The sequence below is a fragment of the Schistocerca americana genome, chromosome 7, assembly GCF_021461395.2.
Source record: "Schistocerca americana isolate TAMUIC-IGC-003095 chromosome 7, iqSchAmer2.1, whole genome shotgun sequence".
NCBI lineage: Eukaryota > Metazoa > Arthropoda > Insecta > Orthoptera > Acrididae > Schistocerca > Schistocerca americana.
In genome coordinates this window covers 577671042-577815220 of record NC_060125.1, presented here as the reverse complement: position 1 = coordinate 577815220, position 144179 = coordinate 577671042, and positions in this window count along the sequence as shown.

Here is a 144179-nt window from a genome sequence, read left to right as displayed (position 1 = left end):
ATAAACGATGTATGTCTCTGACAGGCTTATAATGCGGATCGCTGGTTGTGCACGACCGCAGAGCCAAAGATACTGTTGCTGTTCTGAGATTGTAGCGTTGGAGTAAGAGAGCACTTGGCACACAGTTGTGGGTAGCTGTCTGTGACTGAAAGAGGATGGAGTAGGCAGTTTTTGTGGTGTGCTCTGTGAAGCCACCAAGTGATAGATTAATATAGGAATTGCGAGAACATGTAAGCAGAAGTCTTCTCGCAAGCAAGGCAAAGATTTAAAAAAAATATTATAACTTTCGTTTTGGCAGCGCGTTGGTATAGATTAGAAGGGTGATAATTTTTAATTGTTGAGTAACCCCAGAATATACGTAAACCGATTTGATGAAAATGATGGTTAGATATTTCCATTTTGTAATGTTTCTAAGGTTTGTTAACATGTTGTTGTTGTTGTGGTCTTCAGTCCTGAGACTGGTTTGATGCAGCTCTCCATGCTACTCTATCCTGTGCAAGCTTCTTCATCTCCCAGTACCTACTGCAACCTACATCCTTCTGAATCTGCTTAGTGTATTCATCTCTTGGTCTCCCTCTACGATTTTTACCCTCCATGCTGCCCTCCAATACTAAATTGGTGATCCCTTGATGCCTCAGAACATGTCCTACCAACCGATCCCTTCTTCTGGTCAAGTTGTGCCACAAACTTCTCTTCTCCCCAATCCTATTCAATACTTCCTCATTAGTTATGTGATCTACCCATCTAATCTTCAGCATTCTTCTGTAGCACCACATTTCGAAAGCTTCTATTCTCTTCTTGTCCAAACTATTTATCGTCCATGTTTCACTTCCATACATGGCTACACTCCATACGAATACTTTCAGAAATGACTTCCTGACACTTAAATCTATACTCGATGTTAACAAATTTCTCTTCTTCAGAAACGCTTTCCTTGCCATTGCCAGCCTACATTTTATATCCTCTCTACTTCGACCATCATCAGTTATTTTGCTCCCCAAATAGCAAAACTCCTTTACTACTTTAAGTGCCTCATTTCCTAATCTAATTCCCTCAGCATCACCCGACTTAATTACACTACATTCCATTATCCTTGTTTTGCTTTTGTTGATGTTCATCTTATATCCTCCTTTCAAGACACTGTCCATTCCATTCAACTGCTCTTCCAAGTCCTTTCCTGTCTCTGACAGAATTACAATGTCATCGGCGAACCTCAAAGTTTTTATTTCTTCTCCATGAATTTTAATACCTACTCCGAATTTTTCTTTTGTTTCCTTTACTGCTTGCTCAATATACAGATTGAACAACATCGGGGAGAGGCTACAACCCTGTCTTACTCCCTTCCCAACCACTGCTTCCCTTTCATGTCCCTCGACTCTTATAACTGCCATCTGGTTTCTGTACAAATTGTAAATAGCCTTTCGCTCCCTGTATTTTACCCCTGCCACCTTTAGAATTTGAAAGAGAGTATTCCAGTCAACATTGTCAAAAGCTTTCTCTAAGTCTACAAATGCTAGAAACGTAGGTTTGCCTTTCCTTAATCTTTCTTCTAAGATAAGTCGTAAGGTCAGTATTGCCTCACGTGTTCCAGTGTTTCTACGGAATCCAAACTGATCTTCCCCGAGGTTGGCTTCTACTAGTTTTTCCATTCGTCTGTAAAGAATTCGTGTTAGTATTTTGCAGCTGTGACTTATTAAGCTGATAGTTCGGTAATTTTCACATCTGTCAACACCTGCTTTCTTTGGAATTGGAATTATTATATTCTTCTTGAAGTCTGAGGGTATTTCGCCTGTTTTATACATCTTGCTCACCAGATGGTAGAGTTTTGTCAGGACTGGCTCTCCCACGGCCGTCAGTAGTTCCAATGGAATATTGTCTACTCTGGGGGCCTTGTTTCGACTCAGGTCTTTCAGTGCTCTGTCAAACTCTTTTTGTTAACATAGGTATATGTAATTTGATGATTTGTAGTTATGCTTTTTAGTGAGGGTAGATAATACTTGCTGTATAAATCTCATTCTTTGTCAATCAACTAGTAAAAAAAGGATGTAGTTTTCCTGAGTAATGTAATTTCAGTTGTCAGATGTTTTTGAAAAGCCAAACTTAACGTGGCATATAATTCACTAAAAAAATCAGTGTTAGTAATTCACCACAATCAGTACCGCCTCCCTGCGCAGCTCAAATGTTTTTCAAAGACGTTGGAAGCTAGCATATTTTTTTATGAGAGACCAAAATATATCGCGTTCCACCGTTGCTGCTTTAGTGGTAACACAATTCAAATTATTTGTTATGTGCACAGGGACCAGAGGTATCAGTTTTGAATAGGACCAGTGGATTCAGTGCCTGAGGGGCTGAATGTACGAGGGTTATTCCAAAAGTAAGGTCCGATTGATTGCCAAATTGAAACCACAGTGAACATCAGAAATGTTTTACTTGTAACAATTAGCTACACCTTTCAGCTACTTCTCTACGTAGTCGCCGTTCTGACTTAGACTTTTGTCATAGCGTTGTACCAACTTATCAATAGCCTCATCATAGAAGGCAGCCGCCAGTGCTTTCCGCCAATTCTCCACGCTGGCCTACACCTCGTTGTCTGTGTCAAAATGTTGTCGTCAAAGACAGCGGTTCATGTGACCAGAGATGAAACTCAGGGGGAGACAATTACGGACTGTATTGTGGGTAATCTAACATTTCCATTTGAAAACGATGCTGGAGCATCTTCATTGCCCCTGCAGAATGCGGCTGAGAATTGTCGTGAAGACGAAACAGCACGACAGTTATGTAATGTTGGCTGCATAGCTTCAGGCGAAATTTCTCACCAGGCCCTCGTACTTGGCGGCAGAGACTATTTTCTAGACATCTTTACGCACTCACTGCGAGCTCAGAAATGAGAAGAGCGACGTGATGCTAACTGGGGTTATACTAGAGACACTACCCAACACATCTGTGCAAAGCTTTATCGGATTTTCATAGTCGTTTCCATTTCGCGACCGATCGGACCTTACTTTTGAAATAACCCTCGTATTTTGCAGTGACTGTATTTCTTTATTGGTATTGGGAGCTACATTGCCCAATCGACTGGTATAAAGTTTTTGCTAACAATAACACAGAGTAAGGTCACCGCTTGCAGTTACAACACGCTACACGGTAACTCCAGTTTCGTATGCATTCCTCAGTAACGCATTCATCCAATAATATTTAAAGACAGTTACATATTTGTTATATGCATACGCTCTCACTTAAATATCCAAAAGAAACATATTTTTAAAAGAAAGTGATAAGGTGATAATCGACAGACACGGCTCGAGTACGTCGAACGACATACTCATCGTCGTATAGAATCTGGAGATGAAATTAGGTTATCCAGCGACTTGCATATAATGGAACATTTACAACATGGCTATGGGACGCTGATGGATCTCACAAGATTCTGACGTCGCGTAAGGAGGACCTAGGATTGTTACGAGTAGACGACGGTCCTGAGATAAATGCACAAATAAATATAGTTGCTGAATGTATACACTACGCTCTTACGTGGTTTGCTCTGCGCTAGCAGTTTCGTTTTCTAATCACAGCGTGCGCAAGCCCCGAGTCCCCAAGAACCACTAAGCAAGTTACAGTTGTACCAACTCATTCCACGACGGAACGCTGAGGATTTAGTGTCCATTTCCCCAGTTTTATATACAAGTTAAGACGGGTTCACGCAGATTAGTATAATAAATTACAAAATTAACCACGTTTTGTCATATGCAAATTCTCGAAGGTTCGTGGAAGTGAAGTATCACATTCGATTTAGTATCATGCGGCAAGGATCTCGCGATGGCGGGAGAAATGTCGGTATTTGGGAGAATGGATGGCTCCAAAGGAAGAACGTCCCCCTGGACATTCGGAGAAGTGGTCAATATGGAAGTCTTTCCATAGATTACGATCAAACACAACGAGATGCAAGACCAATCAGCGGAGTTGGGGTTTCTCTGTGGACGCAATTCTTTGCCACTGCGGGGATGAGCAGACTAACAGCCATTTCCTTTAGTGTTCCACATCGCCAACCACCTGCACCATGCAAGACCTTATGAGAGCTACACCAAATGCGCTTAAAGTGTCCAATTTTTGGTCTCCTGTTGTGTAAAATTATGTCAGTCAACATTTACACATAATTTTGGCACGATAAATAAATAATCATTAATTTCGTACTGACAAAGTATCTGTGTGATTTCTGAACGGTACCTTTCTAGTAATTCAACGGATTTGGCTAATGCATGACGAGACACCATCTCATTTTCTGCGCCTCGTACGACAGCACGTAAGAGAAATATTTAATGAGCGATGGATTGGTCAATGAGTTGCTGTAGCACGTCCTCCTTGTCACCAGGCTATGGGAACTTGTAAAGGCAAGGTGTATTTCTCATCAAGCGACAACGTCCAAATGTAATTGAAACACAGGGAAACGGAACAGTGAGCACACGTCAAAGAAACTCAGCATCTGCACTTCAATGACGAATAAAGGAAGTGCGTACAACAATAAGCAACTACTATTTTGGGAATTATGCTTCTGTGTATATGCATGTAGTTTGTTTTATGCCAATTAATAATACTGTGCTCGCTGTCACGTACAGTACACAGCTGTACTTACTGATGAACCGTACTGTTAGTTGGTTGACTGATAACATTCCCATAGTTGTTGCTCATATTTTGTGGCGAATTGGGTTTTTTGTGGTGCCTCGATCGAAGTATTGACTCGAGTGCGTGATGTGGGATGTATAGGTACTAGCAGATTGCGACAGAAATTACTTGGCTTTTTAATACTGACTTTGTTAACAATAGTTTGAGCTGGTCGTGCCCTTGACAGTTGTTTAAAGTAAAATGCAGTAAAGAGGAATCACTGAACGAGGAGAACAATGTGAAAATGGTATTTATTTGGTTATTAAAGACGAGTCGCCGATTTTCATTTAAGAAACTATAGAGGGTCGCAAATTGCCGACGCCTGCAAAGGCATAGCTTTGTGGAATTGTATAGCTTTCAGGGACCAAAGAGACAGTGGCACTTGGGATTTTTATTTCCCTTTATTTTGTGCGTATCCTTATAGTTCATAGGAGGAATTATTAGTTTTGTTGCTTGCACTCGCATATGAGCTACGTTCAGTTTTATTGAAATATCTAAAGTTGAACATAAAAGAAACTACGTACGCTAGAAAAAATATAAAACCAAATGAAGAGCTAGCGTTGATTGTTAATTTCAGTAGACAGACATATTTCTCGTCTTAGAATTAGAACAAAGTTTTTGTTACTACGTTCTAGCTGAACGCGCTTTTGCTAAAGGAAAAGACGTTAACAAATATCACTCTTGGCCAGAAAATCTAAAGTCATCACTACTGATGAATGAAATTCACTAAAAGCTCCAAAACCTGTAAGGAAAGCCAACAACAGAAATTATTTAAAGTAAAATAAAGCGTATTCATGAATTTGGTTAGTGAGAAGTCAGGTGGGTATAAGTTCTGTTACTAAAATACCTAATGCGAGGAAGGAAAATTTAATTGCGTGTTTAACGACAGAGGAAAAAGTTAGTTAAAAGAAAAGAACTGAAGTCACTGTAAATCAGTATTTGTGTATTGTATAGAAAAGAACGGTTGATTATGTAACTCTTTCCATAGTTCTCATACGTAATCGCAATTAATCAGAGGTTGCATTATCGTTTGGTCAAATTAGGACCAAAGAGACAGAATACTCATTCTCTGTGATTACGACCAATAACAAACTCTCAGATATTCTGATTACAGGAAATACATTTCTACAATAAAAGAAAATATTTTCATACGGTATTAAGGGAAAAATGTTTCGCACCAGATTAAATTGCTGATACTCAGAAGCAGTTGAGTATCAACTCAGACTGAGAGCACAAAGGTATCATTATTTTCGGAGACAGAATTTATCATGGAGGTAAAAAAGAAGGGAGAGGGCGCTATGGACTAATTGGCTGATGTTCGTTTCACAACAGTTCTCGCATCGTGGCGTCATTTTGACGTCACGTGCAATACCGATAACCGCATGATAGGTTATCAACTTTGTGACAAGAAAAAATACGAATGTTATTGCTCCTCGATTCACTCGCGGCAATTTAACTTGTCCTCTTACATTCTTGCCTAGCTACACACTCACGGAAATCGCCACATATTCAGAAATAAAGATCCAAATATTTGTGAAAAGGAAAAATATGAATTTTATTGTTGCTTGTTTCATTCACAGCAATTTAAACTGTCCTCTTAGGTTCCTATCTAGCCACGCATTCGGAAATCGCTAAATATTTATTTCATATTTCGTTCTCAGATCAGACGGCATCTACATAACATTAAAAGTTACAGAAAATACTTGAATTACGTTCATAATACAGCCCCAGAATGTGTTAACAATGCTAAAACGAAAAAATGGAATTTGCATGTGGTGGGATGCGAACCTACGCTAGCACTTAATCATGTGATGTCTGTCTGCTATCTTGGTTATCATATTCTCTCTTGCAGGCTTATATCGTTGATGCGTCATTAAGTGACATTTATTGATAATGGTGACGATTTTGTGATAAATTTCAATGCTCCGTTACCTTGACACGCCATACCGAAAATTGTAAAACATGTGTTTTCCATGCTTAATTTGTAAATTGTTGACGATAATAACTTACTCCAGAGAGAGCATTCTTATACGAAGGCCTTAACCGTGATAAATCATTATGTAACATTTTATTACACCAATAATTATGATAAATCATTCCAAGAATAATGTGTTTTTGTACATTTCTGGTACGCGTGCCTTAAGCCTTGTGAGAGGCCCGTATCGAACACTAATGTCGACGGTCGATCATGCGGTTGTCGATATTGCGCACGGCGTCAAAATGATGTCACACTTGCGGGAACTGTTGTGAAACGAGCACAGCCCCAAAGACTTACGCTGTACGTTATTTTGAAGCCAAAGTAGGCGGAGCCTGCCGTCATCTTAAATAGGCCAAAACAATAGAGAGAAGAAAGTGGTGTGGTAAGTATACTTTCATAATTCACTGAACTCAATATTTGCTGTATTTCTATCGATACCAAATGAAGCTTGAATTCCGAAACCAATGATTGCTCGCTTACTGTTACTGTTACTTGTTCGTTGTACATACACCAAAAAAGTTTTGCATCACCTTGGTTCCGGCATCTGTATAGAAAATTGGAGTAGAGATCAACATAAACATCATTTCCGCCCTTTTTATTGCTCATGAAAACCAAACATAGCATGTTGTACCGCCATACAGACCTTCAGAGGGGGTGGTCCAGATTGCTGCACGCACCGGTACCTCTAATACCCAGTAGCACGTCCTCTTGCACTGATGCATGCCTGTATTCGTCGTGGCATAGTATCCACAAGTTCATCAAGGCACTCTTGGTCCAGATTGTCCCACTCCTCAACGGCGATTCGGCATGGATCCCTCAGAGTGGTTGGTGGGACACGTCGTCAATAAACAGCACTTTTCAATCTATCCCAGGCATGTTCGATATGGTTCATGTCTGGAGAACATGATGACCACGCTAGTCGAGCGATGTCGTTATCCTGAAGGAAGTCATTCACAAGATGTGCACGATGGGGGCGCGAATTGTCATCCGTGAAGACGAATGCCTCTCCAATATGCTGCCGATATGGTTGCACTATCGGTCGGAGGATGGAATTCACGTATCGTACAGCCGTTACGGCGCCTTCCGTGACCAACAGTGGCGTACATCTGCCCCACGTAATGTCACCCCAAAACAACAGGAACCTCACTCAACCTTGCTGCGCTCTCTGGACAGCGTGTCTAATGCGTTCACCTTCATCGGGTTGCCTCAAAATACGCCTCCGACGATTGTTTGGTTGAAGGCATATGCGACACTCATCGGTGAAGAGATCGTGATGCCAATGCTGAGCGGTCTATTCGGCATGTTGTTGGGCCCATCTGTACCGTGCTGCATAGCATCGTAGTTGCAAAGATGGACCTCGCCATGGACGTCGGGAGTGAAGTTGCGCATCATGCAGGCTACTGAACACAGTTTGGGTTGTAACACGACGTCCTGTGGCTGCACGAAAAGCATTATTCAACATGGAGGCGTTTCTGTCAGGGTTCCTCCGAGTCATAATCAGTAGGTAGCGGTCATCCACTGCAGTAGCTGCCCTACAGTGGCCTGAGCGAGGCATGTCATCGACAGTTCCTGTCTCTCTGTATCTCTTCTATGTCCGAACAACATCGCTTTGGTTCTCTCCGAGACGCCTGGACACTTCCCTTGTTGTGAGCCCTTCCTTTTCTGGCACAAAGTAACAATGCGGGGACGACTGGACAGCGTTATTGACCGCCTCTGCATGCTTGAACTACAGACAACACGAGCCCTGTACCTTCTTCCTAGTGGAATGACTGTAACTGATCGGCTGTTTACATCTTTGGGCAAGTTTAATGACATCTCTGGACCCTCAAAGGAGCTGTCTGTGTTACAGTAGCCACAGTCAAAGTCCTTCAGGAGTTCAAGGAATCGGGGCAATGAAAAACTTTTTTTGATGTGTGTATTATTAGCCTTAAACTCGTATGCACAGCAGTTTAAATACTTACGTTCGCAAAAAACTGAGCTACGTGTTCTTTGCTAGGCATGGGGTAATGAGGAAGGACGCAAGAGGTGTTGTGCATGTCAACAAAGTGAACGATTACTGAATGTCAAAGACACAGAATTGCGCAGAGGACTAACCCCATGGAGAACAGAGTTCTTGTTTTATCACATTGTCAGTGCTTTATTTTTACTGTATTTTATACTTCGACTTTGAATTCTTACCTATAATGCGTCATTAAATGTGTGATAAAACAATACTAGTTTACTGGGTAAAAAAAGATACGATTTTACATATTCCAGAATTGTGCAACATCATAAATGTGATTAAGGGAATGATCTCGAACTCTTAGACCCCGTAAAATGTATATTTTTCTTTAACATGTACGTAAATTTTTTTAGTAATGATAGCGTAACCTGTGTATCATATAGGCCTACCTTCCTAACAGTAGCCTATTTGTTGCTTTTTCCGGTCCGTCTATACCACGCTTTGCGCTATACCAATAGATATATAGTTAGTTAGTGAGTTTCATGTTACATGTATCATTTGCACGCCAAACCGTAATGATGTGCAACGAATAATATTATATTAACATCTTTTTTGTTTTGCAAATATGTCATCAGCACGATGGCATATTTGCAAAACAAAAAAGATGTTAATATAATATTATTCGTTGCACATTTATTCCCTTTTTTATTTTTAATTAAAAATAGATAGATGTTATTCAGTAATTCCCAGCCATCAGCATTGATACATTAAAATAATAAATAGTCTCCCGCGAAATGGGAGTAGTGACAAAGAGAAACGTTTTCAGTTTACTTCCAAATTTTACTTTTGTGTCTGTGAAGCTTTTAATATCACCGGATAAGTGATAAAAAATCTTGTTTGTGCTACAAACAGCCATAATGTGGCGTAATGAATGTCATTTTTTCCTTCTGATATTGTAATTTTAACTATCATTGTTCCTATTCATGCGCAGTAGATTATTTCTGTATAACGAACTTCACGAGGGAATAACTATACTGTGAAGCGGTTAGACTGTTACTCTCAAGCCGAGCAGCAGGCAGACACGACGAAAAGGGTGTTCACCCAAATTTCTGTCGAAAGCCTTCTTCAGAAAGGAAGCAAAGCACACACATTTATTCAGTAATGCAGACAACACAGACACTCACATGACCACTCTCTCCGGCTGTTCTAGCCAGAATCTTTTTTGAAGACAGAGGAATTTAAGCACGAGATGCTGCACCAACAATTAGCGCCGTTACGTAGCCGTGTTTTGTGCGGTGGCGAGACCGTTGATACAGTGTGGCTCTGATGTCGGAGCGTTTGCATTTGGGAAGGCAATGAAAAACACAGGAAAGAATAAAAGCAAGTAGCGCAACCATAATTCATGTATACAAAAGACAATATTGATTGAACGGCTCCACTTACGAATGAAACGGGATTTCTTTAAATTTTAGATGACGGTGAGATCGATTACCACACCTGTAAACGATGCAAGCTGGTGTTTTTGTTGAAACAACTACGCCTCCACACAGTCAAAAATGTGATACGCCCACAAAAGTCCATAGATTTTCCCATCGGTGGAAACCGGGCATGGGCACGTCAAAGTGACATCACGGGGATGTATCATGGCGGTGAATTAAGGAGGTGTAAATGCGGTGAATCTAATCTTTTGGGCTATATGAGATGGCGGACACCGGCTTCAAGTTTGTGAAGTAATGACAAGTCCCTTCTTTTTTTACCTCCATGGAATTTAGCGCATTGAAGAAAAGAGAGCATATATTACCTTAGGAAGAGTTTTAAAGTTTTTGCTCGTAACAGAATGTTCTCCGATAAAACATGTTAATTCCTAATATTATTCTGAGTTGACCAGATTTGTTAACTGTTTATCAGTCTCGAGTAGGACCTGAGTACAGTGTCTTTATACATTCGTAATAGCTTGAGTTTCCCTTCCTTTCAAGCAACTGTATGTCTCCTTATCAAAAGAGTGGAGGACTGTAAAGTATATTCTTCGCTGTTGTAATTAATGAGTTTATTTACTCCACAACTTTTATTCAAAAACAATCAGGATGCTCAACGACCCTGGAATATAACATGATCCGCTAGGCGTGCCAGATAACAGTACCATCTCTTATAATCATTCTACGTATAATTAAATTTCTCTTGTGCTGGACAGCATAGATACCCAAGTGGTAGCGCAACAGGGAGCTAGTTAAACACGGTGTGACTTTTGTACAAGGGTTCGCTCTGATGTAACATCTCAAACGTAAACAGTACTATCGTTTACAGGCTGCCACAGTAAAACATCTACATTGTTTACTAATGAGGAATACCACGACATGCGCTTTGTTTACGGTTTCTGTAACGGTAATGCAGCCGCGTTTGAAAGAGATTACTGAGAAAGGTTTCCGCAACGACGTCATCTAGGGGGGATACAGGAATGCTACAACCTACGCATCATGTTGGTCGACCAGGTCATGCTCCAGATAGCGAAGAAGAAATTCTGGATATTGCAGAAGCACATTCATCTAAGTTATCAGTCCAAGGCGTCTTAGGTGGCATGGAAAAAATGAGCGTTTGGCGTCATTGGCCCGGAGGCCCCTTACGGGGCAGGTCCGGTCGCAGGGGTTCAGGTCTTATTACAGTCGACGCCATACTGGGCGACCTGTGCGCCATATGGGGATGAAATAATGATGAAGACTACCCAACACCCAGTCCCTGAGTGCAGAAAAACCCCGACCCAGCCGGGAATTGAACCCGGTCCTCTTAGGACGGTAGTCCGTCAAGCTGACGATTGAGGACTGACGCAACATGTGGAGACTCCACCTCTCCTCTGTTTGGCGAGTACAACATCGGCAAGGTCTTCATCCATACCGTCTGCACCTTGTGCAAGAATCAAAGCCACATAATCATGGACGTCGTCTCGCCTACTGTTGCTGGTTATTATAGATTATTAATCATCAACTAGATTTCGGGAACCACTTCTTATGGACTGTCGAATCAGAATTCATAAGGGATGGCATTATGAACAGACGCAACTTACGCATCTATGCTGATGAAAATGCTCGTATAATGCGTTCCTCATCATTCCAAACGAGATTCATTGTTAACGTTGCTATGCGACAGCAGGTATTTGGTAACGTTCTGCAAGAGATCAGGCGGGTTGCTGAAGCTTGTGTTCGTGCGATAGGGGTACGTTTCGACCATCTGCTGCGATTGCACGAAGACAAACCAAGGACAATGTAATTATTAAAGGAATTAGGTGAATGAAATAGAATTAATTACATGGGAAATGCATTTCTTGAGACTGGCATTCAAAGGAAAGAGAAACTCCCTGTTTTGGCGTTACATAAGCGATCTGAAATGGTGACGAATATGGAAAAATTGTATTAACAATTTTTTGTTCGAAATAAGGTCCTCTATCATCTTATCATGGATTGAAATTACGGTTTGGTAGATACATTTGTAAGTTATCCTTAGTTATGTTTTTCTAAATTACTAGAATTAATTTGTGACACCATGGAGTGGAGGTTAGGGGCTCTGCATATAGCCCATCCACTACACATATGCTTTGTGCTTTGTACCATCTTTTGACGACGGTAAAATGAGACTTGTATGTAACAGACGCTAAATATCTCATGGAAATTTCTTCTCCAAAATGTAGATAGTAATGGCATCAGACAAGAAAGTGCTTCATTACTTATGTCAAAACAGATAAATGGACTAACTGATAGTACAACACAAAAGTAATTATGAAAGGGCTACTATTTAGTAAAGTGTTTGATTTTACATGGTAGTGTAGGGTACAGGTGAAGTAAATGCTGCTAGGAAGAGTTGTAGTACAGGGAAAGCATGTTTTGGAAAGTTTGGAAATTTGTGGTAGGCTTCTATGGGACCAAACTGCTGAGGTCATCGGTCCCTAGACTTACACACTACTTAAACTAACTTACGCTAAGGACAACACATACACCCATGCCCGAGGGAGGACTCGAACCTCGGACAGGAGGAGCTACGCGGGCCGTGACAAGGCGCCCGAGACCGTGGGCTACCCCGCGCTGCAAGAGTATTTTGTAATAAGTCTCTACCATCACTGTGCACAGTTAACTTTCTTGTCTGAGAAGAAGTTGTAGGTAGCACTCGTTATACGTTAGGTATTGCTTCACCATTCATTCTAACACACACACACACACACACACACACATATATATATATATATGAAGGGAAAATGTGATATTCATGATTTATAAATGTAAAAGTAGATTTTTACCGTGATACCAATGAAAATAAAAAAGTAACAGAATGATTCTGCAACATGATTGCGCGACTGAGAACAATCCAAATATAGAAAAGATTGTTAGACATAAGTAGTACCATTTTTCTCATTGAGTCATTAATTCGTAGTTTAATAAAGCACCTGCAAAAACTCAATGCCATTTACCGTTCATTATTTTACAAATAATTGTTCAAAGAATTTTTTCATTCTAGAGTATACTTACGTGCTGAATTTGGCGATAGTGGTGGTCGGAGGTGGGGGTGGGGGGAAGTTCCACTAATTAATACCTGGTTCTACTTAGGGTAGTGACCTAAGAATGATTGGGAACCATTGCTTTTGATTACTAAAATTTCAAATATTGATTGTACTCGATTGTAGAGGTTTACGTATAAAAGAACTCGATGAGTAATAACACAGATAGCTTCTCGTATTTTAAAATCATTTTCGTTTCGTTTCAATCGTTTATGTTAGTATACTCCCTCTCTTATTCTGAAATTGTATGTTGTGGAAAATTTCGACATAAACCGACACAGTCATTTGCATAATTTGACTTTTGGTAGCCACACCCACAGCTCATCCACTAAGTAACTCGGAAATTACTATCTCAACCCCCAGACACTGCAATTAATTTGCAAGACATTGTGAGGCAATTCCTGTCCTGTTTACAATGCGCCATTAGGAAAATACTTTTATTAATTACCAGTTATCAGGATTTGCACTTTCGTATAACTTAAAACGGTTTTATCAGTGCACGCCAGGAAAGTACTCTGGAGACACGAATGTTATATGTTCCATATTCAGTTGGTGTTCGGAGTGACATCTCATGGAAGTGGTGGGAGGTGGGAGTACCGCGCCCCCTGGTCCACCCAACTGCAGTACCAGTTCAGTGGCACCAATGGGCACCTGCCAAGTGGCTGGCTCCGGACCTAGCTGCTTTTTCTGTGCGGTCTTTGCCTTCATACCTCCTAAACGGCATCGCAAATGGCTATGGAAGTTCGTGGTAGCTGGCACATGACTCTTGGTCTGTCACTGCAGTCCGACAGCCTTACGCCTATTCCCTGTGTCCACAAACCTTGCACGTGGATCAATCGATGTGTTAACGAAAACTGTATCAAAATCCCTACAGTACTTCCTCAGGTTAGCCTTCACATAAAGACAAAAAACCTGGCGGCGAGAGGGGGGGATTTAACATATAATATGCATGGATGTTTCCAAGGAGGTCTACCATTCACCACAAGATGTCAATGGAATCGTCTTCTCGGTGGGGTGGGACTTAAATTCATCGTGTTTCAACCAATTTGCAAGAAATATTTGTAAGTTATATGCACAAACCATCCTCGTGAATCAGTCTATCTATTGGTGAAAACCGTATCAAGATTTCTACACTTCTTCCTGAGATCAACCACAAACCGTATTTTATATATGAGGAGAAGAAGAAGAAGAAGAAGAAGAGGATAGTAGATAGATTGTTTTTAAAATTGTTCATATTTGTTCCCACAGACAGCTTATACAAGAAAGCCTTGGAAGTACGATGGATTTCAAGTAATTTACCATCGATGACATATTCTTAACCGAAAGAGTGACATTTGTTTCGTGAGCGCCAAGAGGACCAGAATGGCTGATGACTGGCTGCTAATATCTCGTTGGTAAAGACGGATTGCAAGCTCGGATAACATCACCGTTGGACAGGCTACTGGCTATGACTACTTTCTAGGGAACCATCGCGGGAGGAAAGGGAAGCTAGCTTGTAACAAGCAGTCGGCAACATTGCCATTATAGACGCACCACAAGCTCAGCTAGGGAACAACGGGAAACTAAACATCTCGACGTATGTCTTAAGCACTTTAGGGAAACCACAGAAACCCTGAAATCGAATGGGCAATGAGGATTTAAATGCTTGTCCTCCTGTATGCAAGTTCAGTGCTTCAACCACAGCACTGCAATTTTGCTATCGTCTTTCGATGTATCACAGGATATAATATTCCCTCTAGAAAACGTCGTATAATGGAGACAAAATATGTCATCTCCCTGCTGATTTGGGTCCAGTTGCCACCTCCTGTAGTAAGCTGTGCAGTGACGAGAGCGAGTGAGCCACCGATAGGAGGCTCATTCCAAAAGCAACCTGTGTTGACGCGATTGGCCAAATCATATTGCATATAAAGATACTCAAACCACTATAAAATGCATGGTGGAGCGTACATCGCGCCAGTATTAGTGATTATTTTTATTCTTTTTTTAAAAAAACTGGTTCAAATGGCTGTAAACACTGTGGGACTTAACATCTGAGCTTATGAGTCCCCTAGACTTAGAACTACGTAAACGTAACTAACCTAAGGATATCACACAAATCCATGCCCGAGGCAGTATTCGAACCTGCGTCCGGAGTATTCTTTTCCATTAGAGTGAGGGGGGGGGGAGGGGGGGAGGGTGGTGGGATGCCTGTCTACATGCCAATTTTTCGAGCTCCGATAATAAGTCTTATTCTCAAGATTCCTATGCCAGACGTACAATGGTGGCAGCATAATGGTCGCTTCGAATACAGGTTTTCTGAATTTACCCAAAAGGGTTTCTCGATAACTACATTGCCTTTCTTCCAGAGATTACCACTTAAGATCCCCAAACATTCGTGCTAAACTTTCTTATGGGCCGTACCAACTTGTTACGATTCTAGCTGCACCTCTCTGAATTTGCTCATCACAATTATTTGATAAAACTCTAGACACTGGGTCAGTGTTAGAAACAAGTGACACACCCGGCGTGACAAACTTCACTCTGGTTGGGTGTGCGGACCACGGCTCAGCCTGTCCCCGCTTTGCTCGTAAGTATTCGCTACAGCGCGAGATTTCGTTAGTACTGCGGTATGTCGTTTTTCGGTCGGCACAACTCTCTTCAGTTCAGCAGAATCGGGGCTGTATGCACAAAAACAGGAAGTCTAGTGATCTGTCGTCACAAACGTTTATGATGAATGAGAATGACAGAAGACAGGGACGAGGATTCTCGATATACAAGGTGAATCACCTGGAACCTGCCCCTCAAATATTGGGGAAATGGAAAGTGCTGTTTATGTGTGGTTTTCACAGAATAGATTGGTAGTCAGGGGGTCGTATTGTTGGCCAATAAAAAAGACTGCAACAATAAACTCTGTATTTTTTGCAGAAATACACTTTTTTAAGGGGAAAAATAACTGTTGACATTTAGAAACTAAAAGTAAGGTAAATTAGGATGTCTGTGGCATTTGTTGCAGGACTGTAGTGCGTATCGTTTACGAGATATCGTATTTTGAAAAGTTTCCACGCTACCTATGGTAGCACACACTGGAAAACAACAAAAGTGCACACATTGGTTATGTGGATTCTGACCAGTAACGAGGCGATACATCATCACCGGGAATGTTCAAAATGACAACCGGCGGCGGCAATACACGCTAACAGACTAAATACGGAACGACTGCTGCACACATGCTAATATTTCAGGGGAGATGTCCAAGCGGGGTGCAGTAATGAGTCGTTGCATATCATCGGGTGTAGTTTGCATGTTCATCTAGACAACGTCTTTCAGCTTTACCCACTGAAAAAAGTCTACACGTGTCAAATCAGGAAACGGGCCGGCCAAGGTGCAGGTCCTCTGCGTCCACTCCAACGACTTGGAAACAAGACGTGCTGCAGTACTCCGTGAAATACAGGCTGGATAGCCGTCGTATTCGTACCACAGATTCCACATAGTCTGCAGAGCAACGCCTTCTTACTTCCGTGGAAAATGGTCTGTTACGAGGCAACGGGGATTGTCAAAAGACCAATAGTGCATGTTTCGGCGGTTTGTCTGGCCATGATTGGTAAATGTGAGTTCATCACTAAACAAGATACATGATACATCTGCAGTATTCTGTCGTAATGCCTATGTACAGAAGTTAACTCAATTCTCGTAATCGTTTCCATGCAGCTTCTGCTGGAGAGAGATGTGGTAGAGATGGAACCTATGTCGACAGAGAATACATAGGAGACTTGCTTAAATCCCGCTACTTCCTCATGCGATTGCGCGGGAGCTAAAGCGTGGATCAACTGCAACAGCGTTAATTTCCCTCTCTCCTGTTGTCGCTTGTTTCCTTCTGTTAAGTTGCCTCTGTGTACTCTATCACTTTCTCCTGACTGGCTAAATAACTGCCGCGATGGTTGACGTCTCTTGGGATATCTTGCTCCGTTTAGAGTACAAGAACAAACAACAAACTGCGTTCTTCTTACACATGAAGATGCCGGCCTTTCCGGCATTGGGCAGTCACACAATAACTGACGAGCAAATCACAGTGCATTCAAGGAACACACAGTCACACTGTAAGGAAACATAAGAACAATGTATCTAGCAACTACGCAGGTAAAATGGCACGAACAAGTGTCGGTGTGGAAACTTTTCAAAATACGGTATCTCGTAAACGACTCGCACTAGAAACCTGCAACAGCCACCACTGTCGCTCGAATTTCACCCACGTTTAGTCGGTTAGTGTCAATTGGCATTGTTTCCTTAAAAAAAGTGTATGTTTGCACAAAAAGTACACTTTGTAAGTATTATTACAATCTGTTTACTGCCTAACAATACGATCCCTTGACTATCTATCCATTCTGTGAAAACAGCACATCAGTAACACTTCAGATTTCTGCAATATTTGCGCTGCTAGTTTTACTGACTTACTCTGTGTGTTATGCAGTCGCACAGGCGACGGGTACTGCAAATTTGCTATGAAACTTTGTTACAATACCAAGCAGGAAGAAATAATTTAAAGATTTAGGTTACAAAGAAAGAGCAAAAAATTACAACGATTGACAGATGGGATTCATCGTTCTGTACATCGAGTCATGCAAAGCAGACCTGCAAGGCAGGCAGGACGTGAAGAAATTGGTGCCATGAAAAGTAAAATTTCTGAAGTCGTATACATTATTCCATTGTCAGTTGCAACAGTTCTCGATGGAACTGGACGAAGAGTATGGAGACTTTGTATATTACTACGAAGTACGTTGGTTAAGTCAAGGGGAATATCTGAAGCGGTTCTTCGATTTAAAACTTGCTACTGTCGAATTTGTGAACGAAGCAGGAGTGCAGGAACGAAATGTAAAACATCCAGGACGGACTGCAGACCTTGTATTTTAAGTGGACTTGACTCCGCACTGCCCACAATAAGACATTGCAAGGTGAGAATCAAATACTTTCTGGTATGACGGGGGACACATTCTGGGAAACATTCTGAGAAACACAGTCCAGTCCCCTAGGTTCATCCCCATAAAGAAAGCGCAAGGTTTGAAGAACTCACTGTGGCCTTGGAAGAATTACTAGGTTAGGTTTCTAAGCGATTAGAGGACACTGACACTCTTATAACTGTTTTAGAGCCGCTTTCGAGACGTTTGTCGTTTCAGTTGAAAACACCTCTGTGAATGTGCAAATGTAACCGACGGACCAGCAAGAGAATTTCCTTTTAATGGCAAATACATTTACTTCAAAGCTGTCCAGGAGGTCCGCATTGTTTTCCTCATGTAGAGTTTCCACGTCTCCGTAATGAAGTTGCCAAAGTGTTCAATATTTCGATCGACGTGTTTGTATGAAAGACCTTTTTTCGATTATGAAACTATGTAAGTCTCCATTACTTTCGAACTTCAGCGTGAAAGTCTGTGACACTGCAACTGCCTATATGCCGACAGTTCGTACTAGATAAAAATTACGAGAATATTATGTCTTCAGCACATAAAAAATAATTAAGTAATATGGAAAATTTGTTTTGTTTTACATTTCTCTTGTTGAGACATATGAAACATAAAACCAAGTCATATGCAGTGCGTCTGCACTGACTTTTAAATGAGGCACGTTAGCAGTTTCCCCCTGTCCTCCCTACTCACATACTGGCACTGTGTCCTAGCGATGGGGGAAGTGAGCAGCGAGGCTGAGCGCTACGGCACTCGTGCCAGGGCATGGCTTACAGGCCGAATTCTTGGCCGCCCACGCCCTTTAACATGTTTTTCAAGGCAGCTGGAGTCATGAACGATGGCGGTATTGTGTAAATCATGCATTGTCCAATAGCCAACGAGAATTCAGTTGTGTTCTGAGCGCCCTGCTGTGAGTATCGTAGCTGGTGTGGGCATTAAATGCATTCGTACCGAGCTATTTAGTGACATTTTCATTCAGTTTGTTGCGACGCGAGTTGCCATCGCTGATGGTGGTAGGAAGTGACAGATTTTACACAAACAAGCGACAGACGTAGTTTGCAGGATTCACGCTCTATTCAAGTGCAATGTGCGTGTCTATGCGTTTCGCAACTGTCGCTTGGAACCAGCAACAACGCGGTCCTTGTCCGTGTCTCTACTTCAGCGAGCCGCCACTGTCCCTGAATCGGACGAATGCGACTTGAATGCGGTCTCTTTACAGATGCATTGCACTTTCTCAAAACGCTTCGAATCATATTTTCAATTTCCCGTGTCACCCTGGTAGCTGAGTGGTCAGCGCGACGGAATGTCACTTCTAACGGCCTGGGTTCGTTTCCCGGCTGGGTCGGAGATTTTTTCCACTCAGGGACTGGGTGTTGTGTTGTCCTTTTCATCATCATTTCATCCCCATCGACACGCAAGTCTCCGAAGTGGTGATAACTCAGAAGACTTGTGCCAGGCGAACGGTCTACCCGACGGGAGGCCCTAGCCACATGGCATTTCCATTTTCAATTTCCCGTCTCTAATACTGATTTTATCTGTTCGACCAACTTCACATCACTTCTCTCTGTTACCATTCAGTATTTAAACGGTGCGATGTGCTCCAGGTGTTCGCTGCCAATATGTAAAAGGACACTACTGGGATTGGCATTATTTCGGATTTATACAAAATTGATGAGAACTGTCATCTGTCATACCATGTGGAAATGCTAGAAAATGCTGTATATTGGTTATCCTTAAATATTCTGCAGATTTAATTACTGAAAAAAATGGAAATATGTACGAGAAATTACCATACATGACCTTCAATTCAGAAATCTACCTCCAGTAATAAAAGGTAGTCCGTCATCACTTTCGGTAAGTCACTGTTGAACTCGTAGAATCACTTTGTGTTTACTACTACTGGCGTCTGAGCACTGAGAGTTCTGAAAGTTGTTGTAAGTTACTGTTGTTTTATGTTCTTGAAGGTGTGTCAGCTGTGTTTTGTGTTATTTCAGGAGAAGAAATGGTTCGCACCAGTGTAAAAAGTGCTAATTCTTTTTACGAAGGCGTGCTGAGAAGTAATGCCTCAGAAGGTTTTAAGTGATAACCCTTGAAACTTTTTAAATAAAACCAACTTTATTAACATTCTACATCCTTAATCTTTAGGATTCTTATTTATTTCTCATCATAGTCACATTGGGGCGGAACCATTTCTCCCAACGAGAGACCTGTTCGTTGACGCCGTCTCTGTAGATTGTTTGAATTTGTTGACGGAGCCACAACCTCGCCTCCTCTTGGACCGCTTCCCGCTGTCGAAGTGAAGTCCTCTGATGTGTTCTTTAACGTTTGGAAACAGTCCAAGCTCTCTCACACATGTTGAGGTTACCGCCACCATTACCTTCATTACCAGCACTAACAACCCAAAATCGGAGATTCGTTATGTCCATACAATCCTCACCGCACATAGCTTTCATTCTTCTATGAATTTTAATGGGAGGCATTCTCCCTGTGGTTAGAAACTCGATTTCAGCACTCTGTTTCTAACTCACCGACGTAGTCACGTGACACACCGCCTTGTTAATCTTCACAATTCGGAGCCATCTAGTGACAGAGGGTTGCAACTTGGGTCAGCGAAGCGGAAAAATCGACGGCCCAATATGCATGACGTGCAATACCTGAACCGATACTAAGAACAGAATAAAAAACCCGGAGGTATTATTTCTCAGCAAGCCCGTTACATTTGTGCAGTGTTAACTCGGAAATCGCAGTCACAGTAACTTCATTCTGCGAATGAGTTTGGCCACCAGGCAAGATTTCCTCCACCCCCCCCCCCCCTTCCCCCACATACGTTGTTCATTATGTGCCACACTAGTGACATGTGGGTTAAAAGGGTCACGTCGCGTGTAAACAGCTGTTCCCATGCAATCAACGGATCACACGACCGACAAAGAAAGCCGAATCACCTCGAAAACAGTGTAGTATTGAAAACTAACATATGCATTAATGCCTGTCGTCACAGTTAATAACTGCCGATACAGATGACACTTACACTGTCACAAAAAACGTCATGAGGAAATTCAAACTTCACTATAATCTATACCCTGTGCTCCTCTAAAGGCTTTTATCGCACAGCGCAAGGCACGCGAAACTAAACGTGGGTATACGAATCTCGTACTGGAACGGTTCAGCAACAACTTGCAGGTACAATGGCAGACGGAAGGTTCACTATGTGATTAAAAGTATCCGGACACATGGCTGAAAATGACTTGCGAGTTCGTGGCGCCCTCCGTCGGTAATGCTGGAATTCAGTTGGTGTTGGCCCACCCTTAGAATTGATGACAGCTTCCACTCTCGCGGCCATACGTTTAATCAGGTGCTGCAAATTTTCTTATGGAATGGCAGCCCATTCTTCACGGAATGCTGCACTGAGGAGAGATATGGATGTCGGTCGGTGAGGCCTGCCACGAAGTCGGCGTTCCAAAACATCCAGAAGTTTAACAGGATTCAGGTCAGGACTCTGTGCAGATCAGTCAATTACAGGGATGTTATTGTCGTGTCACCACTCCCCCACAGGCCGTGCATTATGAACAGGTGCTCGATTGTGCTGAAAGATACAGTCGCCATTCGAGAGTTGCTCTTCAACAGCGGGAAGCAAGGAAGTGCTTAAAACATCAATGTAGTCCTGTGCTGTGATAGTGCCACGCGAAACAACAAGGAGTGCAAGCCCCTTCTATGGGAAACTCGACTACACCATAACAACACCGCCTCCGAATTTTACAGTTGGCACTACACACGCTGTCAGATGACGTTCACCGGGCATTCGTCATACCCACACCATGCTGTCGGATCCCCACACTGTGCACCGTGATTCGTCACTCCACACAACGTTTTTCCACTTTTGAATCGTTCAATATTTACGCTCTTTACACCAAGCGAGGCGTCGTTTGGCATTTACCAGCATAACGTGTCGCTTATGAGCAGCCGCTTGACCATGAAATCCAAGTTTTTTCACCTCCCGCCTAACTGTCATACTGCTTGCAGTGGATCATGATGCAGTTCGAAATTCCTGTGTGTCTGCCTGTTACACATTACGACCCTCTTCAAATGTCAGTGGTCTCTGTCAATCAACAGACGAGGTCGGCGTGTACGCTTTTATGCTGTACGCGTCCCTTCACGTTTCCTGTTCACTATCACACCGGAAACAGTGGACCTAGGGATGTTTAGGAATGTGGAAAACTCGCGTACAGACGTATGACAGAATTGACACCCAGTCACCTGACCACGTTCGAAGTCCGTGAGTTCTGCAGAGCGCCTCATTCTGCTCTCTCACGATGTCCAACGACCACTGAGGTCTGTGATATGGAGAACCTGGCAGTAGGTGGCAGCATAATGCACCTTATATGAAAAAGGTATGTTTTTGTGGGTGTCTGGATACTTCTGATCACAAAGTGTAGCTGCGAAACGCCAACTAGACTGCTCAACAAAATTAAAAGATCACTTCTTGGGAATCTCGTAATTGTCTCCCACTGAGACTCAAAAGTCTGAACTTTACCTCAAAGGCACGTACGAGCGTCCTCAGTAATGGGGCAGAGGTGTGGCGCCTGCGACGTCACCCTCTGTCACTGCGACGCTTCAGACAGCAAGGCGTTGACACATGCGGAAAAAAGACCGCAGCTGAAGTTCAAGTGAGGCGCCAAATTTCAGCATAATCGTGCCCACCGCCACTTTGGACGTATCACACGATGAAAAGATAAACGCACTCCCCTCGTATCTAGCATTTCACCACCTTCTTTTGAGGTCTCTGGAGATGGAGCTCAGAATCGCGACACACGGCGTTGAAATCTCGTGGTTTTCTTATAGGTGTCCGAAGAATGCATTTCAGATACCCGCCGCTCAGAATCGATACGATAAGGCCTCATGGGCCGTCAATGAAACCAACCCTTTTCCTGGTGCGTGATTCCCGCACATTTCACGGCTGAGATCGACAGTTCGCAGTGCGATGAGCAACAGGAACTGACATCCTCCTTCGTTTCAACCATTCTCCAAGGACGTTATGGGACTGCATCCCGGATGAACGTGATCGCGCCCCTGTTGAGTGCAGGCCGACCTCAATTTTAGCTCTTGCGTACAGGTTGGTTCCACTAGGGACAGTTCAAAACCATTCAACGAAATCTGAAAGTGATCGCTGGCCGTTGTGGCCGAGCGGTTCTAGGTGCTTCAGTCCGGAACCGAGCTGCTGCTACGCTCGCAGGTTCGAATCCTGCCTCGGGCATGGATGTGTGTGATGTCCTTAGGTTAGTTAGGTTTAAGTAGTTCTAAGTTCTAAGAGACTGATGACCTCAGATGTTAAGTCCCATAGTGCTCAGAGCCATTTGAACGATTAGAACGTGATCCGAAGCAGGAAAGGGTACTTATGCTTATTCAGCCTCCAATTTTCTGCCGTACTCTAGCGTGATCATACGGCAGTCCAACATTAACATGTGGGTTAATAAAGTGGCAAAGGGCTATAATTAAGACCCACCAATCCTGAGAGTATTTTTGTTTCGTTCTTACAACCACAGGAAAATGTCTATTTCTTTCACCATATGAATTTTGCTTTATGGAAGGAAAGCATCACCAGTGGTCTGTGCCGGCCGCTGGTGGCCGAGCGGTTCTGGCGCTACAGTCTGGAACCGCGAGACCGCTACTGTCGCAGGTTCGAATCCTGCCTCGGGCATGGATGTGTGTGATGTCCTTAGGTTAGTTAGGTTTAAGTAGTTCTAAGTTCTAGGGGACTAATGACCTCAGCAGTTGAGTCCCATAGTGCTCAGAGCCATTTGAACCATTTTGAACCAGTGATCTGTAATTAAAGATTTCACAATCTGATTCGTTTTCTAGATCTAAGAATGTTTCGTTAGCAAATTTTTGGTTTTTACTTGCGGTAATTTCTGCTTAGTTCTTCGCCTACATCAGGAAATACCGTCTGCTAGCATGTCTTTGGTTTTTGGATGTTGGCAAAAATCCAAGCAAGAATTACCATAAATAAACGCGAACAATTTGTTGACGAACTGTTTTGAGATGTGGAAAAAAAATCAGATTGTAAACATCTTTAATTAAAGCCCACTAATCATGCTTTACTTCAGTAAAGCGAAACGCGTCTGATGAGAAGAATGGGCATTTCTGGTAGTTCGGAAGACGGGACAAAACTACCTTCAGGACTGTTAAGCAACTACAGACAATAAGGCCATATTAATGAAGAATTTAAGGGGGGTAGGACGTCAAACGGGCCGACTTGGAGCCGGAGAGGCACCACAGGACATTTTAATTTCCACAGTCTATACTTTTACAAGTAAATTCATAAAACTTTGTCAGCATGACCAGGAAGGATTCAGGATTCACATTCATAGCAGCGCAAGGTCAAAAACATAACAAAATAATTTTTTTACATGTGAAATTTCATCATTTTTTCACTTACTACTGGCTGCATTTGTTGCTATAGGTACACTTTTCTTCATAAGTAAGAGTGTTCGATGAATTTTGCACAGCATACAAACCATACTTACAGGTGTCTGAAACTCTAGAATCTATTTATGAAAAAATGAATGAGCTTTTACGTTTTAAGCTTTATGTTTAGAAGAAAATCAGATTTTCTAATTATTTATCTCAGTTTTTACCACAGTTTTTAAAAGATTTGCAAAATTCTGGAGTTTCATACACTTGTAAGCATGGTTTGTATGCTGTGCAAAATTCGTCAAACAATCTCTCTTACTTGTGAAGAAAAATGTGCCTATAGCAACAAATGCAGCCAACAGTAAGCGAAAAAATGATGAAATTTCATATCTAAAAAAAAATTATTTTGTTAAGTTTTTGCACTTCAACTGCTATGAGTGTGAATCCTGAATCGTTCCTGGTCTTGCTGACAAAGTTTTATGAATTTATTTGTAAAAGTATAGACAGTAGAAAATAAAATGTCCTGTGGTGCCTCTCCTGCTCCAAGTCGGCCCGTTTGACGTTCTACCCCCCTTAAGACCCACTAGTTTGGTAATACCCTCGGTGTCTGACACGCAGCTTTGTTGAGCACGTGAAAATGTACGTGTCAGAAACTTCGCCACCAGTTCAGCATGGCAGCTGCTTTAGTCAATAAGCTATCCTGCCAACAAACTATCCTGCCGTTATGTAGACAGGAGTGACACCACCAGCAGTCGACTAATGGTGTAAACAACCAGAAGATGACCCCTACGTCGGGTTGAAACCGGTTGGCGGTATAATAATAATAATAATAAATAAGATTAAGACTGTTTTTGAATTATTGATTAATCGTACTAATCGCTGATTCTCTCCACAACCATGTTGTCCAAAGAGCTGCTTTATTGCCAGAAGGAAGGCAAATCCATCTAAGGGGTGTCGAAGGGGTTGTCTAGCCTAATGGCGCTACAGCAGTTGATTTGATGTCGAAATTTCTGAAGGCACATTCCTAAAGTAGTTAACAAAGGTGCGTGAGAGGCTCAGAGCGTGTTGCCGAACTGGAGAGCGGCGAGGGGGGGGGGGGGGGGGGGGGAATGGAGGGGATGGGTCTTAGATGGACCCTTTGCCGTTTTTTTCGCACGTGACGACACCTTGCTGTTTGAAGCGTTGCCGAGCTGAGGTTGAAGTCGCAAAGTGCCACGCTTTTGCATAGTTATAGAGGAAGGCTGTAGGCACCTATGAACCAAATTTTGAAACATATGCTTCACAATGGGAGCCAATGAAGAGGTTTCGAAAAAGTAGTGTGAGACGTGCTTCTGTCCGTCTCGTTTAAACACGCGCCCTAGTTACGCCTTGGTTTCCCGCCGGCGCTTTTCCGCGTGGCGACGCCGTCTGTTCTCCTCGTCTCATGCCCCGCGCTCTAGGTCGGTGGAGTGGAGGGACTGAGCGGTGAAGCGTGGCAGTACGCCATCGACTCCGGAAGTTTGTGTGGTGTCGGCCGGTTCATTCCACCGTGAGGTTCTACGGCATAGCGTGCCTGACTTGGAGAAGCCGTTAGCTCCGATTATGCTTGTTCTTGTCGGAAGAGAATTGAAATAAGGAGCTGTGATGTTGCTGTTCCGGAGAATAGTGGGAGTCGCCGAGGATGGTTGCTCCGGGAATGTTTTGAGCACTGAGGGCGGCAGGTTTTCCTCCGGGACTGAAGTTGAGTATATTTCGCTATTGCCTTGTATTAGGGTGGTGTTTACGGCTTCCTTTATTTGGTGCCGCCGACATTGTGTGTTTTCCGTCCTCCGGTTTAGCTCGCCGCTTCTGAACCTATGAAGGAAAAAAAAAATGGCTCTGAGCACTATGGGACTTAACATCTATGGTCATCAGTCCCCTAGAACTTAGAACTACTTAAACCTGACTAACCTAAGAACATCACACAACACCCAGCCATCACGAGGCAGAGAAAATCCCTGACCCCGCCGGGAATCGAACCCGGGAACCCGGGCTATGAAGGAAAAGGTTGAACGTTAGTTCTGCACTGCGTTCGCGGAATTTGACTTCGACTGCGTAAGTTGTTCTTGTACTGCTGGGCTGGTTCCTCGGTTAGGTTTCGCCTTGAGCGTGAACTGCTTGGTTAAAATATGCAGTAGGCACTCCGGGCATGGTCGATGCTGTACAACGAGGACAGTAGAACACGTTGAATCAAAGGCTGTGAATGTGAACTGCTGCTCTGTCATGTCACACTAGGAGACTGTCTAATGAGGTACTGATGTATTGGTGGCTATCTATTGATTCTTGTGACCAATTTGGTAGTCAGTTCCAAGCCTACGTGTTCTATATATGTGAGAGAAAGAAAAGAAATTTGTGAAGTACGTGGCTGTGCGTACCTTAAAGGTTGTTGGTGCATGTGTTTATCTTAAAGATTGTTTTAATACCGTATGTTATTATCAGCCCCCTCTTAGAATGAAAACTTTGCAGTATTAGAGAATTTTATTTGTATGTTTGCCTATATGAACAGTGTCGATTGATCTGGTGGCTTCTACGCCAGTTTGTGTAATGTGGCAGCTTTACGCTGCAGTCTAATGATTTGTAATTGAAGGGCATCATTTAATTTCTCTTTGGGGCTCGCCTTGTATTTTTCATGTTTCGTACTACCCGAAGATTGTAAATAATGTTATTGGGGCACGATGACTGATTGGTCGCCTTGCAGCTGCTTGTATTTCATACTCAGCAACTGTGGTTAAAATTTTGTAAATTTGCTGGCCATGTTGGCGTGCGATTGTTTGCATTTTTGAATTTAAATTGTATGCAAGTTTACCTTTTAGAAGTAAATGCATGTATTGTTGTCCCTAGGATTTAAGCTGGATGGTATTGGTTCAAACGGCTCAGAGCACTATGCGACTCAACATCTGAGGTCATCAGTCGCCTAGAACTTAGAACTACTTAAACCTAACTAACCTAAGGACATCACACACATCCATGCCCGAGGCAGGATTCGAACCTGCGACCGTAGCGGCCGCTCGGCTCCAGACTGTAGCGCCTAGAACCGCACGGCCACTCCGGCCGGCCTGGATGATATTAATTGATTTATTTAAGGTTGCTAAGTTTTAGGGAATTGGTTCGCTGTATGATAGTTCTTAATGCTTAATGTGGATTCTAAATGTACTATGGCCCTTAAGGCTCGATTACTGATAAATTTGTTGATTTGCCTTCTATTTTTGAGAAATTGCCTAACCTTAACCATCGGCCAGCCCTCCAGGCTGAGGTTTATTAAGTACCTTGATGAATTGGCCCTTCAGCCCCTCCCCCCCTTTTGGAAGCTCTACAGCCCTTAAGGCTTTGAAATTTCTGTTTTAATACTTAACGTCCCTTGTTAGCGTATTGGGGCCCTTAAGGTCGGCTTCCTGATAAATTCCTGCCCATTTACTTACTTATTGCAGAATTTGTTTGACTAATTTCATTTATGACCTGGCCCTTAAGGTCGAGTTGTTAATAAGCACTTGTTTTTTACAGTTGATATTTGTAAGTTTTTCTTATCTTGTAAATTTGGCCCTCTTGTAAATTTGGCCCTTCAGGCCCCTTACTTGGAAGTTGCACAGCCCTTCAGGCTGAACACGTTATATGTATTCTTGCTAAATTGGCCCTTCAGGCTTTCCTTGCCATTGGAGCCCTTAAGGCATACGCAGTGCTATGTTGCGTGGTACATTGTTAAATTGTTGATGAACTAGTTACTTAAAGTTTGATTCTCCCCATATTCATTATCTTGGCAGGTTGTATATTGTATTTTAGCTAGTTTTAATAAATGCATTAGAAGTAAGGTGTTGTGTTAATTCTACCAGCACTTGGCCCTGCTTCCTCGGCCGATCCTAGTGGCTCCTTACTTCCTTGATTGTTAGAATTTTTTCCCGTTAGGCACTATTATCGGTTTCATAGTGCTTCCGCAGTGAATTTTTAATCGTACAATAAGGGCACTGTGGAAAGGCTGTGGCTCTTGTATGGTACTCAACAAGCTCGTCAAATTTAGATCCTCGATATCTTTCAAATGATTATTAGAACTGGGAACCTACTACAGTCGTGCGAAATACAACCAAAGTCGATGACCCGTCGATTGTATGCTCCACTTGGGGTCGTAGCGCTCTGGGCTACTTACCGGGCGAGTAGACAGTTCTTAAGAGAACGGGGCCGAGCATTCAGCAGAGGGCCGCGCGTGCGCGCGCTGGCGCTGCGCCGGCGAGGCGCGCTCGCTATAAGCGCGGGCGGCGCGACGCGCGGGCCAGTCGCGGTGCAGCCGCAGCGCCGCCCCTGCTCTGCCGCCCACGCCGCCCACGCCGGCCATGAGGCGGCGCGCCCGGCCGCGGCGGGACGCGCAGCACGCGGCGCCGGGCCCGGGAGCGGCCGCGGCGGGCGGCGACGGCAGGAGAGAGCGCCGCCCCTTGTACGGCGCCGTGCTGGCGGCCGCGCTGCTCGCCTACGCCAACGCGCTGGGCGGCGACTTCGTGCACGACGACGTGCCCGCCGTGACGCGCAACCGCGACGTCGTGGGCCACACGTCGCTGGCGCAGCTGCTGCGCGACGACTTCTGGGGCACGCCCATGGGCGACGCCGCCAGCCACAAGTCCTACCGGCCGCTCACCACGCTCACCTTCAGGTGCGTCTCGCGACACCCAGTAGTTACGCGCCACAACAGTCGGAACTGTGCCTCAGTCGGCGAAAACGGAACCTTTACAGGCTCAGTTTGTTGTCCATCTCATGTCAGTCTGTACCACTGTTTAAAGACCTTTTCCTCAGGAACCGGTAGAGGAATCCAAGTAAAATTTATATCACATACTAAGATTCATGGTCCCTTGGCGTTGTAAGATCTTAAGTTTCAAACTCTATGCAGGTGCATTTTTTTCACTCAGAAACTCACTCAACAATACCTGCAGGGTACTTGCTATTGACCTGGGATCATGAAATTTTGCGACAAGCAGTGTTTCACACTACAAGTAAAGGAAAAAAAATATGAAAATTGTTGATTTGTAATTTTCAAAAACAGAAACAATATTTACTTTATCATTTGTTATGCGTCTGTCTGTCCGTCTATTAAGACCCCTCTCTCTCAGAAATGGCTAGATGTATCAAGTTCAACTTTGTGTCACAATGTACAGTCTATGGTTCTTCGCAGTGTAGAAAGTAACTTGAGCTTCTAAGTCAACGCACTGAAAAGATACGGCCATTTATATCGTATGATCTGACACCCTCAAACTCACTGATCAAAACCTATAGAGTACATCCTGTTGACCTAGATTCATGAAATTTGGTAAGAGGCAAGGTTTCACAGTACAAGTAAAGCAAATAGCCCGAAAATTCTTAATTTCTGATTATATCAGACGAAAAAAATATTTATTTTGTCATTTGTTATGCGACTGTCTGTCCGTCTGTTAAGAGCCCGTTCTATCTGGAATTACAATAGTAAATGAGAAATTATACAACAAATTTAAACTTCAAACTTAAAATTAATTGAAATTCCCAGAACCGATGATTTTCCAGTATTGATATCGATAAAGGGCAAAAGCTATCGAGATTTTCGATTCCCGGGATGGATGAACTGTCGAGACACATAATTAAGTACGTACGAAACATTCAGAGCACATTTGGCCAATTTTTTGTTAATCCATAGCACGAAAATGTGGTTACACACGTCTGTGGACCACATAATTACATGGAGTTACTAATAGCAATAGAAATAACGCCATTTACAATAATTTTACGAACAAAACACTCAACATCACACGTAATATATAAAAATGAATACTTGTTTGTTCGTCTTCTATGCACTCCTATACCATTCATCCCATTACGATGAAACTTCGATGAATAATTTTGTTCACACTCGCAAATGTTTCTATGGGGCTAAGAATGAGAACGTTGCTACATCGAAACTTACCTCAGGAACGCCTGGTGAACTTATAAACCAAATCTGCTATACACACGAGTGATTATTTGCATAAAAATACAGCTGGAGTAAGGTAACCCTACTAGGGTAGGCGCTGAGTTGACGTTGAAAGTTGGTGACATGTAGCGACGCCCGAAAAGATCATGTTCGTTTTTCTACCATGTGCTTAGCTGACTTGCAGTACTTTAAAGGTATGTAGCGCAATCTGTCCCTCATTTGCATTGTTTAATGCGTCAGTCACGTCGTGTTTCGAGGTCAGAGATTACGTCACACAGCTCAGTGTCACAGACACAATTAACATCGCCTCTAGAGTCACATGCAGCGGAGAATCAATCAGCGTATGGTGTCAAAAGCTGAGAATCAAACAGTTGTCAGCAACAGTCCCTTTCCTCGTAATTAGGTACTGGCAAAATTACGTATTCCCGCAGAATTTAGACGAAACTGCAGGGCGAAATTCGCTAGACGTACGGATGAAATATTTCTGTGTATTTTTCGCTCTTTGTATGTGTGTTTTTGTGCGTAAAACATACGTGACATGTGTGTTTGTTTTGCAAAGGTCTAAAATACAGGCGGACCGTTGCTGCCACAAGCTCCAGCTGACGTGCGTCGCTACAGCTGTATCTGGTCCTCGTTAAGAGCAACTGTCCGTAATACCAGCGTAGGCGGTCACTCCTGCGGACAAAAACTTAAGGCATAAAAAGTCATCGCCTCTCATTTATTTTGTACGTGTGAACATGCTTGGTTTTTATACGTGTACCTACACAGAAAAGAAACGTGGCAATGCAACGCATTGTCACCTCAGCTAGTAAGCGATAATGCAAAAGAAATCAGTGGACGAATAACAATAACATCTAAATTTTATAACGAGCAACCTAATGTCTACATTCTATTGCTATAAACTACTCTTGCGTCCAACGTAGGGTTCTCCAGGAACTTCGGAAACATTCCTTACAAAAACGTGGTCCCTTCTCCTAGTGGCACGTTTCGTGCACCTTCCCATTTTCTTGGCAGTTATTAAGTTTGCAAATACTTACACCGTTTGTGTCCTATTTATATGCTCACTCTTTTGACATGGGTTTCGTTATGGAAACATATTAAGCAACAACTTAGCAGCATATTATGTTTCCAAAAAAAAAAAAAAAAAAAAATGTTCAAATGCGTGTGAAATCTTATGAGACTTAACTGCTAAAGTCATTAGTCCCTAAGCTTACACACTACTTAACCTAAATTATCCTAAGGACAAACACACACACACCCATGCCCGAGGGAGGACTCGAACCTTCGCCGGGATCAGTCGCACAGTCCATGACTTCAGCGCCAAGACCGCTCGGCTAATCCCGCGCGGCATTATGTTTCCCAAGAACTCGAGGAACTGTTGTGTTGGAATTTAGTACTGATGCCTTCTGCAGTTGCCAACAGAGGGAAGAATGCGGACTTAGGCCGCGTAAGCTTCCCGTAGGGATAATGCCGATGCTAGGACGATATACACAGTTACGTTTTAACATGGCATTTGCTTGATGTGACAGATTCCTGCATTTGACCATCATTTCATTGCAGATGGTTTACAAATTATGGGAATGATTACTATTATCATAAATTTAATACTTTGAACTATGAAGTTCTTCACTTTTTCTGTTAGTAAGTTTTGGGTGTAAAAAGAAGATCTCTACAGGTATGAGCCTATGTGTTTCGCAGTGACGTATTATGGAACAAACATTAATGTATTGCTTATAATAATATCACCTTCTGCAAAAGTAAGTTGCCTTTGCATTTGTTATGCAGTTGTGTTTCGTGTTATGTGCATCGTTTTGTGCGTGCCGAAAGATGTGTGTGAATTCCTAAGGGACCAAACTGCTGAGGTCATCGATCCCTAGACTTACACATCACTTAAACTAACTGATGCTAAGAAGAACAAACACACCCATGCCCGAGGGAGGACTCGAACCTCCGGCGGAAGGAGCCGCGCAATCCACGACATGGCGCCCTAGACCATGCGGCCACTCCGCGCGGCTGTGCGTGCCGAAACATGTTTCGGAGACAAAAGGGGGAAATGATGCTTTAGAGAAGGAAGAGTTACAAAGGCCACAATTATTTCACAAACATCCTAGAAACGAAAACAAGAACAAAATTTCGATGTTACTGTGGTGTGGAGCCACGGTCACACAAAACCTTTTGAGAGATAGAATCACCATTTGACTGTACGACTGGTTTTATTCCACGCTCCGGATTTCGGTCTTAGGCCATTTTCAAGTGTTACAAGTATCGAAAATCATTAGACTTGAGTAGTCCTCGTCAAATGTGTAACTTCGGTTTTATAAACCAATTTTGTTAAAACTAAATGAGACAATATTTATGTAACGTGAATAAGTCTTACGAACCGAAAATAAATTATCTGATTACAAAAATTTTCTTCTATTTAAATTTTGACAGAATTGGTTTATGTAACCGATGAAACATATTTGACGGTGACTTGAGTTCAAGTCCAATGATTTGTTGATACTTGTAACACTCGAAAATAGCCCAAGGCCGAAATCTGGAGTGTGAAATAAAACCTGTTGTACAGTAAAATAACGGTTACAGCTTTAAAAATAATTACGATACGGTATTTTATCGTAAACAAGTAAAAGCATCCAGGTATAATGCAGTAAAATCATTAACAAATCTCAGGATAAAGGTATTCGGCAAAAAAATTCTAAAGCCAAGCTCGCATAAATACTCCTTTATTACAAAGAACCGGTTACGACAGGCTTTGCTGTCATCTTCTCGTCATCAAAATTTTTTATTACAAAATGTGTTCATGGTGAGTTGGAGCCTCATGAAAAGTTGTCATGTTAGTGGATAACATGCAGAACATTGTACAAAGGCTAGTCAGAAATAAAACATTCACAATCAAAAGCACCATGTGCACATGGCTACGTCCGTATACATAGCGCTCGCAGATGACTGGTTAGTCTTGAAGATCATAATATATGCACATTAGCACATTCGTTTACGTTAGTTTGACACGCTCCATACATTGATGATACACCTTAGACGGTATATATGGTAAATTTTATCCACTAATATGACAACTTGGCCCGAGGTTCCAACTCACAATTAACACTTTTTGTACTAGAAAGTTTCGAAGAGCGACAGATGACAGAAATATATGTCGAAAGCAATCGTCGATGATAAAGAAGCATTCATGTGATCTTGGCTATAGAGATTTTACCAAGTAAAACAGATTGCTCTTTCTTTTTTCGACATGAGAAAATGTATAAATCTGACTAACATCTACAGTTAGATCGACGTTGGGTATTACTGAGAGTAATACAAAAATATTTTCCACGAGAAAAACCTCAGTTTGCGAGTGACGCTATGTGGTTTGTAACCACCTACAGTTCTTCCGGTAACCCGTTAAAAACGTACGAGGTCTGACAATAACGCCCGCATCTCGTGGTCGTGCGGTAGCGTTCTCGCTTCCCACGCCCGGGTTCCCGGGTTCGATTCCCGGCGGGGTCAGGGATTTTCTCTGCCTCGTGATGGCTGGGTGTTGTGTGCTGTCCTTAGGTTAGTTAGGTTTAAGTAGTTCTAAGTTCTAGGGGACTGATGACCATATATGTTAAATCCCATAGTGCTCAGAGCCATTTGAACCTGACAATAACGTAAATTAGGCTGATCGCATTAGTAAGATAGTAACCTTCACAGCGTAATACTACGAGGTTAATTTTTGAAGGAGAACTGTGTACTCAAGCTGTGTCAAGTACACTACTGGCCATTAAAATTGCTACACCAAGAAGAAATGCAGATGATAAATGGGTACTCATTGGACAAATATATTATACTAGAACTGACAAGTGATTACATTTTCACGCAATTTGGGTGCATATATCCTGAGAAATCAGTACCCAGAACAACCAACCCTGGCCGTAATAAACACCTTGATACGCGTGGGCATTGAGTCAAACAGAACTTGGATGGCGTGTAAAGGTACAACTGCCCATGCAGCTTCAACACGATACCACAGTTCATCAAGAGTAGTGACTGGCGTATTGTGACGAGCCAGTTGCTCGGCCACCATTGACCAGACGTTTTCAGTTGGTGAGAAGTCTGGAGAATGTGCTGGCCAGGGCAGCAGTCGAACATTTTCTGTATCCAGAAAGGCCCGTACACGACCTGCAACATGCGGTCCTGCATTATCCTGCTGAAATGTAGGGTTTCGGAGGGATCGAATGAAGGGTAGAGCCACGGGTCGTAACACATCTGAAATGTAACGTCCACTGTTCAAAGTGCCATCAATGCGAACGAGAGCAAACGGGACGTGTAACCAATGGCACCCCATACAATCCCCCCCAAGTGATACGCCAGTATGGCGATGAAGAATACACGCTTCCAATGTACGTTCACCAGGATGTCGTCAAACACGGATGCGACCATCATGATGCTGTAAACAGAACCTGGAGTCATCCGAAAAAATGACGTTTTGCCGTCGTGCACCCAGGTTCATCTGTGTCTGTGATGCAGCGTCAAGGGTAACCGCAGCCATGGTCTTCGAGCTGATAGTCCATGATGCTGCAAACGTCGTCGAACTGTTCGTGCAGATGGTTGTTGCCTTGCTAACGTCACCATCTGTTGACTCAAAGATCGAGACGTGGCTGCACGATCCGTTACAGTTATGCGGATAAGATGCCCGTCATTTCGACGGCTAGTGATACGAGGCCGTTGGGATCCAGCACGGCGTTCCGTATTACACACCTGAACCCACCGATTCCATATTCTGCTAACATTCATAGGATCTCGACCAACTCGAGCAGCAATGTTGCGATACGATAAACCGGAATCGCGATGGGCTACAATCCGACCTTTGTGGAAGTTGGAAACGTGATGGTACACATTTCTCGTCCTTACACGAGGCATCACAACAACGTTTCACCAAGCAACGCCAATCAACTGCTGTTTGTGTATGAGAAATCGGTTGGAAACTTTCCTCATGTCAGCACGTTGTAGGTGCCGCCACCTGCGCCAAGCTTGTGTGAATGCTCTGAAAAGCTAATCATTTACATATCACAGCATCTTCTTCCTGTCGGTTAAATTTCGCGTCAGTAGCACGTCATCTTCGTGGTGTAGCAATTTTAATGGACAGTAGTGTAGTTTCAAATTGCTCGATCACCTCAATGCCAGTAGATGAGCAGCTGACTGATCAGAAGTGTGGGGGCACCCCTACGTAATGTAAAATAAATGTCACGAGAGGAAGACCCGCCAGTATACAGGGCGGCGGGTAGTGTCGTGTCGTCAGTAGGGAAGCAGCAGCAGGAGTGTGGGTCAGCCAGGAGAGCTCAGTCACTTTGAACGTGCGTGTCACTTGAGTAACAAATCAACGCGGGACATTTCAACCGACGTTCTACAAATGACCAAATCGACTGTTGGTGCTGCTGTTGTGAAGTGGAAACACGAAGGAACAATCACAAGTGAAAGACCAGACAGACTTCGCGTACTGGAGGACGAGGACCGTGGAGCACACCAGAGGATGGCTGTAAGACATCGCATGAAAGCAGTGGAAGGAATCACGCGTAAGTTGTAGATTACTGCCAGCAATCCAGCTAGCACAATGAGTGTGTGCAGGGAATTAAAAAGTATTTGGTACAATGGTCCAGCAACTCCTCTAAACCACACACTTCTGTAGTCAACTGTAAGCGACGTTGGAGGTGATTCAAGATCTACGCCACTGGACAGAAGATGACTGGAAACGAAAGATTTGGAGTGATCAGGCACTCTGAGGTGAGCCGAATGAAGGGGTTGGGTTTGTCGAATGCATGGAGAACGTTACCTGCCGAAGAGCCGAAAGTGAAGTATGGAGGAGGTGGTGTTACTGTGTGGGTGTGTTCTTCGTGGTTAGGATGTCCACCCCTTATCGCGCTAAGAAAATGCAAAGTACGAAATGATATGATCACATTTTACAATATTGTGTACTGTGTACTGAAGAGTAAAAGTTTCGAGACGTTGATAGTTTATTTTAACGTGACAATGCAACTTGTCATGAGGCATCACCTGTGAGGCAGTGGTTTGTGGACAAAGTCGTTGTTGGTGTGGTCTTGAGTCCAAAGACTGGTTTGATACAGCTCTCCCCGCAGGTCTATCCTGTGGGAAACTCTTCGTCTCAGAATAACTTCTGCAACCTATATTAATTTGAACCTTCTCAATATATTCATCTTTTCGTCTCACTCTACAATTTTTATCACCTACACTTCCCTCCAATACTAAATTAGTGGTCCCTCGATGTCTCAGAATGTGGCCTGTCAACCGATCAAGTTACGCCAGGAGTTTATTTGCACCTCAGTTCTGTTCAGTACCTCGTCATTAGTTACGTGATGTGCCCATCTTATCTTCAGCTTTCTTCTGTGGCACCACGTATCAAAAACTTCTTCCCTAAACTATTTATCGTCCACCTTTCACTTACATATAGTCTATCGTCCAACTTTAACTTACATATAAAGCTACACTCCAGGCAAATACCTTCAGAAAAGACTATGTAACTCTTAAATCTATATCGATATTAAAAAATTTCTCATCTTCCGGAGCACTTTACTTGCTACCGTCAGTCACCTCTCTACTTCGGCCATCATCAGATATTTTGCTGTCTATATAGCAAAACACATCCGTGTCTCATTTTCTCATCTAATTCTCTCTTCATCGCCTGATTTAATTTGACTATATTCCACTACCCTTGTTCATTTGATATGCACTTTTCGAGACACAGTCCGTTCCGTTCAAGTGCTCTTCCAGGCCCTTCACTGTCACTGACAGATGTCATCGGCACGTTCAGGTGCTCTTCCAGGTCCTTCGCTGTCTCTGACAGATGTCATCGGCAAACCGTGGCGTTTTTGTTTTATTTCCATGAACTTCAATTCCTTCTACAAATTTTTCTCTGATTTGATTTCACTGCCCGTTCAATGTACAGATTGAATAACATCAGCGATTGGCTCCAATCCTGTCTCACTCCCTTCTCAACCACTGCTCTCCTACATGCCCCTCGACTCTTATGATTGCTGTCTGGTTTCTGTACAAGTTGTATACAAATTTTCGCTCCCTGTATTTTACCCCTGCTACCCTCAGACTTTCAAAGAGTGTATTGCAGTCGACGGTGTCAAAAGTTTTCTCCATATCTACAGAAGGTACAAATGTAGGTTTGCCTACATTTAACCTGTCTCCTTAGATAAGTCGTAGAAGTATTGCCACGCATGTTCCAATATTTCTCTGGAACCCAAAGTGATAGACCCCGAGTTCGGCTTCTACCAGTTTTTACGTTCTACTGTAAAAAAGTCACGTTAGTATTTTTCAACTACGGCTTTACTTGTTTTTAAACCTTAAATATATAATTTTTCTACTAAGGAGTGACGGAAGAATCAGTGAATAAGACTTATTAAACAGTTGGTTCGGTAATATTCACGCCTGGAGTTGGTACTATTACATTCGTTTTTGAAGTCTGAGGGTATTTTGTATATGTCGTACATTCTACATACCAGGTGGGACAGTTTAGTTATAGCTGCCTCTCCCAAGGATATCAGTAGTTCTAAGGGAATGTCGTCTACTCCAGGGTTCTTGTTTCAACTTTCGGTGTTCTGTCAAATTCTTCTTGCAATATCATACCTCCTGTCTCGTCTTCATCTGCGTCCCGTTACCTTTCTATAATATTGCCTTCTCGTTTGTTTCCCTCTTATAGCCCTCTACAGACTCTTTGCACCTTCCAGCTTCCCCTTCTGACTTAGTACTGATTTTCCATCTCAGCTCTTACTATTCTTACTGTTGCTTTTCTTTTCTCCGAACGCCTCTTTAATTTTTCTTCATCCTTACGTTTGTCCTCTAGTCATTCCCGCTTAGCCATTTTTAATTTCCTGTCAATCTCATTTTTTACTCATTTCCGCCTGCTTCATTTGCTGCATTTATATATTTCCTGCTTTCATTAGTTAAATCAAATCGCTCCTGTGATACGCAAGGATTTATAGAAGGCCTTGTTTTCTATTTTACCTATTTGATCCTGTATTGCCTTTAATACTTAACCTTTCAAACCTACCCGTTCGTCTTCTGATGTACCCAGCGTCTTCAGTATTAATCTATAATTCATACACAATTAATTGTGCTTAGGGTCCACAGCTGCCCCTAAAAAGACACACGGATTTTTTACTGTTTATTTTAATTAACATCGTGTTCGTATGTCGTTTCTTTCTTTCCTAACGGAGGAAAGTCTTGCACGCCATCTGTTTGTGGAACAAAATTTGTTGTATACAGAATGAGACTTTCACTCTGCAGCGGAGTGTGCGCTGATATGAAACTTCCTGGCAGATTAAAACTGTGTGCCCGACCGAGACTCGAACTCGGGACCTTTGCCTTTCGCGGGCAAGAGCTCTACCATCTCAGCTACCGAAGGACGACTCACACCCCGTCCTCACAGCTGTACTTCCGCCAGTATCTCGTCTCCTACCTTCCAAACTTTACAGAAGCTCTCCTGCGAACGTAGCAGAACTAGCACTCCTGAAAGAAAGGATATTGCGGAGTCATGGCTTAGTCACAGCCAGGGGGATGTTTCCAGAATGAGATTTGCGCTCTGCAGCGGAGTGTGCGCTGATATGAAACTTCCTGGCAGATTAAAACTGTGTGTCCGACCGAGACTCGAACTCGGAACCTTTGCCTTTGGCGGGCAAGTGCTCTACCATCTGAGCTACCGAAGTACGACTCACGCCCGGTCCTCACAACCGTACTTCTGCCAGTATCTCGTCTACTACCTTCCAAACGTTACAGAAGCTCTCCTGCGAACCTTGCAGAACTAGCACTCCTGGAAGAAAGATATTGCGGAGGCATGGCTTAGCCACAGCCTGGGGGATGATTCCAGAATGAGATTTTCACTCTGCAGCGGAGTGTGCGCTGATATGAAACTTACTGGCAGATTTCAGGAGTGCTAGTTCTGCAAGGTTCGCAGGAGAGCTTCTGTAAAGTTTGGAAGGTACGAGACGAGATACTGGCAGAAGTAAGGCTGTGAGGACCGTGCGTAAGTCGTGCTTCGGTAGCTGAGATGGTAGAGCACTTGCCCGCGAAAGGCAAAGGTCCCGAGTTCGAGTCTCGGTCGGGCACACAGTTTTAACCTGCCAGGAAGTTTCAAAATTTGTCGTATATGTTATCATATTTTAACAGTTCCTCTGTCATTTTTTCTGAGGTGAAGATTGGGGACCATCCATATATCTACCTAAAAGAAAGTGGGAAACCTCCTAGAAAGCAGAAGCCTATCTGCCCAGAAGTCGTTACTCGGCTGCGGGTACTTGAAGGAGATCTGGCTCACCTGTCTGTTTCTCGAACTGAGATGCTGTGTGCTAGAGCTGTAAGGACAGATCGACGGTGTAGTGCTACCACTGAAATGGAATTACTTTTATCACAGTGAACGTAATATCTATCTTGGAAAAATGGTTTAACTGCCTGAAAATAAGCTTTACAGCAATTTCTTTAATATTCTGATAGCGTACAACATTTAGATTTAAAAATAATTTAAACCCTGTATCATCGTAGTCTTGTATTAAAATATACTGAATACACGACAGCCACATAAGGTACAAACACGCTACGAAAACCAGTACTGTTAAAAACACTGCAAGGAAGGAAAACAGATCCTACGCACCCCGAACGAATTATCGGAATGAGACGGAAGTAGGTAGGTGCGATGTACATGTACACACAAACAAATGATCACAATTCAGACAAATGGGATGATTGATTCAAGAAAAAGAGCTTCACGAAATTTGCAGGTCAAGAACGCGGTGGTCCGACTTTGGCTACTGTGCAAGCAATTATTCGTTTATTTCTTTCTCCTGAGGGATGTCGGGCACAATTATGACCAATCAGCGCGTTAGATTGTCAAAATACCGAACTGGTAGGATGTGCCTGCCCGTAATTGCCGAAACTTGCTCAAATTGTGAGATTTCCGGTGACCCTGATGGCGGAGGTACGGTTTTCCAAGCACAAGGACAAGCTGTAGAAACTCTCGCAGTGTGCGGTGGGCATTGTCTCTCCGGAATGTTACCCCAGGATGGCTCGCCACGAAGGGCGAAAAACGGGGTGCAGGATATCGTCGACGTACCACTGTGCTGTAATGCTAACGCGGATGGCAACCAATGGGGCCACCGCTGGCTGAGGCGTCTTTGGACACTTATTCCACCTGGAATCTCATATAGAATGGTCTTCAGTGACGAGTCCTGCTTTCAACTGAGTGAAGACGTGTCAGGGGATGTCCTGGACAGCAGTGGGAAAGCAACTCGACTGTCGCCCACCATACGTCCCAACAAGCAGGAGCGATGGTCTGGGATGCCATTAGATTTCATTGCAGTCCCCTTTGGTGCCCATCTGCGGCACGAACCGGCTTATACGTGGGTTTAATGAAAAGTAATGCCTCCACTTTCGTTAATAGGGTTTGAACTGGGATAATTTAATAAATCAAAAGGGAATAGTCCTTAGAATGTGATCTTTAATTACCAGTATTCACGTTTCCACATAATCACCAGCCAGTTGGATACATTTCTGATGCCAACGATGATTCAGTTTTCTGAAGCCGTCACAGAAGTGGTCGACACCCTGTTTCCGCAACCACAGTCTTACAGTTCTCTCAACGTCTTCATCAGAAGCATAATGGCGTCCCCGTAGATCGTCTTTCATTATCGGGAACAGATTGAAGTCAGACGGTGCTAAATCTGGACTGCATGGAGGATGCCGTACGGTGGTGAGATTGTCTCTGAAGTTCCGGCCATCGTGCACAGGTCTTCCGATAGCCAAGCAAAGTAATAATGTGACCCACGCGTTGTTGTGAAATGCCGATTGTGCTTACAGTTTATTTCTGAGCGATACGACGATCATCCTGAATCAATCTGTCAACATTTTGCTTGTGAAACTCGGTGGTTTGATGTCACAGGATGTCCAACTCTGCCGGCCGCAGTGGCTGAGCTGCTCTAGGCGCTTCAGTCCGGAACCGCGCTGCTGCTGTGGTAGCAGGTTCGAATCCTGCCTCGGGCATGGATGTGTGTGATGTCCTTAGGCTATTTAGGTTTCATTGGTTCTAAGTCTAGGGGACTGATGATCTCAGATGTTAAGTCCCATAGTGCTTAGAGCCATTTGAACCAAGTTACCAAGGTGGAGGCATTACTTGTCAGTCAGCATGATGATTCCCGCCCAAGCTCGGCGGGAGAGGGCTTCTGCCGCTTGTCTTCGTGCTGGCCAAATCCTACCTTGGGAGCAACGTCGCCGGATCTCTGCACAATTGAGAACGTTTGGGGCATTATGGGCATGACCATCGAAACAGCCAATTGGACAGAAGGTGGCACGATATCCGTCAGGAGGACATCCAGTAAGTCTGCCAACCAGTGCCAAGCAGACGAATGACAGCAAGCATAAGAGTTAAAGGCGGACCAATGCGTTATTGACATGCTATATTTATGAAGCTCTTTCTCTTGAATAAATCATGAATTTTTTATGAAACTGCAACGTTTTTTTAAGGCTGTATATATTTTCATATCCTTCGTAACTGAGAGACGTACATTTGACAGCTGACAAGAACTACATGCTATGTTGTATTCATGTGACGTAAGGCGCTGAATCACGCTTGAAACTACTCTGACTTCATAATAATAAAACGCAGCTTGGGCATAAATGAGATGTCTTCTTCACAGTATTAAATTGTTACATAAATCTTTGACAAAGAAATTCTTTCATTGTCGAAAACATGTAAAACCCAATGTCTAAATGATAAATTCTGGCAACCAGATTATACGAGTAAATCGTATTGTCCTCGGCAACGATGTTTTCAGCCGTAATAACTATCAGTCACCTTTCGGTATAACCAAGCGAGCTGGTGCAGTTGCTAGCACACGGGACTCGCATTCTGGAGCGCGACTATACAAACCCGTGTCCTGCTATCCTGATTTCAGTTTTCCCTGATTAACCCAAATCTCACAAGGCAAATGTCGGGTTGGTTCCATTGAATGGGCACGGCCGATTTGCTTCCGTGTCCTTCCTCAACCCGAGCCTGTACTCAGTCTATAATGACCTCGTTGTTGGTAGGACAGTAAACAAAAATCTTCCTTTCTTTCTCTCCATACAGAAATCTTTATGAATGAGTTTAACAACATTAAGGATAACACTTTATATCTGATGTTGAGTAGTCGGGTGCCATATCGCCAGGTAGCGTGTCAGCGGTTTTGGTGGTCACGTTTCCTCACGCGACAGGTCAAAGTGTAACCCGCGCTCTGCGTTCTGGACTCTGGGGACACCATCGCTCTAGGTGCTCAGTCCGGAACCGCGCGACTGCTACGGTCGCAGGTTCGAATCCCGCCTCGGGCATGGATGTGTGTGATGTCCTTAGGTTAGATAGGTTTAAATAGTTCTAAGTTCTAGGGGACTGATGACCACAGATGTTAAGTCCCATAGTGCTCAGAGCCATTTGATACCATCGCCAAGTTCTGTCTCAGCAGGGTTCTAATACAGTCGTCCGCTGTTTGCCTTCAGCCGACCTCTTACGAAGTGTCCACTGCAAATATTTATAGGGCGGAAGTACGTGTTAAGAGCTTATGCAGCGAAATGTAGTGTTTATGTTGTTCGAGGAGGGTATGAAACGAAAGCAAAGAAGCGGGGGAAATCCTACGGAAGCTTATGGTCCGCTGTTAGAGAATGAGATGAGCTGAACATTTCCATCAGATTTACATCTGCATCTGTAATCTGCAGAATACTGTGTGTGGCATCTTTCTATTGTATTTGCGGAAGAACGACTGTTAGCACGCATTCGATCGAGCCCCAGTTTCTCTTGTTCTATTGTCACGCTCATCAACCATCTTTATTGCTTGCGTGGTATACTGTGTACAACAGCCTCCTGGTTCGCAGTTTAGGGTCTAAAATTATGTATTTGCGGCTATTTATGGTAAAGATTTTACAAGAAAAAGTTCAGCGAAAAAGGCCCAGCAATTAAACATAATATAAAGGAGTGGATATAAATCGAAACCTTACCATACGAGACAAGTCTGCTGTAAACTTCAGTGATATGCCAGGTGAATAGCCAGTACTGACCATCACAGTTTCTTCAACGGACAAGAGAAACTGGAGGAATGATGTATGCAGCACAGCAGCGCGAGTATTTAAAGATCAAGTGGGACGTATTTGGTAAACGGTATTGTAGCATTCGCTCTCGGAAATTAAGTTCAGACCTAAGCTTTTCCGTGAAGCATAACGTCTTCCTAGCGCTGCTGGCGATTTGAGTTTCGTTCTTGTTAAATTATCTATCACCTAACTTTGAAAATACGCAGTTCATTCAGTCACGTAAAGCCAGGATATGTCACCTCCAACAGTAACGGTGAAACGGTGGTAGGGGAGGGGGGGGGGGGAGGAGGGGAAAAATATGTAAAAATGAACAATATGTAAAAAAAAACCTCGCATATGTACACCAAGCTGCAAATCACATCTAACAGTTCTTCCCAAATGATTTCAATCCGCAACGTCGTTTGTGTGTGTTTTTTAACGGAAGTATCAGAATGTGGGCTAACATTCACATTTCCTTTCGTTGGTTTTGTACAGAATACTTTCTTTTAGAGACAAAGCAGTCATGGCCGAAACGTAATGTAAACGAAATATTTAACGAGCGTCTTCGAACTTCATTCCGACAGCTGCTTTAAAAGCTAGACACTAACTACGGCCTCACAATTCACACCGTGATGTACTTCACCTTATTATATCGGGTCGCACGAACAAGCTGGAGAGCTGGAGTGTCTCTCACGACCGCCCTATGAAGGTAACTGGGAAAATTTCCGTGATGGAAATGCATCCTTCCGGACGGCTTTAGGTATCGTCTGCCCCATACCCCATACCCAGTCCGTAAGTACGTACTTTCAGAGGGAGGAGGAGTAGGAGGGGGAGGGGGGAGGGGGGAAGGGGAGGTGGATTTCAGACTAAAGCAATGTCCACCTCCATTTCATCGTCTTAATTTGCTCTCTTCTTTCCATACTTTATACGCCCTCGCTTCAAGTTCAGACTTCAGTACGTGGGACCACGTCCCATGCATTGAAGTCTCAAATCACCCTGTGTCCGTTGTGTCTTGTGCGTTTCACGCAATCATTTTGTTACATGCCATGGTTTCTTAGTGTCCAGATAAAGTCTACCGAATGGTCGTACCGATATAACTCAACCATTTTCTGCAGTTCTTCCACGAGATTAACGTTCTTCTCCTTCCGTGTTACTGAGCGCTGAAAGGCGGTGGCACACTTAATGAGTCACGTATGACCATGAGACACATGTGATCATGATCCCGTTCAGTTCAAGCAGTCTGACGAATTGAGAAACTTGTGTGATAGCCGTTGCCTAAGCCGTAAACACTGATGTAATCCGCTGGAGGGGGGGATCGAGACAAAAGACGGTGCTGCATTCCCCGACGAGCAAAACGTTATGAACACCTGATTCATAGCGTGTTGCACAACCTTTGGAACTCAGTACAGGAGCGATTGTGAGTAGCATGGGTCTGACAAGTCCTTGACACATTCCCGGATCATTCGGTGATGAGGACGAGGATCTGGAGAACAAATGGAAAAAATTCAAAGGCATCGTTCAATATGCCATAGACAAGTATGTTCCGAGTAAGGTTTTAAGACGTGGGAAAGATTCACCATGAGCTAATAGCCGTGTTAGAAAAGCGCTACGTAAACAAAGAGCACTTTATCCCAGATTCTAGTGAAGTAAAAACGTAGCTGACAAACAAAAGCTGAACGAAGCGAAAACGAGTGTAAGTAGAGCAATGAGAGAAGCGTTCAATGATTTTGACAGTTAGACGTTGTCAACCGACCTGAGCAAAAGCCCTAAGAGATTTTGGTCGTATGTAAAATCAGTACGTAGTTCAAAATCATCTATTCATTCTCTCGGCGACCACATCGACACCGAAACGGAAGGTAACAGAGAAAAGGCCGAAATACTGAATTCGATATTCCTAAGTTGTTACACCGCGGAAGATCGTAACACTGTCCCTCATTTCAATCGTCGTGCGAACGTCGAAATGGCAGATACTGAGAGAACCGATCGCGGAACTGAAAAGCAGCTACAATCACTTACTAATGGAACGGCGTCAGCACCAGACGAGATACATATAAGATTCTACAAAGATTATGCAAAAGAATTTGCTCCCCTCCTAGCAGTAATTTATCGTAGATCGCTTGAGCAACGAAATGTACCAAACGACTGGAAGAAAGCTCAGGTCATTCCCGTTTTTAAGAAAGGCTGTAAGACAGATCCACACAATTGTAGACCTATATGTTGACGTCAGTCTGTTGTAGAATCATTAAACAGGTCTTATGCTCAGTAATTACGACGTTTTTGGAAAATGAACGCCTTCTCTATAAAAATCAACATGGATTCCGCAAACAGAGACCCTGCGAAATTCAGCTCGCTCTGTTCCTACATGAGATCTCAGCACAGTGGACAACGGCGCTCAGGTTGATGCCGTGTCCCTTGATTTCAGTGAGGCATTTGACACCGCCCCGCATTGCCGTTTAATGAAAATGTGCGAGCTTACGGAGTGTCGGAGCAGACTTGCGATTGGATTCAAGACTTTCTTGCTGATAGAACACAACACGTCGCTCTTAACGGAACAAAATCGACAGATGTAAAGCTAATATCCGGAGTACCACAGGGATATATGACCTAGTAGAAAGCGTCGGATGCTCTTTAAGACTACTCGCCGATGATGCAGTTGTCTACACCAGAGTAGCAACGCTAGAAGATAGTAACAATTTGCAGAACGACCAGCAGAGAATTGATGACTGGTGCAGGCTCTGGCAGTTGACCCTGAACGTAAATAAATGTAGCGTATAGCGCATACAGAGGAGAAGAAATCCAACAACTGTACAGCTACACTATTGATGACAAACAGCTGTAGGCAGAGTCTGCCCTAAAATATCTAGGCGTAACTATCCAGAGAGACCTTAAATGGAATGACCACATAAAACAGATACTGGGAAAAGCAGACATCAGACTCAGATTCGTCGGAAGAATCTTAAGGAAATGTAACTCAACCACGAGAGAAGTGGCTTATAAGGCGCTTGTTCTCCCAATTCTTTAGTATTGTTCACCTGTCTGGGATCCCTATCATGTAGGACTGATGGAGGAGATAGAGCAGATCCAACGAAAAGCGGCGCGTTTCGTCACGGGATCGTTTAGATGGTGAGAGAGCGTTAGAGATGCTAAACGAACTCCACTGGCAGACGTTACAAGAGAGGCGTTGTGCATCACGGAGAGAGTTACTATTGAAACTGCGGGCCTGCACTTTTCAGGAGGAGTCGGAAAACATATTACTTCCCCCCCTCATACATCTCGCGTATTGACCACGAGGAGAAAATTCGAGAGATTAGAGCCAATACAGAGGCTTACCGACATTCTTCCCACGCACTATTGGCGAGTGGAACAGGGTCGGAGGGATCAGATAGTGGTACCGAAAGTACCCTCGGCCACACACCATTAGGGAGCTTGCGGAGTATAATATAGCTGTAGATGTAAATGAATTATCGTATGGCAGCGAAACTTGGTAGATACACCAATAAGCTACGTTAATGCGGAAACGATTTACGCTGGAAGAACATTAGTTCCAGTTTTGGCCACGAGGTGCAAATCTGGCGACGGTCATCATCTTGTTGACGTCTCTCTTGTTCATATTGAACAAACTGTGTATGAGGCAGTTAATAATGGAATAAATATTATGCCTTTCTCACTTGTTTGATCTTTTCTGCTCGCATCCGTTCCTAATCCATTACATATGGAAACATATCTATATGTCTTTCTGGCATTCACAGCGTCAGATTTGCACCTGGTGGCCAAAATTGGAACTGATTTTTTTCTAGCATAAATCACTTCTTACAATGAAATGAATAACACTGCCTGCATACAGGCGTTGAGATAAGTCAACAGGGACAATTGAAAATGTGTGCCCTGACCGTGACTCGAACCGAGGATCTCCTACTTACATGGCAGACACTCTATCCAGCTGAGCCACCGAGAACACACAGGATAGTGTGACTGCAGGGACTTATCTCTGGCAGGCCTCCCGTGGGACCCACATTACCACTTAATGTCCCGCACTATATTCTTAGTGCCCCTGCCCATTCTACTCGTTACTCACGGCTTTTTGCTGATTCCCTTAATAGTTCAGGCACTGTGAGTACATCCGACATATATATAAATCAATTCTGCATTAACACATTAGAATATCTACCAAGTTTCGTTGCTGTACGATGATTACAGCCCACACTATATCTCTGTGGGTAGCTCTATTTTCATTATAACAACGTAGTATGTGGCAGAAGATATCAATGTGCAGGTCTCACAATACCCGTAAATTACAGGCCGGTGGTCCGTGTGCGCGGAGTAACGATTCTGGCGTCCCAGATGGCGTTCCATCGAGTTCACAACAGGTGAATTTGGTGGCAGGATGCAGGTGGTCTGCAGTAATGTTCGGATAGTCTACAACTGTCGTGGTGCATTCTATCAGAGGTCCTACTGAAGCCCACGTGAACGTCGCCCGTGGCATAATACTGCCCTCATCGGCCTGTGCCTTGACGCACTGCACTATAACGGTCAGGCCCCGGATCATGAGGTCAGTGGGTGTCGAGATTGGACAGGTGAGGCGGTGACGTTTCGATGTGTCGGAGGCTGAGTCCCTCAGACTGGTGAGAGTTTCATTCCTACATCCGAAAGTGGCATAGAAGCAGAGGTGTCTGAAATAACCGTGTTTGCTAGAATTACCACTGTCTTCCCCGGTGCTCAGGAAATGGGCCAGTCTTCTCGCTCAGGCAACGCCGACGAATGCTGGAGGCAGCACCTAAACTGACTCTTGGTCTGACAGTGAAGGAGCGCAGGGGCTGCAGCGGGACCCCGTGTGGCGGCCCGCGGACATTACGCGGTGAACTCGAAGGCCTCAGACTACTAGAATAGGGACACGTGCTTAGACCTGAACCCACAGAATCTTCCGTATGGCGGGTGCCGGGAAGGCGTAAGCCCAGAGTTCCGACGGCACACAGCATCTGGTCAGGAAGACAGTACACGTACAGCCTGGGCGGCGGCAGTGAGACGCCCACGCAGCAAGTGCATGAAGGGCAGGGCCCCCTGCGTGGTAGGCGGTAACGCTACCTCTACGCTACGAAGACGGACATGATGTGCTGTTTGCCGCCTGTCTGAGGACTTCGGCTACGAGACGGCAACCTGCCGGCTGTGGCTGGACTTCGTCACTCCACCCCGTCGCTCCTGATAGGTAACAGCCGTGACTGATAGAAGATGCAGACCTCCGGGGCCTTCCTCTGGTGAACGGCCAAGACGTCCGATTACAAGCAAGACGATCCCTACGTACTCCCTTATTAGCATGTTTTGAGCTGCCCTTTTTCCTGGATAATGGCGTGTCCAGACACGTCCATCGGCATGATGTTACACGAAACGTAGTTAATCACACAAGGTGATAAGTTTGTAATCTCCTCACGACACAGTACTCGTTAAAGCCTGTGCTAAGGTAAGTGAGCGGGGTTCACCTTATGAGAAAGGATTTTCGTATAGATATCGACCGCGTGTACCTGAATGGTGGCAAATCAGACTTACATCCACTCTGTAATAACAATGATACGGCAAGTAAGTTCGAAATGCAATTACACGTCAGTATGGACCAAACGCAGTCCTGAAGATGCTACCAATTTGATAATAATACGGTCGCCAGCCTAATTAGGCATTAACTGAGTTTCTTCCCTGTACAAGTTGGTATATATTCATGTAAAACAACAAGTAGTAACACTGCATAATATAGGAGAATTTTAGCATCAGAAAATCTATTGAACTGATAGTTTCACGTTCTGTACTGATATGGAAAAAACCACGAATAAATAACACTACACTATAATGTATACTACCAAACTTTACTGTCTATTAATCTGATTAAAATCGGGCATAGGTTACCTTAAAAATATCACTTTCGTGCCACACACAAAATGTCAGTTTTGATAAAGATGAAACACTGATAAATTTTGACTTTCATATTGACTTTAACTTTTGCTGGTCAAATCAATTTAGAACACTTCAGAATTCAAATGAATAAAAAGGAGGGGGCGGGGGGGGGGGGGGGGGGACACTGAAACTGTTATTATCACTGTATTAAAAAAATGATTACTGAATTTATTATGCGTTCAAGATTTCCAGTATATAAGTTACTACTCTTTCATCTTATTTACTGCTCATTTAAATACCTTTATATCTGTCTCGAAATAATTAAACTTCATTACTATATCAATATCAAAGTTATCTTTCAACTTCGTTAGACTTTTGTTATTCATTTACTGGTTCATTAACAAAACATTTCTTTAAACGCCATTCTAACATAGCTAGGTCTGCAAATAATTGTTATTAACACAAATTTTAAATTTTCATTTCGGGACAAAAAAAATGGCTCTGAGCACTATGAGACTTAACATCTGTGGTAATCAGTCCCCTAGAACGTAGAACTACTTAAACCTAACTAAACTAAGGACATCACACACATCCATGCCCAAGGCAGGATTCGAATCTGCGACCGTAGCAGTCGCGCAGTTCCGGACTGAGCGCCTAGAACCGGTAGACCACCGCGGCCGGCATTTCGGGACAATCGGATTGCACAATATTTGGAAAGGGCCCTGTCTAGGTTAGTTGTGAGGATAATTAAATGATGGGAAAGTTCTGGTAAAATTTAGGTTATTATTGCACAGTTCACTCTCTGATCCATGCGAATACAGTACTAAAAGTTTCAACCTGCTAGTGTCGATGCGGCGGTTGGCGGGCGGCTAGATGACGAGGCATAGAGCACACATACAACCACAGCTATGGCTCTTGACGTATCGGCACTTTAATTCTTCTTAGCGTCGCAACACTTTTCCATTTAGTGCCTATGGAATTTTGACATGCTGTGTGGGCTATGGAACGGCATACCCGAGGCTTAGTGAAGCTATGTCTTCCAGGAGAGCCTCCTCGCTCCAGAAGGTGTTGCTCAAACCAGTGCCAAACTCCAACTACTACTGCTGCTGAGCGCGTTGTGCCGTGCAGTGCCCGTGTGCATTTTCCTGCGCTCACCTGCCGCCCACCTTTTACCGCTCCCTGACAGACCGGGTATTCACCCGACGTTTTTCATTCTACATATCCTAACACATTGCCTACGTATGGACCAGACACACAGTTACAATTTTAAACATCTTACAACAGTTACAACATTTGTTACATTTCAATTCTATTACAATATTGCTTGACGTTTGACATAAACATTAATATTCACATTGAAACGTATATACAGTTTTCTTAACATAATGACATGAAACAAAAAAGAAATGATATCAGAACATCAATTACACAAGTTTATCGAAAAATCAGAAGAAAAAAAATTACTTGTATGTACAATAGTACAGCGTCGTTGTTGTTACAAATTCCCATTGATCCACGGTCGAAGTTCGTATTCCCATGTCCAATACAACGGTAGCGTTCCAAAGGATTGGAAAAGGGCACAGGTCATCCCCGTTTTCAAGAAGGGACGTCGAACAGGTGTGCAGAACTATAGACCTATATCTCTAATGTAGATCATTTGTAGAATTTTGGAACACGTATTATGTTAGGGTATAATGACTTTTCTGGAGACTAGAAATCTACTTTGTAGGAATCAGCATGGGTTTCGATAAAGACCATCGTGTGAAATCCAGCTCGTGCTATTCGTCCACGAGACTCAGAGGGCCATAGACACGGGTTCCCAGGTAGATGCCGTGCTTCTTGATTTCCGCAAGGCGTTCGATACAGTTCCAGTTCCCCACAGTCGTTTAATGAACAAAGTAAGAGCATATGAACTATCATACCAATTGTGTGATTGGATTAAAGAGTTCCTAGATAACAGAACGCAGCATGTCATTCTCAATGGAGAGAAGTCTTCCGAAGTAAGATTGATTTCAGGTGTGCCGCAGGGGAGTGTCGTAGGACCGTTGCTATTCACAATGTACATAAATGGCCTTGTGGATGACATCGGAAGTTCACTGATGCTTTTCGCGGATGATGCTGTGGTATATCGAGAGGTTGTAACAATGGAAAATTGAAACTGCCAGGCAGATTAAAATTGTGTGCCGGACCGAGACTCGAACTCGGGACCTTTGCCTTTCGCGGGCAAGTGCTGAATTCGAGTCTCGGTCCGGCACACAGTTTTAATCTGCCAGGCAGTTTCATTTCAGCGCACACTCCGCTGCAGAGTGAAAATCTCATAATGGAAAATTCTACTGAAATGCGGGAGGATCTGCAGCGAATTGACGTATGGTGCAGGGGATGGCAATTGAATCTCAATGTAGACAAGTGCAATGTGCTGCGAATACAAATAAAGAAAGATCGCTTATCATTTAGCTACAATATAGCAGTTCAGCAACTGGAAGCAGTTAATTCCATAAATTATCTGGGAGTACGCATTAGGAATGATTTAAAAGGGAATGGTCATATAAAGTAGATCGTTGGTAAAGCAGATGTCAGACTGAGATTCACTGGAAGAATCCTAAGGAAATGCAATCCGAAAACAAAGGAAGTAGGTTACAGTACGCTTGTTCGCCCGCTGCTTGAATACTGCTCAGCAGTGTGGGATCCGTACCAGATAGGGTTGATAGAAGAGATAGAGAAGATCCAACGGCGAGCAGCGCGCTTCGTTACAGGATCATTTAGTAATCGCGAAAGCGTTACGGAGATGATGGATAAACTCCAATGGAAGACTCTGCAGGAGACGCGCTCAGTAGCTCGGCACGGGCTTTTGTTGAAGTTTCGAAAACATACCTCCACCGAGGAGTCAAGCAGTACGTTGCTCCTTCCTACGTATATCTCGCGAAGAGACCGTGAGAATAAAATCAGAGAGATTAGAGGCCACAGAGAGGCATACCGACAATCCTTCTTTCCACGAACAATACGAGACTGGAATAGAAGGACGAACTGATAGAGGTACTCAAGGTAGATGTAGATGTAGTAGGCGTCGCTCTCGGCTCGATAAGGGAGCGCGTAGGGGTCGTCTTGCTGCTGAACCCATGTTCAACAACATATGCTGAACGGTCTGCTCCGAAACGTCTTGTGCTTGGACCAGAACTGTACTGTATCGTCTGATCTGCCACAGATCGCCTCCCATCCTACTTTACAGAGGAGACAAGCCTCCGAGAGCCGCGTCCTGTGATGGGGGTAGGCATACAACAGCTTGTCGCCTGCGTTTGATTTCACCGTCCTCCAACAACTTTCCGTGGATACAACAGTAGCACGTGAACAGCCGACCAGCGTTGCCGCTTACAAAACACTTGTTTTCTCGTCCCGGGAGGTGATAATCAGCTCCTTGTTAGACTCGCTTCTGTCCCAGTTTGCGGCCAGTATCGTCGTTATAATGATTCTCCATTCGTCTCATGTCCGGTTATATACTTCTCTTATCACTTCAAGCTTGGTAATAAGTCTCGCGGTAGTCATAATGTTAACAGTCATCAATGTAGTCATGTCAAACAGATCTCCGTGAGATAAATTTTAATTGACCGCAAATGCAGTGTGAGCGTAAGGAATGATCATAGCAGAGTTTATGCATGAATGACTGATAAAAGTTAAAGAATTTTTGAGTTATGTGATCAAATTGTTCTCGACGAATACGTAATTTCAATTCTTCTGGGCGTCTTTAGGGGTCGAATATTTGTTTCTGCTTAAATTTTCGGAACCATGCTGACAATACTATCAGAATGCGTGCTCGCCACAAATTCTCTTCGGTGACAACTGAGAACAGACGAACGATGGGGGCCATGAGATGCTCCCTGTGATATGGAAAGCATACTGCGGAGAAGGATTCTAGGACAAGATTTTGAAATAGGATGCTAAAACTGTCACGGGGATGGTACTATTCTCATGAAGCCACATGAGTGGGAAACTTTGCGGAAGTCTGTATAGGTAAGTTTACTCTGCCCCAGCGTACAGTTCACAACGTAGCGACAGAAAGGGACTGCACACTGGCACAGAGCATTTACAGAAGATGTACGAGTACATGCACGAGCATCCAGATCTCACCTCAAGGTATTCTACATACATCAGTTTATAGAATAATAGTCATCTACGAGAGCGAAAAATTACCACTAGCACTCAAATACTTCGGGGCGTGGTTCAAAAGAAATGAGTAACCATACAAATGCAGGACGCACAGAGGATTTGCATGGAAACAGCGTGCATTCGGTACGCGGAAAATGTGGAGTACAAGGTCGTTATACCATTAAAGTGTACGTTCGCCCACCTTTTCAGGTCTCATTTTTTTGTCAGGATGTATGAAAGATGATCTGGCCTTACACAAGTCTACTGCAGTGCGGTACAAGCGTTTATGGGTGTGACAGTATGTAGTTCGGAGAAGAGCTGACGTGATCATAAGGGCCACTCTGATCTTCACCAAGCCGGTCGTTGGAGGGCGCTGCTTAAAAACTACTTTCTTTGGCAAAATTTGACTAATTTTACGTTCATTTCGTCCGTCTCAGTTGCATGAATATACAATTTTTGCTTCTGTGGTTACCGGTTTCGGGTTGAAATCCCATTCTCCAACATTCGATGCAAGGGCCGTAATCACCTCGCTTGATTAGGGGACTAAAGAACAACGACAAATTTAGATCACTGCTACGCATTAAGAAATTTGACGGCACAAACAGAATGTAACAAACATAAAACCGTATGTCAGTAACAAACAGGGAACGGCGTTGGTACTGCAATGAAACATCTGGTTCTGTTTGTGATTATCCATCGTCTATATTCTCACTGTTTGGGAGTGTTAAGAAACAACCTACAGCAAGTTTTGTGGTCGGAAGTTGTACGTAGAAGAAGTTGCTGTTGGCTAACGTCAAAACATTAACCACTACAGATAGCGGTTGCTAATAATGAGAGCTGGCTTTCAACACGTTAAGCACGTAGTCATTAGTGCCCATACAGTATTTATCACAAGGCATGTGGCTAATGCATCTGACCGAGGTCGATCGCGCCCGTGATTACTCTAAAATACAAACATGAGGCGAAAGTGTGTGTGTGTGTGTGTGTGTGTGTGTGTGTGTGTGTGTGTAGAGAGAGAGAGAGAGAGAGAGAGAGAGAGAGAGAGAGAGAGAGAAAGAGAGAGAGAGAAAGAGAGAGAGAGAAAGAGAGAGAAAGAGAGAGAAAGAGAGCCAGCCATGCAGTTTACCAGTAGATAGCGGTTCCCGATACAGAGTCTGTTGTAAGGGCCTGACAACTAATCATTGATTAGTACGAGTATTACACCGGAACTATGGTGTTCCCGACAAACTTTGCACTAGAATGACGTGGAAAGTCCAAGTTGTAGAGCGAGGGCATCTGCATGCCAGGGGCAAACTCACTATATTATCAATGAACTCGAACGCATGCTGTCATCAAGGTGACGGATTGCTGGAAATTTAAAAATGAAAGATGGCACAGCCAGGGAAATTTAAAAGTCGAAGATGCCAGTGGTGGAAATTTGAAAAATCGAAACTGAAAACAATTTGAATTTTAAAACTTTCAACTTGGCGATGGCCGAAATACTTTTTAGCCTTCTATTAAAATGAAACAGCCAATGACAGCACAGTCCTTTTTACCTAAGACGGAACAGTACCTATAGAACGCCATGTTCCAAAGTATCTGAATTTTTTGCGCCATATTCAAAAGTTTCCTGTTGTTCTACAGTACTTCCACATAAAAAAATACGTAAGGTGTTAACAATGACTTGCTGCTATCTTCAAAAAAAAGATTGCCAATGCCGCTGAATATGCAAAAAAATACATAAATTCTTCACCTAAATTGCGAAAATTGAACCCTCTCTCTCTCTCTCTCTCTCTCTCTTTCACACACACACACACACACACACACACACACACACACTGCTCAACATCCCAACTCTGTAAATACTGTACTGTTTCGTCATTAAACTTCATCTCACATTAGTACACACAACATCAAAAGATTACGGTCAATTTTTTCACATATGCCTCACCATAATCTCTCTGATCTATACATAAGAGTAAATTTCCTATCTCTGCCTCTTTCCATCAGTGCCTTGTCATTAAATTTAATAGTGTGCAGACATCATAAACAGTTTGCACAATATTTTCACAACTACATCGTCATCACGTGCGTTATAACCAGCAAACTTCTTCTCTCTGTAATGCTCACTTCAAGTTTTCAGCGTTTCCTTATCTTAATAAAAACAAAGTTACATTGAATTGCATTTTGTTGGCAGACTGTATACAATATGAATAATATATCTTGCATTATTTTCTCATTCACTTCTGAGGAAACCTTTACATCATAAACGAAACCAGTGAAAGTGTATCTCACAACTGAACACTCTTCCGAATTTAACATGAGCCCATGACAACCCTCTTTCACATAGCAAACATTAATATCTAATATAGGTAGACTAAATGATACCTTATGAATAGGAACTGATATTTCTATATACAGGGTGGTCCATTGATCGTGACCGGGCCAAAAATCTCACGAAATAAGCGTCAAATGAAAAAAATACAAAGATCGAAACTGGTCTAGCTTGTAGGGGGAAACCAGATGGCGCTAGGGTTGGCCCGCTAGATGGCGCTGCCATAGGTCAAACTGCGATTTTTTAAATAGGAACCCCCATTTTTATTACATATTCGTGTAGTATATAAAGAAATATGAATGTTTTAATTGGACCACTTTTTTCGCTTTGTGATAAATGGCGCTGTAATAGTCACAAACATATGGGTCATAATTTTAGACGAACAGTTGGCAACAGGTAGGTTTTTTTTAATTAAAATACAGAACGTAGGTATGTTTGAACATTTTATTTCATTTGTTTCAATGTGATACATGTACCTTTGTGAACTTATTATTTCTTAGAACGCATGCTGTTACAGCGTGATTACGTGTAAATACCACACTAATGCAATAAATGCTCAAAATGAAGTCCGTCAACATCAATGCATTTGGCAATACGTGGAACGTCATTCCTCTTAACAGCGAGTAGTTCGCATTCCGTAATGTTCACACATGCATTGACAATGCGCTGACGCAGGTTGTCAGGCGTTGTCGGTGGATCACGATAGCAAATATCCTTCAACTTTCCCCACAGAAAGAAATCCGGGGACGTCAGATCCGGTGAACGTGCGGGCTATGGTATGGTGCTTCGACGAGCATTCCACCTGTCATGAAATATGCTATTCAATACCGCTTCAACCATACGCGAGCTATGTGCCGGACATCCATCATGTTGGAAGTACATCGCCATTCTGTCATGCAGTGAAACATCTTGTAGTAACATCGGTAGAACATAACGTAGGAAATTAGCATACATTGTACCATTTAGATTGCCATCGATAAAATGGGGGCCAATTATCCTTCGTTCCATAATGCCGCACCATACATTAACTCTCCAAGGTCACTGATGTTCCACTTGTCGCAGCCATCGTGGATTTTCCGTTGCCCAATAGTGCATATTATGCTGGCTTACGTTGCCGCTGTTGGTGAATGACGCTTCGTCGCTAAATAGAAAGCTCGCAAAAATCTGTCATCCTCCCGTAATTTCTCTTGTGCCCAGTGACAGAACTGTACACGACGTTCAAAGTCGTCGCCATGCAATTCCTGGTGCATAGGAATACGGTACGGGTGCAATCGATGTTGATGTAGCATTCTCAACACCGACGTTTTTGAGATTCCCTATTCTCGAGCGATTTGTCTGCTACTGATGTGCGGATTAGCCGCGACAGCAGCTAAAACACCTACTTGGGCATCATCATTTGTTGCAGGTCGTGGTTGACGTTTCACATGTGGCTGAACACTTCCTGTTTCCTTAAATAACGTAACTATCCGGCGAACGGTCCGGACACTTGGATGATGTCGTCCAGGATACCGAGCAGCATACATAGCACACGCTCGTCGGGCATTTTGATCACAATAGCCATACATCAACACAATATCGACCTTTTCCGCAATTGGTAAACGGTCCATTTTAACACGGGTAATGTATCACGAAGCAAATACTGTCCGCACTGGCGGAATGTTACGTGATACCACGTACTTATACGTTTGTGACTATTACGGCACCATCTATCACAAAGCCAAAGAAAGTTGTCCAACTAAAACATTCATATTTCTTTACGTACTGCACGAATATGCAATAAAAAATGGGGATTCCTATTAAAAAAAAAAACGCTGTTGACATCCGTTTGACCTATGGCAGCGCCATCTAGCGGGCCAACCATAGCGCCATCTGGTTTCCCCCTTCAAGCTAGACGAGTTTCGTTCTTTGTAGTTTTTTCGTTTGATGCTTAATCGTGAGATATTTGGCCCGGTCACTATCAATGGACCACCCTGTACACAGTTTATTACTAGGCACATACGAAAAAAAATACGTTAGTTTGTATCAATATTTTCGAAATCAACGATTTCCATGTTGTTCATTTTCCCACAAAATTTCATGAACACGGTGCCGCTAGTGAGAAAATCAAGTTCATCGATAGTCGAGAATCTGGATGGCAGGCACATTTTACGGTCTGTCCTCGGAGTCTTTCGCGGTTGCATGCTTCAGTAAAATTTCTTCGGTTTACAAGCCGCGTCATGAAACACTGGAGCTTTCGACAGCTGTCTCCGCCGTCGTCATCAGGACTTGAAACCACTGACTGCCGAGTGTGGCACGGGGTTTTGCTTATATAAATGTAATGGAGCCTCTGGAACCTTCCAGAGTGTGCCATGCACAGAAGGCAGGTTGGGTAGGTCCTAGCGGCTACGACCCGCCACGAGACCGAGGCCCGCCAGAAAGACAGGCCTGAACTTCCTCGCTCGCTCAGCTCAGCAGACAAAATGTGTTTCTAAACCAGTTAACTCGCAACTGGGCGTGTACGTACTTAAGCAAATTGCACCTTCTACTGGAATCTGCTGTTAAGCAAATTGCACCTTCTACTGGAATCTGCTGTTATGAAGTCTTACTGATTAACAGCACTACAAAATAAAAATTAAATTAAGTTCTGTACTCGATATAACTGGTAAAACGGCTTATTTATAGCATTTAGTCTCTTCTGCCTAACAGTCCTCATTCCATACAAGAATTGGTGCCTTATGCAACTGATAATCATTTTGGCATAATTTTAATTTTAACGTACCCCAATATAGCTGTTACACATTATAAGAAAGCCTATGGACTTCCGATCACTGTAGAACGAAGAACAGTAAGACCCCATAAAAGCGGATTCCAGTAGCAGATGCATTTATCGTTTGTACGTACACACCTAGTTACGAGTTAACAGGTGTAAAAACGGAGTTTGTCTGCTGAGTTGACAGAGCGAGCGAGCTCAGGCCTACCTTCGTGAGGGGTGGTCGAGCGGTTCTAGGGGCTACAGTCTGGAACCGCGCTGCTGCTGCTAAGGTCGCATGTTCGAATCCTGCCTCGGACATTCATGTGTGTGCTGTCCTTAGGTTACTTGGGTTTAAGTAGTTCTAAGTTCCAGGGGACTGATGACCTCAGAAGTTAAGTTGTGCTCAGAGCCATTTGAACCTACCTTCGTGACGTAGGCGCAGCGGCCTGTCTCTCGAAGGACTCGCCACGCGACCGAATGACGTCACATGGCACGTGCGACAGGCGACACGTTTGTCACTGCCACTCCCGCGTCCCTACGAGTCTCAAGCCTTCTTCTCTGCTTTCGCTCAATGCCAAAAGCTCGCCCCCATGCCCTACAAAAGTTTATCCCTCATCTCCGTTAAAATTGTTGCTATTTATTCTAATTTCGGCCGTTTCTTTGATAACAGAATCCCAGTAGAATGTGGTTTGAGCCAAAACTCTCGTTTTACCAAATTGTATTTTATACCCCTTTTCTAGGCAATGTCTGATATCTCGCGAATGCTCTGCACAACGTCGGCAATAATGTGAGTGGTTTGACCTATGTAAATACTGTCATACTTGCAGAGGAAACCATACACGCCGGGGACTCGAAGACCAATGTTGACTTTAACGGGACGTAACGCATCTCTTATCTTGGAGACGGGCCGGAACACTGGTCTCACTCCATGTGTCTTCAACACGTACCCTATCTTGCTATTAGTTGCTTCACAGTATGGAAGGAATGCAGCTGTTTTGGCGTCTTCCGCCCATTCACGGGGCATCTTTTGTCGGTGGCACTTGTAATCTTTAGCAATTTCTCCCTTGCTGTAATCATTTTCTCTGAACACGAGTGTGTCGCTGCCTCTGGATGACGGGGTGCCGGGTTCGATTCCCGGCCAGGTTGGGGATTTTCTCTGCCTGGGGTCTGGATATTTGTGTTGTCCTCATAATTTCCTCCTCCTCCTCCTCATCATCATCCATGGCTGTGACTGTATTGGTATGTATAAAAAAACAGGACCGTGAAAAAGTTGGGACTTTGAACGGGCGCCGATGACCACGCCATTGAGCGCCCCTCAAACCGAATATCATTATCATCATCATCTGAATACGAGCTTCAAATGCTGAAATTCAGACCCTAGATCAGGGTCGGTCAAATACTACACACTGTGCAAAAGTGCGGACGTGCGGCACAGGTACGCACATGTCAGCCAGCGGGCAAAGCGGAAGAGCGACATATGTGACTAGACGCGTATACCAAATGAGCGGCGACGGTTCCGCTTCCTTGTTTACGCGGTACCAAGAGGACCGAAGCACACCTAGCCGGCCGCAGTGGCCGAGCGGTTGTAGGCGCTTCAGTCTGGAACCGCGAGACCGCTACGGTTGCAGGTTCGAATCCTTGTCGGGCGTGTCTGTGTGTGATATCCTTAGGTGAGTTAGGTTTAAGTAGTTCTAAGTTCTAGGGGACTGATTACCTCAGATGTTAAGTCCCATAGTGCTCAGAGCCATTTGAACCATTTGAAGCAACGCCAGTCTTGCGTGCCTCTAGAGACGGTAGCCTCGCGTGAGACGGACTAAGTAACGGCGAGTATCGTAAAAAAGCAAAGGATGGGAGATCTATGTTCTCAATCATTTCAGCACGACTGGGAACTGCAATTCGTATTTACAACAGTAGGTGAAAACTCAGTGTTTGCTGAGCCGCAGAATAATTGGCGGATAGTGGTAGTTCACAATTGAAAGGTGCTGCAGCTCATTTCATAAAGACCAGTGTAGTGCACTGAACAGCGAATAGAGGCAAGCTAAATTAAGTGCGCTTAAGGAAACTGGTGAAACATGTGAACAGGATTTTACTGTAAGTCATAATAATTAACATGTCTTGAACTCTTCGTTTCGTGTGTTATATTAGTTTCTGTTTTAATTTAAGATGTACTGTTTTCAGTTTTTCAGAATGACAATCACTGTACATCTGCAATGCGAGCAATTCAAAAATTCCATTAAGAATAGCAAGATCCGGGAAAGTTTGTAAAAGACTGTCTCGTTGATGTTGCACAACTTGTGTGTCCCACGAACGTTAGCAGATTTCAAGAAATCGGCCTTTCCAAACAAATAGTGATACGACGTTCAATGCTATAGCCGGTGATGTACACAGGCAGTTACGGCTAAGGACTTTTTGCTTTCTACGTTGCACTGGATGAAGCAACAGATCTTACAGATAGAGCTCATGTAGTGATATACATACGACGTGTCGATAACCGTCTCCATGTAACACAAGAAGTTTTGAACTTAGAGACTTCGAAAGGGACTGCGACAGGGGTAGACTTACTCAAAACTGTCGAGGAAGCAATTCATAGCGCCGGTAAGAATTGGAATCGGTTAATCTCAGTGACCACGGATGAAGCACCCACAATGCGTAGCCTCTAGAAAGGACTGATGGCACAGATGCGCAAAAAGCTAGGACGCACAGGCGTTATGTGTAATTGACTGCATTCTACATCGAGATGAGCTTGGTACAAAATCAATAACGTTAGAAAACGTCATGCAAATCGTGCGTTCCGCAAACTATCTGAAGACACAGGGCTTTACATATCGCCAGTTTCTGCAGCTCTTAAAGGTATTAGGAGAGGAAGTACGATGACTCAGGCATATGTTTTGATTTACGTTTGGCCGTAGTACATTTCTTATATGGGAAGAGAAAGAGTCAGCCGAAATTAGGAGACCCTTGCTGGAGATGAGACTTGCATTTCTCGTGGACGTTCAGTCTGAACGTCAGTTTGCAAGGTGAAAATACGTAACCTGATTATTCGTCTTGCCCTTCCCTGTAACCCTGTTGTCAATATGTTCGAAGTGATACGGATGAATGTGGTGGTTTTACAGTAAGGAACATAAACGTTTTTTTTCTAAGTAATTTTCTTCGTAGGCAAAATCAAGTTTCCCTATTTCCTTGCAATTAATAGAAACATGTCGTTCGCTTCACAAAGATTTTTGACACCGTATCACATAATTGAGTAATTCCTCTAAATCTCGAAAATTTCGAGAAATCTGAAAGTTTATAACAAAGAATACAATGACTCCTCAAGTTCTGCATGCATCTAGTGCAAAATCTATTTCTTACTAACTGACTTCCTCTTCTTCCTGCGCACCGGATCTTTCACACTGCAAGCGAGCCTGCGCTGCTATGAAACTTCTGTGAGATTGAAAGCATGTGTCGGACGTGGGCTAGTCCATGTCTTTTTCTCCACAGTTCGATTTGGTGAACTACGGGACTGAACATGTCTGTTGTCTTGGGAAAGGACATGTAATGTGTGGAGTTATGTGTGACACAGGCGCCGCAGCAGACCAGGGCTATGAAGCATGACGAATACAATGGGTTATTGAGATGCTGTCTTGTGGGAGATTTATATATGTGGAACGTATGAGTTGGGAATATGTGAGAACAGCTGGTAGCGGACACGAATAGGGGAGAGTAAGTGGATATGGAATATAAGTGCGAGTGCAGCGAGGATGGTACAGATGACGACCTTGAAAGTCAGGGAATTTAATCGCAGTGTCCGGCAGTTAATAACTTTATTACATCATGGGCTATCTTCTGGAAGGCTTCTAGATGGAGGCCCCAAGTTAACTTTTGATCGAGTTTCGTTTCATGTATACTTAGCACCAGAAGGCTCCCCAAACATGGGGAAACTAAAATTGAGGTTGGTTCACGAGGCGGGATAGGTTAGGAACGTCGACTGTGTAACAGACATAAAAGGAACGGATACATGGGGCATCAGTCCAAGCTTCTTTCCTTATTCCCCTGATGGGGTTTTGTTGGTTCATTGGAAGTACTTTCGGTGGAAGTATCCCTGTTGAATGGTTCCTGGAATAAGGACCAAACATAACTTTCTGTTCATTTTAACGCTTGAAGACTGTGTAAAAAAATTAGGAAGTCGTAAATAGGTCATTTACTGTCATGGCATCTGATTTGAGTACAAATATTTGGGAAGGGAACTATTGAATCGGGAATTCGAAGTGCCTTACGGCAGATTGAACATTAAAATCTCCAAGAAAGTGACGTAATTGCTTGAAGAAGGGAGTGGGTCACATTACGGAAGCGATTATGTTGTCAAAAAGTAGAATGCACTGCGATTTTAATTTACACCTGCACCTGCATCCTCATCTATGCTATAAACTTCATCACTATAATGTGGCAGAGGGTACTTATCACTGTATCAGGTTTTAAGATTTCTTCCCGTTCTCTATACTGATGAAACGAGGGAAGAGTGAAGTCCCATCGTAGCTGTTGTTAGGGTAGTAATGTGTTTTCACAACATAATGCCATCGAACTTTGAGGCTACGTCCAGAAAGTCTGTTCTTGGTATCTTCTAGAAACGTGTTTCAATAGTGCTGTGGCACTTTCTGTTGGTCAGGCAAAACCGGCCACCCCTGTGAGCCTGTTGCCTCCAGCATGTTCGAAGTGATACGGATGGGGATGAGGGATTTTACAGTATGGAATACAAAAGTTTTTTCTAAATCATCTTCTTGCTAGACAAACTCAAGTTTCTCAGTTATATGAGGGGCGTTCAGAAAGTAAGCTCCGATCGGTCGCGAAATGGAAACGACTATGAAAATCCGATAAAGCTTTGCACAGATGTGTTGGGTAGTGTCTCTAGTATAACCCCAGTTAGCATCACGTCGCTCTTCTCATTTCTGAGCTCGCAGTGAGTGCGTAAAGATGTCTAGAAAATAGTGTCTGCCGCCAAGTACGAGGGCCTGGTGAGAAATTTCGCCTGAAGCTATGCAGCTAACATTACATAACTGTCGTGCTGTTTCGTCTTCACGACAATTCTCAGCCGCATTCTGCAGGGGCAATGAAGATGCTCCTGCATCGTTTTCAAATGGAAATGTTAGATTACCCACAATACAGTCCGCAATTGTCTCCCCCTGAGTTTCATCTCTGGTCACATGAACCGCTGTCTTTGAAGACAACATTTTGACACAGACAACGAGGTGTAGGCCAGCGCGGAGAATTGGCGGAAAGCACTGGCGGCTGCCTTCTATGATGAGGCTATTGAAAAGTTGGTACAACGCTATGACAAAAGTCTAAGTCAGAACGGCGACTACGTAGAGAAGTAGCTGAAAGGTGTAGCTAATTGTTACAAGTAAAACATTTCTGATGTTCACTGTGGTTTCAATTTGGCAACCAATCGGAGCTTACTTTCTGAACAGGCCTCGTATTACAATAAATTGAATCCTGTCATTTCCTTTAGCGAAAACTTGAGCCTGTGCTATCGTTCCTGTTGACAAATTATTCCTTCCTGGTACCTACGAGATGTGGATGACTCCAGTTGTGACACACCACTAGCCTTTTAAAAAGGTGTATGTCCTTTACATTTAGCGAGGCGTATAGTTTTGCATCTCTCATCATGGAGACCTTGCTGTTAGTCGTTGTCACTTGTTGATGTGATATCAGAAGCTATCAGAATACTTCTGGAGTCTCCGATGGATAAGTACTCCTTTCTAGAAAATCACGAAAAACCGCAGATTATATCCTCTAAGCGTTAATACATAGCAGAAACAGTAATGATTCTATTACCCCTTCCGTTGCCGCACCAGAGTTTATTTTGCTTCTAGGAATGGCTTTCCATTCGAAACAAATGCTACAAGATTTTAATATAGTCGTCGTAGGGCCTACAGTCACATTTTCTTTGGCAGAAACCGGTGTCATCCAAAATCGATAGCTTTCTGAAAATCTACAAACTCCGACCTCGTCTGTTTTTGTGTGTCCATAATTCTTAACTTAGACCTACCAGAAGGAAAACGCCAATTGTGATTCGCAAACTTGATGGTTTTGGGAAACTGTGATAGCTGTCATAGAGTTTATTTCATCTCAGGCAGATCATTATGTGTGGAAATACAAAACTTGGAATGCCGCTGATTAATAAGGGTGGAATTTTTGTGGATCAGTTTTTGCGTCTTTTGATTTGTTTTGACCTTATTTGCGTGCACACCACACAAGATTCTCAGATGGAGATAAACCAGAAAGACTTTATTAAGCATAAAATTAATGACTCATAATTAATGTTCGCAGATCAGCTGAACACAAACTAACGATCTTCTCGACTGATAACGGATAATGATTGTCGACTGGCCGTTCGTAATCGCTGCAGAGCTATAACATCAAGGAGCTGGTTGGCTCAGCGAACCGAAGTGTCTGCTAGCGGCCGGTGCCATCTTAAATAAACGCCCATTGGAAGGATACCTGTTCTGCACTAGGTGGACACATGACTGGCAGATACGAAGTAGTGCCTACGAATGTAGCGCATCCAGCAGAGATATTAACACTGTTCTGTGTTGAAGTGGGCACAGCCTGTTTCCGTTGAGATTGCTGTAACTCCTCTTGACACCAAATGGCGTATTTCGGGCTGCCCATAGTACTTAGGTACCGCAGTAGAGACGCCGGCGGGGCTGGAGCTTCAGCAACCAGCTTGTCACCCCTGTATTGATGGTAGCCGATGTTGCAGGCGATAGCATATTCTATAGTATGACTGACGCTCTCTTCCAGTCACGGAGAACAGCTCTCTGCTCAAGTATTTGTGTCGAACCGTGGTGACTGAATGACTAGATAAGCTTGCTTACGAACTGATAGGAACGCCATTAAACCGTCCTCTGTTCTTGGTGGGTTTGAGCTGCTCGTCAGTATGACGAATATCGACCATTGCAATGGTAAGGGCGCTGAATGACAGCAACAGTTCAAATGGCTCTGAGCACTATGGGACTTAACTTCTGAGGTCATCAGTCCCCTAGAACTTGGAACTACTTAAACCTAACTAACCTAAGGACATCACACACATACATGCCCGAGGCAGGATTCGAACTTGCGACCGTAGCGGTCGCGCGGTTCCAGACTGAAGCTCCTAGAACCGCTCGGCCATTCAGAGGGGCACGGCAACAGTCCTTAGTTTTCCTTTGCAAAGGAGCACTTGAAAAAAATAATATAGCATTTCATACTAAATTTTACTGCTGTCTATTTCGGCCCCTGTCTTCTCAAAAACTGTCTGAAGCCACTATTTATACGCATTTCTCCCACGAAATTTTAAAGCACAATAAGAGTCGTTGTTACATTTTTACATTATCTGTGAACATATAAATAGCCATCCCACCCTAATAAGCTCACCGGACCAAAAATTAGTCATCCCAAGAGAAATCATCACAAGCTTCATTTAGAACTATATTATTGTATCGCTGGATTTCATAACTGCCTGGATTCGGTTACGATGTGTGTCCACAAAGTTGTACAAGTACGTCGCATCCAGGTTACCGCAATCTCTGGGGATATGAACACGTAATTCCACCAAATTGCGGAGACGCTGATGTCGGCCTTTCACCCGCTATTCCAAAAAGTTCCACAGATTTTCTATGGGGTTCAAGTCAGGTGACGTCTCATGCCAGTCGAAATGCAATAGAATGTTGAAGTGTTCAGAAAATCAGTCGCGTATTCTTCCAACGCGATGAATTTTGCCGTTGTCATCTTTATGTGCACGTGTGAGCAATAGCCTCTTGCGAGGTGACCGTTTACTAATGTTCATTGCATGCATCTCCAGCCGCAAATTCTGTCACTAACAGTTTAGTGTGATGGACCTTCACTCATTGCTTGCAGCAATTCCTGCCGGATTTGGAAACGGTTATGATTCACAAACCGTGATACGCGGCTCCGATACCTCTCAGTCAGGGTCTTTTCCGACCACAATTCTGACGTCGTCTTTCGTGGTCACATGACTTACGTCAGAACTTGTAGACACTCTGAACAGTCCGCCGTGAAACAATATCGAATCTAACAACTTCACACCCCGTATAGTCATGGGCACGGCTAAAAACGATTGCAATTTTTTGCCGATCTGTCAGTGGGTTCCTGTAGTCATGTCCTAGTTCATGAACCACGGGCAACGTATGAGTGGCAGTGGCCAAGTAAGTAGTCCCGACAGTCGGGATACCAGTTATTTTGGAATGAGGCTGGGCATCTCGGACATATTCTGAGTCGTGGTCACCTTTGTGCTCATACGGCAAAGACTACCAAATCCGCCGGTTAGTCCCTCAGCCGTTAGGGGTAAAACCCAATGGGACTCGGGGCAAGAAAGGCTAGCAACCTGCTTCCCTGGTACTTTAAATATGATGCTGGCAACATTTAGAGCAAAATGCCTCGGACCTTTGGAGGTGATGGAGTCTCACCTCTAACTGACAAACCTGGGACTCCTAAGATACGACTTGGCAAACAAATGGTAATGAGATGGGGAGCTATTAATATCAATGGGGGCTACTCTGGGAAGAAGGTAGAGCTAGCAGAGGCTGCAAGTAAGATAGGGCTGGACGTTTTAGCTGTTAGTGACATTCGGGTAAGGGGTGAGAAAGAAGAGGAAGTGGGAAAATACAAGGTCTATCTGTCAGGAGTCAAAGCAGGAATAGCACAATGGGGTGTAGGGCTTTACATCAGGAAAGAAATGGAACCCAGCGTAGTTGCAATAAGGTATGTAAAAGAACGACTGATGTGGATAGATCTGACAGCGTCTAGCAAGAAAATTAGGATTGTGTCAGTATATTCGCATTGTGAAGGGACAGATCAAGATAAGACGGATAGTTTTTATGAGGCACTCAGTGATGTAGTTGTTAGAGTAAAGGAAAAGGACAGTGTTCTGCTCATGGGGGATTTTAACGCCAGGATTGGAAATCGAACAGAAGGGTATGAAAAGGTTATGGGTAAATTTGGAGAGGATATGGAGGCCAACACGAACGTGAAACTACTTTTGGATTTCTGTGCCAGTATGGGCTTAGTAATCACAAACTCCTTTTTTAAACATAAGAACATTCACCGGTATACTTGGGAAGGCAGGGGAACCATATCTGTCATTGACTATATAATAACAGATCAGGAATTCAGGAAGGCTGTGAGGGACACGCGTGTATTCAGGGAATTCTTTGATGACACTGATCATTATTTAATCTGCAGTGAAATTGGGATTGTGAGGCCGAAAGTGCAGGAGGTCAGATCCATATGTAGGAGGATAAGAGTGGAGAAACTTCAGGATAAGGAAATCAGGCACAAGTACATAACAATGATCTCAGAAAGGTACCAGTTAGTTGAATGTAGTCAATTACAGTCATTGGAAAAGGAATGGACAAGGTACAGGGACACAGTACTAGAATTGGCTAAAGAATGTCTTGGAACAGTGGTGTGTAAAAGTAGGATGAAGCAAACAGCTTGGTGGAATGACACATTCAAGGCAGCCTGTAAAACGAAAAAGAAGGTGTATCAAAAATGACTACATACTAGAACTCAGGTAGACAGAGAAAGTTATGTTGAAGAAAGAAACAAAGCCAAACAGATAATTGCAGCATCCAAGAAGAAATCTTGAGAAGACTTTGGAAACAGGTTGGAGACTAGGGGTCAAGCTGCTGGAAAACAATTCTGGAGTGTAATTAGCAGTCTTCGAAAGGGAGGTAAGAAGATAATGACAAGTATTTGGGACAGGACAGGAAAACTGCTGGTGAATCCTGTGGATACCTTGGGCAGATGGCGGGAATATTTTGAAGAGTTGCTCAATGTAGGTGAAAATACGATCAGTAATGTTTCAGATTTCGAGGTAGAAGGGGTAGGAATGATGATGGAAATAGGATCACATTTGAAAAAGTGGAGAAAACGGTCAATAGATTGCAGTGCAATAAAGCAACTGGGGTGGATGAAATTAAGTCGGAACTCATCAAATACAGTGGTATGTCAGGTCTTAAATGCCTACACAGGATAATTGAATTGGCCTGGAGGTCGGGACAGGTTCCATCAGAGTGGACAAAAGCAGTAATCACACCAATATTTAAACATGGAAACAGAGGTATCTCTTTAATCAGCGTTGTGGGTAAAATCTTCTCAGGTATTGTTGAAAGGAAAGTGCGAGTATTAGCTGAGGGCCAATTGGATGAAAATCAGTGTGGGTTTAGGTAACCCGAGGTCTAGGGGTAGCGTTTTTGACTCACAATCAAAACGTCTTCGGTCCCGGGTTCGATCCCCACCACTGCTTAAATTTTGATAAATAATCAGCATTGGCGGCTGAAGACTTCCGGCATAAGAAGTCAGCCTCAATCTGCCAACGGCCTTGTCAAAGAGGGCGATGGAGCGAATAGAGGTTCAGGGCACTCTCTTGTCCTAGGGGTGGGAAATTGCCCCTAAAGGCGGAAGAATCAGCAATGATCAACGATATGAGGATGAAGAAGGCAATGGAAACCACTGCATTAAAGACACGTAACGTGTATCCACAGGACATGTGGCCTGTAATTGAAGAAGTGTCATGATGATCTCTCCATTGGCAAAATATTCCGGAATAGTCCCCCATTCGGATCTCCGGGAGGGGACTGCCAAGGGCGAGGTTACCATGAGAAAAAGATTGAATAATCAACGAAAGGATAACGTTCTACGAGTCGGGGCGTCAGAAGCTTGAACGTGGTAGGGAAACTAGAAAATCTGAAAAGGGAAATTCAAAGGCTCAATCTAGATATAGTAGGGGTCAGTGAAATGAAGTGGAAGGAAGACAAAGATTTCTGGTCAGATGAATATCGGGTAATATCAACAGCAGCAGAAAATGGTATAACAGGTGTAGGATTCGTTATGAATAGGAAGGTAGGACAGAGGGTGTGTTACTGTGAACAGTTCAGTGATCGGGTTGTTCTAATCAGAATCGACAGCAGACCAACACCGACAACGATAGTTCAGGTATACTTGCCGACGTCGCAAGCTGAAGATGAACAGATAGAGAAAGTGTATGAGGATATTGAAAGGGTAATGCAGTATGTAAAGAGGGGCGAAAATCAAATAGCCATGGGCGACTGGAATCCAGTTGTAGGGGAAGGAGTAGAAGAAAAGGTTACAGGAGAATATGGGCTTGGGACAAGGAATGAAAGAGGAGAAAGACTAATTGAGTTCTGTAACAAGTTTCAGCTAGTAATAGCGAATACCCTGTTCAAGAATCACTAGAGGAGGAGGTATACTTGGAAAAGGCCGGGAGATACGGGAAGATTTCAATTAGATTACATCATGGTCAGACAGAGATTCCGAAATCAGATACTGGATTGTAAGGCGTACTCAGGAGCAGATATAGACTCAGATCACAATATAGTAGTGATGAAGAATAGGCTGAAGTTCATGACATTAGTCAGGAAAAATCAATACGCAAAGAAGTGGGATACGGAAGTACTAAGGAATGACGAGATACGTTTGAAGTTCTCTAACGCTATAGATACAGCAATAAGGAACAGCGTAGTAGGCAGTACAGTTGAAGAGGAATGTACATCTCTAAAAAGGGCCATCACAGAAGTTGGGAAGGACAACATACACTCCTGGAAATTGAAATAAGAACACCGTGAATTCATTGTCCCAGGAAGGGGAAACTTTATTGACACATTCCTGGGGTCAGGTACATCACATGATCACACTGACAGAACCACAGGCACATAGACACAGGCAACAGAGCATGCACAATGTCGGCACTAGTACAGTGTATATCCACCTTTCGCAGCAATGCAGGCTGCTATTCTCCCATGGAGACGATCGTAGAGATGCTGGATGTAGTCCTGTGGAACGGCTTGCCATGCCATTTCCACCTGGCGCCTCAGTTGGACCAGCGTTCGTGCTGGACGTGCAGACCGCGTGAGACGACGCTTCATCCAGTCCCAAACATGCTCAATGGGGGACAGTTCCGGAGATCTTGCTGGCCAGGGTAGTTGACTTACACCTTCTACAGCACGTTGGGTGGCACGGGATACATGCGGACGTGCATTGTCCTGTTGGAACAGAAAGTTCCCTTGCCGGTCTAGGAATGGTAGAACGATGGGTTCGATGACGGTTTGGATGTACCGTGCACTATTCAGTGTCCCCTCGACGATCACCAGTGGTGTACGGCCAGTGTAGGAGATCGCTCCCCACACCATGATGCCGGGTGTTGGCCCTGTGTGCCTCGGTTGTATGCAGTCCTGATTGTGGCGCTCACCTGCACGGCGCCAAACACGCATACGACCATCATTGGCACCAAGGCAGAAGCGACTCTCATCGCTGAAGACGACACGTCTCCATTCGTCCCTCCATTGACGCCTGTCGCGACACCACTGGAGGCGGGCTACACGATGTTGGGGCGTGAGCGGAAGACGGCCTAACGGTGTGCGGGACCGTAGCCCAGCTTCATGGAGACGGTTGCGAATGGTCCTCGCCGATACCCCAGGAGCAACAGTGTCCCTAATTTGCTGGGAAGTGGCAGTGCGGTCCCCTACGGCACTGCGTAGGATCCTACGGTCTTGGCGTGCATCCGTGCGTCGCTGCGGTCCGGTCCCAGGTCGACGGGCACGTGCACCTTCCGCCGACCACTGGCGACATCATCGATGTACTGTGGAGACCTCACGCCCCACGTGTTGAGCAATTCGGCGGTACGTCCACCCGGCCTCCCGCATGCCCACTATACGCCCTAGCTCAAAGTCCGTCAACTGCACATACGGTTCACGTCCACGCTGTCGCGGCATGCTACCAGTGTTAAAGACTGCGATGGAGCTCCGTATGCCACGGCAAACTGGCTGACACTGACGGCGGCGGTGCACAAATGCTGCGCAGCTAGCGCCATTCGACGGCCAACACCGCGGTTCCTGGTGTGTCCGCTGTGCCGTGCGTGTGATCATTGCTTGTACAGCCCTCTCGCAGTGTCCGGAGCAAGTATGGTGGGTCTGACACACCGGTGTCAATGTGTTCTTTTTTCCATTTCCAGGAGTGTATATGAGTCTGGCGATATACCATCTGACTTTTGGAAAAGCATCTTCCACACAATTCCGAAGACGGTAAGAGCTGACAAGTGCGAGAATTATCGCACAATCAGCTTAACAGCTCATGCATCGAAGCTGCTTACAAGAATAATATACAGAAGAATGAAAAGGAAAATTGAGAATGCGCTAGGTGACGATCAGTTTGGCTTTAAGAAAAGTAAAGGGACGAAAGAAGCAGTTCTGACGTTACGGCTAATAATGGAAGCAAGGCTAAAGAAAAATCAAGACACTTTCATAGGATTTGTCGACCTGGAAAAAGCGTTCGACAATATAAAATGGTGCAAGCTGTTCGAGATTCTGAAAAAAGTGGGGGTAAGCTATACGGAGGGACGGGTCATATACAATATGTACAACAAGCAAGAGGGAATAATAAGAGTGGACGATCAAGAACGAAGTGCTCGTATTAAGAAGAGTGTAAGACAAGGCTGTAGCCTTTCGCCCCTACTCTTCAATCTGTACATCGAGGAAGCAATGATGGAAATAAAAGAAAGTTTCAGGAGTCGAATTAAAATACAAGGTGAAAGGATATCAATGATACGATTCGCTGATGACATTGCTATCCTGAGTGAAAGTGAAGAAGAATTAAATGATCTCTGAACGGAATGAACAGTCTAATGAGTACACAGTATGGTTTGAGAGTAAATCGGCGGAAGACGAAGGTAATGAGAAGTAGTAGAAATGAGAACAGCGAGAAGCTTAACATCAGGATTGATGATCACGAAGTCAATGAAGTTAAGGAATTCTGCTACCTAGGCAGTAAAATAACAAATGACGGTCGGAGCAAGGACGACATCAAAAGCAGACTCGCTATGGCAAAAAAGGCATTTCTGGCCAACAGAATTCTACTAATATCAAGTACCGGCCTTAATGTAAGGAAGAAATTTCTGAGGATGTACGTCTAGAGTACAGCATTGTATGGTAGTGAAACATGGACTGTGGGAAAACCGGAACAGAAGAGAATCGAAGCATTTGAGATGTGGTGCTATAGACGAATGTTGAAAATTAGGTGGACTGATAAGGTAAGGAATGAGGAGGTTCTACGCAGAATCGGAGAGGAAAGGAATATGTGGAAAACACTGATAAGGAGAAGGGACAGGATGATAGGACATCTGCTAAGACATGAGGGAATGACTTCCATGGTACTAGAGGGAGCTGTAGAGGGCAAAAACTGTAGAGGAAGACAGAGATTGGAATACGTCAAGCAAGTAATTGAGGACGTAGGTTGCAAGTGCTACTCTGAGATGAAGAGGTTAGCACAGGAAAGGAATTCGTGGCGGGCCGCATCAAACCAGTCAAGAGGTTGTCAGGACCAAATCTTTAGCTTACGGCTTACGGCAAATAATGGAGAAGTGTTATGAGTGGAACAGGGAACTGTATCTATGCTTTATAGATCTAGAAAAGGCATATGACCGGGTTCCTAGGAGGAAGTTATTGTCTGTTCTACGAGATTATGGAATAGGAGGCAAACTTTTGCAAGAAATTAAAGGTCTTTACATGGATAGTCAGGCAGCAGTGAGAGTTGACGGTAAATTGAGTTCATGGTTCAGAGTAGTTTCAGGGGTAAGACAAGGCTGCAACCTGTTTCCACCGTTGTTCATATTATTTATGGATCATATGTTGAAAACAATAGACAGGCTGGGTGACATTAAGATATGTGAACACAAAATAAGCAGTCTTGCAAATGCGGATGACTTAATTGTGATGGCAGATTCGATTGAAAGATTGCAAAGTAATATTTCAGAGCTAGATCAGAAATGTAAGGACTATGGTATGAAGATTAGCATCTCCAAAACGAAAGTAATTCCAGTGGGAAAGAAATATAAACGGATTGAGTGCCAAATAGGAGGAACAAAGTTAGAACAGGTGGACGGTTTCAAGTACGTAGGATGCATATTCTCACAGAATGGCAACATAGTGAAAGAACTGGAAGCGAGGTGTAGCAAAGCTAGTGCAGTGAGCGCTCAGCTACGATCTACTCTCTTCTGCCAGAAGGAAGTCATTACCAAGACTAAGTTATCTGTGCACCGTTCAATCTTTCGACCAACTTTGTTGTATGGGAGCGAAAGCTGGGTTGATTCAGGTTACCTTATCAACAAGGTTGAGGTTATGGATATGAAAGTAGCTAGGATGATTGCAGGTACTAGTAGATGGGAACAATGGCAGGAGGGTGTCCACAATGAGGAAATCAAAGAAAAACTGGGAATGAACTCTATAGATGTAGCAGTCAGGGCGAACAGGCTTAGATGGTAGGGTCATGTTACACGCATGGGAGAAGCAAGGTTACCTAAGAGACTCATGGGTTCAGCAGTAGATGGTAGGAGGAGTCGGGGCAGAGCAAGGAGAAGGTACCTGGATTCAGTTAAGAATGGTTTTGAAGTAATAGGTTTAACATCAGAAGAGGCACCAATGTTAGCACTGAATAGGGGATCATGGAGGAATTTTATAAGGAGGGCTATGCTCCGGACTGAACGCTGAAAGGCATAATCAGTCGTAAATGATGATGATGATGATGATGATGTCATGTCCTTACATTTATCCATGTTTATGTACAACGTCCGTTTGAAACATAAGTGTCTCACTGACTGCTGTTGTCTTACGTTCACGTAGAGGATGTGCGTGCATGACTGAGCATTTGACTCGATCGCTGTGCCATCTGTAAATGCTTAACGATTCATTACTTTTGAATACATTATGGGAGTATCACTGATCATGAGTTACAAATATTTGCTATTAAAAACAGCCTTGATCACGATTTATTTATTAAGGTGACAGGTTTCGACCAGTACTGTGGTCATCTTCAGACCACTGAGCAGGAACCTCTTACTGCTGGAGAATCAGAGTAGTGATTCTCCAGCAGTAAGAGGTTCCTACTCAGTGGTCTGAAGATGACCACAGTAGTGGTCGAAATCGGTAACCTTAATAAATAAATCGTGATCAAGACTGTTTTAAATAGTAAATATTCTTAACGATTCAATTATGTGTGTGCATTGGGATGCTGATTATTTTTGCCTGTGAGTTTTAGTATATTCAGTCATTTAATTCAATGACAATCTGACTATATGGACTAGATTATGAGTAATAAAATAGAACAGTGTACTTAACATGATCGTATCATGTAAGTATCACTACACAATTCCCTGAATTTCACTATGGTCAACTCAGTTTACATTCTTTAACAAGACGGTATCAGTAACCCATACAGATCGATGAAAACCGAAATATTCACATCTCTTATTTAGGACAATGCAGCTATAATACAACGCAGATTAGTCCACGGCATGGAATCTGAAATGAAAACGGTACATTCACTCACATATTCGACATATTCATCAACATAGGTTAATACGGCAGACGTATAATTAGCGCGAGCAGCCCTTTCAATAAATACTAATGAAGTGGCCACTGGCGAGCAGTACATTGTGATAAACAAAGGCGAACTCCTCTAAAACTGGGTGAGCGTAATTTGGTTTGACATTTGACATTTGATATTTATATACGCTGTTCTGTGCAATGCGGTCATGCAAGCATTGTTGTTGTTGTTGTTGTTGTTGTGGTCTTCAGTCCTGAGACTGGTTTGATGCAGCTCTCCATGGTACTCTAACCTGTGCAAGCTTCTTCATCTCCCAGTACCCACTACAAACCACATCCTTCTGAATCTGCTTAGTGTATTCATCTCTTGGTCTCCCTCTACGTTTTTTACCCTCCACGCTGCCCTCCAATACTAAATTGGTGATCCCTTGATGCCTCAGAATATGTCCTACCAACCGATCCCTTCTTCTAGTCAAGTTGTGCCACAAACTCCTCTTCTCCCCAATCCTATTCAATAATTCCTCATTAGTTATGTGATCTACCCATCTAATCTTCAGCATTCTTCTGTAGCACCACATTTCAGAAGCTTCTATTCTCTTCTTGTCCAAACTATTTATCGTCCATGTTTCACTTCCAGACATGGCTACACTCCATACAAATACTTTCAGAAATGACTTCCTGACAAATCTATACTCGATGTTAACAAATTCCTCATCTTCAGAAACGCTTTCCTTGCCATTGCCAGTCTACATTTTATATCCTCTCTACTTCGACCATCATCAGTTATTTTGCTTCCCAAATAGCAAAACTCCTTTACTACTTTAAGTGTCTCATTTCCTAATCTAATTCCCTCAGCATCACTCGACTTAATTCGACTACATTCCATTATCCTCGTTTTGCTTTTGTTGATGATCATCTTATATCCTCCTTTCAAGACACTATCCATTCCGTTCAACTGCTCTTCCAAGTCCTTTGCTGTCTCTGACAGAATTACAATGTCATCGGCGAACCTCAAAGTTTTTATTTCTTCTCCATGGATTTTAATACCTACTCCGTATTTTTCTTTTGTTTCCTTCACTGCTTGCTCAATATACAGATTGAATAACATCGGGGAGAGACTACAAACCTGTCTCACTCCCTTCCCAACCACTGCCTCCCTTTCATGTCCCTCGACTCTTATAACTGCCTTCTGCTTTTTGTACAAATTGTAAATAGGCTTTCGCTCCCTGTATTTTACCCCTGCCACCTTCAGAATTTGAAAGAGAGTATTCCAGTCAACATTGTCAAAAGCTTCCTCTAAGTCTACAAATGCTAGAAACGTAGGTTTGCCCTACCTTAATCTAGCTTCTAAGATAAGTCGTAGGGTCAGTATTGCCTCACGTGTTCCAACATTTCTACGGAATCCAAACTGATCTTCCCCGAGGTCGGCTTCAACTAGTTTTTCCATTCGTCTGTAAAGAATTCGAGTTAGTATTTTGCAGCTGTGACTTATTAAACTGATAGTTCGATGCAAGCATTAACAAACGTTATTGCAAAAATACTTGTTTAAGACGCCAGTTGCTGAAAAATTGCAAAAATACCTGTTTAAGGCGTGAGCTGCTCAAGAACAGCTCCACCAACAGAGTTAACAAGACAGTGAATAGGCAAAACAAATTTCATACGTGACAGAAATAATCTGAATTCATTGTGTAATATTAAAAGGATTAGATGAGTTAAGGGGGTAATTACAGGCTTAACAGAGCCAGACTGGTGACAAGAAAACCATCATATCACATTCAAAAGAAGCTGAGGTGCTTCTAATATCTCGTCCGCATAAAAAATGAACGTATGCAATCATTCTACACTGCTCTGGAAAACTCAAGAAAGAGATAGATAAAGTAACCTAACGAATTAACTTGAAACGAATGAAAGTATGGGAGCATGTTGTCAGAGATCTTCCAGCATTCACAGAAAGCCGGACGTCACAGGCTAGAAGTCAGCGAGGCTACAGCGCCAAATGGGGCAGGCACCGCATCACGAAGCAGTTGAAGGAACGGGAAAAGACAGTGTGTGAGTGTGCGTGCGTGTGTGAGTCAGCGAGCGCATTTGGTGCATTGTGATGATTTTTTTCATTACAATATGGCCTGTAAACAGCATTTGAATGACTTCACACTGGAAAGAATCATCTAGAAGGTGGGGAAGGACGAAGTGTGACGCGTATGGTATTGGTCACAGCACTGTTCCACGTTCATAGGAAGGGATCCGAACTGCAGGCCGGTACATTGTGTGAACAATGCGACGGAACGCTAAATATAAAGACGAAGTGCGGTTGCAGCGTTTTCACGAATGGCATATACAAATGTTGGTTAGAAAATGTTATTGCGAATTTTGGCTCTCATGTAAGTCTCAGGGGATGATTTCCTCACTTGGTGCATTAGTACACTTCCACACCCGCGCATTTGTTATAGTTTTTGAATTAATTATTCACTCAGACACAAGTACAGTTTACGCTACGGAACAGGAATTAGGGGATTATTATACTAAAATGAGTTTTTCACGACACAGTTCAATCACTATGTATTGGCGTTGTTATTTTCTTTCGCACAATGAAATTAACACTGGTGAGATGGTTTTCAGTTTTACTTTAATAACAATTTGACTCCGAGACCCCAATAGCAGTAATTTAAGCTGCTAGAAACGAAAATTATTCAAATAATTCGAACAGACCCACAAGTCCCACTGTCCTACTGTCCTCTTTGTTCTAACAGTTTTGGCGCGAAATCACAGTTCGCCACATGTTCACTTACGACGATGTATACCTCGTAAATAGTACTCACACAAATAATCGTAGCACTTCCAGTTCACCAAATATATGCTTGCAGACTTGCACTATTAAACAATACTTTTTGTCGAAATAAATCGGCGCGAAAAAGAATTCTCAAACGACCACATGAGCCACCCTCTCGTGGGGCCTGCTCACCATCCACCCTCCAAAACGACTAACCAACGACTGCCTCTTGGCCAAGATGGCCGCTCGCTTATATAGGCTCGAACGTCCAACCCCCTGGTTATTTAAGTACCAGTATCACCACTTAAGGTTACAAATTTTGATACATGTATCCCTCGACATAAATAAGTACACCATCGGAACCGCGCTGAAAAGTACATCTTATTTACTATGTTACATTAATTTCTAGGATTATTGTATCGCCTGTAAATCAAGTTTTGGTTTTGCAAAATTTCGCCGCTTAGCGCCAATTCGTTTGTTGACATCTGTGCTGCAAAGTTTTAACATAGAACGACATATAGCACCGTTTTTAGACGTAATCTACAGCGATCTACACAGTGCGCTGCTCAAAATCTTCATATCTATAATAATTGATTAATTATAGGCGATAAATGTTAATAATAATTTGCAAACAATGAAAACTATTGCAAGTTACGTGTATAGTATAGCTTAACGGGCTTAAAATACGTGTGATGCCACCCAAAATATTATATAGTGATGTTCTTTACGCCATGAATTTTCTATTGAATTTTATAAACAGTTTTCCCTCAAACTTTGTTTATAGCTCTTTACGGGCTTAATTATTTATGAATCTTAACATATGACTGCGGCACTCGATCCGATATGACGAAACGTTTTTAATGACTGCTCGCTCATCCCTGTAAGTTGGTATTTACAATTTTTATTAATCTTTCAGTATTCGTGATATTAACCGATTTTGAGGTTACTATAACTTTTGCGTCTTGTGACGAAATAACGATTGATCTCTCAGAAGGTGCATATCGCTGACCAAAATCCACTGCCGCATCGCTCTTCACCGTAAGTTACATAGTTTTCGTGTAATGCGCGAATAACCAAACAATGCCCCAAGCTGCGGGCCACATGGCCGCCGGAGACCATACCACCGACCGTTGCAAATCTTGCACGGGCGCGCCACGCGCTTCCGCGAATCGCGCACCATGTAGCGCGCTCGCTCTCTACAAAGCAGTCCTTTCACACTAGAAATATTCATCTAGTAACGGGGGTTTGTACCGTCACAACACACAAGGAGGGACTCTTGTTAAACAGCGGGTATAACTGCAATGACATTTAACAGGACTCAAGGCACGCAATCTCGCTGTCGACGGTGGCACGGTGGCTGCGTGGGTGTATTTTCTTTGCTCGTCGAGCAGAACGTCGTGTACCTTGGACACCCGCACATCAGCGGCACCGTTTGCGATGGTGCACAGAGCACAGGGAGTGGATCTTTGCCATGGCGCCAGGGTCGCGTGTTCTTCTCGGATGAGAGTAGATTCAGTATGAGTAGCGATTATGGTCGTGCCTCTTACGGCGAGAGACGGAAACACGTAATGCACTCAGGAACATTATCGAACAGGGATCGTTTTGGTGGTCCAGGTGATTTTGGTGTGTGGAGGCATAGTGTTGCATGGGTGTAGGGACTTACAGACCTTTGAACTCGATACGGTCATCGGTTAACGTTATTGTAACACTGTACTCTTTTCCTATTACGTCTTTCCAGCAGTAAATTCAACCTTACTTCATTTTTAGGGGTAACAGCGCGCAACCACGCCAAACAGCGCAGGTGGTGCAGCTCTTTTAGCGAGAGGATTTTCGGCGAATTCCATCAAGAAACCGCGGGATGCGTTGTGAGGACGTACTGCTGCACATCCACATGCGCCAACGATCATCCTTCAATTATCAACCGCGCTGGTGGAAGAATGGAGCGCCCTACCACGAGAACTCCCTGTCAGTCTTGTGAGCAGCACTGGAACACATTACAGCGCATGCCCTGCCTTCTGTATTGATCACGCAGCCTATTAAGAACTATATCCCGGTTTTTATAATGTACAGAGGGCCATCATAAATCACGAACACTTCACTGTAATTACTGTCGTTGAAGAAAAGTGTCATTCCTCTTCGTCTCATTGAGTATTTTTTTTTCACTCATCTTCTGTACTATATTGTAGCACTTCTTCTTACACTACTGGCCATTAAAATTGCTACACCAAGAAGAAATGCAGATGACAAACGGGTATTCAATGGACAAATATATTATACTAGAACTGACGTGTGATTCCTTCATTTGGGTGTATAGATCCTGAGAAATCAGTACCCAGAACAACCACCTCTGGCCGTAATAACGACCTTGATACACCTGGACATTGAGTCAAACAGAGCTTGGATGGCGTGTACAGGTACAGCTGCCTATGCAGCTTCAACACGATACCGCAGTTCATCAAGAGTAGTGACTGGCGTATCGTGACGAGCCAGCTGCTCAGCCACCAATGACCAGACGTTTTCAGTTGGTGAGAGATTTGGAGAATGTGCTGGCCAGGGCAGCATTCGAACATTTTATGTATCTAGAAAGGCCCGTACAGGACCTGCAACATGCGGTCGTGATGAAATGCAGCGTTCCACAGGATAGAGCCACGGGTCATAACACCTCTGAAATGTAAAGTCCACTGTTCAAAGTGCCGTCAATGCGAACAAGAGGTGACCGAGACGTATAACCAATGGCACCCCATACCATCACGCCGGGTGATAAGCCAGTATGGCGATGACGAATACACGCTTCCAACGTGCGTTCACCACGATGTCGCCAAACACTGATGCGACCATCATGATGCTGTAAACAGAACCTGGATTCATCCGAAAAAATTACGTTTTGCCATTCGTGCACCCAGGTTCGTCGTTGAGTACACCATCGCAGGCGCTCCTGTCTGTGATGCAGCGTCGAGGGTAACCGCAGCCATGGTCTCCGAGCTGATAGTCCATGCTGCTGCAAACGTCGTCGAACTGTTTGTGCAGATAGTTGTTGTCTTGCAAACGTCCCCATCTGTTGACTCAGGGATCGAGACGTGTCTGCACGATCCGTTACAGCCATGCGGATAAGATGCCTGTCATCTCGACTGCTAGCGATACGAGGCTGTTGGGATCCAGCACGGCGTTCCGTATTACCCTCCTGAACCTACCGATTCCATGTTCTGCTGACAGTCCTTGGATCTCGACCAACGCGAGCAGCAATGTCGCGATACGATAATCCGCAATCGCGATAGGTAACAATCCGACCTTTATCATGGTCATAAACGTGATGGTACGCATTTCTCCTCCTTACACGAGGCGTCACAACAACGTTTCACCAGGCAACGCCAGTCAACTGCTGTTTGTGTATGAGAAATCGGTTGGAAACTTTCCTCATGTCAGTACGTTGTAGGTGTCGCCACCGGCGCCAACCTTCTGTGAATGCTCTGAAAAGCTAATCGTTTGCATATCACAGTATCTTCTTCCTGTCGGTTAAATTTCGCATCTGTAGCGCGTCATCTTCGTGGTGCACAATTTTAATGGCCATTAGTGTATATATGGTAGAAGCGTTATAGATGTATATTACTCGACAGTGTTGTGGTAGTCTTGAGTTCTGGACACCAATGTAGTTGGTGCAGGTGAAATTCGATCAGGTCACTTCATTTTCAGAACGCATTTTTAGATTTCCAATCCTGGTCTTCACTCACAACTGTCATTCTTGACAGTTACTGTTGGTCTCTGAAGCCAGTGGTGATCTTCTGACGTACAGAGGTGATAATCTTTGTTTCCGTCTTCTAGCAACCCCTGTCTTGGCCTCTGACGCAAATCTTACAGTACACTACCTGGACGTAGGGCTGTGGTCTCGGGGCGCAGAACTGCAGTGTGCCTGCAGGCTGCCGACTTCTGCCGTCTTGCAGTGAGGCTAAAAGTTTCCATAGGTCTGTACGTAATTAAACATTGTTTATTACAGACTGACAGAGTTTCAAGAAGGGGTCTATCTCGACTGCATAATATTACAGTTATTCAATAAAAGGCTCCAGCATAACAGGAATATTCCTTTCTTCACCAAAACTAAGAATTTTGCAATCTCTCTTGTGATTTTGTTCATGCTAATAGCAACAGAAAATCATGACTAACTTACTAAATTTAAGTAGTGAAGGCGCAAGTACTGTGTGTATCCCACAGAAAATTGACTGTAGTTTGAAAAACTGTTTCCGAAATCCATTACCGCTCAAGTTGTATGCATTTCTCTCTTGTCAAAATTGATGCATTTGGTATGCGTAAATGTAGATAATCCTCCTGAAGACAATTCCTGTTGAGAGAAATACATGGTCACTTTTCAGTACGTTATCTCTCTGAGATTTGGTGGCAACTGGAAATTTAAATACGGATATGCCTTGGCAATGCACAAAGTCAGATATTTAACTACACACATCAAAAAAAGTTTTTCATCATCCCAGTTCCCAGAACTCCTGAAGATAGGCGTTGACTGTGGATATTGTATCACAGACCCAGTCCCTTTGACTGTTCAGAGATGTTACTAAACCCACCCGAAGATGTAAACAATCATGCGTGAGCAGCGCCTATTAGACGGAGGGGATCCGATAGCCTATCAGGTCCAGACATTCCACCAGGAAAGAGATACACGACTCGAGATGTCTGTTATTCAACCATGCTTGGACGGTCAATACCGTGGTTCGATCGTGTTCGCATTGTTACTTTGTGCCAGTAATGTCTCTCAACAAGGGAAGTGTCCAGACGTCTCGGAGTGAACCAAAGCGATGTTTTTCGGACGTGGAGACAGGAATTGTCGATGTCTTGCCTCGCTCAGGCCGCCCAAGGGCTACTACTGCAGTGGACGACCGCTACCCACGGATTATGGCTCGGAGGAACTCCCACAGCAACGACACCATGTTGAATAATGCTTTTCGTGCTGCCACAGGACGTCGTGTTATTACTCAAACTGTGCTCAATAGGCTGCATGATGTGCAACTTCACTCCCCACGTCCACGGCGAGGTCCATCTTTGCAACCACAACACCATGCAGCGCGGTACAGATGGGCCGAACAGCATTCCGAATGGACCGCCCAGGATTGGCATCGCGTTCTCTTTACCGATGAGTGTCGCGGATGCCTTAAACCAGATAATCGTCGGAGACGTGTTTGGAGGCAACCCGGTCAGGCTGAACGCCTTAGACACACTATCCAGTGAGTGCAGCAAGGTGGAGGTTCCCTGCTGTTTTGGGATGCATTGTGTGGAGCCGACGTACGCCGCTAGTGGTCATGGAAGGCGCCGTAAAGGCTGTACGATACCTGAATGCTATCCTCTGATCGATAGTGCAACCATATCTGCAGCATACTGGCGAGGCATTCGTCCTCATGGACGACAGTTCGCCCCCCCCCCCCCCCTCTCGTGCACATATTGTGAATGACTTCCTTCAGATTAACGACATTGCTCGACTAGAGTGGCCACCATGTTCTCCAGACATGAATCCTATCGAACATGCCTGAAACAGATTGCAAACGGCTCTTTATGGACGGCGTGACCCACCAACCACTCTGAGGGATCTACGCCGAATCGCCTTTGAGGAATGGGAGACTCTGGACCAATAGTGCCTTGATGAATCTGGGCCACCACGTCTAAAGGCCTCGCTGTGTGGTGGTACAACATGCAGTGTTTGGTTTTCATGAGCAATAAAAAGGGCGGAAATGATGTTTACTTTGATCTCTATTCCAGTTTTCTGTACAGGTTCCGGAGCTCTCGGAACCTAGGTGATGCAAAACTTTTTGATGTGTGTGTATAAAAAAGCATCTACTTAAAGAGTTATTGCATGGTTCATTCGTTATTCTTGTCACCAGCAGCAGCAAGTTTGTGCAAGAGATGCCAACTTAGGTTAGTTTCAGAAGCGTCTTAGTTCGATACAAAATAACACTCGTTTGTACTATGGTGCGTTCTTACCTTTATTCGTGGGGGGGGGGAGGGAGAAGGGGGGGACAGAGCTGGTGCTACAACATATAAAAGATCTAAAAGATCTCTTTATTATAACAGAAACGAGACGAAATACTTTACTATATTATAATCCATATCCATGGAAATGTCATGAGTATTTGTTATTCTCACTGAATATTAACGTATCCCTTGTACAGAACAAGATAATAGTCTCTTCTCAAAGAGTACAATTGACGATAAACATTTATGCACGGTTGTATCCAATACAATTGTCATACTGCTGGCTCAGCAGAGAGGCGAAGCTGTGTCTTCGGCGACGACACCCGGCTGGGCTGAGCGTCAGTCCAGGGTGCTGTAAACAAGCGTGCTGAGGCGGTGGCGTGTGGGAACACCTCTGGGCGTGTCCATGTCTCCGTCTCTCATTCGTCATTGCTTCTGGCAGCGCCTGTGTTTACCTGTGGTTCCGACACGAGGTATCAATCTTGCTACGGTATCTCGTTCTTTGGAAGACACAACAAAGACATTTCGTTTTAATAATTACACGTTAGGGAGACTGTGGAAAGCTGATGAAATTGGGGACTAAGCATATTTAACAAATTAATTTTTGAAGATGCTTTGTTTTTCTTTCCATGTACTAATAAATAGCCTTTTCAGTCACAATTATTTTCTTGTAAAAACTGTATTTGCCAAGTACTGGGGAAAGATAACCGAGTACGGCGTAAGATGACAATACAGTTAGAAGCTGAATACTTTTTTATTCTTACTGAGTATAAAACAGTATATCAAATAATTAAAAATTTCTGTGACTTTCTTATTGCATAGTATTTAATGAAAGGATTATTCTGTTGAAAATTAATATAACTCTAGATCATCGTTTCATTAAAAAATACAGACAGAACTTTCCCTCCTTCAAGGGTTTAGCAGCTCTCAAGTCACCATGAGCAATATTTTCAATAGTCTTCCAGTCTTCTGGTAGAGGTCAACGTAGATTTCTTTACAAGCAGGTCACTGAACTAGATTTTCTTCGGAAGTTTTCTTTGTTGTTTCCAGAGTTCTTTTTCCACATTATGTAGTTTTTATAGATGAGGTTTTGAAACACTTGCACATTGTGCAGTGTGACTCTTCTTTTTTTTTCACATTTCCTTTAGGCAATTGTTTAAATTCGAAAACACTCAGCCACAATTTTGACATGATGGTAGCAGCAGGTTTCGAAGGTCTTGATTCTTAATTTTGCTCATCGAGAGATTATTAGGAGTCTCTGTTGGTTAACCCTTACGCGCTGCAGCCTGAACCGGCGTATTTTCAGTTTCGCCATGCCTCATAGCAAGATCACGATTTGTGGTTTTCGCCGTAGCAAGATGATGCTCATTGAACACAAGGTGATCGTGAGGTTTCATTTCACATTCTTTGAACTTACGAACAGTGTTACCGACGATACGGTAGTTGCTTTGAAATAAACGGTGGTCAGTAGACGATGCGGTGGTCAACTTTCCCCTGTCGGCTGTGTTAAAAATCTTTGATCTTGTACTAGAATTAACTGAGAAAGACATGAATAAATAGTGGCTCTGAAACTTACATTGTGTAAGGTAGTGTGAAAAAAATCAAATACCTTACCACTTCCACAAGAGATTATGTTTGTTGAAAACCACAACATGGCAAGGAATGTGCTCTACAACTATCTAATAAACTCCAAACCGGTGGCGGAGCCTTCATCTTGATAGTTTTAAGTGTCTCCTCTTACGAGGCGTTGGCAGAATCCATGTGGTTATACTACCTAGAAGAACAGACTTGAATTGTGCGGTTAGTCACCTTCCCCGCTCGTTAACTTGCTCTGACCAATATGGTTTCGAATTTATCCATTTATGGTACATCTCTTGGCGTGGTTTTGCACTACAATGAACGCACAACTAAAGCAAAAATGAAAATAAAGCAAATTAAGCTTGCTACGTAGCCTATCAATATACAGAACACACTTTATATCGAAATGATAGAACAGGAGTTTCACGATTGCTTTCCACTGGTTTTGAAACAGTTTTGGTTTGCCTGAAATATTCGATGTAATAGATTCATATGGGAACCAAATCCGAACGTAGTTTCCTTTGGCCCCCATCTTGTAGTTGTACAAGAAACGAAATACGAGTATCTTTGTCCAGTTCGTTGAGATAGCTGCAGTTCGACATCCAGGAGAGGCAGAGATGACTGTTACAACGTCTTCTTAGGCTGCCAGTGTATGCTTCATTAAACAACGCCAAGGTAAAAGGTTTGACCAATTTCATTATGTGAAGCAAGTAACTCATATGTACGGAGAACAGTTGGCTACGCCGATTATAGCAGTTTCGACTTTTTCAACAAATATCGGCCTGTGCTTATAACTTCAGCACCGCAGAATGGTAGGATATGACCAACTTATAATAGCAAATAAACAGATGGAAATTCGTGAAAACAAGGACACGAAACCGATATGTCATGTAATACCGTTACATTAAGACCTAAATTTACTTGCTTTATGAAATAAGTCCTGTAATTATAATGTGCCAAGATAGTTACAGAAGAGAGAATCGTACAAATCGCTCTCTATAGTTCTTTGCGTTCCTGTTAACATCTGCGTAAAAGCAAGTTTGTGTTTTGCAACTACCTGGCAGATTAAAACTATCTGCCGGACCGGGAATCCGTGGCGAGCAAGTGCTCTACCATCTGAGCTACCCAAGCATGACCCGCGGTCCGCCCTCACAGATTTACTTCCTCAGTACCTCATCTCCTACCTTCCACACTTCACACAAGTCCTTCCGCGGAGACAAGGCGTAAATACGGCTTCGAGGATTGTTTGCGGATTGAATTTTCATTCTTCAACGGAGCGTGCGCTGAATTGAAACTTCCTGCCACATTAAAACTGTTCCGGACTCCGACTCGGACCTAGAACCTACCTCTGGAAGATGACTTACTGGCAGAAGTAAAGCTGTGAGGGCGGGTCGTGAGTCGTACTTGGATAACTCAGTCGGAAGAACGCTTGGAAAGCAGAGGTCCCAGTTGTGAGTTCCGGTCCGGCATACAGTTTTAATTTGCCAGTACGTTTCAAATCAGCGCATACTACGCTGAGAGAAAACTAATCCTGGAGGTTCGTGTACTGAGTTCTACCTTTGACCTGATTCTTCAGAAGCTTCGTAATATCATTTGTAGTTAATAAGAAGCCCCAACCATGTTTGATTATAATGGTAAGTATACGTTTTCTAGAGCAGCATTGACTATTCTCTTTAAATTGAACTACAGACCTCCGAGTCTACACTGTGCGTATTGAACTATTCTAACTTCGGACACAAATGTGGCAACTACTTCTTCATACGTTTTACAAAAATCAAGATCTCCGTTTATCTTTGTAGCCCTTTGTTGTTACTGTAGCGTCATCAGATCTCTAACGCCAACTTCAAAGGAAATTGTTGCACTTTTGACACTACTGACATTTTAATTTTTACCATTTCATCTTCTGGCGGTTACAGTCTTCTACTACTATGATTTCAGCGTCATATGTGTCCTCGAAAATACTTTCACCAGCCTAAAAGTGAAAGGAGAGAAGGAAGATTAGGGTTTAACGTCCTGTCGACTTTGGCATCGGAGACGGAATATGAGCTCGGACAATGTAATGATGGGGAAGGAAAGTGGCTGCGTCCATTTCAAAGAAACACTTCCGGATTCTCCTTGACGGATGTAGGGGAAAACACAGAAAACCTAAGTTTGGATGAATGGAAGAGGATTTATATTACGTTCTTCCAGAATGCGAGTCCACTGATTCAACCACCGCCATCTCGATCGGTGTCGAAACATCTAGTGGAAGGATATACAGAACAACATGTATAAAGACACTCATTTTCTTCGTGGCCAAACTATATGGCCTGTCTACGATATTATGCTTATATTGAAGTTTTTGCTGATAAGGGGCATTAATTGCCATATTTGTGTCGTTATGAAATGTACTGTGACGAAAGTCTTGGATCTTTTGACATTAATATTGTTGAACGTGGTCATGCTTAATGTGATATCAGTTGTCTCAGAGGCCAGAAATTAATGTTACACATAGTACTAACGATTATGACAGCTGAGCCGCAAGGCTACACAAGGACTGCTCTTGTACACAGAGAAGCGTTTGGATGGCAAGATAATCATTCCCTCTGATTCCACAGCGCGGGGTGGCGCAGTGGTTAGCACACTGGAGTCGCATTCGGGAGGACGACGATTCAGTTCCGCGTCTGGCTTTCATGATTTAGGTTTTCCGTGATTTCCCTAAATCACTTCAGGCAAATTCGGGGATGGTTCCTTTGAAAGGGCACCACCGACTTCCTTCCCCATCCCTCCCTTATCCGATGAGACCGATGACTTTGCAGTCTGGCCTCCTCCCCAAATCAACCCCTCAACCCTCTGATTCCAGATCAGCTCTTTAATTACTTAGATACCACTTCTGTGAGCGAAACAATAATTAAGTAGCATGTGACACCACTAAGGTGATAGTAAAGCTCACTACTAGGGATCAAGCTGTCATTATATATAGGATAAAAGCTTGCTGCAACATTTGTATAAATGAAACAGAAGTCAAACTGGCCAAGGCAGCTGGTAACGGCGGAGGTAGGGAAGAAGCATGAACACCATTTTTTAAACGTTCAACGAAATGAATCCCAACCACATCATCTTTGGGAGTTTCAAAAGGTTCAGTACTAGAGGTCAACTACTACAACATTTGCTCAACATGGGTTACCCTCTGCCGTCTTCTTTCAGCGTATACCGCTGATCTTCATTTCTAATGCATGTTGATTCAAGTATATTACGTTTGTTGGTGGCTGTACGAGTCGCTAATCGCATGCAAATGACAAGAAATTTTTTGTACAGACTTTAAAATGGCCACGCAAATATGTTAATGAACTAAGTCAATAAATAACAAATAATCAATATCTAGTACCCGAGATAAATCCAGGTGTGAGCGCGATCGCGCGTCTGTGTGTGTGTGTGTGTGTGTGTGTGTGTGTGTGTGTGTGTGTGTGTGTGTGTGTGTGTGTGTGAGTGAGAGAGAGACAGAGAGAGAGAGAGAGAGAGAGAGAGAGAGAGCTCTCTGTATTTTGGTGCTAGTTGTAACAGCAACTGAAAATGAAAGACATATTTGTTTAATCAGGCAATGGATGAGAGAAGTAGGAGATAGTGTGTTCCCTGTAGTGGAATCGAGTGTTGAAGAAAAATACAGGTGCAAATACGCGTAACAAGACCGACAAATAGACGAAAGATAATTATGAACAACGTAGTTTTGGCTATGTGGACAAAGCGATCTGGATTTCAGTTACTGCTGAACTATTGCGGGGGTGTGGTATTGCAATTGAAAACATGTTGTGTAAAATAAATACGCAGGTAAACATTAAATTACAGTTTCTGTTCATGCACCAAAAACATTAATACATCATTCTATTTATTCTATGAAAAAAAAAATCTGCTCACATCTGAAACTGTAATTTTATTACAATATTCTAAACTTTTCAGAACAGTGAAATTAAATGTTTGAGTTAGGTTTGTATGCAGTAAATAAAGTGAATAGCATGTATTTTTCACTTGCTTTATTATGGTCCTGAATAACACTGTTGGAAGGGTATTGATGGTCAAAGATAATTTTAATCACATGAAATTACAGCGAGTATGGTGTGCATCGCAAAATGACAGGTCGCAGACATTTTTTTCTTCTAAATAAAACTTCCATACCAAAGGAATAACGAAGACAAATATAAGATATAGAAGTGCTAAACTGAGTTGATATTGGTAGTAGGGCAAAGTATGTTCTAGTGCATTTTGTTTGTGTGGGTTGCCTGCATCAGGAGCTAACTTGATTGATTTATCAACACCTCCCCCTCACCTTAACCTATTGTTGTGCTACTTGATTTATGAACCGCTGGGGATAATCTGTCGTTCTGGCAAACCTCCCACTCCTCCCCCTTCCCTCTTCCTGTTTCACCCATCTGGGGAATCACCAACCATCCCTCCGTCATCCTTTCCCACACAAGCACACTTCTGATATCTGATTAATTGACTAATTAATTGAATTGCTCCATTAATTACCCCCTCCCCATCCTCAGAAATGTCCCAGCCCTATCCTCCCCTACCTCACTTGAAAATTGGTGAGAAAAGACTTGATATGTGGTGGGCTGGAATGATCCCATGACAATAATTTCAACTACATTGTAGAGTGCATAATAATATTTTTTTTTATAAATATAAATTGGCAGGGGCTGGATCTCTCTTTTTTTATCTCACAGGAAGAGCTCATCATTGTCTGCTGTTTTGGAAGATGCTGGTCCTGAAAAATATGTCAAAAAGAAGTAATTAAATAGATCGGTTTTTTGTGATTGTGTAAGGGATACCATTATGAAATCGACAATCGACACCAACATAAGTCACCACACATAATTACACTGTAAAAAATCTTCTGATCACGTCTTCATACTGAACACAGGACAGATATGCTACAGTGGCTGCATCACGTGGTCCAGTGTGCACAGGTCAGGTGAGAGGACCAGCTTATGTGGGCTGTTGGGTGCTGACCAAAAGTCGTGCTAATCCTCAAAGAAGACGTCAGGCGATGGCAACCCTTTGCATGGTTGTGCTGACATATAAGAGGTGGTAGGAAGCAGTACTTTCTCCACTGCCACAAACATCACATGCGATATCCTGCTCTGATTACAGTGCTACAGATTGGTGGTTGGAATAACATATCACAAAAAACATCGTTATTGGAAACCTAGGCATTCCACAAAAATCGCGAAAAGCCGCTCCTAACACATCTACTGCAAATAGACTCTTAAAAACTGTACCCACGAACAACTCCGAGCAAATGGACATTGACAGAAAAATAACTGTCTTACTGCACTTCGCTGGGACCATCACAACAACATGTCTGCTCCCTGTGGTATCTGGAAGTCTTGTGCCCAGGCCCACAAATAACAAGTGAGAGCCACAGCGCCCGAAGCGAAATTAGTGGGAACTACTGATTGGTAATCATATCAACAGAGTGATGTAGTCCATCTCCACTGTGCATAAACAGATAAAAGCAAGCCAAGTAATTACACTTCCAGAGCACTCACCATATTGGGAGTCTTTTATGCACAGACGTTTGAGAACACAGGCACCAGCCTCCACAAGTTGCACATAACACATGCATTCACAAAGGCAGCCAAATGCAATCTAAGCAGAAATTCACTATTCAGCCACCCAGGGAGCGCCTTGAGTGTGGCTGATATTTGATAACTGGGAAACCACCTCCACCGTCTCTCAAGTGACTACTTCCTGTTTTTGCATGATCTAATGTGTCCAAACGAACAGATGGAGTAAACAAATGCCTAGTCACTTACGAAGTCTCTCAAGATAGCTGCACAGAGGAGTTGTAAATATCAAGTTCATACAGCATATCACTTTATAAATTACATAATATAGCTGATTTTATTATGATGACCGCCTCTCCTTGTGTAGGCAGGAGACTCAACTTCTGTTAAAAGGTCTCACTGCACCGGAAAAACGTCTGATTACTGCTCCAACTCTTGAATCGTATCCAGGTACCTTTACCCTCGCTTTCACCCACCTGGTGGCACGTCACTGATATCAGATTGATTGACTAGTTAATGAAATCGATCATGAGTGTCCCTTTGCATGGTGAGTAATTTTTTTTTCCTGCAGTCGGATTACAGTCACTAGATAACAATTACAGACACTTCTGTGACATCACTGCAGGCTTCCTACAGGCTAGGATGTACTCCCTCCGCTTACAAAATGGGTGGTAATCATCTTCAGATAGACGAAGATTTCCAACACTAACTGCATTCTGTCTCCTGGTTGCCTTTTCACCATGGTGGAAATAAGTCACTTTTGAATTCTGATATCCTGCTCCAAAACTAATCCTACTAAGACTTTTCAGTCTATGGGGGCAGTGGGATGCATCACTCTCACTTCTTCTCCTACAACGCCTCCACCACCAGATCGCTTATGAGTAGCTGCTCCCACTGCCACTGGGTAATGAACATCCATCCAGGTGTCTGGGCTGTACCACTCCTGGTTGCCAACGTACTGCTCACAGTGCTGGACAGCTGTTAATGATTCCAGACTCGCAAAAGTGGCCCTACTCTTCTCGGGAGAACTGGACACTCAAATGACTCTGGGGTCAATACCAGAATGTAGAACAAAAATCTTCCAGTCGCCAGAAATGTTCTGAGATGAGTTTTCGAAATATCCTGGAAAAACTGACCCAGTGAGTAATAGCAAATTACCTGTGTATGACCAACCCAAACCAAAAAGTGTATGAGTCGGCAGACCTAGGTATCCCTCAGAATATAGCTCTATAGAAGCGTTCCTATTCACTCCCACACAATTAGTAGGTGAATGCTTCAAGAACTCTAATGGGAATCCCTGAGGGGGAAGAAAGTGTTCTTTTCAAGGAGCACTATTAAGAACTGATGTTTGAAGCTGACCGCAGAAGGATACTATCGCTGCCAACATACTTCTTGCATATGGGCCACACAGAAAAAGTACGAGAAATTGGGGCTCATAAAGAGGCACGTAGACAGTCTTTTTCCCTCACTGTGTTTGGAGTGGAATAGGGGAGGGAATGACTAGTTATGGTAAAGAGTACCCTCAAGCACACACCGTACGACGGTTTGTGAAGCAAGCATATAAAAGTAAATATAAATCTGGTCTACCAATTAAGAAGCCACTCCATCCTTTTATAGGCAAACTAACCTAACAGAAGAATGTTGTCTTTTGCTTATCGAGAAAACGAAAGACAGAACTTCTGCTGCTGATTGGCTCTCAGTAAAACTCTTCGTATTAGCTCTTAATTTGCTTATGGTAATCACTTCGCGGGATGTGTGTGAGAGGTTTTAATATGTTTGCCCACAATACTTAGAAGAAGCAGTGTAGAGCTCACCTCTCAACTCCGCTTTCATCCGGCTATCGTGTACTTCCTGTACCCTCACGAAATTTCCAGTCGTCGATGTTAACGATTTGAATCCACATGATTTCCACGAGGAGGAGATATCCTCCGTCAAGTTACACACCCCTGCTAATTCTCTCGAAATCCCATCACTTTCTGACAGCCCTGTTTCATTAATTAGAAGGCTGTCTAGTATTCCATCTGTCTCTCACTAGGTGAGAGCTATCACAATGAGAAAAATTGCACACTAACATACCAGAGGAAATTTACAATCATGCAGAGTATACACTGAATGCACAAAGAAATTCAGAAGCATAACACCTACAATTCACAATTCCTTGACATCGAATGTTGGTCCATGAATATCTCCCTGTACACATGCTGATCTCCTTTATCGAATTCCTATCATTATTACATTAGAAACACGACAGTGTACTGGTGTCAGAGTCTCCGTTGACTGTCTCTCTCTTTCTCTCTTCCTCATTATTTCTGTAACATCCAACAGAATAAAACTACAAACTATAAAAACGTCACTAATGTCACCTGGCAGAGAACTCAATAATATTTTATTATGTCTCTCTCTGCCAATGTATCGGAAACAAGTACCGTCTGTGTGTAGACGTCGGCCATGTGTGCCACTAACATTAATTATATATGTACTGGTCCACTAGAACAGGCGGCCAGTGATCGAAGTCGCTTTGATGGACCTGTGTGAAGTATTGTCGCATGTAATGGAGGAAAACCATACCTAGCAGACTGTCAAATACAAGGGGAGGTTTATTGTGTCGTTGTTACATAAGCAATTTGATGCAGTGGCTTTTTGCTGTAGCACATCGAAGCAGTGTATGACTACAGCTGTGTACACATCCACACGTTTAGTTTTTCTACCGTGACTTGGAGGTCTGTGTCAGGTACTAAACTGACATTAACTTGTTTCGACCCATCGACTTCACAGAAAGCTGAAGATCATATGGTGTAAACTAAGCTGCTCTCCAAATACACTGAATGGTTTAAATAAAAGGCAGAGGTAGTGTTTCTTGTTGACAAAAATGTGGAAGACATCTAAGACATCTTTTTTTTTTTTTTTTTTTTTTTGTCATCAGTCTACTGACTGGTTTGATGCCGCCCGCCACGAATTCCTTTCCTGTGCTAACCTCTTCATCTCAGAGTAGCACTTGCAACCTACGTCGTCAATTATTTGCTTGACGTATTCCAATCTGTCTTCCTCTACAGTTTTTGCCCTCTACAGCTCCCTCTAGTACCATGGAAGTCATTCCCTCATGTCTTAGTAGATGTCCTATCATCCTGTCCCTTCTCCTTATCAGTGTTTTCCACATATTCCTTTCCTCTCCGATTCTGCGTAGAACCTTCTCATTCCTTACCTTATCAGTCCACCTAATTTTCAACATTCCTCTATAGCACCACATCTCAAATGCTTCGATTCTCTTCTGTTCCGGTTTTCCCACAGTCCATGTTTCACTACCATACAATGCTGTACTCCAGACGTACATCCACAGAAATTTCTTCCTCAAATTAAGGCCGGTATTTGATACTAGTAGACTTCTCTTGGCCAGAAATGCCTTTTTTGCCATAGCGAGTCTGCTTTTGATGTCCTCCTTGCTCCGTCCGTCATTGGTTATTTTACTGCCTAGGTAGCAGAATTCTTTAACTTCATTGACTTCGTGACCATCAATCCTGATGTTAAGTTTCCCGCTGTTCTCATTTCTACTACTTCTCATTACCTTCGTCTTTGTCCGATTTACTCTCAAACCATACTGTGTACTCATTAGACTGTTCATTCCGATCAGTAGATCGTTTAATTCTTCTTCACTTTCACTCAGGATAGCAATGTCATCAGCGAATCGTATCATTGATATCCTTTCACCTTGTATTTTAATTCCACTCCTGAACCTTTCTTTTATTTCCATCATTGCTTCCTCGATGTACAGATTTAAAAGTAGTGGCGAAAGGCTACAGCCTTGTCTTACACCCTTCTTAATACGAGCACTTCGTTCTTGATCGTCCACTCTTATTATTCCCTCTTGGTTGTTGTACATATTGTATATGACCCGTCTCTCCCTATAGCTTACCCCCACTTTTTTCAGAATCTCGAACAGCTTGCACCATTTTATATTGTCGAACGCTCTTTCCAGGTCGACAAATCCTATGAAAGTGTCTTGTTTTGTCTTTAGCCTTGCTTCCATTATTAGCCGTAACGTCATAATTACCTCTCTCGTCCCTTTGCTTTTCCTAAAGCCAAACTGATCGTCACCTAGCGCATTCTCAATTTTCTTTTCCATTCTTCTGTATATTATTCTTGTAAGCAGCTTCGATGCATGAGCTGTTAAGCTGATTGTGCGATAATTCTCGCACTTGTCAGCTCTTGCCGTCTTCGGAATTGTGTAGAAGATGCTTTTCCGAAAGTCAGATGGCATATCGCCAGACTCATATATTCTACACACCAACGTGAATAGTCGTTTTGTTGCCACTTCCCCCAATTTAGAAATTGTGATGGAATGTTATCTATCCCTTCTGCCTTATTTGACCGTAAGTCCTCCAAAGCTCTTTCAAATTCCGATTCTAATACTGGATCCCCTATCTCTTCTAAATCAACTCCTGTTTCTTCTTCTATCACATCAGACAAATCTGCACCCTCATAGAGGCTTTCAATGTATTCTTTCCACCTATCTGCTCTCTCCTCTGCATTTAACAGTGGAATTCCCGTAGCACTCTTAATGTTACCACCGTTACTTTTAATGTCACCAAAGGTTGTTTTGACTTTCCTGTATGCTGAGTCTGTCCTTCCGACAATCATATCTTTTTCGATGTCTTCACATTTTTCCTGCAGCCATTTCGTCTTAGCTTCCCTGCACTTCCTATTTATTATCATTCCTCGGCGACTTGTATATCTGAGTTCCTGATTTTCCCGGAAAATGTTTGTACTTCCTCCTTTCATCAATCAACTGAAGTATTTCTTCTGTTACCCATTGTTTCTTCGCAGCTACCTTCTTTGTGCCTATGTTTTTCTTCCCAACTTCTGTGATGGCCCTTTTTAGAGATGTCCATTCCTCTTCAACTGTACTGCCTACTTCGCTATTCCTTATTGCTGTATCTATAGCGTTAGAGAACTTCAAGCGTATCTCGTTATTCCTTAGTACTTCCGTATCCCACTTCTTTGCGTATGGATTCTTCCTGACTAATGTCTTGAACTTCAGCCTACTCTTCATCGCTACCATATTGTGATCTGAGTCTATATCTGCTTCTGGGTACGCCTTACAATCCAGTATCTGATTTCGGAATCTCTGTCTGACCATGATGTAATCTAATTGAAATCTTCTCGTATCTCCTGGCCTTTTCCAAGTATACCTCCTCCTCTTGTGATTCTTGAACAGGGTATTTGCTATTACTAGCTGAAACTTGTTACAGAACTCAATTAGTCTTTCTCTTCTTTCATTCCTTGTCCCAAGCCCATATTCTCCTGTAACCTTTTCTTCTACTCCTTCCCCTACAACTGGATTCCAGTCGCCCATGAGTATTAGATTTTCGTCCCCCTTTACATACTGCATTACCCATTCAATATCCTCATACACTTTCCCTATCTGTTCATCTTCAGCTTGCGACGTCGGCATGTATACCTAAACTATCGTTGTCTGTGTTGGTCTGCTGTCGATTCTGATTAGAACAACCCGGTCACTGAACTGTTCACAGTAACACACCCTCTGCCCTACCTTCCTATTCATAACGAATCCTACACCTGTTATACCATTTTCTGCTGCTGTTGATATTACCAGATACTCATCTGACCAGAAATCCTTGTCCTCCTTCCACTTCACTTCACTGACCCCTACTATATCTAGATTATACCTTTGCATTTCCCTTTTCAGATTTTCTAGTTTCCCTACCACGTTCAAGCTTTTGACATTCCACTCCCCGACTCGTAGAACGTTATCCTTTCGTTGATTATTCAATCTTTTTCTCATGGTAACGTCCCCCTTGGCAGTCCCCTCTCGGAGATCCGAATGGGGGACTATTCCGCAATCTTTTGCCAATGGAGAGATCATCATGACACTTCTTCAAATACAGGCCACATGACCTGTGGATACACGTTACGTGTCTTTAATGCAGTGGTTTCCATTGCCTTATGCATCCTCATGTCGTTGATCATTGCTGATTCTTCCGCCTTTAGGGGCAATTTCCCACCCTTAGGACAAGAGAGTGCACTGAACCTCTATCCGCTCCTCTGCCCTCTTTGACAAGACCGTTGGCAGAATGAGGCTGACTTCTTATGCCGGAAGTCTTCGGCCGCCAAAGCTGATTATTTATCAAAATTTAGGCAGTGGCGGAGGTCGAACCCGGGACCGAAGACGTTTTGATTATGAGTCAAAGACGCTACCCCTAGACCATGGGTACAGAGGAAGACATCTTAGTACATGGAAAATGGAAGAGTTTGTTGTATTGTGGAGCTTTTCCAAGCATCTAGCTGGAGGGGATGAACTTTACATTTAAATTCATCTTCCACAGTGATGGAGTAGCAGATATCTCAGTATTCTGTTTTTGAAGAGACCCAGAGCACTGGTTCCTCTTATTGATGGTACAAATTGCACCCAGGTTATTGTCACTGTTTCGATGTCCTAGGCAGTAGGCACCCTTACGCCCAACCTTTGGACATTGGATCTTTTATTTTTATGACTTACAATTCATAACCACATGTGAATAAGGGAGTATTCTGCAGTACTTAAAGCCATAGAGCATGGACAGTATGCACCATCAGTTGTCAATCCCACCAGTGGTGGAATGGAATGACTTTATACAGGCAGGCGGGCATGTAATTATTCTCATCCCTCCACATTTTTGTCACATTTTCATCAATTTGACATACTCTCTATCAATTTCCATACTTTTATCAGGTTTTCGGTCATTTAAACGCATTTGAATCAATTACACGAGGTGCAAATCACCACTCTCGGCGAACTGTCACGTTAACAAAACGTCTCATCGCGTCGATCTCGTGATGCTATCATCCAATGACTTTGCAGCATGGCTCTGTTTCGGTGTTAAACCACCCTGTTCATTACTTTATGAGTATCATATACATGTGGACATATTGCAAACCGTGTTACACTACCTACATCACTGTTTCTTAGCGTAGGGAATAGCCATCAGCAAAAAGGAGGTGAAAAACCTATGTTCCTTACCCGAAACACTTTATAATTTCAGTAAGATTTTATTACAAATTGCCTCTCCTCCTGCGTGGATGGGAATCGCACATTTGTAGGATAAAGTCAGAGATTCAAATATCTAGCACTCGGCTCTCTGTTTTGAAATGAGCTACTCCTTCGTTGAACCTACCGTTTAAGGACCCTGAGCAAAAGTCTAGACGGCCTCTCTATGTATCTCGTAATTCTTCCTCTATCTTTAACCAACCCTTCCTGTTATATTGTCTCCAATTTAATTTGGAACTGACCAGAAGTAATAGTTTACTATACCTGCTACATCTGACATCTCATGAAGGAATAGAATGAGCTGAGTTTCAACTCATCAAAACACTTCAGTACTCCCTTTCACAAATAGTATAACACGTGTACCAAACTTTTACTAAGCGATGCTAGTGATATAGACCTGTATTTTCATTCCATTATGTGAAGACAGTTCTGCACCAATATTACTCAAATCACCCAAACATTTACACACGATCTCTCTAGATGCGTTCATGGTGAGGAGTTTAGCACTCCTTATTTATACATAGTAGACATGAGCCTGAGTATTGTGGTTGTACAACAGACAACTAAGAAGAAGAACGACTGTATGAGCTTTGCATAATGGAGCTTCAGGCAGGAGGAGTTTGAAACATTTTATGTAAATAATTTGTGCTATCAATTCTATGGAATGGTTGTAGTGTTTGTATTCCATGCCAAGCAGGTACTGGGAAGAGAGAAATGATCATAGAACATAAACACGCACTTTATAACACTACTGTCCGTTACTGCTATATCATAACCTTAAAGTTGGAGGCAGGTCGTGAAATAAAACTGTCTTGTTAAAGAAATTATGATATAAAACAACAGAGAGGTGTTACCCTCTGAGAGGAATTTTGTTATGTTGACCGTGTTATACGTAACGGAGGTGGCTTATCGGAAGTGAAAATTAGAATTACGTAACTGTTTAAACAGTAAAATTCCATATTTTACCTATCTATACTGTTCAAAGAATAAGGAAAACGGTCGCCAGCCTAATTAGGCAAGAAAATGATTGACATTCTTATTCAAAAAAATTAGTAGGAGTAACTTTAACGGAGAAATACAACCTATACTTTGACACACGCGAGTGCTTTGAACTCTAACACCTGCATACGTCCACGGTAAGATTGGAAGCTGACAGAGCAGAACAAACAATTTGCATAAGTATAACACATAACAATGCACACTATTACTTTCAGGGATTATTCAAACTGAATGGTCTTTATAACATTACTATTAATATTCACTGTAGAATCATACATTGGACATAGGTACAATATTACATTTCGAACATTTTCTTATCGTACAAAAATATTGTAAATGTAGTTCACTGCAAAATTATGAACTGGTCATAAGTTAAGTCTCTCTCTCAACAAAATACTTTTCTATTTAGAATGAAAGTTGAATGTATTTCACTAACAAAAAAATTTCTCGCTGAATTTAGAATAAAAGAAGTTACTGTTTCCATGTATAGTGCTCTTTCTATTAATTGTTATTTAGCATGAGCACAATAGACAAATTATAGATCCTGTTACAACATTAATATGCACTTTTAATACACAATGGGAGTCCAATATTGTACAGAAGTTCACTTGAATAGGAAAAGTAATTGCAACTTGTTATAATTAAGTAACTTTGTGCATTTGAACTACTTTCTGTGGAGGTGGGCCCTTAATCTTGACCACTGTAACAGAGCATACTAAAAACACTTTCAATACACTAAAGAAACAAGGTATTACTTCTCAACTCTTACTGCAGTAAAACACAACTTGACATATCTGTAAGAAACTGACTCACCTTTTACTATTTGCAACAAGAAGCAATGTGATCATTTACTAAGCAAAACTTTACCATTCTCAGTTTCAAGAACTTTTACTTTTGAAATTGGCAACAACATATTAATAATCAGTTTTAATAGAAAAATTGTTTTCAGCAAGCATCATGTACTTCAGCTCACTCTCTTGCCACACTAACTTTAACTTTCTTCCAATAAAGGACACTCATTAAGCACTTTAGTGTGGGAGGGACCCTAAGTGGATATGTGACTGAGGATAAATCACGGTAGGTGCAAGAGTTCAGTTAAAATTGAATTTGAGTACAATAAACATCCAATGCGCTGATCCTTCACTGTACATTACTATAGTGTTCCGTTATAGTGGTTGTGCAATGTGGTGGCGATTGCATGTTGGTAGGTGGATCTGCAGGTAGAATTGCCGGACTCTGCATTTCTTGGTGGCGTGGTGACATCAATTCCATAGTAGCTCCAGGTCTTTATCCATCCATCCGAGGCATTGGAAAGCGCCAGGAAAAGCCTCTCTCAAAACCAACACAATACACAATTTTTACATGAGCAGTTGACAGTTTGGTAGCTCATCCCCGGCTGACTCTTTGTTCCTCCTTATCTACCTAGGCCAACCACAATTTGCGCGCGCTACACAGTTCCGTTCCTGAGGGGAACCACAACACCTTTTACATACAAAATATCTCAGAACCCTAAGTGAAGGTCAGCAGTTTACATAACAGCAAACAAACGTTTTAAATAAAACAGAACCTTTGCACATATTGACATGTCTATAAAAAATTATTCAAACAAATTATTCATCCTCAAAAATAACGAAAGAGACTACATAAGAAAGACAAAACATATCATTACGGAGATTACACTTCATTACAGTATCGAATTAATTGTACACTAATTACAGAAGTTCAACGATGGGATGTTGAACAAAATAAAAAGCTAAATGAATCAACAAAAGGTATGTAGTGTCTAAGCTATAGTGTTACAACTTCTAAAGCTGTCTGGCTCTGCACTTAAGCATGCTATAATATTAAATCAATATGGTTTCTGATTTATTAGTCATGTGGACTGAAATGCTGTTAATACTCCAATGCAGGAAATATGTTTCCAACAACAGAATATATGCGCCCTGGAAGTTTTATTTCCACTCACTATGGTGAGAAACTTTGAGGTGATAAAGCTACTACCTTCTACACCAAAGGAAAAAAAAAACATATATTCTTTGTGATCCAGCTTTCCAGAAGTATGTAGCAACCACTGTTCACATCCTATTGGAAATTATGGTATGCTCGCATCAAGCCTATAAAATGATGATCAGCAACGAAAAATGCATGAAGTAGTGACATCTTATGAGGAAATAGAAAAATGTGTAGTAGCAGTGCTTGACATGTGAAATTACAGTGCTCTAACACTGAACAGAATGCAGTCTCTTCCACACACAACATCTGTCAAGAGAACGTATACACAGGTATTGTAGTACCTCACAAACCCCTGTCACTAGCCTAGAATCAGTGCAGTTATGAAACTGAAGACTGTCCAAGGTGTGGCAGGGGAATGGAGTAAGTCACATAAATCTTCGTTTGTCTACAGGAGGGTGCTGAAATAGGTTTTTCAGCAGTTTGGTGGACAAGACTCACTGAAAATGCGTTGGAAGTCCTCTGCTGACTGTTCTATGAAGAAATTTGCTGTTAACGATCGCAGGTAGATAGTGCTCTAAGCTACACACAGAATACACCATTGTATATGGGTCAAACTTAGGTTATACCATACAACTGATATATTCTGAGAGAACAATGGAAAAAATGATTAAATGTATGATAAATGAACTGTCACAATGTATACCTCTTTTGAAACTGCATCATCGTCATCAGTCTACCTTTAAATAATACTTCGTTACATCCACTCTCAACTGTTTACTCCATTTACTTTCTATGATCCTTTAATGGAGATCCATGTCGATTTGGGGACAGAAGGTTCTCTTTTCCAGGAAGGCATCAAATACAACAGTCAACTTGTATGTGTCACTGTTACCTAAATGGACATACAGCAGAATGTTGTTAAGAGCCATGCAGCAACTGTTCTGTAAGGTATTTGTTAGCTCACATTACATGGTTGTGATGGGTCGAGAGTACAGAGATGCACATTATAAATACTGTTAGTTAGAGTCAAACTTGCAATCCATCCTGTAGTTGTATCTTGCAGCATCCAGGCTGGTACTACAATGTTATTAGGCTAAGGACACTTCATAAAATTCTATAAGGTGGTTGCCAATAACTTTGGGGCCACACTTCGGCTTATGATCCGACATTTATAAATTTATCACTCTATATTTGGTGGTCATCGATGCTGAACAATCTATTCCAGCCATCTTATCGCCACCCACGAAAAATGACTGCTTCCATGGTTCCTAGTGCTTCGATGTCAACTTTTCTCATACTCCTCTCATATTCCTTGTTCCCATCTACAAGAATTTTCCTGCACCAAGAAGACATGTAAATACTCCCTCATTCTCCCTGCACTTTGGTCTGCTTTCCCTCAGTTTATAAGTATTTTCAGTTAATTTGTGTAATTTTACCGATTTTATGTAACTTCTATTCATGTACTTATAACATCATTTCTCGCCATGTATTCTAAAATTGGTTGTAAATGAAGTACAGCGCAACTGCACTATTTTTCTATATATCTATATTGGCTTCATGTGAGAGGCCCCCAGACCATACTCCAAACTTACCACTGGTGAATCCAACATCAGATATGTGGATGGATTACATCACTCTTGCGATGTGATATCCAGTCAGTAGTTTCCAACAATACTGCTTGGGGCTCTGATATCCCCCACCAGTTGTCTGTGGGCCTTGGCTTCCAGACACCATGGAAAGCTGATATGTTGTTGTGATACTTCTAATGAACTGCAGTTATTTTTCTAGCACAATGCATTTACTCGCAGCTGTTAGCTTGTGCATGTTTTATAGAGTCTATTTGTGGTCTACGTTTTAGGTGGGGTTTTCTGCGATCTGTATGGAATGTTATGGTCTTTAATAATGATGTTTTTTGTGACATGGTATTCCCATTGCCAACCTGTAGCACTGTAATCAGAGCAGGACATCACATCTGATGTTTGTGGCAGTAGAAAGCTAGTGCATCCTACCACCTCTTACATGTCAGTACAACCGCTCAAAAGGTTGCCGCCACCTGATGCCTTGGTTGGGGATTAATGCGACTTGTGGTCTGCATGCCATGCTAGCCTGCCCTGTGTGCAGTTCTCTCTCATGAGCTTTGTGTGCAGGAATATGAAAGGCAAGCAGCTTGGCATGTATGCCCTGTGATCTGCGCAAAGACACTATTCCTTGTACGATCGGAAGGAAAGCGATCTATTTAATTACCTTTGTCGGGTGTTCTTTACAAGACCTGCATCTTTCAAAACAGCACAGAATAGTGAGCTTTTCCTGCCAAATAAAAGAGGTCCAACAATCTCAAATTGAAGTTTATGAATGAACACTCTGCAATGTAGTTGAATTTCCTGTAGTGGAAACCTTCCATTCCAGCACGGATCGAGTCATTTCTCGCAAAATTCCAGGTGCAGGAAGAGAGCGGAAATGGGCAGTGGATTGGGCTGGGAGATTTCCAAGAAGGGGGAGGGGTAATTAATTGATAAATTTAATTAATTAGTCAATCAATTTTAATCTAAAAGTGTGCTTATATAGGAAATGTGGAAGGGGATGTTTGGGGATCTCCCAGGGGGATGGAGGGTGGATGGACTTTTCAGGACACATTATCCCCAGGGGGTTGTAAATCAACCCCCCCCCCACAGGGTTATAAATCAATTGGTGTAACTATAGGTTAAGGAGAGGGGAGGTTGTCATAAATAAATCAAGTTTCCCCTGATGTAGGGAACCTGCACACACAAAAATGCTTCAGAATCCGCTTTGATCTGCTACTGCTGCTAACAAACCAAAGTGGTACTGAACATTTGGATAAGTAATAACATAAGTCATGAGTATCATGTACCTAAAAATAATATATATATATATATATATATATATATATATATATATATATATATATATATATATGTTGCTGAGTTCCATTTTTTCTGTGTTGTTCCCAAGTATATGAAAGGGATAATTGCAATTGTTACATCCTGACAGTATTAAAGTAATTATTGCTGTTCCTGGAGTGCATAGTTTTTATTTGATAATAACAGCAGATAACATAGTTCAACTACAGAGGAACAAACTATATTTGTAACAAGACCTTTTTCTTTAACTTACTAAGCACATTTGAGAAATGAATTAAATGTGTTCATTTGCAATTAACTGTGTAAATGTGGACTTCCATACAGTAGCTCGGGAACTATTTAAATGTTTATAGCATACAATGCCAATAAATATTTTTAGTTGCTTGTACTTGTGAGACTATACTTATGTATATACTATTTGCGATTTTCAGGTCGTCACATGCTTTGGATATTTATTTTATAATGAAATTGTGTTTGAGATAAGTATATTCCAATTTACGTAACTTGGTAGAAGGAAGGTTCTGTCCATGGATACAGTGTATGAGTGTGGTTTTTGGAGGCTGTTTGTAGTACTTTACAAAATAGTATCAGCAAGTAGACTCCAGTAGTTCGTGAGCTGCCACTCTCAAATTAGACTGGACATGGATGAAATATTTGTGAACTCTAGTTGAAATGAGGTTGCACAGTAGATGAACAGAAAAAATACGAGTAAATTTTAAAACTGGGAGCATGCAACGATAAAACAAAAAGTCAGAGTCTTCATATACTGAGTTTAACGTGACTCGACAGAAGGACTGTATAATATGTTCAGTATTATACAGCTCATCATGGCCAGGACAGTTAAATGGCTGCAATCAGTAAATAACAAAACTTTCACAGATGCAGACATCATATAGGTCAGCATTAACGCTAAACAATTTAAAAACGAAATCACAGACAAAAAGTTATATGAGGAGCAAGCGGATGCAATTATACCTCGCAATTTTAAGAAGAAGCATATATTATATGGAAATGGCTCTGAGCACTATGGGACTTAACATCTGTGGTCATCAGTCCCCTAGAATTAGAACTACCTAAACCTAACTAACCTAAGGACATCACACACATCCATGCCCGAGGCACGATTCGAATCTGCGACCGTAGCAGTCGCGCGGTTCCGGACTGAGCGCCTAGAACCGCTAGACCACCGCGGCCGGCTATATTATATGATTCACTTCTTTGCCGCACATCGTATTGAAGACTACATTAGACAGTATTTTAGGAAGCGAAGTTGAGTAGCTGGGTTCTGTACAGAGATCGTTGTAGATACAGCTGTTAATGTCGGCTTGATGTTGCTCTATTTGTGTAGAGGCAGCAATTTTCGATATGAAAGCAATGACGCAGAGATACGGTTGGCTTGGGGGGCAGTGCGAGAGCTTCCAGTCTACTGATCACATAGCATTTTTTTAATACAAAATTATCAGTCATTATTCATTCGGCGCAAACTTGGCACCTTCTGCTCCGACATAGGAACAGCTTTTGCAGTCTACTTGGAAGTTATCCGTTATGCATGAGTCGACATTTTAAGAGTTATCCATAAAGACCGAGTTCGTTCATATTTAGCTTTGGCATGGGTGGTAGAGAACCATCTGGCTCAAACTATGAACCTTATTTTAGCGTACTCAAATAGCACAGAAATACGAGGGTTTGAACTTAAATAGTGGCAACTATTTATTCACAACCGATAAAAAAGAGTTACATATTTGCAACTGTTACTGTCCTTCAAAGTAGTCACCAGCGTTGAGTAGAACCCGTTTGCAAGCGATGTGGAAGGCGTAGTATACCGTTAGCAGAGCCTGCTCTGTTGATGGTGCGAATGGAGCGTTCTACTGTCTGTCGAATCTCTGGAACAGTTCTGAAGCGAATAACACCAAGTTGTTCCTTGATCTTCGGAATCAAATCAGAGTCACAAGGACTTACGTCCGGGGAGTATGGGGGAAGACACAGTGCTTCCCAGTCCTATCGACCGAACAGAGCAACCACAGCTTGCGCTGTATGCGCCCGCGCATTGTTGTGCAAATTGATGGGTGGCTTGCGCAGAAAGTGTCGCCGCTTCTTTCGCAAAGCTGGTCGCATGTGATGCTCCAAAAACGAACAGTAATACTGTGCACTGACGGTCTGCTGTGGAGGAACGCCACCCACCCATCATTTTGCACGACAATGTGAGGGCGCATACAGCGCAAGCTGTGGCTGCTCTGTTCGGTCGATGGGACTGGGAAGTACTGTACCATCCACCATACTCCCCGGACTTAAGTCCTTATGACTTTGATTTGATCCTGAAGGTGAAGGAACCACTTTGTGGCATTCGCTTCAGAACTGTTCCAGAGATTCGACAGGCAGTAGACCGCTCCAGACGCACCATCAACAGAACAGGATCTGCTAACGGTATACTACGCTTTCCACATCGCTGGCAACAGGTTCTACACAACGCCGGTGACTACTTTGAAGGACAGTGACAAGTGAGAACATGTAACTCTTTTTTATCAGTTGTGAATAAATAGTTGACACTATTTAAGTTCCAAACCTCGTATGTAAAGAGTACCTTCTTATTAGCACAATATCGAATTTTTTTGCTATAACTTCCTTATTCTATCTAACTTGAACGACTGTGCACTATGTTTCTGTATCTCTTTATCATTTTTCTGTAAGTAAACAATGTTATAGAGAGTGATAGTAATCTAGGGGCACAGTGGGGTTCAAAATATTCTGTCCGAAACGTTTTCTGTGGAATGCGGTGCATCTTCCTCAGTCAGCTGTAGGTAACGCCATCAACAACAAAAGCTGACGTGTGTCTGCTTCCAGCATTGCCGTAAGGGATTTTCTTTTACATCAGGGTGTAAGAGAGAAACCTGTCATTAACGTGGTTTACTCGTTTTCCTAATTGTCAGTAAGTCTAATATTCAGGAAAGTGTGATGACCTCAACCCACAGGAAAAGTAATTATCAAAATCTGAACTGTGAAGTCATCCAAAATTCTAGTTGGAAAACCACATTCTTTGTTATACTTCTCAATTGGTCACGATCCCACTTTGTTTATGAACTGAAAACTCTAATATTTACGATAAACTGCTCTGAAATTAACCTGAACCGACAAAATTGTGTATATATTCTCTGAAACCTCAAAGGAATTAGAAAAAGTGACAAAATTTCGTGAATCACACACAATACTGTTAACAATCGCATGAACACTGGGGGGTTTCACCATACATCATCCCACTTTTGAGTATAACCAGTGCCTCTTGATACTACGACTCGTAGCAATACAATATGAAAAAAACTTTTACTATTAGGTAAAGAGTCACTACGTGATTTGATAACTGACATTTATAATTCCCGCTCACGTCAGGAAAAGCACCAATACGGGAACAGCAGCTTTTGCATTATTGGTCAGAACGCAAGCAATTATGGCAGTCGCCGTAATTTTCGCTCGAAGCCATATTTCGCGACAAAATACTCTTATTAGTTACTGTCATATATCTAGTCTCATAACAATACATAAAACTACATAAAATAACTACAATAATTTTGACATGCAAGGAGAATTAGTCCTAATGAGAGGAAGAAGTTTATATTTACTGGTGTTTCAACAATGACTACCAGGCAACTTTTAATTCACTGATTGTAATTTTATTTTCGTTAGCAGAAAGCTAACAAACTAAACAAAGAATTTAATTAAACAGAGTCTGTAATTCTTATACTTTTAACAGAGAAACAAAGTTTCTAGATCAGGGGATAACGTTCAGCGAAGTCCCATAACTTTTTGTTGCATACGAAGCGTTGCGTTAGGCAGCACGATGTCGGCGGGTTACGATGATGAGAGCAGGATACAGACAGTTCCGCTGGTTAACCTTCTCCGGCGAAACGCAAATAAAGTTCCGGCACAGCTGTATCATTAACCCCGTGGTGGCCGTGCGGTTAAAGGCGCTGCAGTCTGGAACCGCAAGACCGCTACGGTCGCAGGTTCGAATCCTGCCTCGGGCATGGATGTTTGTGATGTCCTTAGGTTAGTTAGGTTTAACTAGTTCTAAGTTCTAGGGGACTAATGACCTCAGCAGTTGAGTCCCATAGTGCTCAGAGCCATTTGAACCATTAACCCCGTGGTGATTAACAAACCACAAGACGCCAGTATACGACCGTTGTTGACATGTCCTCTCTTTCAAAGTACATGACGTAGACATCGCTCGTTTTCATACTTTATGCACTGTCCGTGACGCTATCGTCCATAATTACACGGTTCGGCACATTCATATAGTCTTAGCCACAAATACACTGTTCATAGAATTGTTTATGTATGTGAAGCACACCGTAAACAATGTCCACTCTGTTCTCGCATTTCAAACTTCGACAACGTCACTGAAAACCATTTATATTGCACAGAGCTAGTCTTCACTTTCGTGGCTTGACAGAATGTGATATACAACAGTTCCACCACCCAAAACCAATACCAGCAAAGTTCATTCGAGTAAAGGCACAGTTCGTGTGGGCCACAACAAAGTAATGTTAGCGGCACTTTAACAGTCCGGTTTATTTGCTCTTAAAGTTCGCTGGCGATGGCATTACATTCCGCAGTCGTAAAGAGAATTAACAATCTGATAGTTCGGTATCACTGTCCATACAATTACGTATGCTTTTCATGGAACACAGCACTATTTTTCCCGCGCACGCCTCACAGACACGCCATCCACGATCCCCTCTACTACGCAACAACCTTTCAACTCTCGATATGACTATCGCTGTCCCCTGTCTATAGATGTTATATCGTTATCGTAAATTACATAAACCTTTATAAACGTTATTGACTGCATTTTTCACAATTAATAATATTCCAAAAGAGAACTTTAGAAACTTTACCACAGGTACAAAGCCAGAAACATATTTGTCCATTGGCAAACGAAATAATCATAATTACATCTTTATATTTAAAAACCGCAGTAGAATGTTACATAATCACAATTATAAATGCCCACATGAACAAAAGAAAAAGAATAGAAATCCAAAGAAAATGACGAAAAAAACTTTATATGCGTAATTAGCAATGCCTTCACAAAAGGACATGCACATTCAGTAATTTGTTTTTTTTTCAGGACATGCAGTATTTGAAATGTGCACCCGATGTTCGCTGAAGATTCATATTTTTTAATATTTTAAGAAGTTTTATATTTTTAACTATATGAAAAGGAGGTGACCTTACTATTAACCCCTGAACATTTGATAATGATTGTGCAGTAAATAATTATTGAATGGTTACACGATTTCTCTCTGGAAGTAATGACACTTCTTACATATTTATTCTTGTGCTGAGAAGTTTCGATCGAGAAATTTTCCAGTTTTTAGCCTCATTGTATGAAAATGATATGGGTTATTATACAATGAGGTGACAATACTCATGGGTTATATACAAATGTTCCGGAACTCCTTTTGCCCGTCGTTCTGCAACAACTTGGTGTGGCATGGATTCAATTACTCGTTGGAAGTCCCTTGCAGAAATATTGAGCCATGCTACCTCTACAGCTGTCCATAATTGACAAATGGTTTCCGGTGCAGAATTTTGTGCACGTTCGATTACGTTCCTTAAATGTTCGATGGGTAGCCAACTCACTCACGCGAATAGTCCAGAACGTTCTTCAAAACAGTCGCGAAGATTTGTCATCCAGTGACATGGCGCACTTCCATTCATAAAAATTCCAGTCGTTGTTTGGGAACGTGTAGTACGTGAATGGCTAAATATGGTGTCCAAATAGCTGAGCATAACCATTTCCAATAATGATCGCTTCAGCTGGACCACAGGACCCAGTCCATTCACGTAAACGAGATCGTACCATTGTGAAGCCACAACCAGCTTTCACAGTGCATTATTGACTACTTGGGTCCATGGCTTCGTCGGGTCTACGCCACAATGGACCGCTACCATCAGCTCTTACCAACTAAAACTGGGACTCAATATGATCAAGCCACGGTTTTCCATTCGGCTAGAGTCCATCCAATACGGTCAAGCCGACCGGGGTGGCTGAGCGGTTCTAGGCGCTACAGTCTGGAACCGCGCGACCGCTGCGGTGGCAGGTTCGAATCCTGCTTCGGGCATGGATGTGTGTGACGTCCTTAGGTTAGTTAGGTTTAAGTAGTTCTAAGTTCTAGGGGACTGATGACCTCAGCAGTTAAGTCCCATAGTGCTCAGAGCCATTTGAACCATTTGATATGATCAGGAGTCTCGGAGAGGAGCTGCTGGCGATGTCGTGCTGTTAGCAAAGGCACTCGCATCGGTTGTCTGTTGCCATAGACCATTAACACTAAATTCTGCCGTGCTGTCCAAACTAATGCGTTCGCCGGAAACCCCATATTGATTTCTGCGGTCATTTCATTGTATTGTTTGTCTGTTAGCAAAAATCGTAGCTCTCGGTCGTTAAGTGAAGGCCGTTGGCCACTGCGTTGTCTGTGGTGAGAGGTAAATGCCTGAAATTTGGTATTCTCGGCACACTCTTGACACTGGGAATCTAGGAATATCGAATTCCCAAACGGTTTTCGAGCTGGAATGTGAGATGCGTCTAGCTCCAACTAACTTTCCGCGTACAAAGTCTGTTAATTTCCCCACTGCGGCAATAATCACTTCGGAAACCTTTTCACATGTATCACTTGAGTACATATGACAGCTCCATCAACGCACTGAGGTACTACCGCCACCAGTATTTGTGCGTATGACTATCAACATGTTCATATGTGTGTTAATTCCTAAGGCACCAAACTGCTGAGGTTATCGGTCCCTAGGCTCACACAGTACTTAAACTAAGTTATGCTAAGAACAACACACACACCCATGGCCGAGGGAGGACTCATACCTGCGGCGGGAGGGGCCGCGCAACCCGTCACATGGCGCCTGTAGCCGCGCGGCCACATGGCTATCCCACGACTTTTATCACCTCAATGTATAGGAGCTCTGGCCCAGCTAGCTGCGTTAGCAAGAGTCACTGCCAAACGGAAGGAGCCGCCTGTGATCTCTGAACAAATTTCCTTATTCAAATCGAACCACACGAGTTCGAAAAAGATACACTGAAAACAGCCAGAATTAAATCCACAATCCGGAAGAGGAACACATTCTAAATTAAATAAGCCATTGTAGGTAACAGAAGACATGCACCGCTTGTGTTCAATATTCCTTGGAACGACTCTAGCCACTGACAAAACGGTTCCCTTCCTGCATGTTTTGCTGCATTAGCTTAACACTCCAATGTCTCTTAGGCAATTACGATTCATACAGTGCTAGGCACTAATCCGGATTCCGGTACAAATGCAACCCAACAACGCGCTGAAGTAAATGTCGCCATGAGTCAGGAACCACCACAGCGCACTTACAGCAGCACCGCCAGCTACCTGTGGCCTACAGCTCACAATTAGAAGTATGGACTGTATCTTCCTTGTCCTACTGTCACAACTGCCGCTCCGGGCATACTTCACTGCAACCGGTCACAGGTGGCGCCATCACATGGCTCCGAAGATCCTTATGACAAGTGGAATACATCGCCATGCGGCACAATTGTCATTTATACCCTACCTGCAATGCGGCACCTATTAATCTCTGTGAAGCATCGTTGTAAAGATCTCCTTCCAGCTAGTCGGTTCTTCGTCTACATGTGGTCACTGACACAACTCACACACAGTGTCTTTCCTAGTGTTTATCTTGACTAATGTCGTAATTTAATAAATTTATTTTATTTCAACGTTGTGTTCGCATGTCCTTCCAGTCGCCACAGTCTTCGGTTAACATACAGGAGGGAAAAGTTTGAGGCCGGCCGCAGTGGCCGAGCGGTTGAAGGCGCTACAGTCTGGAACCGCACGACCGCTACAGGCGCAGGTTCGAACCTGCCTCGGGCATGGATGTGTGTGATGTCCTTAGGTTAGTTAGGTTTAAGTAGTTCTAAGTTCTAGGGGACTTACGACCACAGCAGTTGAGTCCCATAGTGCTCAGAGCCATTTGAACCTTTTTTTTTTTTAAAGTTTGAGCTCCATGTATCTGTGAATCGTGAAAACTTCGTTCTGTGTGTTGCCGTATTTGAACTTATTACGTAATGTATTTTCTGAGGTGGTGCACGGGGAAGAGCCCAGTATTTGCCGGAACAAGTGCGGAAAACCGCCAAAAATATCACACTCAGACGACCGGAGTGTACTCCCAACGCTCTTTAATCTGCAGAGTTGATTCGATCAGGGTCTGGCTCACTTACGTGACTCGCAAGCTATATGATTAGGTCACGCAATTCACACGCAGTACTTGAGGAAGTGCCTCGCCGCAGTGCTTGCAGTAATGAATGCTGGGAGCTTACGTTTACTGAAAATCACAGTGGGAAAAAGTAGCGGTTCCAGCTGGTTGTTTCCAAAAGATGTTTGTGATACGTGTACCATAATCCCTATGACGAGATGAAATATAAATCGGGTGTTGCCAGTGGTAGTAAAGACGTCAGGAATCCCCAAGTTCAGTGTTCTGGACGTCCTGGGCCTTATATAAAAATGCCTCGTAACAACTCCACAGATGTGAAGGCCTACCAACCTATTCGTTTGTGCTTAATCAAAGGCCACCAAAGGTGGAGGTAAGGTCCTTGCGAGTTGCCAAACTGAAGTGCGCATCATGTTTATAAGCCTATGCTATTCAACACGACTTACAGTACTTCTCATGAAAACTGTCGATAAAGATGGCTGGACAAGAGAGTCATTCTATTGCATTAGCTATTTATACATTTACTGAGAACTCATGATGCTGTATTATATAAGTTATGTTTTTTGTGGAATACGTAGTTCAGCGAGTTCAGCACGTGTCTGGTTTAGTTCTTATTCATGGAACAGAATGCACGTAGTTACCCTAGGCTGTTCGAATGAAACAAAGAGAAATGCCACATCTTCTGAATGCGGAAAAATCTCAAAGGACGTCCCACAAGGTTCGGTCATTGCTCCACTACTGTTCTCACTTTATGTTAATGATCTGCCATTTTATTTGAATCGCAAGGCAGAATTAGCCTTTTTTGGAACCGATACAAGCACTGATGTGAAGCTGAGAAAAGAAGCATCAACTGAGGAAAGAGGAAATGATGATTTTGTGAAAGTTACTGACTGGCTTTGCACGAATGGGCCAACTTTTAATTTGAAAAAAAAAAACGGTTTTGTACTATTAAAAATAATCCAACTCCTATTACTACGGTACACCAACACGAAATAATAAACAGGTAAGGAAACTGTTGTTGTTAGGTGTGCACGCGTTTTGATGAAAACTTGAACTCAAAACCATATAGTAGACATCCTAAAACATTTAGCTTCAGCTACGTTTGCCATAAGAATAACTGTCAACTGTGGATGTATATAAAAGTTAAAATATTTGCGTATTTTCATTCATAGACTTCTTATGGGATAAAATTCTGGAGTTAGCTTCTCGCTTAGGCAAAAAGAATTCATTGCACAAATAAAAATAATTAGAACTATTTGTGGAGTTCTCACACGTACATCTTGCAGGTATCTCTTTAAGCAGCCAGTAATATTAACCACAATCTCACAGTACATTCAATCAGTTACAAAATTTGTTAACAATTCATCTGAGCTTGAGGGAAACAGAGATATTCTTAAGTAAAACACTACAACAAAAATGATCCGCCTTACCATTGAATGAAACTAACTTTGGCACAGAAAGGAATGCAATATGCATCTATAGAACTCTTTGCTTCCCCCATGAGCCATGGACATTGCTTTGGTGGGGAGGCTTGCGTGCCTCAGCGATACAGATAGCCGTAGTGTAGGAGCAACCACAACGGAGGGGTAACTATTGAGAGGGCAGACAAACGTGTGTTACCTGAAGAGGGGTAGCAGCATTTTCAGTAGCTGCCAACAGTCTGAATAATTGACTGATCTGGCCTTGTAACACTAACCAAAGCGGTCTTGCTGTGGTAGTACTGCAGACGACTGAAAGCAAGGGGAAACTACAGCCAAAGTTTTTACAGAGAGCATGCAGCTTTACTGTGTGATTAAATGATGATGGCACCCTCTTGGGTATAATGTTGCGGAGGTAAAATAGTCCCCCATTCGGATCTCCGGGTGGGGACTGCTCAAGAGGAAGTCGTCATCAGGAGAAAGAAAATGGCATTCTACGGGTCGGAGCGTGGAATGTCAGATCCCTTAATCGGGCAGGTAGGTTAGAAAATTTAAAAAGGGAAATGGATAGATTAAAGTTAGATATAGTGGGAAATAGTGAAGTTCGGTGGCAGCAGGAACAAGACTTTTTGTCAGGTGAATACAGGGTTATAAATACAAAATCAAATGGGAGTAATGCAGGAGTAGGTTTAATAATGAATAAAAATATAGGAATGAGTAACAGTAATATCACAAATTGAGTCCGCTTTGGGGCAAAACACCATGTTATTTGTTTCTTTCTTTATTATCTCATACAATAAATAAGATTAAAAAAAAAAACACTGATGATGTTGATACTTGTCGCCGAAACTAGTTCCGGATAGTAAAGAAATAAACAAATAACACGGTGTTTTGCATCAAGGATGACTATTTGTGATATTACTTTTCTTCTATGCAAATACGGACCAAATGGAAGAGTTCCAAGACAATATTATTATAGGAATGAGGGTAAGCTACTACAAACAGCATAGTGAACGCATTATTGTGGCCAAGATAGATACGAAACTACGCCTACCACAGTAGTACAAGTTTATATACGAACTAGCTCCGCAGATGACGAAGAGATTGATGAAATGCATGATGAGATAAAAGAAACTATTCAGATAGTGAAGGGAGACGAAAATTTAATAGTCATGGGTGACTAGAATTGGATAGTAGGAAAAGCAAGAGAATGATACGTAGTAGGTGAATATGGAATGGGGGTAAGGAATTAAAGAGGAAGCCGCCTTGTAGAATTTTGCACAGAGCATAACTTAATCATAGATAACACTTGGTTCAAGAATCATGAAAGAAGGTTGTATACTTGGAAGAGGCCTGGAGATACTGGAAGGCTTAAGATAGATTATATAATAGCAGGACAGAGGTTTAGGAACCAGGTTTCAAATCGTAAGACATTTCCAGGGGCAGATGTGGACTCTGACCACAATTTATTGGTTATGAACTGTAGATTTGAAACTGAAGAAACTGCAAAAAAGTGGGAATTTAAGGAGATGGGACCTGGATAAACTGAAAGAACCAGAGGTTGTAGAGAGTTTCAGGGAGCGCATTAGGGAACTATTGACAGGAATGGGGGAAAGAAATACAGTAGAAGAAGAATGGGTAGCTTTGAGAGATGAAATAGTGAAGGCAGCAGAGGATCAACTAGGTAAAAATACGAGGGCTAATAGAAATCCTTGGGTAACAGAAGAGATACTGAATTTAATTGATGAAGGAGAAAATACAAAAATGCAGTAAATTAAGCAGGGAAAAAGGAATACAAACGTCTCACAAATGAGATCGACAGGAAGTGCAAAATGGCTAAGCAGGGATGGCTAGAGGACAAATGTAAGGATGTAGAGGTGTATATCACTAGGGGTAAGATAGATACTGCCTACAGGAAAATTAAAGAGACCTTTGGACAAAAGAGCTTCACTTGTATGAAAATCAAGTGCTCAGATGGCAACCCAGTTCTAAGCAAAGAAGGGAAAGCAGAAAGCTGGAAGGAGTATATGGAGGGTCTATACAAGGGTGACGATCTTGAGGACAATATTATGGAAATGGAAGAGGATGTAGATGAAATGGGAGATTTGATACTGTGTGATGAGTCTGACCGAGCACTGAAAGACCTAAGTCGAAACAAGGCCCTGGGAGTAGACAACATTCCATTAGAACTACTGATAGCCTTGGGAGAGCCAGCCCTGACAAACCTCTACCATCTGGTGAGCAAGATATATGAGACAAGCGAAATACCCTCAGACTTCAAGAAGAATATAATAATTCCAATCCCAAAGAAGGCAGGTGTTGAAAGATGTGAAAATTACTGAACTATCAGTTTAATAAGTTACGGCTGCAAAATTCTAACACGAATTCTTTACAGGCGAATGGAAAAACTGTTAGAAGCCGACCTCGGGGAAGATCAGTTTGGATTCCGTAGAAATGTTGGAACACGGGAGGCAAACTGGTCCTACGACTTATCTTAGAAAATAGATTAAGGAAAGGCAAACTTACGTTTCTAGCATTTGTAGACTTAGAGAAAGCTATTGACAATGTTGACTGGAATACTCTCTTTCAAATTCTGAAGGTGGCAGGGGTAAAATACAGGGAGCGAAAGGCTATTTTCAATTTGTACAGAAAGCAGATGGCAGTTATAAGAGTCGAGAGACGTGAAAGGGAAGCAGTGGTTGCGAAGGGAGTGAGGCAGGGCTTTAGCCTATCCCCAATGTTATTCAATCTGTATATTGAGCAATCAGTAAAGGAAACAAAAGAAAAGTTCGGAGTAGGAATTAAAATCCATGGAGAAGAAATAAAAACTTTGAGGTTCGCTGATGACACTGTAATTCTGCCAGAGACAGCAAAGGACCTGGAAGAGCAGCTGAACGGGGTGGACAGTGTCTTGAAACGAGGATATAAGATGAACATCAAATAAAGCAAACCGAGGATGATTGAATATAGTCGAATTAAATCGCGCGATGCTGAGGTAATTAGATTAGGAAATGAGACACTTAAAGTTGTTAATGAGTTTTGCTATTTGGGTGGCAAAATAACTGATGATGGTCAAAGTAGAGAGGATATAAAATGTAGACTGGCAATGGCAAGGAAAGTGTTTCTGAAGAAGAGAATTTTGTTAACATCGAGTATAGATTTAAGTGTCAGGAACTCGTTTCTGAAAGTATTTGTATGGAGTGTAGCCATGTATGGAAGTGAAACATGGAAGATAAATAGTTTAGACAAGAAGAGAATAGAAGCTTTCGAAATGTGGTGCTACAGAAGAATGCTGAAGATTAGATAGGCAGATCACATAACTAATGAGGAATTATTGAATAGGATTGGGGAGAAGAGGAGTTTGTGGCACAACTTGACTAGAAGAAGGGGTCGGTTGGTAAGACATATTCTGAGGCATCAAGGGATCACCAATTTAGTATTGGAGGGTAGCGTGGAGGGTAAAAGTCGTAGAGGGAGTTCAAGAGATGAACACACTAAACTGATTCGGAAGGATGTAGGTTGGAGTTGGTACTGGGGGATGAAGAAGCTTGCACAGGAAAGAGTAGCATGGACAGCTGCATCAAACCAGTCTCAGGACTGAAGACCACAACAACAACAAAAGAACTCTTTGACAATCTACTCATGGAAATCAAGTATCTGACAAATGGCACAACTATTTACAAATGTAGATTAAAGCTATTTATCCTTGACAACTCCGTCGACAGTATAGAGCAGCGGTTTCCAACCTTTTTCGATTCGCGAACCCATTCTGCAACGATCTCCCTGGGTGAGCCACTGACTTTTAAGTATAGACACAGTAGACAAGCATAAAATTTAATTCCAAGTGCAAGGTTTAATAGCCTGAAATTGAAGTAACCCTTAAGTGTTAAAACCTGAAGTTATTCTAGTTACGGCTTAAAAGTTACACAACGTGTAGGCCTAGTTGCAATAACAAACACAAATTTTCATTGTAATCACTTACCCCTTGAATTTCAGTGCTCTCCATAACACAAACTTTAAAGATAGGAGCCACAGTTTTTTAGAACTAAGTCTGTTCCTTTATTTATTTGTTAAGTAGGAATATGCAGAAAACGGCTCTTCGTACACATATGTGGATGAAAAGGATAATAAAGCCGTTATGACTTTGTTCACTTACACTGCGAACTCCTTTAAATTTAACCAAAAACCAATCGATGACAAACTTTTGTAACTTTCTGTAACTGAAAATTTGTGGAAATTACAAGAATCTATCTTTTTCATTTACGCTTAATGTGGATTCTAAAATCGTTGACTCTTCTAAGGGGTTGCAAATTCAATTGTTATTATTGGACACAGCAGGGAAATGTTCTCTAAAGATTTTTCCAAGTCCCATGACATGTTCTTTAGCCAATTTTTTGACATTTTTTGTCAAAGAAACATGATTTTCACCAGTAAGTGGTGAAGGGTACCAAAGTACTCAGTTTGATTCCTTTTGAAACATGTTTCCCAGAATTCAAATCTTTTAGTGATTTGCGCAATATAAACGTTTGTATTTGACACTGTCTACCAAATAAGCTAAAGTCTGAAGCCAGATTTCATCTTCCATGCCGCTTGCTTTGTGAAACGCTTAGCTGGTGAGAAAAACTAGAACTTCGTCTTAAGCTCACAGTGTCCGGAAATATTTCTACCTAAAGATAGATACCTAACTGCAGTGTGAGACAATAAGCACTCATAAATACTTCCAATTGGTCACAAAGCACTGCAAAGATGCGAAAATTTGTAGGATGAGCCTTTACAAGATTAATTATTTTCACGGCATCGTCTAGCAAAGATTTCAATCCACAGGTCATGCGTTTAGGACCACGAGCCTGTCAGTGAATGCAGCAGTGTATCCAAGAAGCGTTCAGTACTACAGATTTCACTTTGGTAACGAACTCACCATAACACCTTGCCATAGATTTCGCACAATCTGAACAAATGCCTTCACAGCGCGTCCAGTTTAATGAATTCTCGCCAAAGTATTCGTCGGTTAATTTAAATATACTTCTTACAGTAGTTTTCTCTTTTTAAGAGTTTGCGGAACAGTAGCTCCTCTTCTGAAGATTCCCGATTGATATAAAGGACGAAAAGAAACAAAATGCCTAAACTGGCAACATCAGTCAATTCGTCAAGTTGAATTGCAAAAGAAGGACTGTCCCGAACTCTTTCCAGAATTTCATTTCTGACACCATTTGACGTGTCTTCAATACGGCGGTTGATCATATTGTAAGACATTGGTAGCATACTGATATTTTTTGTGAAAAATGCTCCAAGTATGCACTGTACTACGTCACGTGGGCGTAACCGCACTAAGGCTTCAGCTATTGAATGAGGTTTCGCAGTTTTAGCGATTCTGTAGCTAACGCGATAGCACGCTTCGAGAGCTTTCCCATTTTCACTGTTTGCAGCAGATACGAAACTATTTAAATCATGTCTACACTCGCTAGCTTTTCGTGTTAAAAGAAAAAAAAAAAAAGACAGCAGATTTGTTTACTTGGGTGGGGTGTTTAGTTTCTAAATGGTGTTTAAACAAATAAGGTTTCAGACTATTGTTAGCAACAATGTCGTCACAAACAACATACTGTGGTCTTGGACAGTGCTTCTTCCCTACATATGAAAATCCAAACGTAATGTAATTATCGTGGTACTTTCTTTTCTTTAAATACAGTTCACTTTTGTCAGATTGACACACATCAGTAGAATGTGAATGGCCTGTTGACCGAACATTAATTTACGATTTCGTAAAACCCTTTTTCCCTTTCAAAATTCCATTTTTCAAAGAGTTATCCACTTTAATGTGAACGGATATGATTCTGATTCACAATGTACAACTTGCTGCATTTGCCAGAAGGAACGAAGAAGTAGGCTGTTGATACAAATCTGAGGCCTGAACACCATGTAATCGTTCCTTAGTGGGGTCGCAGTTCTGTTGTCAGTATTGTTTGAACACAAAGAAGGTGCTAGATTAAATTCCATTGTAGCGAAATCATATGCATTCCTAACGTTGTTACATAACTGAAGATCAGGTAATATTAATTTGAAGACGAAATTACACCCAAGATGATAGGCGGCGGCGTTGAACGAAATAGGCGTTACGATTCCACGAACTCTGTTAAAGCGGCGTGGAGGTGCGGGTGTGCACGTTTCATAGGAGCCGAATTCAAAGTTGCGACAAAGTTCGTCATCTCCACGCCGCTTCAACAGTAAATAACGGCGTCGGTCAAGCAATATTTTCACTGGAACTACGGTCTAGGAGCAATACGTAATTAATTGCATTCATTTCTTCATGTCGACCTGCATACCAGTACGTATTTGACATCTAGCCGCTGTCGCAGCTCTGTAATCCTGTTCTACTGGATGGGGCATTTCGATATTATCACGCCGTCTCCATGGGAACCATTAACGTCGCCTAAACAGCGTCTTTGATGCCATACAGTCCACGAGTTTGAGGTAAACCCCCACAGGTGGCTACCGATGTTCACGCAACCGATTATGATTGGTTATTTGTTTCATATATATTTCTGTCACAGATGGACGAAATGCTGTCTATGGCAGTAACTTAACATAATATAAGGCACCTAGATTCTTCATTTGTTATTAGTTTCGTGCAACCATTCTGTATATACTTTATTGTAACAATTGTTTTACATCCTGTCTGCCTGATTGGCTATCGCCGACGTAATTCGGTGTCCACTGGGAGGATCATCGTGTATTTAAGTAACAGCTGCATTGCTCTCCTTAGCAGTTAGCGTTCGTGTAATCGTAATGCCTGCTCCGTTCCCTGCCACTGCCTACCGTCATGGGTATAATTTCTTCTTTTGTTATTTGTTATGCAAGGTGTATTTTGTATATTAATACATCCCTCAGATTCTATTATATGCTCATATTCCAGTATGAGGTCTGAAGCTGGTATAAAAAATCTAAACCGGTAACCTCAAAAAAGAAGTTTCTTGCGGTTGAGACTCTTCGTGTGCATTTTAAAATAATTACGACAGTACCGCAGAAACTAAGGAAACAGTAAAAAGCCAACCGCGAAACCTGCCATTATGGAAAAGATTTTTGGCGAACCCCTTGAAATATTTTATGAATGGTGGGCGTTGGTGAACCACGGGTTTGGAAATGATGCTATAAAGGAATTTTTGGGCAGAGGTAGTAATTAAAAACTATAAATGGTCATCATGTGACAATATAAATATTATCTTTTATTATTTTTAGTTGTTTACAAGCATTCTAGAAGGTGACAATTATTGAACTGTATGGAACAAAATTGTCATAACTTCCGAACGGTTTGCATTAGGTCGTTCAAACTGCACGGTTGGCCGCGGGGCGTGATGGGAATTACTATGTGCATGCGCGCACGCCGCTTTTAGTCGTACGCCATTTTCATTTGGTTGGGTTGGTCAATAAGCAAAACTGGCGCGTTTGGGGAACTGAAATTCCGCATTTCGTGATCGAGAAGTCTCTTCACCCCCAATAGGCCACTGTGTGGTGTGGAATGTCCAGTTACGAAATAATTGGTGCGACACTCCTTGATGTCATGGTAACTACCGAACGGTACGTGAGGGTTTTGGAAGCTGATTTCATCCCCATCACCCAAAGTGACCGTGATTTCTACAAAATGTGGTTCGTGCGAGACGGAGCTTGACCCCAATGAAGCAGGAGAGTATTTGAAATCCTGGATGAGCAGTTTGGAGACAGCATTCTGGCTCTGCGGTACCAAAAAGACCACTGACATGGGCCTCGATTGGCCGCCATATTCCCCGGATCTGAACAATTGCGACTCAGTTTTGTGGATCTATATTACACACAAGGTGTACAGCAATAGGCCCCGAAGCGATTGCTGGGCTGAGAACAGGCATTCAGGAAGTCATCGACAGCACCGATGCTCCGACACTTCAGCGGATCATGCAGAATTTCGCTATTCGTCTGTGCCACAAGATCACCAATGATGGGAGGCATATCGAACATGTCATTTGCAGTGACGTTTACGTATTGAATGAAGTGTGTGCACGCCGTAGTTTGTAACTACACTACTGGCTGTTAAAATTGCTACACCAACTAGAAATGCAGATGATAAACGGGTATTCATTGGACAAATATATTATACTAGAACTGACCTGTGATTGCACTTTCACACAATTTGGGTGCATAGATCCTGAGAAATCAGTACCCAGAACAACCACCTCTGGCCGTAATAACGGCCTTGATACTCCTGGGCGTTGAGTCAAACAGAGCTGGGATGGCGTGTACAGGTACAGCTGCCTTTGCAACTTCAACACGATACCACAGTTCATCAAGAGAAGTGACTGGCGTATTGTGACGAGCCAGTTGCTCGGCCACCATTGATCAGACGTTTTCAGTTGGTGAGAGATCTGGAGAATGTGCTGGCCAGGGCAGGAGTCGAACATTTTCTGTATCCAGAAAGGCCCGTACAGGACCTGTAACATGCGGTCGTGCATTATCCTGCTGAAATGTAGGGTTTCGGAGGGATCGAATGAAGGGTAGAGCCATGCGTCGTAACAAATCTGAAATGTAACGTGAACTGTTCAAAGTGCCGTCAGTGCGAACAAGAGGTGACCGAGTCGTGTAACCAATGGCACCCCATACCATCTCGCCGGGTGATACGCCAGTATGGCGATGACGAACACACGCTTCGAATGTGCGTTCACCGCGATGTCGCCAGCCACGGATGCGACCATCATGATGCTGTTAAGAGAACCTGGATTTATCCGAAAAAATGACGTTTTGCCATTCGTGCATCCAGGTTCGTCGTTGAGTACACCATCGCAGGCGCTCCTGTCTGTGATGCAGCGTCAAGGGTAACCGCAGCCATGGTCTCCGAGCTGATAGCCCATGATGCTGCAAACGTCGTCGAACTGTTCGTGCAGATGGTTGTTGTCTTGCAAACGTCCCCATCTGTTGACTCAGGGATGGAGACGTGGCTGCACGATCCGTTACAGCCATGCGGATAAGCTGCCTGTCATCTCGACTGCTATTGATACGAGGCCGTTGGGATCCATGGCGTTCCGTATTACCCTCCTGAACCCACCTATTCCATATTCTGCTAACAGTCATTGGATCTCGACCAACGCGAGAAGCAATGATGCGATACGATAAACCGCAATCGCGATAGGCTACAATCCGACCTTTATCAAAGTCGGAAACGTGATGGTACGCATTTCTCTTCCTTACAAGAGGCATCACAACAACGTTTCACGAGGCAACGCAATTTTAATGGCCGTTGGTGTAATTTACTTTTTTCATGTAGTTCAATAATGGTAACCCTTTATGTTTGTCTTGTCGACACGTAAGTTATGACGTTAATTGTGAATTATTCTGTGGAACAAGTAACTAACTGATTAACGCGTCAACAGAGAGACTTTTAACAATGACTTGGTGCCCTATGGTAGTTATATATGTGGATGGATGCTGGTGACCCATCATTGAAATCGTTCATTTCAAGCGGAACTGATTCTTAATCTTTTGTTAACAGAACGTAGCGATGAAATCCATATTCGTGTGCAAAATCAGTTAGTTACACAAAGATGCTGTTGTAGAGGAAGTTCTTTCAGCGCAGTATGATGGCTAGCTTGCATTTTGGGGACTATGTGATTCTTATCTGTTGACCCGTGATGCAAACCATCACTTTCCTCATTTTTGGATTTTCTAGAACTGCGTTTCACGCTTGTTTCATACCTGCACGCTACAAAAAATCCGGTCTAGTGTCACCACCTGTCCACAAACGCCAACGTGTGATGAGGTCGGCGGCGGTTTCTACGTACAGGCGTTTTGCTGCTCTCGCATGAGCGTCACGGCAACATACACTAGGTGCATATTTGCCATTTCGGCGTGAGTGTCTCTCTCTCAGAACTGTGACCAAACGATGCAGCGCTGCCACCCTGCTACAGACACTAGCGGTGCTAACACACAGATGCATAATGCAGGGCCACTCTGTCACACACACACACACACACACACACACACACACACATACACACACACACACACACACGGGAGGGGTAATATCTCGCACGCGTAACTATCTCTCCACGAAGTGCGGCATGTATTTCTCAGTGTAAGACTGCAATATTCCAACGGTTCACAGGCCCCAGGCCACGGTTACTTCAGATATGAATTACGTAATTTCTCTTTCCTTCAGGTTTGTGTCATCGATTGTGAAGGGCATCTATGACACATAAATGTTACAGTTCTACACAGTGTTCATAGACTTTACCAAAGCCTTTGACCTACTGGAAAGAGATCTCATAATCCGAAAACTGGGAAACACAATGGGAGAAGATAGCGTATGGGCAAGAATAATCAAGGCAATACTCGAATACAACTTAATCACGATGTCAGACAACGTCTCTTTTTCGAACCCCGTTCTGCAATTGAACGGAGTCTTACAGGGTTACCCAATCAGCCCTTTGCTGTACATTCTTGCCACTGAAGAAGCACTCCGAATTGGAGAAAATGAAAAAGATGTATATGTATATGCATACGCTGACGACATAGCCGTAAGTTCAACAGATATACAGAAGTTGCAGAGAATCATTGAGAAAATAGACAAATGGTGCAGTGAACACGAACTACACATAAGCATAACAAAGACAGAAATGGTATATTCAGAAAAGGAGGCAAAACGCCCAAGAATGCGAAATCAGCATGAGAGGACAAAAAAAAAAAAAAAAAAAACCTCATCAGACTTTAAATACCTAGGAGTGACATTGGAACCAACAGCCAAATGCTTCACAGAACATACAACAGAACGTGCAGCCCAAGCAATAATAGCAATACAGGACATCAAAAATATCCGCCTACTCAGTCTGGAAACAGCCATGAAATTATTCCACACAAAAATCTTGCCGATCCTGGCTTATGGGATGGAGGTTATATGGGACCACCTGACAGAAAAAATCTAGAAACACTAGAAAAGCTAAAATCGACTTATCTAAGAAGAGCACTAGGTCTCTCAAAGACCACAAGATCTAGACTAGTATACCTGCTAGCGACGGAAACATTCCTAATTGAAGACATCAGACTTCGATACGTGATGCCACACACCAGGGCTTCCAGAAAGCAACTGAACATCATGGAGGACAAACGAGAAAAAATATGACCGGAGTTCTGTGGCACCGAAGCAATGACGAACCGCTCATGGACAGCACCAAACTTCGAACAGCGACATGTCGTAACTAGACTTTCTGTTCACGGCTTTCACCATCTAATCTGCAAAAACAAAACTTATCACGACCCAACCACAACATGTGTATGTGAACTGTCTAACGAAGCCTGTGAAAGATATCACATAGAACTGTGCAGTAAAAGAGTGAAATCGATAAATGAATATGCAAAAATGTAAATTGTGAACGTAAAATGTTAAGCAAACTAACTGTATATGGCTATTTGGCTGCAATTTTATTAAATAAAAAAATAAAAGTTACAGTTCGACATCGTTCGTACACAATTCTTATTCCAGTTTACAAAGAAGACTACCTAATGTAAGTTGCTTCTATGGATCAGTGCCACATTGTCATGTTAACAGAGGGTAAGACACGAAATTTATACCTCTCTTGAACCGCTCGTCCCTACAAGACGCATTCACTTCACTGATTTCATGTGTTCAATGTTGACTGACCCCTTTCTGCTTTTCCATGTAGGTGAACGTTTCAGTCGTCGATTCATCGCAGTCACTTAAGGCCATCGATGACCTTGTCATCGATGAGCAATTAAATCTTAGTCTCTCATCACATTTCATTTCGAAACCATGGTTCAAAGTGACTTTATGAGGTCATTTAAAATAATGAGCACAGAAAGAGAACGATGAAGAGAGCCACCTGGTTATCATTTCGATGTATTGAATAAAAATAATAATCAATGGCCGAAGATATCCGGTGCAGTGGGTCACCCTTATCGTGCTAAAGGCCTTGTCAAAGGGGGACTAGGAGCTTACCTGGGTGTGGGGCACCATCTTTAATTTGGCATGGCAACCTGCTGCTAAAGGCGGAAGAATCAGCAACGGTCATCGGATAAGAACACAAAGCGCAATGGAAACGAATGCATTGGTGGCATGTGATATGTATCCACCACAAATGAGGCCCGTAAGTGGAAAAGTGTCGTGACAACCTCCCTATTAGCGAAAAATTCTGGACTAGTTCCCATTCGGATCCGCCGGAAAGGTTTCCAAAGGGGATGATGCAGTAAGAAAAAATTTTGGTAACTGACGAAAGGGTGTCATTCTTCGAGTCGGAGAATGGAGTATCAGAATCGTGAATATAGTAGCTAAGCTAGACAATCTGGAAAGGCAAATGGAAAGGTACAATATATATTTCGTGGGAATGGGTGAAGCTAAATGGAAAGAAGATGAGGGTTTCTGATTAGGTGAATGAAAGGTTTCATCAACAGTAGCAAGTTATGATATAGTGGAAATATGACTTTTTTATGAACTGGAAGGTAGGCCAGAGTGAACAGTTCAGCAAAAGGATTATTCTCATCAAATACGACGCCAAACCAACGCCGACAACAACAGTTCAAATATATACGATGACCTCACAACCAGAAGATAGAGAGGTAGAGAGTCTATGAAAGAACTGAATGCATAACTCAGTATGTACAGGGAAATGAAAATTTAATAACCATGGGGAGCTGGAAAGCTGTATACTCAGTGGAGAAAGGAATTGAAGAGAGCTGAGGGAGAATATCGGCTTGGTAGTAGGAATGGGAAACGAGTATGTCTCGTTGAACTGTGCAACAAGATTTAGCTAGTAATAGCAGGCACATTGCTCAAGAATCACAATGTTAATCTACATTTTTAGGAAATTTACAAAAGTAGAAAAACGATGACATTAGTAACGACATAATTCCGGGAAGGCTGAATAACGGAGTGTGGTGACAAGCAGATGAACCTAACATGGAATGAGGAGGGCCATTAACAGTTTTCTGAATATATGAAATGGTGTAAATACTTTGAGACTTTGCATATGAATTTCGTCAGTAACACCCGATTGTGGTAAGCCTTCGCTCTCTGCGCTCTCTGTATATAACGAATGTAGCTTTGATTTGTTGTTAAATTTGTCACATTTTATGTATTGTTTTTTTTTTTTTGCTTTGGGCATCACGCTGTAAAGTGGTATGCAAAGCGAACAATCAACTATATGTGCAGCTAACTTCTCTTTAGAATTAAAATAACAAAAACAGTGCTCATGTATTTCAAGTGACTGTTGATGAGCTGTAATGCTACTACTTTTTAGCGAAAAAAGTTCTTTAATTGACAGAAATGATAAATTTTTATGTTTTCGACTTTAAACATTAACAGGTTTACATGTTTTCCATGAATATGGGTCCTCAGACATACACAGAAATCATCAAAATCTCTTTTTCTTCATATACTTTTTCCTTTCCCACCACAATCCAGTTGTGCTCAGAACACTGAATAACGCACGCATCAACAGATACGATAACGTTGTTTTTCTCGGATAATCCCACATGCTACAGATTGGTAGGAAATTAAATGTGTTCAAAGTCTAATGCAACTCAGTGTGGAAGACAATTAGAGGCATTTCACATTGTCACTTACTGGGTAAAAACTAGTTATAATTGACCATTTGAAGCAGCCATTATTATTCTTCGAATTAGCAGTTATCAATGCATATTTGTTTGCAATCACGTTTTGTAATTTTCTGTGCATTCTTGCGTGAAATCCTTTATTTATGTTCACGTAAACACAAAGTTACAAAATTTCTTTTAACGTGCAGGAGGAATCACGAACTTGGAGAGTTTCCTTTAATATTATTATTATCATTATGTCTGTCTGTATCATTTCTTGAGTGCCATTCCTTGATGTCTCCAGGCAGCGATAGAGACGCACACTTGTATTCATAAACTTTCCCCTGTTCTCACCCTAATTTACCAGTAGCTATTTATAGACAAGTGAGACATTTACTTAAGAGGCCGATTGCACTTTCTGTTAAAGGAAACCTAAAGACAAGCTCAAGAAAACATTTGGGATTCTTAAACTTATCGGGATTAGCTATTATACCAGAGTATATTCCAGTCCTACCCGCTGAATCGGTGCAACCACACTGTGAAGTATTATCATTTATTTTAACACAGTCTGCAGATGACTCACCCGTTATTCATAATTACATAACATTACTTACACTACTGAACTATCTGTAGCTGCTCCTCTTATTTATCAACAGTTTGCAAATCGAGATGTCACAGCTTACCGGGATCTTGTGCTTATGTTTTGTACCTGTAACATGTAAAATAAAATTCTTTTAAGATACACAAACATTTTAGTACATAAAGCGTAAGATGTGAGACTACTGGTAGTAACTTGCATTACTTACGTTTTGAATGACATCTAATTATAATGATGACACATGTATACAGGAGAGGTAACTCTACCAGCAACAGCATCGATGACTTATTACTGGTGGCTGCCCTGCTTCTAACATTCATCTTCCTGCTTATTTGGTAAAGTCTAGCATAAGTCTAGTCGACTCTACAAGATGAGATACACTTGGAGACAGCACCGATAATTCCCTCAATGTATATTTGCGAATAGGATGTACTATTGATTGAACTAATATGCAACTGTGTTGCATCATGCGCAGGCAAGATTGCGCACTAAATACAAAGTGTATCATGATTAATAGCAAAAACTGACACACATGAAAGTAAGAATAACAAAAGGAAAAAATCTCTCAGAAAACATGTGGTTTTCACCGAAAAGTTTGTGTTTCATATAAATGTACGCTATTTAGGACAATACTGATGTCAGTGGTGGCTCGTAACCACAGATATGCAGTTGGCATTGTAAACGGCTAATTTACGGATCCAAGTGTAACGGAATGTTTTTGCTTCTACTACCGTATCATTTCATCTGTGCCAGATACCATTATCTACTATGACCAGGGGACCTGTGGAAACTTTCGCACTTTTACGGTTTTAAATAATGACGGTATTTGGAATAAGTGTAGTCGTTGGGATAAAGGTAGTTATGGGCATGAAGATAAACCATCTTTAAAAATGAACGGAACGACGTGAAAAAATAATCATGAATTTATGATACATCCTTGTATACACATTTACAAGCACATAACGTGCAACAAAATTCTTTACAGAGCATTAGAATACCTCGGTGCAAACGGTATGTGTCGTACGAAAGTAATCTTAAAGTACTTTTTGTTTTTCTTTTTCTTTAAAGAATACAAAAATGTTATTGATTTAGTTACATTTGAAAAGGCTACGTACAATTGTTCGCGAACAAAGAGGAGATTTGGTAGTACAATCCAGCTCTTGAAATGTTCATTCCTGGGACTTGTTTGTAATAGACGCAAATGCAGTTTTAATAGGCAACTGTCTTCTTGCCGACTTAAAAGGCGTGTCTGGGCCGTATGGTGGTAAGGCTGTCAGTGGCATCACAACATCTTTCCCCGTGTCAGTCAGCTGAGCACTGACTGTAAACAGTTGATCGATTCGAAACTCTCGCACTTTTATAATTGTAACTAATGACAGTTTGTGGAACAGGTGTAGTCGTTGGATTAAGGTTGGCTACGGGAATGAAGACAAAACATTTTTAATAATGAACCGAACGTTGTGAAACAATAGTCATGAATTTATGACACGCCCTTATGTATTAATTTCCATACACATTATTCTGAACAAAATTTAGTTACAGTAAACACGTTAGACCGTAATAGCAGTAGCTAAATCACAGTTCAAGGCAACAATGATAAGTATGTTTGTCGTTTCGGGAAGTATATTCGTTTAGAAAAATCTGCTAGGATGACTGTTAGCGATAATGGACTACAGCACTGCTCACGGTTACTATGGATGGCAATGTAGTATACAAGTGATCTAGGTAATTAGTACTTTAAAACAAACAAATTGGTATTTCTCATACGATAATAGGAAAAGTGAGTCTGTTATTAGTGATTAATAATTTAGCTTCGTGAAGTATGGGTATGAAGCTGGGCATCCATGATGTGCTTGTAGATACGGTAGTTAAAATTTTCCACACACAGTAGGTTTTAGCGCAAAATCGGTATGCAGTGACAAAAGCTGGTTAAAAAGCTTCTTTAACGATACCTCATTCGTCCCTATACTGTTAGTGTGTGTTGAGAAAAAGGAGTGTTGACTTGAGAAACAATGAGTGGTAGGTCCGCTATTGTTTTCTATCGACATAAATGATCTTTTAGATGGCGTGGATAGCAATGTGCGGCTGTTTGCTGATGATGCTGTGGTGTATGGGAATGTGTCGTCGATGAGTGACTGTAGGAGGATACAAGATGACTTGGACAGGACTTGTGATTGGTGTTAAGAATGGCAGCTAACTCTAAATATAGATAAATGTAAATTAATGCAGATAAATAGAAAAAAGAATCCCGTAATGTTTGAATACTCCATTAGTAGTTTGGCGCTTGACACAGTCACGTCTATTAAATATTTGGACCTAAAATTGCAGAGCCTTATGAAGTGGGACAAGCATGTAATGGCAGTTGTGGGAAAGGCGGATAGTCGTCTTTGGTTCACTGGTAGAATTTTGGGAACATGTGGTTCATCTGTATAGGAGACCGCTTATAAAACACTAATACGACCTGTTCTTGAGTACTGCTCGAGCGTTTAGGATCCCTATCAGGTCGGATTGTGGGAGGACATAGAAGCAATTCAGAGGCGGGCTGCTAGATTTGTTACTGGTAGGTTTGGTCATGACGCGAGTGTTACGGAAATGCTTCAGGAACTCGAGTGGGAGTCTCTGGAGGAAAGGAGGCGTTCTTTTCGTGAATCGCTACTGAGAAAATTTAGAGAACCAACATTTGAGGCTGACTGCAGTACCATTTTACTGCTGCCAACTTATATTTCGCGGAAAGACCACAAAGATAAGATAAGAGAGATTAGGGCTCGTACAGAGGGATATAGGCAGTCATTTTTCCCTCGTTCTGCTTGGGAGTGGAACAAGGAGAGAAGATGCTAGTTGTGGTACGAGGTACCCTCCGCCACGCACCGTATTGTGGATTGCGGAGTATGTATGTAGATGTAAATGTAGATGTAGAATGTATATGATACACGCCGTATGTTTTACGGATTCCGTCTTGAATAAAACAGTCGAAATTTAGTTCTTGCTCAGTTGAATACGGACGAAATTAAGTGCTTTCCTTCAAAAAGATCAACTTATGGAAGTCCGTATTTTACGTTAGAATGTGTTAACCGGCACGATTTTTTTAGTATCAGGGAACTATACCACGTAAATTACTGAAAATAGCATTATTATAACACACTGACGCTTGCGTATTTCTGTGAAACTTTATGGTGAAACCGTTTTATTTAGACTTTCACGGCCATTTCTTCAATTTTACCGCTCTTTGGCTACCGGAATCCGTATAAAAGCGTAAAGTTCGCAGTTGTGTCGGGTAATATGGGGCAGTGGAGCAGTAAAGATTAACGAGCGGCGGGAGGCGCGATAACGACTTCGGCCGCTTCCCGGGATCGGCAATTCTTCTCTCGCTGCTGGCAGCGGGCTTCACGGCAGCGCGAAGCGGCCAGCGGGGGCCCCGTGTTAATTGCGTGTCCGCCCTGCGCTTTCCGTAGGCCTGTCAGCTGAGCGTTTCCAGGGCGCTGCAATCCATTTAAGGAGTGTCGACATGAAAGGAAAGTAGCGGGAGGACGGAGGCTGCCCACTTCTGACCGCGAAAAGAGAGGCAATCGCGAAAGTTATAAAGACATACAGCTGCTCAACACAGTATCTCGGCGTCAGTGGAAGAAGCAACACACGTTAAAACCACCCCCCCCTACGCTTTCCGTTAGTTAGGACTTAAATGAACCGTGTACCTAAAGTTTTCTGTTGTGCGGGAGAGCCATCTACTTCGAGTAATAAATGAAATCCGTGCAGACAGAACCGAATCGCCAATGCACAACGCTTGCAGCAGTGATAACAAGAAAGGAAGGCTCGGTTAAAGTAAGTGAATATAAAATTAGGCTGGATGGAATTACAATGGTTTGTTAAACTGTAAAATGTTATAAAGTGTAAGGTGGCTATAATTTTGCACCTTACAAGCGCTCATCTACATACGTTGCCGTGATTTACAAAAGGAATTAAGTATCATTTGGTAGGTTGTACGTAGTATAAATGAATATTTGAAGAAGACTGACATTGTCACGTACACCTTGTAAATAATGGTGACGGAGTGTCTTTATCATCAAAACGACGTAATGAATGATTGCCTATACTAGTAGAGGTTGGAACGCCAGTGGAAATGAAACGGCAGGTGTAACTCAAGCCCTGGGTGGAGAAGCCCGCACAGGTAAGTTGGTCCTGCTTCACACAGGAAATGCCAAGACGGACGGTCGGGCACCTGAGCGCTGAAACACAATACAGCGGCGGCCATACGGTATTGTAGCGGGACCGGAAGGATAACCGGACAATGCTTCGGGAGCTCTGAAAATCTTGGACGCAGCAGAGAGGAACGAGGAAGTGTTACCTCGGAAATCGCAGGCTGGGTTATTTCCGAGGATTTTTACTCTGAGAAGCGTACCATTGTGTGAGTATAGGTATTTCCTCGCAAACGTTCGGCGCTGGACGCCAAAAGACTAAAATACGGTTGGTCGGCGTTCGGAAGAATCTGTAGAGAGGGAGAATATTCCTTGGTTTCGAGGATATGATTCGCCTTTCAGTTACGAGGGAGGGGAGCCGAGCTTTGCTGGGAAGCCAGCGGTGGAGGAGAAGAGGTCTTCCGTTTTGAGCGCCCAGGTTTGGCAGTCGCTCAGTATCAGCTTTTGTTGGTATAGATGGATTTGCTTTCTTTACTCTCAGGAGATTTTATAGTTAGAACGGTTAGGCACTGTACTGCTGCGGACTTACATGATTCTGGACTTCGCCTCCGGGTAGGGAGCGTTCGTTGAGTATGCAGCGTTCAGTGATTGAGAGCACTTCTTCTGTCTATACTCACGTAGAGACGTTATCTGAATTCTGCCCTTGTGGCTGGGAGTTCCCGTTTCTTGTCCGTAGCACACAGAGAGGAGAAGACAGTATTAGATTATAACAGTCAGAGGACCGCCTTCTGCCATCCTAGTGTTTGAAAGAGTTTTATTTTGTGGCTGTGGTCCTACCACCGTCACAGACGTTTACGAGAACCATCTCCCCTAAGCACCGCATGCAGTACATATGGTGATATTGATAATTGCTTCGGCTTATTAGGGCTATAAAGCTAAACAGCTGTGATCACATAAATTTTATTTCCACTGAGGTTGCACACCACTGTAGATGATCTTTGAAAGTAGTGTCTTCTAGTGTTTGGCATGTAGATGATGTCAGTCGTCTCGCGTTATTTATCGCGTACCCATACAAAAGGGGCAGATTTGGGGAACTGATCAATCGTATTAGTTAGGAAATTCATTTGTATCTCTTTATGTCCATTGGACATTGATACCTAAGCATTTGTAATATAAAGGGGTTTTAATCTACAATTAATGTATGAGCGGAAACAGCGTTTATCACTTGGTAGTTACTAGTTGCCTTAATTATTCATTTATGTTTATGTTGTAATCCATATGTTAAAGAGCAAGAACGAGACAACCATTAACAGATACAAAGATATGTTTCGAGGGCTAGTCAAACATGGCCAAATCTTCATTTTCGCGCTCAGTATTTCCGTTGTCCACATTCATTTTACACCCGCCTGGAGCAGCATCTTGAAAAAGTTAATTAATGAATCGATGAAAATTAACTGTCGCCATTTCACTATGTGAGAAAAATTACTATCTCTGTAATTGCTGTCTGTTAATACTGAGAAACTTATATAAGAATGCTTGGTTTTGTTACGAGGAGAAAACAGACAAAATAGATATGTATTGTCCCGGCATAATTTCAGTTGCATATGTCACAAAGAACAAATACCTTTCAGTTAAGTAGCAACTCATGGAACTCAGAAAATAATCAAATAATAATAATCAAAGAATAACAAAAATTCATCAGTGGTAAACACTAAGTAAATGGAAAAAATTCGTGACTTCACTCACAGTCTTAATCATATAGCGTCCATTCAGTCATCATCTACCCGTGAGTAACAGTTACGTAATTTTGAAAGTCAAAATGTCGATTGTAAAAGAATTGGAAAGTCCGTGATAAGATCTATTGACTTATGTTTTCATGCAACTTCAACTTTAACCACTATTCATTAATAATAACCTGCTAATCACTTTGTACAATTACATCTATTATTTACTCAAGTCGTTACCGAAAATTTCAGACTGATTACAGTTGCGTAAAATTGCAAATTTATTTATCCACGAAAAATACACAAAAAAGTCTTTTACTGAATCTCGCTCAGTTACTATTGTCTTTCAAATTACTGTTTACTGAGCTTTCCTGTTAGTTTACTGAAATTTTAATTACTATTATTTCTTTCATGAAACAATGCAACAGTTTCTCAATTTTCAGAATTCTCTCGGGTCATCAATACCGGACAGGATGGTTTCTAATAGGTATTTTGTCTTCTGTAAAATTGGAGATCAGTACTGTTGTACAGCTCTGTATTATTCAACACAAAATGAACTACGATACGGGCTACCGTATAAGAAGTTTGACCAAGTAATTAGTTGTATCTTACTTCAGGTTGAGGTGCCGTCGGTGTAATGTAATGCATCGTTCGTTGAAAATATGTGGCACAGGCTCTTCTTCTTGTAGCTTCGTAACAAACGAAATAGAACACACAGTACTCTTCATGTTGCTTTACATCCTCTTGCGGTAATTATACTGTGCCAATTTAATGCCGTATAATTCGCCAGTCCACACCAAATTATTCGCCGAGCCATTTCATACTTTAGTAGCACTGCGCTACGACCTATTCTCAACAAAATAGCCGCTGTCGACTCGACTCAGCTGTGTCCCTCTGCGCTCTCCTACGTTCTCCTCTGCACTGTACTGGACTGCTGGCGTGTTTGAGCGCCCAGCGATAATGCACTGCCAGTTCACTAAAATACTCTCTGACAATATCGTATCGCCATGACTAAGCTAGCGTATGTACTTGTACTAGCTTGGAACTAACACTTATTTAACTTTACAATGAGGAAATACTCCATTTCATCTTACAGACATTAGTATAATTGCTTACAACCATTGATCTATAGAAAAAAAATACATCGAGAAGTAAAGTTGGTTCCGATTTATTTCGTGAGTGAAATTTAATTGTTTGATCACTTTACCGTAGATGGTAATCAGCTACTGGAAAATTAAATACGCAAATCGACTTACACCCACATAAAATTAATATATAGTGTACACTATCTGATCAAAAAAGTACCCGGACACATATTAGTGGACATTAATATGAGGTAAGTCCCCCATTCGCCTTGATGCTGAAACCAGAGAAGCTAGTGATGTCAGAGGCTAGGGGCTCGAGCGAAGTCACCCTGCTAACTCATCCCAAAAGTGTTCCATTGCTTTCATGTCGGAACTCTGGGCAGGCCAGTTCCTTTCACAAACCACTGCCTCACCGATACTGCTTCATGTCAAAGTGGGTTGTCACGCTGATACAAACATTCATCGTCTCCGGAGTACACAATGTTATAAATTGCGTTCGTATCCTTCAGCATTTAACATTTTCTTGAGTGAAAAAAGGTGACCACACTCTAACTGTGGTGTCACCGCCAGACACCACACTTGCTAGGTGGTAGCCTTTAAATCGGCCGCGGTCCGTTAATATACGTCGGACCCGCGTGTCGCCACTATCAGTGATTGCAGACCGAGCGCCGCCACACGGCAGGTCTAGAGAGACGTCCTAGCACTCGCCCCAGTTGTACAGCCGACTTTGCTAGCGATGGTTCACTGACAAATTACGCTCTCATTTGCCGAGACGATAGTTAGCATAACCTTCAGCTACGTCATTTACTACGACCTAGCAAGGCGCCATTATCATTTGCTATTTATCTTGTGATGCATGTACCGTCAGACCGATGTTCACCAATTATGAATTAAAGTTAAGTATTCCAGAAGCTACGTACCTTTTTTTTTACTAGACTCAACTCCTATAACTGTTCCAGACCTGGCGCTAATGACCATAGAAGTTTTGCGCCCTAAAACCACAAATGTTCCAGACCTCACGCCAGCCTGCGTGAGCTTAAACGCGCGCCTTTCGGCTTCCTCCTAGTGGCTTGGTTGTCTTGCCAAGTCACAACACTAACCACAAAAAACACCCACATACCGTAACCCCATCTCGGCCATACTTTACTTTTGACGCTCGACATGATGGCCGGTAACATTTTACAGGCATTCGCCAAGCTCAGGCCCTTCCATCGGATTGCCCGTGGGTGTACCGTGATTCGTCACTCCACGACACCAGTCATCTACTGTTCAATGCCGCCTCTCTTTACATCAGCTCTAGCGTTGCTTAGCACTGACCTCAGAAATCTGCGTTGTTCCGAAGTACGATGCAATATTTCTTCGTAAATGCGTGTACGTCCGAAGGAACAGGCACTGCTGCGACTAAAGCCGTCATGAAATACATGAAATGTATTCACAGTTTCGAATATGGGCAGCCATCAGCTGTATAATGTAATGACAATGAAAATTTGTACCTGACCAGTACTCGAACCTGCATTTCCCACTTATAGGGAACGGTCACCTTCCCAGTAGGCAATCCGAGGAACGACTTACGGCTAAACACAAACTTCCGTATGTCTTCAACCATGTGTCTACGACCCATACTCGTACAGTCATTATGTATAATCCCGTTCAAGGAAGACATTTTACTTGAAAGCTGACTGCGCGGTATCAGCAGATAAATACGGCGTTGCAGCGAGTGTGTTGTTCTGAAGCAGTGTGCAGTATTATTTCGGACATGTTCGACGCTTCCAGTCCATCAGTACATGAGGCTTGCATGGTCTTTGTTTAGTTATGGTTGTTCTTTCAGTTGTTCTTTCGCCTTTCCACGGAACAATCAGATCGTCAACAACCGACTTGGACAGCTTTAGAAGGAGTTGAACGTGTAACTCAAGTGACATCCAGTGACTAGTTCATGCTCAAAGTCGCTCAGTGAGCCTGACCATTCCGCCGTTACTGCTTCTCTACTGACAACACAGCACTTACTGTTGCAAATACGCCCTTGACGCATGTAATGGTCAATTCAACGTTACAAAGTGGTATCCAGATACTTTTAATGAAATAGCGTGTAGTTGCTTAACACAATTTGTCGGCAACATAGTTGTAGCAATATACCTGTCATTTCATTTCGTGATTGATATTTTACACTACTGGCCATTAAAACTGCTACACCAAGAAGAAATGCAGATGATAAATGGGTATTCATTGAACAAATACATTATGACTGACATGCGAATACATTTTCACGCAATTTGGGTGCATAGATCCTGAGACATCAGTACCCAGGACAACCACCTCTGGCCATAATAACGGCCTTGATAAGCCTGACTACTGTCAAACAGAGCTTGGATGGTGCGTAAAGGTACAGCTTCCCATGCAGCTTCAACACGATACCACAGTTCATCAAGAGTAATGACTGGCGTATTGTGACGAGCCAGTTGCTCGGCCACCATTGACCAGACGTTTTCAGTTGGTGAGAGATCTGGAGAATGTGCCGGCCAGGGCAGCAGTCGAACATTTTCTGTATCCAGAAAAGCCTATACAGGACCTGCAACAGGCGGTGTGCATTATCCTGTCCAAGTGTAGCGTTTCGCAGGGATCGAATGAAGGGTAGAGTCACGGGTTGTAAGACATCTGAAATGTAACGTGAACCGTTCAAAGTGCCGTCATTGTGAACAAGAGGTGACCGAGACGTGTAACCAATGGCACCCCATACCATCGCGCCGGTATGGCGATGATGAATACACGCTTCCAAGGTGCTTTTTCCTCGATGACGCCAAACACGGATGCGACCATCATGATGCTGTAAACAGAACCTGGATTCATCCGAAAAAATGACGTTTCGCCATTCGTGCACCCAGGTTCGTCGTTGAGTACAGCATCGCAGGCGCTCTTGTCTGTGATGCAGCGTCAAGGGTAACCGCAGCCGTGGTCTTTGAACTGATAGTTCATGCTGCTGCAAACATCGTCGAACTGTTCGTGCAGATGGTTGTTGTCTTGCAGACGTCCCCATCTGTTGACTCAGGGATGGAGACGTGGCTGCACAGTCCGTTACAGCCATGCGGATAAGATGCCTGTCATCTTGACTGCTAGTGATACGAGGCCGTTGGGATCCAGCACTGTGTTCCGTATTACCCTCCTGAACCCACCGATTCCATATTTAGCTAACAGTCATTGGATCTCGACCAACGCGAGCAGCAATGTCGCGATAGGATAAACCGCAATCGCGATAGGCTAAAATCCGACCTTTATGAAAGTCGGAAACGTGATGGTACGCATTCCTCCTCCTTACACACGAGGCATCACAACATCGTTTCACCAGGAAACGCCCGTCAACTGCTGTCTGTGTATGAGAAATCGGTTGGAAACTCTCCTGATGTCAGCACGTTGTAGGTGTCGCCACTGGCGCCAACCTTGTGTGAATGTGCTGAAAAGGTAATCATTTGCATATGACAGCATCTTCTTCCTGTCGGTTAAATTGCGCGTCTGTAGCACGTCATCTTCGTGGTGTAGCAATTTTAATGGGCAGTAGTGTATTTTATTGACACATGTCGTTCATAGATGGTAGTTAGCTAGTGGCAAAATTGATAAACTGATTCAGGAGTACTTAATTGAGAGGAGGAGAGGATAGGAAATGAGACATTTCACATCGTTAGGAACCGGAAAATATCACATTACGTTCGGATACCTTTCACGGTTATCAACATGGTAACCTTTGTCTATTCAGTTCAGCTTCATAGGATGTGACCTAAGACAGGGATTGCTCTGCCGGCCATGGAGGGCGATGGTTTCACAGCACAAGGATGACCGCTTGGCAACCCTATCCGAAGAGCTGAGAGTTTCTAGTGTGCTACCTTTTTGAAAAGAATCAGCGGTAATCGTCTTTCTCTCTCTCTCTCTCTCTCTCTCTCTCTCTCTTTACTCTTCTTGCGTCCATCTCATGGAATACGGAGTTAACTCTGCTTAAGCCGAAATTGTTCGATGAGGCAACTGCAATGTTACAAGCGCTTTTGGCGGAGACAAACATCCGATTGTTGTCTTGGGAGGAGAATCTCGCCATCGCCACGTGAAAACTGGACTCGAAGTGGACAATGAGGATGTGAAAGAGTTCGCCGTCAAAGCGCCCGAACTCTGTAGACTTAGACGTTACGGCTGACGACGACGACGTCCTCTCACTTAAATGCCTAACCTCCTAAATGCAGTCGAACAAATCACAGGGCGGCACATGAGTTACAGATTTTGTATTAGCTACAAAAAGGGCAGATACCTTAGTTGCAAGCGGGCAACGAGATGCCTTGTCCCAGCATGTCATTTGCAGAGATTTTCCTTCTTATACAACCATTAGTTGACGTACAGCCGTAACGTCAGCAGGCATGTTGAGGCAAGTGGAGGAACTGCCTCCGCTGCATGCCGAAGTAAATGATGCTTCATCATATTTCTGCGTCTGAAACTACACTGTAGCGCTTGAACAAGATGACCTGGACAACACACGCGCTGCAGCTATCCGTGGAGGCTCAAAAAGTTGCATTACCCTCATGATCGATGATACTTTTTAACGCCGTAACTGAGGCGAAAGTAAACCTGCATTCTCGGTGCAGAGCCTTCTGTTTCTCCAGTCATGAATGGTCCAATAGGGCTAGTGTGCACTGTTCAGCCGGTCAACTTGGGTCCAGTGGTTATTTAAAGTTTAAACCTTGCTAAGAATGTCACTTCATGACGTGAAGCGTTCTCGACACCAGAAGTCGTCCGCCGAAAGTTGTTCGTCGAACAGGCATACTTCATCGTCAGGCACAAAAAACGGAATATCTGCCTCCTGTAGCGTAGACAAAACAACCTTAGCAATATGTGGGCGGGAGTTATCCTCTAACAGAATGAGGACTCGGTGACGCGCTTCAATTTTAGTGAAGTATCCAGTGCTGCTCTGTGGTAATTGTGACGCTGTGTTCCACAAAGTCAATGAGCAGCGGACCCTTGCAGTGAAAGAAAATAGTCCGCTCCCGCAGCTGGTGGGCCTGTTGTTTCGACAACGCTGCAGAAGTTTCGCTGGGAAGCCCTTACACATCCTCCATGAAGTCCTGATTTTCACATCTTTTGGAGCACTGAAGAAAGACATTCGCGGCCGGCGATTTGCTTTGGACGTAGAGGTCCAGGCTTCGGTACAATTATGCTTCCACGGTGTAACGGGACACGCTCCTCTATCAGTACCTTTCTTCGACATTAATTGTCGAAACTAACATTATTTTTCGAATTTTCGATAGGTCAATATTATCTCAGTTACTTTTCTGAAAACTTTCATACACACATCAAAGAAAGTTTTGCATCACCCCGGTTCCCAGAACTCCTGAAGATAGACATTGACTGTGGATGTTGTATCACAGACACAGTCCCTTTGACTGTTCAGAGATGTCAGTGAACCCGCCCAAAGATGTAAACAGCCATGCATGAGCAGCACCTATTAGACGGAGCGTGTACGACAGCCGATCAGTTCCAGAAAGGAGGTACCAGGCTCCTATTGTCTGTAGTTCAACCATGCCTATACGGTCAATACCGTTGTTTGACCGCGTCCGCATTGTTACTTTGTGCCAGGAAGGGCTCTCAACAAGGGAAGTGTCCAGGCGTCTCGAAGTGAACCAAAGCGGTTTGTTCGCACGTGGAGGAGATACAGAGAGACAGAAATTGTCGATGACATGCCTCGCTCAGGCCACCTAAGGGCTACTACTGCAGTGGATGACCGCTACCTGCGGTTTATGGCTCGGAGGAACTCTGACAGCAACGCCACCATGTTGAATAATGCTTTTCGTGCAGACACAGGACTTCGTGTCACGACTCAAACTGTACGCAATATGCTGCATGATGTGCAACTTCACTCCTGATGTCCATAGTGATGTTCATTTTTGCAACAACCACACTATGCAGCGTGGTACAGATAGGCCCAACACACATGCCGAATGGACCGCTCAAGAGTGGGACCACATTCTCTTCACCAATGAGTGTCGCATATGCCTCCAACCAGACAAACGTCAGAGACGTGTTTGGAGGCAACCCGGTCAGGGTGGCATTATGTGGGACTGATGTACGAGGTGCATTCAAGTTCTAAGGCCTCCGATTTTTTTTTTCTCCGGACTGGAAAGAGATAGAAACATGTGCATTATTTTAAAATGAGGTCGCGTTCATTGTCAATACGTCCCAGAGATGGCAGCACCGTACGGCAGATGGAATTTTACCGCCAGCGGCGAGAATGAGAACTGTTCTAAATACTTAAAATGGCGACGTTTTCCTTACTTGAACAGCGTGCAATCATTCGTTTTCTGAATTTGCGTGGTGTAAAACCAATTGAAATTCATCGACAGTTGAAGGAGACAATTGGTGATAGAGTTATGGATGTGTCGAAAGTGCGTTCGTGGATGCGACAGTTTAATGAAGGCAGAACATCGTGTGACAACAAACCGAAACAACCTCGGGCTCGCACAAGCCGGTCTGACGACATGATCGAGAAAGTGGAGAGAATTGTTTTGGGGGATCGCCGAATGACTGTTGAACAGATCGCCTCCAGAGTTGGCATTTCTGTGGGTTCTGTGCACAAAATCCTGCATGACGACCTGAAAATGCGAAAAGTGTCATCCAGGTGGGTGCCACGAGTGCTGACGGACGACCACATGACTGCCCGTGTGGCATGTTGCCGAGTAATGTTGACGCGCAACGACAGCATGAATGGGACTTTCTTTTCGTCGGTTGTGACAATGGATGAGACGTGGATGCCATTTTTCAATCCAGAAACAAAGCGCCAGTCAGCTCAATGGAAACACACAAATTCACCGCCACCAAAAAAATTTCGGGTAACCGCCAGTGCTGAAAAAATGATGGTGTCCATGTTCTGGGACAGCGATGGCGTAATCCTTACCCATTGCGTTCCAAAGGGCACTACGGTAACAGGTGCATCCTACGAAAATGTTTTGAATTCCTTCCTGCACTGCAACAAAAACGTCCGGGAAGGACTGTGCGTGTGCTGTTTCACCAAGACAACGCACCCGCACATCGAGCTAACGTTACGCAACAGTTTCTTCGTGATAACAACTTTGAAGTGATTCCTCATGCTCCCTACTCACCTGACCTGGCTCCTAGTGACTTTTGGCTTTTTCCAACAATGAAAGACACTCTCCGTGGCCTCACATTCACCAGCCGTGCTTCTATTGCTTCAGCGATTTTCCAGTGGTCAAAACAGACTCCTAAAGAAGCCTTCGCCGCTGCCATGGAATCATGGCGTCAGCGTTGTGAAAAATGTGTACGTCTGCAGGGCGATTACGTCGAGAAGTAACGCCAGTTTCATCGATTTCGGGTGAGTAGTTAATTAGAAAAAAAATCGGAGGCCTTAGAACTTGAATGCGCCTCGTACACCGCTGGTGGTCATGGAAGGCGCCGTAACGGCTGTACCATACGTGAATGCCATCCTCCGACCGATAGTGCAACCATATCGCGACATATTGGCGAGGCATTCGTTTTCATGGATGACAATTCGCACCCCCATCGTGCACACCTTGTGAATGTCTTCCTTCAGGATTACGACTAGAGTGGCCAGCACATTCTACAGACATGAACCTTATGGAAAATACCTGGGATAGATAGAAAAGGGCTGTTTATGGGCAACGTGACCCACCATCCACTCTGAGGTATCTACGCCGAATCGCCGCTGAGGAGTGGGATAGTCTGTACCAACAGTGCCTTGATGAACTTGTGGATAGTATGCTACGACGAATACAGGCATGCATCAATGCAAGAGGACGTGCTACCGGGTATTTGAGGTACCGGGCTGTACAGAAATCTGGACCACCACCTCTGAAGGTGTTGCTGTATGGTGGTACAACATGCAATGTATGGTTTTCATGAGCATTAAAAAGGGAGGAAATGATGTTTATATTAATCTCTATTCCAATTTTCTTTACAAGTTCCGGAACTCTCGGAACCTAGGTGATGCAAAAAGTTTTTGATGAGTGTACAATTTTATACACAATATGCTATTAGCTAAGATATATGACAAGGGACTACTTTATAAAATATTTTAGTTTCGATGTTGTAATTGATATGTACTAGTTCTGAAATGTACAGTTAAAATTATTTTTAGACAGATTTGAAACTACAAATTATTTGCGCACTTGAAGTTTCTATTATTAATTACGCAATCGTGTACTGTTTAGTATGTTTAAGTCTGGATTCGTTTATGAAATAATAATCGAATTTAATAATGTAAAGGCATCTAGTACGATTTCATTTCTTAAGAAAACTTGTAAACCCTTTGGAATATTGTTGTTTCCGCAGACTGGGAGAGTGAAAAGCACGGCTCTAAAGTGATCGGACGTATTTTTGTGTGAAGAATGTAATTTCGGCTTTGTTAATCTGAAAAATCAAAATACTGTATGATATAGGAATATGTGATAAAATATATTTACATAAAAATTCTGCAACAACTATCTTCAGATTTATTTAGTTCAAACCAGCCATTAGGACCTGGCGCGACATTTTGAGAAACACAAAAAATCATACACTCTCAAATCTTCATAAAAGACATTGTGTAATGTGGACACAAGCTGCAAGTAGGAAGAAAGGAAGGTCGCGATTACAGTAGGCAACAGCAAACATTTTTCCATGAAGGCACTGACGGTCTTATCTCAAAAAAGTGTAAATGTATTAACTATTATGGCGATTACTTTTGAAATACTTTTTTCACACCTGCCTGTCCCTTACAAATCGAGAGTGGAAATGGAAAATGTACTAAGTGCTATTTTTTCACAGAACGCGTTTTCAGTGCTGTTGTGTTATCTATACTCTGTTGCGTGTCCCTAGGATTGATCCAGGTGTCGAATCATGTGTTAGTGGATAGCGCATGATCTTGGTGTCCCAAGATATCCTTCTCTCTGGAGCTCCAAAGTTTAAAAGATATGAGAAGTGTTTTATATTGACTACGGTTATACTAGTCAAAAATGTAATGCTGTATTTTTGTACCTGTATTATCACAAGTAAATTGTAGTGCCTCAGTATTAATGACACTTCGAAAAAATACTTTATTCCATATATTTTGTTGAAAACTGACATTCCTGAGAACGTGGCTTTGAGGTGAATAGCCAAGTGTGATGGAGCCCTGTAATGATGGAACCATAATTGTTGTCTGACTGCTAGCAGGACTTTCCCGAACATTTACGGTAGTACTCCACGGAGGAAAACGCGCAAATTTTCCCTACCAGGCCTGATACGCTGAAGATGAGCCCCAGACAGATAGTCTCGAGCAATACCAGCAAACACGAAACTTACCCTCTCTAGCAGCAAGATATAATTGTCTTGCAAATCAGAGTACAATGACAGCGTTTTGCATATGAAACAGGTAAAGCAACTGTGAATGTTGGCCAACGGTAAGTCAAGAATCTGACCATTCAGCGACACTAGCGAAGAAACGGTGCAAAGGTGACATTTTTGTCAGATAAACAAAGTGTTTCTTTAAATCCCCTCTATAATGTCTAATATACCGCAGCCGTAGTTTTTTCACACCCTGTATGTCATAATGGTGGACTGGACGCCAATGAGAGAACTCGATGGCATCCATCGAAGTTATTCAGAATCTACACTACTGGCCATTAAAATTGCTACACCAAGAAGAAATGAAGATGATAAACGGGTATTCATTGGACAAATATATTATACTAGAACTGACATGTGATTACATTTTCACGAAATTTGGGTGCATAGATCCTGAGAA